Source organism: Hetaerina americana, unplaced genomic scaffold (genome assembly GCF_022747635.1).
Source record: "Hetaerina americana unplaced genomic scaffold, ioHetAmer1.1.p SCAF_7, whole genome shotgun sequence".
Lineage (NCBI taxonomy): Eukaryota > Metazoa > Arthropoda > Insecta > Odonata > Calopterygidae > Hetaerina > Hetaerina americana.
Window position 1 is genome coordinate 37,961,624 of NW_027287316.1, and position 121,896 is coordinate 38,083,519.

At 35.8% G+C, this 121,896-nt stretch overlaps 3 protein-coding genes across 9 annotated transcripts in view; 2 read left to right on the forward strand and 1 right to left on the reverse strand.

Annotated features, from left to right (window-relative positions):
* The window catches only part of LOC139696638 (serine/threonine-protein kinase haspin homolog), a 10,613-nt gene extending 8,004 nt beyond the window's left edge, over positions 1-2,609 (forward strand). The window contains exons 5-6 of the mRNA XM_071595447.1: positions 1,473-1,606; positions 2,295-2,609. Coding sequence (XP_071451548.1) covers positions 1,473-1,606; positions 2,295-2,609 — 449 coding nt within the window. The remainder of the gene's footprint in view (positions 1-1,472; positions 1,607-2,294) is intronic.
* Positions 2,610-13,317: 10,708 nt separating this feature from the next.
* Fmr1 (synaptic functional regulator FMR1) lies at positions 13,318-54,313 on the reverse strand. Of its 5 annotated transcripts, none has more exons than XM_071594805.1 (13): positions 54,260-54,313; positions 53,622-53,674; positions 46,451-46,604; positions 46,038-46,201; positions 45,291-45,530; positions 44,140-44,235; positions 31,741-31,894; positions 28,067-28,204; positions 24,379-24,522; positions 22,306-22,415; positions 17,946-18,049; positions 15,538-15,879; positions 13,318-13,725 (listed from the first exon to the last, which is right to left on the reverse strand). In XM_071594805.1, the coding sequence occupies exons 1-13, from the start codon at positions 54,308-54,310 to the stop codon at positions 13,427-13,429; spliced, it is 2,049 nt and encodes a 682-aa protein (XP_071450906.1). In that variant the 5' UTR covers positions 54,311-54,313; the 3' UTR covers positions 13,318-13,426. The 5 variants fall into 5 exon arrangements, with proteins under 5 accessions (XP_071450906.1, XP_071450903.1, XP_071450902.1 ...); XM_071594802.1 differs by having other exon boundaries at positions 31,741-31,891; positions 44,143-44,235; positions 54,260-54,310; XM_071594801.1 differs by having other exon boundaries at positions 44,143-44,235; positions 54,260-54,310.
* A 120-nt stretch (positions 54,314-54,433) lies between these two features.
* Positions 54,434-119,190, forward strand: LOC139696329 (uncharacterized). Of its 3 annotated transcripts, XM_071595047.1 has the most exons (21): positions 54,434-54,581; positions 54,763-54,943; positions 55,643-55,818; positions 64,754-65,078; positions 66,244-66,453; positions 67,386-67,400; positions 71,609-71,839; positions 81,227-81,404; positions 87,590-87,798; positions 91,883-92,019; positions 98,332-98,349; positions 102,009-102,242; positions 105,827-106,073; positions 106,673-106,933; positions 108,270-108,434; positions 111,753-111,875; positions 112,909-113,040; positions 115,188-115,349; positions 115,498-115,613; positions 116,618-116,745; positions 117,698-119,190. In XM_071595047.1, the coding sequence occupies exons 1-21, from the start codon at positions 54,514-54,516 to the stop codon at positions 117,940-117,942; spliced, it is 3,561 nt and encodes a 1,186-aa protein (XP_071451148.1). In that variant the 5' UTR covers positions 54,434-54,513; the 3' UTR covers positions 117,943-119,190. The 3 variants fall into 3 exon arrangements, with proteins under 3 accessions (XP_071451148.1, XP_071451150.1, XP_071451149.1); XM_071595049.1 differs by lacking the exon at positions 98,332-98,349; XM_071595048.1 differs by lacking the exon at positions 67,386-67,400.
* The last annotated feature ends 2,706 nt before the right edge of the window (positions 119,191-121,896 follow it).

Consider the following 121,896-nt stretch of genomic DNA (forward strand, 5'->3'; position numbering starts at 1 on the left):
AAATTTATATCTGACATGTCCTATATTTGTGTATGTATGAATATGCAACAAATCTCCGGACAAATAAATGTATTATTATTATTATGATATTGTCATATTATGACTGGGCTGTGACAAGATCCCAACCTTGCCAGGACAATCTTGTGACATCCTTGTTCCAAGATTCCCTGGCATATATGGAAGGGTTAGTGAAAACCTCTTTGATCAAATTATTTTAGTTAACCATGGAGCTAATTAACATTTAAATCAGTATTCTAGTTCAGAATATGGTAAGAAATATTGCAAAAAATATTTTTCAATACTAGGTTGTTCTTTATTATACAATCATTGCATTTTGTATTACAATTGAACAAGTCTAAAAAATATTTTTTTTCAATTCCCTTTATTGTGTTCTAATTCATGATGAATGGAACTGATGAATCCAATTTTGCTATATGGAGTTATCAATTCAAATAATTCCCATTACTGGTCCCATATCAAATTTTTTTATGATTAGAAATAATTCCTATTGCTAATGCAACATCAGAAATGTTTCCAATTGGAACTCTTGGATAAGGAGGGTCGTACAGGTGGAATTGAAATGGTTAGTCAGAATACGCAGCTGAGGCTCTTGGCTTGTTCCTTTCAAAATAATCTTTATATTTTGAAAAAGTATATCTTGACTTTTCTGTGATTAGATAAGAATGAAAATAGTACTAGAATGGAGGAATGGACATGGTCAATGGGCATTGGGCAGTGAGCAATCAAATGCACTGCAATGAAATGCTTGCCTCACTGCAATACTTGAGTGAGGCAGCAGTTTCTCTAAATAGGACTTCACAGAGATGCATACTAGGATGGTGCCGACCCTGAAGATCAGTCTGTTATCAGCTGCTCATTAATAAAAGAGTAGTTCATAAAATCAGTGGTAATGCTTTGTATGAAGTGCATACCAGAGCATTAGGCACCCTAGAAAAAATTCAGCCTTGTACTGAAAAATTTAATATATATCTACCTTGTTCCTAATAAAATAATCCAGTTGTGATCTCATACTCTGTAATGAGGTAGAAACTAATGGAGGGGAAGCAATAACCGATATGAATAATTGATGGATTGAGGCATGAAGCATTGATCCGAAGGAGTGAATCTACAATCAAATTCTTAATTTAATTCAATTGTTTAATACCACAATATTGCCAAAAATGAAGATTTGCTGTATTAGGTACTTTAATCATTACACTATGATGTACTTATTGCTAATTTTCAATGAGAATTTCAAATTTCAATGTTTAAAAAGAAAATTTTAAGCCATTTGGGTAGTGAATGTATTCAGGAGGATAATTTGACAATTTTTAATCATCAAGCTTTCACATGGAGCCTAACCAAACCAGACAGAAACTGACAAGCCTAAAATAAATTACACACTTCATAGTAGTTTGAAATTGAACATTCTTCATGGTTTTCCAATGTGCTACTCAAATCCATATTTTCAGGATCTGAGAATGATTGCCCTTCCATGTTCCCTAGCACCCAGCGGTTTATGATCATGGAGATGGAGTATGCAGGGGTTGAATTGGAAAATTTTGTTTTTGCATCAGCAACACAAGCTCTTTCTGTGTTCAATCAGGTGAGTGACTTCACAGAGATGTCTTCCTCTTTTTTACTGAATTTTGGAAAGTTAGATATATTATTTTCTCTTCAAAACTGAGATAGAGGATAATTAGAAAAAAATGTTTAATTTATACTCACAGTGCAGTTAGGGTTAGATTCCCATATTCCTTGGATATATGAGCTATGGGATTATATGGACTTGGTGTGTGAACCACCATACTATTAACATACAAATTAATATACTATAATAACAATTTCAACATTTCTATGATAACTGGGTACCTAAGAAATAAGGAGTAGCATATATAATTGTTACACTAGAGGGTAAATATTAGAATATTTTTTTCATCAAGGTCGGCAAAGAGTCTACTATTCTCAAATGAAAGTTTCCAGGCCTGTCTCTTATAAAAGTTACCATCAATCTTCAGGCATAACATGGCTGGACAAGGAATTTCCCAACTTTTTTACAGATTACATATTACAAAATACATTCAGCATATGTATAGTCAATGTTGAATAACTTCAGAGCAGCTGAAAATTCATGACAGATACCAGAGTCATCAGTGATTGTTGTCAAGTTTTTGAGCTAATGAAATATGTCTTTCTCAAGGCACAATGAAATGGATATAATACCATTTAAAAGTATATTTTATTTTAAAATTAATTATTCTTTTTTCTGGCTAATATTAAATTTCTTCCCCAAGGTTGCATTTGCCCTTGCAGTAGCAGAAGTAGCTCTGGAATTTGAACATCGAGATCTACATTGGGGAAATATTATTGTTTCAAAGACTCCTGTGGAAGAAATTACCTTTATATTAAATGAAAAGAAGAATATTTTGAAAACTAGAGGTGTCATTGCTAAAATAGTGGATTTCAGCCTTTCACGAGCGACCATTGAAGGGGACATATACTTTTCTGATTTAGCAGATATTCCTGAAATTTTTGAGTCAACAGGAGAATACCAGTTTGAGATCTATAGGCTCATGAGGAAACATAAAAAGTACGTAGGTATCATATAGGTGACTGAAAAGCAGTTACTCTATGTATTTGGAGATAATTTAGTGTGCTGTTTCAAAATGCAATTTAAAAAACTTGAACATGAAACATAAACTTTAGGGTAAATAAATTCTGGGAAGGTAAGTCAAAGGCCTCAAGTAAACATAGGCTTAAGGTTCACTGCTTACCATAGACCTATATTTTCCAACCTAATCAAGGTTTTCTAACCTAAACAAGGTGCCTAACCCTGGTAAGCTACATCATTGAATTTCCAAGAAATGTTTACGCTGATACAATGCTAAGTTTATCAAGCAGACTATTATTCATTTAGCAATTCCTTATAAGAGGTTATACAAACAAAATCAAATTGTATCTCTTATTTCATTTTGTGAATTGGGCCACCAACAAAACTCCCAGGACTTCCTTAACACAAAAAAATTTTTTCCAAATATGGTACAACCATCAAACATGATAACAATGTCCGATTCCCACTCTTACTTCAACTTTAATTTGAGTCAGTCTAAAATAATCTAAATACTTGAGGATAGTTAGAGGGTGCATAGTCAACAAGATTTAGCAGATGAAGCATTTGTGACCTGTGCAAATTTTGGTTGAGAAGCTGCAGTCTCTCTTCTCTAACTACATCATAATACCTTTTGTGTAAAAAAAGTACAATATTTTTGTGTGTTGTCTGAGCTGCATATGCTGCAGTTCTCTCCAATGATTGTTTATAGCTATAATACCTAGATACTCTTCCCTCCACTAAAAGTTTTCCTAGCTCTTGGTAACAATTACAACACGGATATTTTTACATGAAATCTTTTTATCAACAGAGCAGTAAGAGCAAATAAATTATGGAACAATTACATAGGTAATTTATGAGGGTGGTTTGGAGAGTTCAGGCAAAAATTACTTCATATTTTAGGGTAAACCACTTTTGTTTTTCAATATAGTCTCCTTTCATACATTTTGTTCATGCTGATACAGTTTGCTGATCCCTTCAAAATAATATGATTTCTCAAATTCTTTGAAATAGGCATTTGTTTCCAAAATCTCCTCATTGTTTAAATACATGGGTGGTCTGAAAAGTTTCTGACTCAGAAAATTTCAGAAAAAATGACTTGTATCTTTGTTAGGTTGGAAACTTTTCAGACCACCCTCATACATTCTTTTTCCCACCAGTCATTTCTTCATATTGGAAATAAGATAGCCAAAGTCAACCATGGTCAAGGGAGCCAAATCTGGAGAATAGAGGGGATGGGGAATGTGTTGGAATCAATACTCCATCAGTTTTGTGGCAACAACTGTGGAAGAGTGAGCTGGTGACTTGTAATGGAAAATGACTACTTTTGTGGGCCAATCATGGAGATCTTTCTGACAACTTGGTTTTTAAGTGGTCTAATAATGATGCATAGGATGCATCAGTAACGTTTTCCAAATAGTCAACAAAGACTATCCTTAATGAATCCCAAAAAAATCATTTCCCAAGACCTTACTAGCTGAAGGAATGGTCTTGGTCTTCACCTTCTTTGGTAAAATTCCCTGTTGGTAACCCATTATTTGGATTATTCCTTAGTTTTAGACATGCAGTAGTATATCCATATTTCATTCACAATGACACAAACAACTGAAGTTCTGAGGATTTTGCCGAAACTGCAGCAAACTGGCTTTGGAACATATCACATGATTGCATTTTTGGTTGACTGCAAGCTGTAGTGGTAACCATCTTGCGAATAGCTTTCTCATGTTTAGATGTTATGTACAATATTATGTACCCAATCATTAAAGATGCTTACAGTATTAGTGATGCCATGCACCTTCACTCTTCTGTCAACCATCAATGTATCATGGGTTTTATCATTTCTTTCTGGGGGATCGAGATGGTGCGGGGGCTAACGTACTGGCTTCCCACCCTGAGGGCGCGGGTTTAAATCCCGGCGGTGTTGAATATTTTTCAGAGGTATCTCGATCCCTACTTGAGGCGCTTTGTGGAGGGCACTTTGAGGGAGTACGCCGTCCGTCGGATGGGACGTTAAACTGCGGACCCCTTGGCGCCTTTCGTAAAGAGTAGGCTAATGCCGACGCCGGGTTTCTCTCCACCCTTCATCCTTTCCTGTCCATCCCCTATGGCGCAAATGACCTTAGCTGTCGGTCGCCTCCCCTCAAAACTACTACTACTACCATTTCTTTCTGGAGTAGCCATCTCAACAGGGCTTCTGAAATATTCAGTATCACCTCCGCTCATGTAGCCCCTAAAATTTTTGAAACCAGTCATAGCTATATAATTATAAGTGCATATTCATCGTAATTAGACATGCAGAAGTATATCCATATCTTATCGAATTCCTCTTCTGCTTAGGTGATATGCAATTCACAAAACATTTTATTGAGACAAAAAAGTGTCTTTCATTAATATTTTTGGAAACCACTCTACTTACTTGATTAGGTATACTATATGTGAATGCTAAACACAAAGTAATTGACTAATCTTGCTGAAACTAATTATTAAACCATTAATCATTGATTAATAGTAACTTTATGAAGTATCAAATAGATATAGATTAAAAATGAAATCTGTAGGCTTGTTCATTGTAACTTTATTTGTTAATGCAAAATCATTGTTGACTCTATGGAATGCAATTGTTAAAATATTATCCTACAATTTTCCTTTGAAAATAAAATCCAAGGCCAATGAATAGCCATCTCAAAGGATCATTTAAAAAAGAAATTGAGTATCAGATATCAATATGCTTGCCAGACACACAGAAAACCCTATTATTTTGAAGTACCAAGACAAATAATGATCTACATGCCTCTACCAACCCAGGGTTGACTTTGTGGATAGGCCAGATCACAATGCTCAGAGGGACAAGAAAAGAGTGAAGCCATTAAGAATATAAATATAATCTTTTTCTTTCATAGTCTAGCAGGTAGGTTTTGGATAAACATATACTGAACAATGATACATTTCTTAGCCTTGCAGAAAAGACCACCTGACCCCACATTACAATTTACACTTCTTCTATTATGTATTCTACCTCCTTTCATTCCACCCAACAGGACTTTTTTCCTTCTCATTCTTCATTTGCCTAACATGCTCTCCTCTACCACCGTCTTCAACATCCCATTGTCAATCAAAATAAATCCATCCTTTCTTGCCTCCTTTGGATTCCTCCCAACAATCCTTTCCCACCATTCCCAATACTTCTTCCTTTGCTGCAACATATTCCTATTTGATACTTAATATCTTCATTAAATGATCCTTTGAGATGGCTATTCATTGGCCTTTCACTGGCTTTTTGAAGGAAAATTCTGGGTGGTATGTCAGTATATTTTAATTCTTTCATTCAATAGATTCACACATGATTTTGTCTTAACAAATAAATTTACAATTAGTGAGCTCAAAAATTTATTTGTAATCTATAGCTATGTCAGCAGAATTCTGTAAGCAAATGAATAAATTAAAAAAAAATAAAACCCAGCCCCCCAATTATTTGCTCATTTTATTTCTAAATGTTGACTTTGTGAAATGGTTTTAAAGATGTAATACTTCTTCACCCTAATCTTCAGTTCTTCAATTGTATTTCAGCAATGAATGGGAGACCTTCACACCATACACTAATGTTCTTTGGCTCCATTATCTGATTCTGCAAATGTGTAAGGCTGTAAAATACAAAAATAAAATGGTCAAAATACACCGGGAGTATGTGAAGAAGATGGTGTCTATATCATCCTCTATTCTTGAATTCAGAAGTGCCCAATGCTACATATCATCACAAGAATATTATTTATAAAGCGCATACAATGGTCAATGCTATTTTACTGAGGAGAAAGTTAATCTTGGCGTAAACTACTGAAGGGAAGTTGCTAGACCAAGTTTTCAAACCATAATTCTGTAGTGGTCCATTTACTTGTGCCAATATGGAAACATTAAAAACATACTTTATCATTAAGCCACCTTAAGTCCACATCAAATATCACCTTGAATTTTAAAGCATGTTTTGTCAGCTTTAAATTCTCAAAATGAAAAATAGGTACTACTTGGTATTACCCCACGATTAATCAACCATTAAACGTGTGAAAAATTATTATTTTGTGTTTGTTTGTTCAGTTGATAATTGTGGTGAAGGGTGTCACATTTTTTCATTTTAGGTGAGGCTTGGTAGTTGTTGGTTAGTGTGATCAACCAAAGCTACCTAAACTGGTAGCCTATCATTAATAATAATATTTATTCATACCATGTTAGCATTTACATGAAGAATAAGATAATTAAAAAAATACATACATAGATACAAATACAATGCTTGAAATATACAATGGTCCCTCCAGTAGTGTACCATAACAATAATACATTGTCTCATATTGTTTTTCACAAATAAAAAAAATAGAGCTTGTTAGTAAGCACATAAAGAAACAAATATGGCTAATGTTAAAGATTTTTTTGTTGCTTGAAAATGCATCTGTCCTGAGGTAGTTTATGGCCTGCAAGAATAACTTGGTTTTAAATGCACCTAGTCATGATATTTTTTGGCTTTGGGGTGATGATTATAAAAAGCAATTCCTAAGTGGAAGAGCCCCTACCATTATTTAGAATTTTTGTTTTTTTAGCAGGAGGGCACATTTCAGAATCTTTCTCAGTGAAATGAAAAAGCATATATGAGCTACTAATTGTTTTTTAGATAAAAGAATTAATTATTGTTGAAGGTAAAATGTGCTGTATTTCCAATGGAAGGTTAATAAAATTGTCAATAAAATAAGCTGTTTTGATAGGATTATTCATCTAATTTTCATTGTCATCATTCCCATTTTCTTTACTTGGTCATGCTCCTCTGCCAGTTAACCAATTCACTATACGTATCCCCAATTGTTCTATTTTTATTGCCCAAATATAAAATTTGGTTGTTTTTTTAGTATTCCCGAGTATTACCTTACAGATCTAAGCAATATTAGAAAGGTCAGGGTTGTTAAGTTTTCTTTAAATTACAGAAATCCCAGAGTTAATGACTACTTCTTGTGATCCAAATTTTACTGCTATCCTTAGGTTTAGAGGTACATATACAGTTTTGATGGGGAAGAGGCATTAACTATCAGCAAAATTTGCAATGAAATATTTGTATTTGTCATGGATACTGAAAGTTTTATAAAATTGGTTGCAGGAGATTTTACCAACGTATTTCTTCAAGAAATTCACTTAAATTATTAGAGAAATTTCTGGAATTACTTTTTGGAATACAGGGTATAAAATCTGAAATAATATACAGCTGACCATTGTGATCTAATATTTGAATTAATAATACTTTTAAGATTAGGATTATCTAAGTTAGACATTATATAATCAACTGATGTGGAGGAAGTCTCATTAACTCTAATGGGAGACTTTATGAAAGATTTAAAATCAAATCCATAGAGCTTTAGTATTGCGTAGCCAAATTTAACCTTCAGTTATTTAAGTTGTCAATACTTAAATCCCCACAAACAACAGCTTGGTAATGCTTTCTCAAGATGAAGGTCAATACCCTCTCAAAGGTATACAAAAAATCTTCAACATCACCATAGGTGGTCTGTAAACATAATCAATCCTTGCATAGTTTTTGTGCTGACAGCTAAAAACACTTTTCCTTAACATGACAAGGATGAAAGTTTCTTTGTTCACAAGTTTGCTTTCGAAAAATACATACCATTCTTAAAAGATGTGCAGCAGCAAGAATAAGATGATCATTATTTGATCCCCATTACTTTTGCAGGTAACCACGGGTTACTATGGTTCATTTATCCAGTTCCCAAAGTAATTTGAGTTTCTTAATCACCAGCACAATTTATTTTCCCCTACATGTCAATGAGAGAGACAACCATTAAGGTTCCATTCAGTTGTTGGAAACTAATCTCCTGTCCCCAACAGATAAGCACAATGCAGTTCTCAAGAGTTATCCTCCATATCCACCCCTAAATTTGTTTTCATAACACTGTGAACTCAAATCGATGCCAGATAGTCTGGACTATCCTTCGACCAACTCCATTGAGACCATCCAAAATTTTCCCCAAGAAAGCCATAAGAATAATGTATAAGTGTAAAAGACTTAGAATCACTATTTTTGTGTGATAGTTGGATGTTCCAAGACTTGCTAACCCAAATAAACGGACCACATATGTTGACAAATTGCTTTGTTTAACTGTTCGAAGTATCTACTTCATCCCACCACCCAGTTGCCTTTCATCAGAAACTCAGTGGATAGTATTTATGTCCAATCCACGCGAACTGAAGGTATTTATAGATTTACCACATATACTTATATGCTCAGGAGTTATATATTTAGAAGTCTTTCCAGAATCACCCTGTCCACTGATGTGCATTTTGTTCACCCTGGCAGCCCAGTCATTGATCACAGAGTCTTCCAGGAATAAGAGTTTACTTCTATCTACCTTCCTCACCCAAGGATCCGACAGACAACCAAGTTGGTGGCAAGGTACTATGTACTGCCATCTATGAGGAAAGACTGGCATGACTGGACCCACTGAGGACACCATGCAGTGCCAGCAAAACAAGGTGAAGTGCTAAAACATCCATTGGCAATTTTCCCTTGACTAACGCCAAATCCACATTTATTTGGCCAAGCCACTTCCCAGCAGATGGTGTTTCTGCTATTTATGGACCTCTTCAGCCAATTGACTAATGTGTATCCACTTTCAGACATTACTGCATAGACCATTGTGGATTTCCTGGTCACATCACCAAAAACCAGGGATGACAATTCCCGAGACCTATTCCAACGGCTGATGTTCACTTGGAACAGCCACATCAGGACTTATTCAACCTACCACCAAGCAGCCAAAGGACATTAAGGCTACACCAGCAGAAATATTACATGAGCTGACTTTCTTCCCCATTAGCCCAAACCACAGTCGGCCACATTTGACTGTGGCTACCCAGTGAAAGTGTGTAGGTTTCAGCCCCAACCAATGAAATGATGGTCACCCAAATAGACGTAGCCCAATTGAAATAGGGTATAGTTACCACGAAAAGAAAATCAAGGTAGCATGCAGATTAAATTTCCATAAACCTTAACATTACAGGTCTATGAGGGAAAAATGCAAATTGGATTACTTCTGGTGTACTCGAAGGTAAATATTGTACATGAGGCAGCTTTTCTTTTAAGGCAGGCATGGCAACTTCATTAATATCATAAATAACCCTAAGGCATGTAGATGAAGAGCTTTTCTCATTGAAATCAAGAAATGGTACATCAAAACTAGAAATTCAATTGAAAATTAAAAAGGCATTCAATCATTAATGTGGTATGCCTTTGAGAATTTCAGATCAATTACTATTGAAAAGAATGTGGGCACTGAAATTATTTGAGTTTTTACCTTAATTTCAGGGCATCTTCAATAATCACAATAAATACCTACCGTATTGCTCCCAAAATAGCTCTATCACATGAATTTAACTCATTAGTGACAGCACTGGTAAATGAATAATAAAATTTCGAATGCCCTATAATATTGCCAATAAGAGAAGAAAATGAACACCAATTCGTTGTGATTATAAGCAATGAAGAATTGACTATAGGAAAATTTAACATGGCCAAATCAAGGTATCCTGTTAATGCCACTAAGATATATATGCTCGCCATCAAGGTGATGAGCATATTAAGATTTGAAGATTGAATCAGGGAAATGCATTCTTCAGTTAACTTGCTAATTAACATAAAAGTAATTATAATCAACCATTTTGACTCATCCAGAGTGCCTTGCCAAACCATCAATATGTCTCAGCAAACTGACCTGATACTTTTCATACAACTGCCCAATTTTTTACTACAGTCAAAGCCCTTAATAAGGATGATTCGCCATTAACGAGATAAGAAATTGCAAGGATAATGCAAAAATGCATCAGGCGAGCTTGTACTAATTGTCAAGTATTAAAAGGAAAGGCCACTCAAAATGGAATAAAAAAACATCTCAGAAATGTAATATAGGATTGAAAAAGTCACAGGAAACATGTTTCTTACATCGGTTGCATCTTTCTTAATACTGTATTAACTATGCAACTTCATTTTCTGCTTCAAAAACAAACATTCAAGGTTGTTAGGAAATCCTTATACAACAGTAGTAACTGCACAATTTCCACAGGCACATTTTGATGTATATATACAGAAATGGTTTATTCTTAAATTATCCAACATTGGCAATACAAATTGTTCTTGTAACAAGCAGTTAAGGGATGATGAAAACACTACCAAACCCACACACGCGCGCACCAAATTTCCACCTCCTCCTTAGCCATCAGTCGGCCTAGTCCATTCTTGCCGAGGTCATACCATTACAATGCCATTAATAAGACACAAGTGTGACGTTGTTGAACACCGTTGAACATTCCTTATGATAACGGGTGAGTGAGTGCGTGCCCATACAAGCATATTATCAACGTACAGCACATTTTTATTCATCCTTAAGGAGGTCGCATATTTATGAAATCTACTGTTTTTCCTACCGTCCCCCATTTATTCTTCTGAAGATCCATCTGTGTATATCACCACAGGAGAATAGATTGGAATTGTTCAGACCTTGTATTACAATGACATATATGACAAATAAAACTTCTTGGCAGTCTTAATAAATCATACCAAATAATAATATCATGCCATTTCAATGGAAAGGGGACCAAAAACAATGAAATCGGGAAGTTACTAAAAAACCTTGATAATGGAAACATAACAATACTAGAAGGAGATTTGAAAATAAAAGGATGCTTTAACACCACAATCTTGAAACATGAAACATAGCGAGGCAAGTAAATATATGCATGTTTAAATACAATTCCAACATTGCATATACAAAAATCATTTCTTTTCAAGGGTTGGGCATGGTGGTTATGCATTTCAGTAAAAAGCCCATAAAATACTAGTGTGCATGGGTGCAGTGTGATACCATATGATACACACACAAAAACCCTTTGCAAACATGACATATCATGAAGTAAATTTTTTAAACTGCTTAGTATATTCAACTCCCTCTCATTAAATTGTATCTATTATTTGTCTTTTCCCTTTTCCAAGTATTTGCAACCTACTGACATTAAAACAAAAGGCAACCCCAAAATGTTTTGTCTTCTTCTCCATTGTGATGAGCAACTATTCAATGTCCAGGCTCTTTTGATTAATTAAAAATTGGCATTCATTTCTCAAATATTTGTTAACTCATTTAGTTACATTTTGATTTAATTAATGTAGTTCTTCCAAAGTCACAATGAATCTTTAAAGTGATAATTTCAATGAGGTTGACTTTCATTCCCAACAATACACAAATTAGAGATTTCTTAAAAAGTGAACACAAATTCAACTATAGCTGTAGAACGAATTTCCTCAGCTTTTAACATCATTGATTCAAACACTAATAACTATACCATTTGACTTTAAATTCAAAATTTGGAAAAAGCAATTCAAATGACAGTCTCCTTTAAAGTTATTTCCCAACTAGGCATTGGATCCTGTTCTTTTTTTTATAAGTATGTTATTCTTAAATTCCCCTCAACCATTCTGTAAGTAATGCCATTTTCATGGCAAAAGGGACAAAAAGGGCATAAACAACAATGGGTGCAAGGAAAGCACGAGGAGTTCCCAAAAAAACGCAAAGGATAAATTGAAAAACCCCCTCCAACTTTCCCCACTTACTCCCTCAAGTGGCAGGCAGGTTCTAATATGCCTCTCTTGGGTATGCTGAAATAACCGGTTGACACAATAGTGGAGTTTTAACTATGGAATAATAAATACAGAAAAAAAAGATACACACCAGGAGACAAATCCCCACCATGAAGGCACACCACAGGGCAATGTGGCTAACCATCAAAAACCATGTAAAAACAAAACTTTTTTCCCCTCTGTCGAAATCGCTTCTATCAAGACTCATTTTTCTTAATCTATGTCCGTGGGGCCTCACATCCACTCTCCTTGACTTTGCCGACTCCACTAGATGTGAAGTCTCCTACATGGTCCATTTTAGCAGAAGAGTGGAGGCAAGAGAGACAATGACAATGGGCATCTGAGAGAACGGGTCCACCAACGGGAGGAGATGGGGAAAAGCAAAGGTTTACTTGCCAACTACCCCCCCACTGTCCTGTGCAACACTCTTGAGGGTCATTTAAAGGACATGTGGCACCTTCACTCTAACCCCACCCAACACGTGGACAAGCCTCGTCTGAACCCCTGACCACTGGCCATGGGTCACAAAGGCCAAACTGAGACTGGCCATCATGCTAGGTTCTCCCATAGTCCCGGGGAGGTTCCACACTCTCTGTCCCATTAACAGGCAGACACCCCACCCGAGCACTCCAGGTGATTATCATATTTTTTTTCAAATTGGCCAGGTGATTGAAGTAATTCTTTAGGAGTCAAAACTCCACAGCCCTGATGTCATTATGATCTGCCTTGCTTGGCTGGTAACCGGCAGTTCCAGAGGGGTAGGCCAAGCCGGACATTTTCTCGGCGGTAGCCAAGATGACATTCCAATACTGGCAGTCGACTCCAATGTTGACATGAGATGTCCGGCACTCCACCGTCTCACCCATACACTTTCACATCCATTTTGATTCACTCTTACTGGTGAGCTTGAGGCAGAGTCCCCTGACGACCACAACTTCTTTGCACGGACGGGCGAGTTTCTCTCCGCTGAGGATGCTCGGGGCCCCACCCAAACAATGGCGACTGCGCCTCCTCCCCTGACGCCCCTCCCTGCCGCCAAGGGGAGGGGCGTCCGAGCAGAAGATGCCCCACTGGGCCCATGGGGGGAGATTGGGGTGATGGGAAAAGGGGGCTGGGAGGTGAGGGGAGAGTGAGCTGGAAGCTTAACCAGAGGTTCCATTGACCATGGCCTCTTTACCACCCCCGGCACCTCCACCAGTCGCTGCACCTGCACTGCTCCCACCACCACCTGTGGTACTCCCACCACCCCCACTGCTGTTACCACCCCCCGTTTTCTCTGCGGCTTGGGTCCCAGAGTTCTTCTTATGCTGTGAGGCTGCAGGGCGATGGGACCCCCCACGACGATTCCCCATCTCCCTTTGGCCCTTAGGGGCAGGGGGAGCTCCTGAGTTGCCATCTTGAGAACCACTCTTATTAGAAGACGAATGGGAGAAACTGCCCCCTGAAATTTGGACAGAACAAGTGAAATGATCAGTAGACATCATTAGTGACTAGTGATAAAGAAAAGGTATTAACAATTTCTTGATTATGCTCAAATTCCACCTTTTCACACCTGAAAATTATCAATTTGTAGTGACTAGTGGTTTAAAATTGCAAAGAACATCTTCGTCTCTTGGGGCATAATGTGATACCTCACAGTGGATCAATAATTATGTAACCTGAACAACAAGAACTGAAAAACCATGGTATTTACGATGCAAAAATAACAATGCATTTCAATATTGAAATTCTGAATATGCAATGAATATGTAAATGAAACCAATTCCAAAGTTGGAGGAACTGTAAAAAGAATTCTTTGGTGAACCATAGATACCCTTTAACATGAAATGCAGTCACGTTCTATTTTGGCTCCTTTAATTTTGAATTTATATTCATTCTTGTACTACATTAGGAATATTTATTCTATAGCAGCGCAAATCGACGTTTAGCTTCTTTGAAAAACAATTTGGCATTTTTTTGGATAATATAACATTCTTCACTGGACTTACCAATACACTACTCTTTCAGCAAGAAATTAAAACCTAGCCCAAAATCCCAGCTAAGATTTTCCATCAACACACCTGAGGATGTACATTAGTAGGATGTTTTGATTGTTTTTTTAATCAAATGTTATATAAATTAATTTTTACTGGTTTAAAAATTACTTTACGTTAATAAAGTAATATATTAATGCACTAGCTGAATGGTGAGGTAGCCCAGATGTTTGTATAATAAGATTTGAATGAATTCAGTAATCAAGCATGTAAGAGTGAAAATTCTCTCTTCTTCATAATTGGAATTTTCTGTATTTTTTCTTATTTTTCATGGGTCCCTAGAAGAGTGCATACATGCATATACGGTGCATGCACTCTTCTAGGGTATTTAATGTACGTTTTACTTTTTCATTGCTACATGGGTCAGGATTAATGCAAACACAAAAACCCTATTTACTGACTGACTACATTCAACAGTAAAGGAAATGGTCATATGATGTAAAAAGCAGCGCCCTTAGATACCATGTGGAGCTTTCTCTCTTCCATTGCATTCATACTTAGGACGTGAATGCTCAACTTCCCAAAAACTTCCCTGCATTTGCAACCACATGTTGCAAAATTTAAAAATGTTCTGTCCGACTCCAAATTTACTTTTCTTTTATCTTAACCACTCTAAAATTATATACTATTAGCAGAACTGAAACGATGTAACCAAAACAAGCAGAAAATATGATGGTGATATTGATGAAAATATACTCTCCTTTTTCATTCAGTGTTATTGATTTTAATTAATTTTAAAAAGGGATAGCGAAATGTTTTCCATTCCTTAGCTATTTTTAGAAGGGTGGAATTACAGTTTTATGGGAATATAGAACAATAGTCAATTGAATAGCAGAATGTGTTGTCAGAGAGTAAAACCAATTATGTGGCCAGCATTCATCACAGGAAATATGTTCATGATATAAACTGGTTCAATTCATATGAATCGAAATAATTAAACAAACGACTGCAAAGAGGAAACAAGTGAACAAATAATATGGCAAACAATACAAAAATGAAAATCAAAAGACAAAATAAAATTAAGATTAAACACATCAGGGCTTAAAGGGAGTGAATCAAGAGAAAAATTCCAGCATGATGAAAGGTTTTACTGAATTAAAAACAGGACAATCCACTGAAAAGCTTTGATAATCACTAAGTCTGCAAATGGCTCCCACAACTTGAAATCAGCTGCCAGGTAATATGGAATTACTTTGAAACTTTGATGTGGAGGTACTAACCCCGATCAGGAGCAGCATTGGTTGAAGCAGTCTCTCTTCCTCCATCCAACAATGTCTCCTCTTCATCAGCTGTCCTCCTCCTGTCCTCTGACCTTCTCTGCCCATCACCTCGCCTTCCTCCGGCCCCTTCCCTCCGCCCTTGCCCACCACCCCTCGACTGAGGTGAGCCACCCGATGGCTGTGGATGACCACCCAAAAATGAACCCCCTGACCACCCACCCGATCCTGCACCACCTGAACCCTGGGTGTGATACTGCCCTCCGCCTCGACCACTCCCCTGATACGAGCTGCTGACATGATGGTGGTCATCAGAGGACGGGTCTGGTGTTTGATGACGAGAGGCTAGGAGGAGTAATTTTTCAATTTACAATAAGTTCAAAAAATTAGCATACTGGGTGAATGACTACTTACTGGGTGAATAACTAGACAATTTAGTTGTTAAAAAACTAGACTCATTGAACTTGGTCTAAAAATTTTGTGGTCGCATAAGTTGTGCGCTCCCTTTATTATGTTTGGGCAAGGAGACATAATAATCTGCCCTTATAATCTGAAGGCCCAAACATATGTTCTTAGTGTTCTGTTACATACCATTGTATAAAAATTCATTGAAGCAATCAAATAAGTGTTGACTTTAACATTTTGGGAGATGATTTTTGTCTTTACAAAATGTGCACAAATTGTAGGTAAAATATTGAACTGTAACATTGTTTAAATTAGTCACTACAATGAAATTGTTGGTTAATGATGGTCACCAAATTAATGTCAAAATTGTGATTGTGTTAAATAAAAAAAATGAAAAAAATTCCAGGACCGTTAAACACACTATGTACTAATGCAATGCACATTTAAAAAATGTCTACAACCAAATTAGCAATGAAACTTTGTTTTCACTTGTTCTGAAGGGAATGTAAATGATATTGCTCAAATGATCTCTGCACTCCTTCCAGTTCCCACATGAATTGTTAACTTGAATAGGCAACAGTTTCACAAGCTATTCTGCTAGTATTTTTAAGTAAAAATATACTGAACAGCAATTTTATATACGCTTTACATAGCTGTGGCCCTCTTGTTTATCTGGTTTTACTGGTTGGCTTCTGAATTCAATCCATCCATTCTTTTCCATGAATCCTTACCTTTTGAGTCATCTGTGATCTTTAAGTTTGTTGGTGTAATAGCAATCTCTATGGCCTCTCTCATCTGTCATGAACAGTTATCCTTCCCAAAAACTTTTACCACTTCACATTATATGTCATGTCTCGGTTTTCTACGTGTGTAATTGGTGATGGTGAACAGGCTAAATTGCTTGTTTCTAATTACTCTTTGATAAATTTGAATTCGAACCTTCAGCAATCCACATGCCTCACATATGTATGACTCCATTTAGGAGCTTGGCAATTATTATTCTCCTTTGTATAACTGCTCGGGAATCATATTCCTTATCTCAGGTAGTGTTGGATTTATGCTTCAGTAGGATTTAGGCAATCTTTTCTGTGGCTCTTGAATCAAACAGAATGATGGCTTATGATTTTGGGTCTGCCTTTACACCTGGCTCTTTGTTATTTCTGGCCAAATCTTTCTGACTTCTTGATCTTTTCAAGGATTATTTGTCTTCCGAAGCCATTTTCTTGGTAGAATTGCTCCTGTGTGTTTCTTCTCAGCTGATATTTAATTAATGTTGAATATGATATAGGTAGTAGTTGTAGTTTTAGGGGAGGTGACAAACAACTGAGGTAATTTGCACCATTAGGGATAGATAGAAAAGGATGAAGGGCAGAGAAAAACATGAAATTGGCATTAGCCTACTCTTTACGAAAGGCGCCAAGGGGTCTGCAGTTTAACATCTCATCTGACAGATGACATACTCATTCAAAGTGCCCTCCACAAAGCACCTCAAGTAAGGATTGGGATGCCACTGCAAAATATCTGCCAGGATAGGAAGGCAGGGAGGATGGATCCTCTGGATGGGAAGCCAGTACACAAGCCACCATACCAACCCGATCCCCATGAATGATATATAGGTATGACATGTCAATGGTCACGTCATTTGATCAAAATTTTAGATTATCCCCCTTAAGGGATGACTTGATTTGAGTTCCAAAAAACTTATTCCCCAGACAAGCTTTAGATGGGGGATCCACTGTACTTCATCGCAAGATAAAAACTTGTCAATCTAGTAACATTATAGTCAATACTATATAGTTCTAGTTAGTGTACCATTATGTCATGAGGGAATTTGATTGCCTTCTTGAAAACAATGAATACTACAACCCCTGAGGAATCATGGATTAAATACAGTGAGTGGATAACTTCTAGTGAGGCCGAATTATTTTTAAATTCGCTAACAAATTTTACAACTACGTGACAAGCTTTCAATATAAACATCCATTATTTAAAAAAAATATACTTACCGGAGTTATATCTGCTACTACCACCACCACGCCCCCTTCCCCTCCCCCGAACTGGTCCACCACGCCCTCGACCACTACTAATTTCAGGATCCACATTGTAGCCCCTAGAAATGTTAGGAAATAATTACTCATCTTCTCCTATTGTTGACCCTATGAAATTAATACAGAAAATACAATCATCGTCACACACTACCGTGGATGCATCAAACTCCTATACAAACAGAGAAAATTTTCTAAGGTGGAGGAAAAGTACTTAAAGCACCAATAAAAAGGGTACTTTTCTTCCACCTTCAGTCTTGAATGGCCAACGCTCGGCTAGTTTTTAGCGAGTGATGACTTTCTTTTGTTTTCAAAGTTACATCCACAAATTAAAATACATAAATACTTATCTTAACATGTTTATTCTATACAATTTTAAAAATTCATAGCAAATATTATCAATCTTTACCTAACAAGGAATTTTAGATAGTCTTTTTGAAAAATTCCTTCTTCTCCTAATCACCCTACAAAAATTTCCTTAAGTGAAGATAATCACAATGATAAATTGCCAAATTTTGTCTTTATTCAATTTCACACAGTGATACTTCAGCAGACTGACATCACTTCTGTATCTCCAAGGAACACTTTCTATTAATTGCCATATTCAGTAAATACTGGTTCTGGCAAAACTTATTGAATGCTTAAGTTGGTAACACTTTAGAGAGTGGTCATAAAAAATAAAATAATATGTAGTCATGGTCCTCAAGTGGGTCTAAATACAAAGTCGGCATTCTCCAAAAGCTTGGATTTTTAAGTTAGCACAGAAAAGGAATTTCCAATTAATGGATCAATGCATAAAGAGAAGGAAAATCTCTTACTGCCTATTGTGTAAACGTGGGGTTCCACATACATTGGAAAAATATGAAATCGGACAGGAGGAAAAATAAATGCTGCAAATTGAAGGAAAACAATTTTCACTAATGCAAACAAGAGGCCTGACAGTGAGTAATGCAAAAGCAGAATTTAATGACCAATTATTTAATGATGTAGGCAATAGTGAGGTCTAAAAACTCATCCTAAAGTGATGGTTCAATTTTATGAGCAAATTTTATACATACAAAAATGGATATCATTGATATCAATTTATATCAATGATAAAAGGTTAAGTGCAACATTTTTAACTGTCTTATCCTACCCATTCACAACCATTGGATGTATGCACTTTCTGTGGCTTGTTGGATTAGAATTAAAATTCTGAGCATCTCAACATATAATGGGGCTAAATGTGGAGTACATCTTTAAGAAAGCTTTCAAAACAATTAGGTGATGAGAAACCTCAAAGGGAGTGTTAGATCAACCAAGGAGAAGGCATATCAGACCCTAGTAAGACCAATTTTAGAGTATGCTTCTCTTGTATGGGACCCTCATGAAGAAGGTCATATCGAAAAACTGGAAAAGGTGCAAAGAAAGGCTGCCCGATATGTACTGGGGAAGCAGAGGAGGATGGAGAGTGTGTCTAACATGCTAGAAACGCTGGGCTGGGAACCTCTACAAACTAGAAGGAAAGTAAGCAGACTTTGTGGAATGTTCCGCATTCCGAAGGGGGTGAAAGCTTGGGCAGATCTTAGGAAAGAGGCGGGGAGCCCAAATTTTATAGGGAGAAATGATCACAAATTTAAGGTAAAATGCCGGGCACAGAGAACAAATAAAAAAAAATTTTCTTTTCTAAATAGAACAATTGTTGATTGGAACACCTTACCTGCAAAAATATTCGAGCCCTTTCCTAACAGAGTGTATACTTTTAAGAATAGATGTAAGGAATATATGTAATAATTTGATTGATGTGTGGTGTATAGTATATTATATGTAATAGCTTAATTTTTTTAATTTATCTTTTTTTCTTGCTGATTAATGGATGTAAATGGGATGGGGATTCGCTTGTTTTCTTAAAGAGATGTGTGTTTTGAAGTCTGATTTTATCTATTATCTTTTGCGATTATTTGGGACTTGGGTGCCACCTGACACTGTCTATCAGCACGTGTATTTTTAATAATAATAATAACATTTTTTTGAATTATTTTGGCTTCGACTACTTGCAAGGAGAGAATTCCTGTCAAAATGGTTTCAATTCACCATTTGCAGAACAGTTCTGCAGCTAACTCTTCTGTAAGGGCCTGAAAAATTTGTGTATCATGCTAAAGATGTAAGTCGAATGACTGCAGTTCAAAATAAAAGAAATAAAACTGCAATGATGGGACATAGTTTACCGAGGAAAAGTGATGTGCTGCATCCTAGGTCCATTTCACTAGAAATTGAATCACTTGAGCACCCTTGAAATACTTCACCCTTTCTACTGGAAAGGTAAGGACCTGAGTTCCTAAGACAATGAGTCAGCCTTTATGAATGATCTTCATCTTTGGTTGTCCTACAATACTGATCTTTTCACCTTTACCTCCTATTTCATATTCTCGAACTTTTTCTTACTTATCAACATTCCATTTTTATTTGTCACTAAGGTCCACTAGCATCTCTAGAGCCTAATACATTCCACTCATTATTAGCAAACCTAATACATTCTACTCTTCACCCTTTTACCTTCAATGTTCACTCCTCTCCTTACATCAAAGCAGTCTGTCATTACCTCTTCTAAATCTACGATAAAAAGGGTTGGTGTCAGGCAGTATCCTTATCCAACACCCCTTCCTTTTACAATCTCATCGGTCAACTGGCCTCCTATCCTTCCTTTAAATTTCTGACCGAGAAACCTGTCTTTTATGAGTCTTCTTTCCCTCAAATCAATCAAATGCTTTTTCAGAATCCCCATTAATTTGTCATATCCAACTCTTATTACCAAAAGCTTTCTATAAATATTTACCTTTTTGTTCATTTCCCTTTTTCTTTAGCTAATAATTCTCCATAGACCTATAACTTGACATGTATCTAACCCTTGTCTAAATCTATATTGTTCTTCTCCCATCACACTTATTAGTTTCCTATACAACCTTCTATTGATTGTCTATAAAACTATTTTAGCCACATGTGATATCAGGATTATGATTCTGCAGTCCTCACACTTCTTGGTATTTTTCTTCTTTTTCTATATGAACTATTACAGTTTATTTGCAGTCTTCACACAGTTGTCCCTTTTTTACAAATCTTGTTAACCAAATTTGTTAATTCTTAGTTTCCTTTCTTAATGAGTGCTTTCAATACTTTGACTGAAATTTCAACTCCTGTTGTTTTCCTGTTTCTAATCTCTTTTATAGATGCTTCAAATTCACTTTCAAGTGTGTCAAACCCTTTTCAATAATTTACCTTTTTTTCTTCCTCTAGTTCCAAGCCACTTTACATGGGTCTTTTCTCCCATTAAAATAACCTTTCAATCTATTCCTTCCACCTGCTTATTAAATTTTCTCCCTATGGTTCATTAAATTTTCCAGTCTATGTCTTTTATCTCAAAGCCACTTCTCACTTTCCCATCACCACTTTCTCAATTCTTAACAGCTTTTTACACCACATCTTCCTTCCGCAGCTAATTGTTCCACCTTACTGCACTTGTTACCCATTCATTTTTCTCTAGCATTTTTTGGATTTAATTCATACGGATCAAAATAAATTAACAAGTGACTGTGATGAGGAAACAAATGAATTCTCCTTTTTCATCATTTGTGACTAATTCAAGATCCCCTTGGCAATGGAGATAACAATTTTGTTCCATTTTCCAGCCATTTTTATAAGAGTAGATTTTTAGTTTTACAACACAAAACTATCATCAAGTGAATTTTAGAATGTATTGTCTGAAAGCTAAACCAATCACATAACCAGGAAAAATCAAATAATTGGCCAAGAATGAATATTGACAAAGGATCACTAATACTGGATCATATTCATCATTTCTTGTTCAAACAGAGCATATGGAATTCTCAGGACTAATAAATGCAAAGGAAATGATAATAGGAAAGTATGGGTAGTACAAAAATGTGTAAATTAAAACATTAACCTATTGACAACTTATTATTTTTTTATCAAGAAACAACTTTTACGAAAAGTATTTTAAACTTCTATTAAAGTAAAAATTAAATTGAGGTTTCAAAGCCCTTTATTATCATCACGATTGCAGTCTTATTGAAATTTTCAAGGGTTGGGAGGTGAGAATAATATAGATCATCTGCAAAATGATAATTGAGCATTTACTGTTGGTAGACATTACATTGTGACCTAAGAGAATTATCTAAAATCCTCGGGGCTCATTGCCCAGAATTATATGATCTGGAGACAGCATTAGTGTGGAAGTGCTCCCGCCAAAATTTCAAATAAAACTCTTGAACTGAGCACTACCTTCCACATAGAAACCTATGCCAGTCTGGTCAAGATACCATACCTGTCTCTCCTAGCCATGGGGAAACTTTGCATTGAACCCATTGTTGAACCATGCATCGTCCTCAGTTGCTGGTCTATTAGCTGTTTTTCTTGACGCAGATGTTCAACATCCTGCAAATGTAAACAGAGGAGCATGAGCAATACAACAATTGCATTATTAATAAGCGTTAACATTCTAATCCTATCTCTTGGAAAAAATGAAAAATTAGTGATATGACACATTTCTTAATAGAAGTGATCTTTAAAAAAAATGAACAAATGATATACAGTTACCTCTAAATCTACACCATATCCCACAAGCTGCTACTAAGGTGTGCATTACTTATATACCAGTATAAATCTATCTCCTAACCATTCCCATACTCATGAAGTATTACTTTTCCGTTGAACATATGCTATTTTGGATTAGGATGCTTTGAGATACTTATAACTATTAATTCCCTATTGAATGAACCATTATGTCCAAATATAGCTACCCTGATGTTTTACCATGATACAGGAAGAAAATTTCGTAGGGGGTATAAATTGAGCAAGTTTGCTGCAAATGAGTCTGCCAGTACCACTTACTTCTGATTAAAAAGGTGATTATAGAATATCAAAACTATCAATAAGTAAAAAGAGGCATGTAGCTAAGTATGAGAGGACGAAGGATGACAAAGAGTATGCTACCAATGGGAAAATCAAAAGGCCTTCCTCTGAAATGTTATAGAAGCATTAACTTGAACCCTGAAATTAAATGTCAGAAAATTGATTACAATAGGTTGCAAGAAGTATTTCTTATCTAATTCTCTGGATGAGACTTGGGATGATGAAGTATGGATGGAAGATGAGGGAAAGTGAGGGGGGATGATGATTAACAAATGATCTATAAAAATGAAGCAGGTGACAATGATAGTGAAGAATAGGATAATTAGTCGAAAAAAATCATGAAATAGCTGTTCATTCATTAGGTATACATGAAATCCCATTAGTATTAGTACTTCTCGAACACACAAAATAATTTTTGTTTCAAGCAGTTGTGTACAATGAAGTAGTGTTTTGTTTACTGGCCATAATCTAATTTTTTTTCCCTTTAATAAATGCGGCTGAAGCCACATACCTTGGGGGATATATAGATAGATAAATGCCTTTACTCAGGCAAAATTGAGACCATAAGGTCCCTTCTTCCATTTAACCCTTAAAGGGGGAGGGGGAGAAGGGAAGCCAATCTGGACAAATGTGATACACTTGTAACCAGGTATGTGATATACAATACATTTATAATTTAACATATTGAGGCCAGTTTTATAGCCAAGGGTGCATTGTATTAAAACACTAAAATTTCTAAATTGCCAATCCAAATTTCTGCTAGTCATTTTGGATCAGATTTAATTATTTCATTATCTTTAAAATAGATAATAACAATACCTCACATACTCAAAAGTAGCTAAATGCTGTTAAATCAATTTGCAACCAATATACCCTCCAATATACATTAATACACCACCAATGTATAATTAGACTTCAAATTTTAGAAACCGTTTTACCAAAAGGTTTTATAAACTAACACAAAAGGTACTATTAAAAGGTTAAGCACAACATGCATCTAACCCATCACTCAGAAATAATAAGGAAGACGTCATCCTATATCTTTAGTAGTAAATTAAATTTCCAGCAACAGTCTGAACCAACCAGTCTCATATAACTGGATTTTAATGACATTGTTAATCAGAACGCAAAAATTAGAATTAGAAACTAGAGCCGAAAGAAAGAAAGAAACACATATCTATGATATGTTGTCATTGTTTTCATAAGTCTAAGAACATTGAAGAAAATACATTCTTATCTATACAATTGAATAATTTAAAACTTTGCCCTCGCCTTCCGCTAAATTTTTCAATGGCAGCTAACACAGCATTAATAAAATTTTTATTTTGGGCAAAGCACACAAAAATTAAAATTCAACAGAGTAATATGGAGATTGCAGGTCTTCAACAAATTTCAATTCAGAGAATCTATTACTTGCTTAATCAATGTTGAGCATTAAAGACTTTTCCCAAATTCATCAAACATATTTAAAACAATCTTCACCAACCTTGAGATGGGCAACATGATAGTCAAGGAACACCTTGGCATCTGCAATATTTTCCACTGTGCCAACAAAAACGAATGGGACTTGCCCCTCTTCCCGAGGTATGGACGGTTGAGGTTCATTGTCCCCTTCAACTTTTACCCGAACCTATAAGGTGATAATGAATTAACTTCTCAAATGAAATAGATCAAACAAAAAAGATACAAAAATGAAATAGTTTTAATGACAGGTTCATAATTTCCTTTAAGTATCTCAAAAAGAATATAATTTCTAAGAAAATATATGGAACATTGTTCCTTTCTTTAGTCACGTCAAGTGAATAATATCAGAAGATATGTATGCTATGTCTAATTTCAATTCAGGAATAATTACATCATCATATTATTATCTATTTTCTTACACTATTAAAGTTAAACATTGAATTTATGAGCACCAGAGCTGACAAATTTTATGAGATGACAAATCCTTTAATAATAAACTAATGGTTTAATAAATAACTAATAATTTACAAAAACATTCCAACTACTAGTACTTTTTTTACTTTATTTATTGTAACCTACCATAAAAATAAAAAAACTATTGTTTTTATTAATTAGTTCATTATAATCCCAAGAGATATTTCATTTCCTAAACATGAAAATACACTTGAAAATATTTTTCCACAGACATCATTAAAAATATAAATTTGAGGTTTCACTACAATGGTAAGTTGTGATGCACTTCAAGATTCCTAATCCAGTTAATGTGCACTTTTTAGTATATGAAGGAGCAAGGTAATAAAATAATCACAGAGAGAATTAAAAACTTATTAAGTAAGCTACGCCATTATATCTAATATTACAACAAAACTCTTAAAGCATAAAATAACTGTATACCAGGTATACTAGTATGAAATGCAAATTTCAGACAACAGATAGAGCACCAACACAGTTTGTGGCATAAAGATTTGACACTTATGCCATTTTGTTGTGCCATTAACAAAAGTCAAATGTGCACAAGTGAAAAATTGAAAAGGGTTAACATTGTGTTGTGTTACTGTGTCCAATATGTCAAAATTTATACCAAACAAATAACATCCGCGGACAGCATTAATTTTTTGTTTTCATTTGAAGAAAACTGCTGCTTAATCATTCCGATAACTTGGAGAAGCTTATAGTGAACATGCTCCATCACAAGATATACTTGTATGTGAATGATAGTTGTGGTATTTCTAAAGTGGTGACTTTGATGTTGCAGACATAGACAACAGAAAACCACCAAAAAGGCATGAAGATGTGGTATTGCAAGCATTGCTGGATAAAGATGATTCACGAAAACTCACAGAGCAATTGAGCGTTTATCAACAAGCTGTTTCCAATTACCTACAAGGGATGGGAAAGATTCAGAAGACCAGCAGAAGGATACCACATGAGTTGAACAACAGGCAGAAGGAGAGATGCAAAAACATGTGAAATTTAGCTCATACGATACAAAAGGAAGTATTTTGGCATTGTATCATTACTGGGGATGAAAAGTGGATTTATTTAGAGAATCCCAAGTGCAAAGATCATGGCAGTCAAACCTAAGTGGATCATCCACATCGACCACAAGACTGAATTGCTTTGGTAGAAAGACCAGAGATGCTCAGTTTTTGTCACGACCAGAAGGGTGTGGTCTATTATGAGCTGTTAATACCTGGTGAAACTGTTAATACTGAATCCTACCAAGAATTGTACGATTTGAACCATTTGCCACTTGAAAAAAGACCAGGATACCAAAAGAGGCCACACCTGGTCATTTTTCTTCATGGCAATGCTCCATCACAACCAGCAAAACCAGTTCATGACACGTTGGCTACACTCAGATGGGAAGTTCCACCCCAAGGGGCTTACTCACCAGACTTGGCTCCTTCCGATTACCACTTGTTTGCATCGATGGGTGATGCACTTGCTGAGCAGCATTTCAGTTCATACGAAGATGTGAATTAAATGGCTCAATGAATGGTTTGCAGCAAAAGGGAAAGATTTTTAAAAAATTCCTACAAACTGCGGGAGATGCCGCAGCAGTAACTTTTAATGGAGTCATCCACTAATATGCAATTCAATGCAACAATTCCAGACCTTAAAAGTCATTGCCTTTGACCGGGATTCCTCAAAGTCCGGCAGAGTGCTTTAGTCAGTTATGCTATTGAGGCATAGCATATGCCTATTGAGGCCTCAAACTCTGAAAATTTAGGGGCTTTATTAAAAGAACAAAACTTTGTGACGAAATACAGTACATACAATGTCATAGGCATTCATAGTTGCACGTGATGAACCACAGTCCACGAAGTTAAAGCCAACTTTTAAAAACTTAAGCTGTTTTTTTACCTTTGACAAATCTTTAAGAGGATGTCTCGATAGCTTAATTGGCTAAGGCACTCAGCTGGACATCATGGGGTTCGCATCCTGGTCAAGGCGAATGATTTTTACACTCTGATATTGTTGCCTTGGAAAGATTTTTAGTGGAATGGTATCCACAAATTGCCCACAAGAGGGGAAAATGTCTAACTGGCAATCGAGCATACATTGAATTAAGCTCTTTTTATCATTCTTCTGAAAAATTATTTTTGGGAAAAAACTGCATTTCATACTTGTAAACCTGGTAGATACAGTTACAGTTCAGCAAAATGATATAAAAAAGAACCTTTTGCAGTGAATCCACCATGATGGAAGGTTAATTTAATTGAATGACAAAGGCATATTGGAATGAAGTATCATCGTGCAAAAATATATTCACCGTTAATAGATTTTAATGTGAAATAGAATTATTTTTACTTAAATATGCTGTATCACAAGACAACCTTCAAATGGGAGTTGCAAATGATTACTGTACATGAATAAAATAAAATTTTAATTATTTTTAAGATACGGGTGCAAAATGTTAGAAATGTCAGTTCTGAGTTTGGCAAAAAATTAGGCCTTTACATATTTAGGTACTAGTATCACCCTCAGTTAAGAGATATAAAAACAACATAACTTAGGAGAATCTCAATAATGAAATCATCATTAGTTAATATATTGTTACAGAAAAATTATTTTCATCTATCACCAAATATTATGTTTTCAAACACATACATGCTCATCAATATTTTGCATTTGTAGTTGATATCATGAGGCACAGGACTGCTAAGCATGAGGATAAGGGACATGACAGTAAAATCACAAAAGGCCAATCCTATGATATTCCCTTTTCAGGGTAAGCTCAACATTAATGAGGGCCAAGGTTAGATATTGCAATTGCATAATAATGAGCCCATAGTCAAATTTGTAGGAAGAAATACTTTTCAATTCTGATTTTATTTTTGGGACTTCCTACTCCTTTATACTCCTACTTCCTTTATTCCTGGGACAATGAAATGATTTTTCTTAAATTTACATAAACTGGAAGGCAAATATAGTTAAAATTCAATAATTTAGGAAACATTGCTATTGCTAGACAATAATATATGTCAAACTATCTTTTATTGTACTTAATTCATTTCTAATAGAAAAATCTACTACTTAATGTCGGGCAAACATATAATAAACACAGGCAGATTGCACCCACAGATTGGATACACGGCATGGATTCATAGCTGATAATGTTTTTAAAATAAAAGAGTTGACATGTGATTGCCACTAGATATTAGATGGAGTTAAAACTAGTTTTATTATCTATAGAGAAAACATACCACTCCACTCTTATCCACAATCTCCTGAATGTTCCTTCCATTTTTGCCAATTACTTTCCCAACCAAGTATCTAGGAACTTGGATGTGCTCTTCACTGTACTCCAGCATACTTCTTGCCTTTTTCACAGCCTCTCGAGTCTGGAAAAAAACAAATAATTTCAGACAATGGTAAAATTTTCTCCTGGAGAGCATCTTCAATCATACAATTATAGCCATGAAACGTTGTTAGAAAATATAATCGACTTTTATTATTAATTCAAAAAATCAAGTCAGGATGCTAGATAGAAATTGCTGCAGTAAAACTATAACAAAAATGTAGTACATTATGCTCGTGGACTTTTATTATTTGAAGTAAGAGGATAGAGAGGGCAAAAGGAAGTGTGTATCCAATGTGGGATCGTCAGGTTGTGGAACAAGATGCATAGGAAAGAAAAACACTGCTATGCAACACAAATATAAAATTACTGCCATAGTCTTTGACTAGTCTAGATGATGATACTCTGTATCGAAACTGGTAGCAATAAATTTATATTCGTGTGGAATAGCAACATTTTTCTTTCCTATGCAAGAGGAAAAGTGAAGAGAATAGGAGGGTCGAATCCATTTAAACTTGATGAAAAATGCCAAGCCATTTTGCATATAGTTAACTTTGCAATCCAATACACATTTTGAATAACTTGGATGGATTTAGACAATTTCCGATAGAAAATTGAAGGATTTGCGAATTAAGTGCTGTAACATGGACACTATTCCCTGCATTTGGTTCCCTCTGACTTCCACCTCTTCAAAATCTCAAAAGTTAACACACTGGTCAATGTTTTTCATCCAATTACGAAGTTATTTAGGCTGTAGACAAGTACAGGGTGCCACAACATAACTTCCTAATTAGAAATGCAAAACGTTTTCAAAAACGGTTCAAAAAGTTATGTTGCTACACCCTGCAATTAGCAGCACTTCTGGAAGAACACTACAGAGACAGGCTAATAATGGCACTGACACACCACTGCATTAAATTTATTAATATTAAAGGCAATTACATTGAAATTTTTTTTCAAAAGCATAGATTGGAATTTACATTATTAGGCCGAAAAGTTTTCAAATCACCCTTGTAAATGACAGATTTTTAAGTTTATATTTTTCAAGATTCTAGCAATATTATTTGAATGTATATCTCAGATGGAAATTACTTGGGTAGTAACAATAGTACATGACAGAAAGCTCATGTAATACCACCAAAACCCACAATTTCTTAAATAAAATCTCGATCTAATATGACTTCACAACATGTGAGGAATCACTGATTATGAAGAGTTCTCAATATTACCAAATGCAATTTTAAATTTGCTAATTCCTACCACCAACATAAGAGTGCGGTCATTTCTGAGGGTATTTTAAGTGGCAGGTATAAGGATTTCAACTGGTTAATGAAGTCTTGTACATTTTAATAACTTGGCATTATTTTTATAAAATGAATTGTTCAATAAAACATTTAATAATTTGTAGCAGTCAATCTCTGTGATTGCATTGGGTAGTGTGATACCTAGATCATGGCAAATCATTGGATCAGGGTTAAACATGATGTCTTGGAATATGTAGCATATTGAATGCATTAATTCAAAGAATTTAAAATTATGAATACTTATTCCTCTAGACATACAAAACTGTTTTTCGATACAGTGGATGTTCTTGTGGAATAAGTGCAATCATATCTATTGGAAAATAATCTACTGCTTACAGTAGCATAATAATATAATGATAATAAAAAATGTTGACAAGATATGCTAACAATCAATAGAACTAACGAACCCACATGAGGGCAAGTAGAGATATATAGGATTCCAATTGTTCAATAATCCTAAACATTGATTGATACTTTCATTAGCACTCCTATTTATTATTGTTTGATTAATTGCAAAACATGGGTCGTTAAAATGTTATCATATAGAAAGAAAACACAGCAATTCCACATTTACACTTTATTCAGACGACCATGGTTTCACCACTGTGTGGCATCTTCAGGTGAAGGCATACATAGTAGAGGGCGGGTATATATACACAGTCAGGGAGGGGAGGTGGATTGGGGAGAACGGAGGAGGGAGGGGGGGGGAGTAGTCTGGGTAATGGGTATGAGTGGGAGAGGTCTTAGGCCACTCAGCGGGGGTTTGAAGGCTTTGCGAGGTTAAGGGGGAATGGTTTGGTAATGGGAGGCATAAGAGAGGGGAACGGGAAGGGTACAAAATCTCATTGACCAGGTGGGTTTCTTTAGAATTCTTGCGGGTGATTATTTCTAACTCTTCCAGTGCATCTAACCTTGGACCTTTTTTCTCTATGTGTAAGATGTTGGGGATAAATTTACTGTGGTGTTTGTGTGTTAGTAGATGATTTGCGAATTGGGATGTGTGTTTGTTGTTTGTGAAGCAAGCTAAGTGTTCTTTGGTTCTGATGTTGAATGTTCTCCCAGTCTGTCCAATATATATTGCGTTACAGTCATCGCAGCAGAGCTCGTAAACTCCGCTTTGTTCCATTTTGTGTATTTTGTCTTTGTTGGATCCCAGGATGTCTTCTAGTGTCTGTCTGTTGTAGAAGGCGGCTTTGATTTTTTCCCGGGGGAGTAATCTTTGGATTTTGTGTGATATATTCCCAAGGAAAGGTAGTCTCCGCCACTTGGATCCATCTTCCTTCTCGTTTCCTTGGGGTTTATTGTTATATATCCCCTTCATGGCTATTTGTGTCTGCTTTCTTTTGTAAAGTGTATCTATTAATTTTGTGGTGTATCCATTGTTGGTTGCTATCTGCTTTATTGTCTAGAGTTCTAAGTGTAGTTTGCGTCGGATATGGGTAAACTGCGATGACTGTAACGCAATATATATTGGACAGACTGGGAGAACATTCAACATCAGAACCAAAGAACACTTAGCTTGCTTCACAAACAACAAACACACATCCCAATTCGCAAATCATCTACTAACACACAAACACCACAGTAAATTTATCCCCAACATCTTACACATAGAGAAAAAAGGTCCAAGGTTAGATGCACTGGAAGAGTTGGAAATAATCACCCGCAAGAATTCTAAAAAAACCCACCTGGTCAATGAGATTTTGTACCCTTCCCGTTCCCCTCTCTTATGCCTCCCATTACCAAACCATTCCCCCTTAACCTCGCAAAGCCTTAAAACCCCCGCTGAGTGGCCTAAGACCTCTCCCACTCATACCCATTACCCAGACTCCTCCACCCCCCCTCCCAGACTGCGTATATATACCCGCCCTCTACTATGTATGCCTTCACCTGAAGATGCCACGCAGTGGTGAAACCATGGTCGTCTGAATAAAGTGTAAATGTGGAATTGCTGTGTTTTCTTTCTTTCTATACGATGGAAAAATTCCACAGAGTAACGGCTAAAACAGTCTCTTATATAAAATGTTATCAAATGTAAATCTTCACTATTATCAATTAAACACAAATAATGTTTCAAATACATACTATTGATGGTGCATTCAAAACTTAGTTAACAATTAATTAAAGGCAGCATGACGTCACTCCACTTTTTTCAAGCATGAATAATCACTTCCTATGACACTACTGCAATGCTGCAAGAAAGTATGGCTTTTGCGCTATGAGAGGGGGGGGGGTATGGCTTTTGTAAACGCTGCTAAACGTGTAAGTTTCTCACCTCTCCATAGATCTTAAAGGTGCACGAATTTTCCTCCAGCTCGATGTTGGTGATCCCTTCAAGCTTCCTTGCCTGCTGGATGTTCGCCCCATGTGCCCCTATCGCCAGGCCCATCAGGTCCTCTCTCACGCTGAACTCATCTGAGTGGCTGCTGCTGGTCAGGAGGCGAAGGAAGGGAGAGGAGGGGGGACAGGAGGGAGCGCAGAGGTTAGGCGATTCGTGGGCGCCCCAACAGAGGGTGTGGTGTTTGTTCACAAGGAAAAGGGACAGACATGTGGTTGGGGAAGGGAGGGGCAATTTATTCGAGGATTTGACGTGGGGGTGAAATGGAGGAAGGGGGAATGGCCACGGGTGCAGGCATCCGTGAAGGGGGAATGTCAGGGAGTGAATTGGGGTAGCCACGTGTGGGGGGCGTCACGATCGAGCAAATGGCTAGCATTTTTTTTAAAGAGGGGGAAAGAGGGAGGGCCCATTGTGTGGGGCGCTCCCCACGCAAGGAGCGACAGAGCAAGAGCATACTGTGCCAAAGGGCTTGGGAGAAGGGGGCTTAAAAACCACCTTCCAACCCCCTGCACACACACATACCAACCAATGCACTTGTACATCTAATTTCAGATACAATTCGTTACACATAACAGCAGCTGCTCAAGTAACTATGAATGCAACTATCAGGCAGCCAATGCCGATCATAATTACAGCAAAGATACCACTGGCTAGGCATGCATAGCCAAGGTATGCAAGTTCAGCAAAAGTGGTGAGGGGTTGTTTTGGAAGGTAGCTTTATGCACATGCTGTGGCACAATTAAATGCAGATGCTAGAATTTTGCAAGACCAACAGTTTGGCTAAGGAGCAGGAGAAATCTCCCAATAATTTTAACATGCAAGACCTAAGTAATCTTGCCCCTAATAGGCTCATATTAATTCTTTTGTTTTAAATAGTTGGCAAAAAATACCAAGTTGGATGAAGAGCAAGGCCACTTGAGACATTCTAGGTAAATAGAGCAAAAGAATGCCATCAAATGGCCTTTGCTACAATTGATATAAAAGAAAAAAAGATACTTAAGGAAACAAAAGAAGAAAAAAACCAAAGTACAGCCAGGGACAGCTGTGTAACAAGTGCACTTATCCTGAAATCACCCAGACTTAAGATTGCCGAATAAAATAGCATCAAAGGCTTTCACAAAGAGATAACAAACAATATATGATATAATAATAAAAAAATAACCCTTGGAAACACCCACAGGAAAATGTTTTATTAACTAGTTCACTTTCTGAGTAATTAACAAGGAACATTTAACATGTTGTTTAGAAAATGAATAAAAGCTCGTACATTAAGATAAATTGCAAATATGGAATCAAAGACATTCATTCTTTATTTTAAGAAGTAAAATAAATGTACATAACTAGTATGAGCTGCTGATTATGAAGAGGTAACCAAGTATGCACACTAATTTTATCTACAATAAGTGATGTAATCTGACATCTGATGACCAGTCAGTTGAAAAATTTTGGCCTGAGCTTTTGAATTATGAGAATACAATCACTGATTGATCAGACAACACAAACAACAATGATTAAAAGGAGAATTAATTGAATAAGGAACCACCAATCTGTCCTAACTTGAGTTTATATTCTGCCAGCTGATAAGTTTAGTTAAAGGTGTAACTGAGTTTAACAGAGATGAACTTGAACATTATGAGGATATAAAGGCAATGTCAATTCAACTGTGTGGGTTTGCCATTGCAAATTTAAGAAAATTTGAATAGGTTTCACTTCATAAACAGCACCAAATATTTATGAAGTCATGGCTGATCTACCATGGCTGATCTACCATGGCTAACCAACACTTACTTGAATTATGAGCATTGCACTGTAAATAATGAATTTTAATAGTATATGGAGCACATGATGAAGCCAAGAAGATAAAAAGATTTGTGTATGTCCTGTATTTAAGTGTGTCTCAATCGGGCAGAGAATTATGGGAAATTAGGTATGGACTTAAGGAAGGCCATAGGCTATAGGGTACTGACAAGCCAGACTGCTGGTTGGTAATTCTTTCACAGAATAAATATTTTAAAGATATCTAGGTAGTCACAACAACAATTTCAATGACCACATTTACTTGTTAGTATGTTGGACAAAAGGGTTCACCAGATGAAGGAAGAAACAAACAAAGCCATAATTTATTAGCATGCTACTTTTGCTCAATAATCAAAAAAAGAATTATTAAAACAGGTAAGCTTCTTCTAAGGTACCAAATTAAACCTAATTTAAAAATTAGTAAAGATATCTACAAAGCCAAACTATTAGAAGTAACAACAGGCTACTAAATTCTAAAGGAAAGCCTTCAAAGGTTTCACCAATGGTAATTGTGTAGTTGTCTTTTAAGCAATGGCAGGTACACTTATCATATAATGCTTCAATTGCAAAAAGCACAGCGTCAAACTGATTCATGTGAATGTAACAGCATAGAAAACATGTGAGTGATAAACAATTAGAGCCTAGCAATCGAGTCAATACATAATCGCCAAAAAATTAAATTTGTGTTAATCAAGAACAAAATATGCAATATAGGATTTTTAAATGAACATATATGGATATTATTTCCTATAAAATAAAGGCTAATGACATTAGAAGGAAGCAAAAAATTTAAAGTATCCATATAGCATTTCACCAAAAGAATAATGAAAATCAGAGTTAACCCAATCAAGATAGTAATGGCAATTAAAGTCAATTTAGTTATTAAAAATGAAAAGTGTAAAATGACAGGAGTTTGCCAACTATTAAATGCTAAATGTTAAGTTATACCTTAAAATAAATAAATAGAAAATATTTAGGGAAAAGAGATTCTTTTAAGTTAAAGAATAGGTATTAGTGTTGGAAGACAAAATGGCTTTAAAAGAACAGCAATGAAAGACCGTTAAATTAGAACACAATGACAGTGATGATAGTTACAGATGCCTAATTATACCATTAAAATAATTATAAATAAGTAATTATTTACATTCATTAACTGTGAATTCAAATCATTGACACAGCCACACTGTAATTAACTTATTTCTGATTGCTTGCTAACCAAGTCATCACATAGTCATTTTCTTTACCATGAGAGTACTCATCTTGAATGCTCCATAATGTAAATAGCACAATGAATGAAATATATGCTGAATTAGGGAAATATCATCTAGGGCAATAAAGACTGCTGTAGACACACAATCATGTTGAGCAATCAAGAACACCTAATGTTAAAGTGAAATGAAATCACAGCTTTCATACTGCAGCAATTTTTAAAATCTTGAACATGAATAGTGAATCATCTCTGTAGAACAAACATGCATTCACACTTAATAAGTCATGCATTGAGAAAAGTTCCTAACTTTTACATCCTTTTATTTTACAGACATGCCTCAATTGCGACCTGCTTGACTGTTGCATATTATTACTGGACACACTGAACTCCAACAAAATAGCAGCTATACATCAATAAGTATCAAAATTCAGTCTGTTAACATGATTTGATTGCACATTAAAAATAGTAAGATATGTGTACTATCATGATTTACATGTCCCCATGTAAAAAACAACATCAATAATCCTTTGGTACGTTAAGGCTTTTGTTTCTCTCTTCACCTTAGATTTGGTTTCGAATAACAACTCTCAATTTGCCTTGCACAAAGCATATTGGCTCTCATAGCTGGCAATCCATCTTTTCAATGGAAACTACTAACCCTGCATCGAATTTTACGTGCAAACAGAACAAAATTGCCATGTTAAGCTTTCTTTACAGTCTCTTTCTAACAGCTCCCAAACCACATGCTAACAATTCAATTCACTTCACGGCCACACCAACTTGGCACATACTCAGATTATTTGTCTGAATTGAGTGAAACTGAGAGAAAAACTTAATGATACAATACTTAAGGACCATTTTAAATGAGTGCTTAGCAAAACAACCAACAAAAAAAATAACACTGGCAATAAACAATTGAAGGTTATAAAAAGATTAGACATTTTATGAAACAGAAATAAATAGTTTGATGAAGCAAGCTTCAACTTTTATCCCTAACGTAATGTATCCTTTTACATGGAGGTTTTAAATTAGAATGGAGTCAATCAATAACTTGAATGTTTTGAGTACATACACCAATGGTAATAATCTGTGCACGCACTTCTCAATTATAGAATACCATTTTTCATCATTGAAGAAGATCGGTATTTTAGATGGTAACTTACAACTTTTATCTACAGTTATTTTAGTTATTTTTATAACTATAGCTATGTACAAGCAAGCTACTGAATGCTTTCAAGAGAAAACTGTAAACCGATGGGATGCACAACCATTGTAATGCACTTATCAGATCATTCCAATAAAAAATGATGCTAGAGCTATTATTCTTTTTCAGGTGTTAATGCGTAAAATCCTGACTCCTGGCAGAAGCCATTAAATAAGAAGCGGACGAAGAATGGGATATGAGATATGACTTAGCACACAATGAAAATCCAAACACTTGAATTGATGTTCATTTAGGACAAGCAAATGGAACTACGACCATATGTTATTTGACAATTAGGGCCTTAGAATGCATCCTTTAGGTGAGTAAATATGCTTCTGATTGTCATGTTTGCCCTTTATTCTCAGATAACTGATAACTAACTGACAGAGTACACCTACCTATGCATTCTTGCTAATAAAAATTAAAAAAAAAATATTCATACAACAGCCAAAACCACTCATTATCAACTAAGTCTCTAGGTGAGGAGTACATTTTAAGTTTAACTAATCCAGGGACAGGAGCTGATATAAAAAATTGTTCCTGTTGTAGTGGTTTAAAAATTCATTAATTCTGAACTTTTATTATCAACCTGAAATAGCTTAGAGCTATATAGTCTGAACTGCTAGGTAAAACATGAGAAGAACTACCTCACTAATACCATTAAAGCCTAAATTTCATTAAACTATTCTTTGTATAACTTGCATGAATCCATTTGAGTGTAATCATCAATATAATTACCATTTCCACTAAGCAAAAATATACCCTAGTAGTTAGCTTGAAAGTTACATAATGGTGACCATTACCATATATTCTTCAGCTGAAATTCACAGCCTTAAGGCAATGGTTTAAATAGCAGTGATGTCTTTGAACACTAAAGCCAAATCTAAGCAGTATGAATTGCAGGGAATTAGAACTTTCTGAGAAATTACAGGAGACTCATGGAAAGGAACAGGCCTCCATAATGTGTAAGCATGAATATCATAAATTGTGGTATTCAACTGTGAATAACTATATGCGAGCTCATTATGGATGTTCTGTTTTAAGACACGATAAAGTCACTTCTTCATAAAAAATAATTGCTGCAACAGAGAAATATGAAAGCATTCAGTGGGATTTAAGTTCAAGAGATAATTTCCCAGGAAGACTCTTGTCTAATGCTCCACAGTGCAATGCCTGAATGACCTTGAAGAAACAAAACTGTGGCAAGAACTGGAATACTAATTAAATATTCTGATTACTAGAATTACAACCAGGTCATTCGATGTGATGCTAATAAACTAGCCACCATACAACTACAAACCCTTTCACTACTAAAATATACCAGAATACTTTATACAGTGAATAATTTTCATCGCCAGAGGGATTTGTGCCTTCAACTATAACAAGTACTTCAAATTGATTTGCATTATGAAATGCGTGAATGAACTTTTGAAGTGTGACTTTTTAATATTTCCAATTTTGTGTCAATTTCTCTGAGTTGCTTCACATGATCTACTTACATGGCAACACACAACTCCATATCCAAATGGATCACGGGGATAATGACTTGGGCATGGCCGAGTAAAATATGCATGAAAGCAACACAAACAACTAAAGTGCTCTCCTAAAGATCCATACAAAGCTTTACTACTTGTTTCTACAACTACTGAGTAAAACATTATACCAAAGTAATTTAAGAGTCATAAATATGTAGAATAACACCAATACAATGGGGAAAGACTACCTCACAACATGTTATAAGAAATAATTGTTCAGACACAAATAATCATGAAGTACCTATTATGAATAAACTCCGCACAGAATAACCTCATTATTTTATTGAATAAATGAATTATAACTCATTTGCAGGAACATTTTGTGAATACTCTTGAAGGTGTAATTATAAATACTGTCACACAATTGGAAAACCTTATACTGCGCAAATTTTTTGGGTTACTAGGGTGGTCCAGTGAATAAGATATGAAATTATACATGGAATTAAAGTCAAACAACTTCATGTTATACTATGTATAAGTGAATTCTGCAGAAACAGAATGGATTAGCTTAACGTAGCAATGATGAGGAATTTGCTCTCTATGAAATTACAGTGAACTCTCAATTATCCATGCGCGGATTAGCTGCTCTATTCTCTTCCTAGCAACTAATATTTTCAATAAAATTACAATTGCTAAGATAGTTGAATTCTTTGAAACTTTGATGCACCCTTTTAAAAAACAAATGTTTGAAATACAACTGCTTCCTAAAAACTTTTTAATTTTGATAACAAAATCAAAAGTTGTCAATAGGATTTCATATTTTAATTTAAACATTTTTGAACAATACAGAAGTCTATATTATTGTTTTCCATGCATTCATCAGCCTCACATATTTCAATATTCTCCTTTATTGAAAGCAAATACTAAGCAACAAATAAGTCATTATCTATCAACACTGAATTATAAAATTGGAACCATGAAATCATAATGATGAATATGAATTAGCAATCCTTTGTCAATATTTGTCCCTTGCCAGTCATTTTTTTCTTAGCGAGATTGGTTTAGCTTCCGAAGGAAATAACGTTCAGCTATTCACTCGATCGTGCTGTGCTCAGGAAAATTATAATTCCACCCTTAGAAAAATGACTGAAACACAAAAAAATTGTTCTTCCTATTACTAAAAAATGAGAATTCAACAATAGTAATGAGAAAGGAGAGTCTCAGTAAAAATTAATATGCTTCAGATATCATCATTATCTGATTATCCATGCTTCATCTGGCATCCATTAGCACGGATAACAGAGTTTACTGTATTAATAATTTACATTTGAATGTTAACTATTTTTGTTTTACTTCAGTTTTTTGTTTTTAACTATAGTATCATATTTGTTGTATTTTTGTTATTTCAAGGGTAATGAAAAAGCAGCTTAATAAACACACAGGGTGCGGTGCTTAAATCCGGAGAAGCACGTGTTTCCTCATTGGGTTAGTGGAACATTCCCCAGACTTCTCCGAAGCATTACACTTCACCTCAATATCATAACAGTTGAACTGGGGTATAAGAAGAATCCAACTATTTCGAAATGACCCAGACACACAGCAAACACTTTTGATAACAGTGGCTCTTCCATTGTACTCTGCACTTGTACATAACATCTCAGCTATTTCGATGTTATGAATGTTTCTTAGATGTCTATAGCTTTCGAGAACACCAATCGCAACCTCTAGTGGAACTACATTATGGCAGCAAATTCAAATTAAAATTCGTCCGGATTTAAGCCTCACACAGTGTATATTGTCAGCTCTGAAACATTGTCGCACAAATTTCATGTGTTAGACGAGCAGACAAAGTCCACTATTCACTGATACATGCCCGTCAACAATTTTAACATAAATTCAGGGATGGAAGTACTTCTGACAAAACAGTACAAAAAATTAATTTTCAGGTAAATCTGCATAGTATTAAAAGTCAATTTATTTCAAACCTGAACATTTCCAAAGTGCTAGTTTTTTTACAAATCGAGTAGCTTCAGGCGTGATGTGGTAGAAGTCGAACATAATGAATAACTGATTGTAGCACTTTTCCACATGATAAAAAACCTGATGAAATCTGTTACCTCATAAAAAATGTTATCAAGTAGAAAAGTGCTACGATTAGTCATTCATTATGCTAGTTTTTTGAACCCTGAGTTTGGAAACAATGAGGCTTCACTGTAATTTGAGCATAATTAACCCAGCTTTATGAAATTTTATTTTATTAACCATATTTGTACTTTATACTTCCCTTTCATGCTAATAATTGACAATTACATACAAACCAATCCCCCTTTACTTACCATTCACGGTGTATGAAGGAGTTTCTAACACAATGGACCATGAATAATTAATCACTAGCTAATAACCCACAGGGAATAGATCAAACAAAACTTCGTTTCACGTAAGTTCTTCCTATGTATCCATTTATTTTGCAAGAGCAACAACAAAAGATTCAAATTAAAACTATCCACTTAACTTTGTTCTACATTAACATAATGACTGCATTGCACACTACAACAGATAGACTCAGCAGCCATCCATATCCCCCAAATAATATTTTCAATAACATTTTAATGACAAGTGAAGGGTATTTGCCAGCCAACTATATGATAGCTATTCCAGTAAAATGAAGAATCTGTTAAAAGATTGAGTGCATTCTGAATCTCACTAGGCTTTATTAAGTGTCAACACAAGTGTTGTACAGTCACCTAACTTTGAAGGGCTAGGTGCTGGCAATAACTACTTCTGCCCATGGTCTGGACTGATCAAGAGACGAGAAAGATATTTGCTTCAGGGTCACTTCACGAGAGCTTTGACATTTCACAATGCTGGAATTGGTATGGCAACAAAGTAGCTTGAATTGGTTTAAGCAACACATTAACTGCATGATTTCCTATAATTCTTGGCTTTTCTAAGTGAAAAAATATACTAGAGAGTGTCAGTAGAGGATAATGGAAACCGCTTTTAACTGATAATTTTGAAATCTTTTGTAACAATAAAAAAATGTGACTGGAAACAAATAATAAGCCATTGAAGCTGGCTTTTTTACAAATATAATCCCCTTAAAATAAATTGTCCAGCAGGAGTTTGGTGAGGTTTTACTTCATTACTCAGAAGAATTGGGCATGAATGTTAACATTAATTAAGGGTACCAGCAACGAATTTACCATCACCACAAATTTCACAATTCTAGATCATAGTTTTAATTCCACAAATCACTTGAGTCATATTTCAAAAGTATTTTAAAACACAGGCACTTCTTTCTATCTACAGTAATGTCATATGTAAGATGACTTATTTTCGCTGAAAACCTTAGATTATTACAGGGTGGCCAGATATTACATGACTTTTGATAAAAATAATATTTAAGGTTTTTGAGCGACATCTTTATTATTTTGTTTCCGAGATGTAATTCTGTGTACTTTGTTAACTTGATAAGAGCAAATACATGAGCATTTTCCACATTAGCGGACAATACATTAGTTTTGAGTGGTAGACTTCTTTTAAACATCTAAATGAATGTTAACCAAGTCACCATATCTTTTAACATTTCTGAATGGATTAATTAATAAACAGATGACTATCAATGCAACATCATTATCTAAAAATTATATTAGCTTTGTAATGCGAGAGAATATTAGTAGGTGCCTGGCTAGTGACATAGAAAGAAATCCTATCATGGAGTATTTATGTACCGCTGCACCAGCAGGTTGTCATTTGTTTCATACTGTCATGCTTGGTACCCTATATACATATGCCCCTTAAGAGTACACAGAGGTGACACCACTCTCTAACTTCTTCCAGAATTCACAAATCACTGTTTTCAAAGAATCATTTTTCTACCAACTTCAGAAACTATAACTAAGTAAAAGATGTAAAAATCTGAACTGTCAGGTGTTCCAAGTTACCATCACTCTCTATGTCTTATAATTAATTAGTCCATGAAATTTGGGGGGAAAATTTATAAAAAATTTCTTTACGAATAATGAGACCAAATATGTAGTAGACCATTCAAGACTATATGCATCATCAAGGTGACAAAAATATCCTACCCTCTACACAAAGAGCAAATAATGAAAGCATTATATTGCTGTTTAAACTGACCTACACCTTATGAATTGAAAAAAATTTGAATAGGTACTAACAGTTTGTCCAAATATGTATATATCCTGACATTTTCGTAGAATCTTTTCACTACATGAATTTTCCACAACACTTTCATGGCTAGTTTTCCTCTCTGTATAATGCACAAATTATTGTAACATTTTGACATGCTGCACAGCTTAGATCCACTAATGGTGCTTAGTGATGATGAGATGGATTTCGCCAAAACTACTCGTATCTTACATTCTTTAAAATCCCATTTACAAACTTGCTCCCAGGAATATAAAACAACAACAAGAAAGAGAACTAAATTAAAAAAATTAACAATTCTGTTGAATCTCAAAACATTTTGTGGCACCCTAAATTGTAAGAAGCACTAGTTTTCATTATCGGCATTAAAAGAGAAGGCAGAACACCAACATTTCAAACTTAATAATTTAAGGTAAAACCTCCATCATCATTATTTAATTATCAGGCTTGTATTTCAAATTACAAGCATCACAAAAGAAAATCACCTCATGCTGGACCACTTATTTGTAAAAGTTGAAAATAGCAATTATCATAATACATATACATGAAGACTTGCTGCAGATATAGACATGCATATGGTTTTCAAGGAGGGAGGAGACATGAATAGGGTCTAAAATAGCTCAGAAAAAACTTGCAATGGGGTCCTTCCAGCCTTCAATCACAATCTTGTACTCCTACATAACAAAGGTACTATCAATTTGAGTGTGAACAAAAGGGACAATTGGGCATGAAATTTTTTCCAAATTTATTGAAATTAATTAGAAAGAGTTTTGCTTTCAGGCAAGAATTTTAGAAAAAAACTACAGAATCAGAAAGAAATATAGTAACAATAGAACAATTTTTTTTGCCAAAAAGGTTATTCTAATAGATGGATACTTTTATAGTATCATTACTGACATCAATGAAGCTTGTATATAGCATTGGACTTAGTAGATGGCCAGAGGGAGCCTCCATGATGGTCCTGATTCTACAGGGAGGACATATATACACACATCTGTCCTCCAGCCTTCCCTCTGAAACACACATACATGCTTATGCTACAGAAAGTCAAAACCAAATGGCACCAGTGAAAATAAATTAATAAAACAGAAGGGAAAGATCTTTAACATGTTACTAATATAAACTCTATGGTATATAAAATATATATGTGGATAAAAAAATGTTAGGATATGAACAATATACTAAATTGCAATGTAAAAGCTTTCTTTTACACTATACTAATGAAGATAAATTTGGATTAGAACATTGTGATAATAGCTGCTCAGCATTGAGTATATATTTCAAAGAAGCATTTACCATTGGAACTGATATTTATTTTACTTATTTATTTTTGGTAACTGTCTTCAAATAAATGAATTTTTAGTCATTGACTATAGAATGAACTACATGACCTAGATCAAAAAACTACAAGAATTCCTTGAAATTCATTAATCCCCTGCAGTTACTTCAAATTTAATTTAAGTAGAAAGCTTTACTCTGAAGATGCTCAATATTAGAAGTTATTCATTGGCATTTCAATAGAGCCAAGTGTTAACAGAACCGAATACCACATGGCTCTTTTATAATATTTCCTCTCATGTTCATTTTATACCAATAAAATCTTGCAGAAGAAGTACCATCATGGATACAACTATGCAACCTTAACCCTTCTTGGCTACTGAATTGAAATAATATTTTAATTATTTATCTACTTCAATGGTCATACATATTTATTCATCTCAGGATGAGTTTACTATGAATGCATATTGTTAGCTGTGGCAACATCAATGATTTGAATTGACAGGTTATATTTTTTGCAAAATGATGAAAACAGGAGATAAGGACCAAAAACAGCAAAGGCATTACGTTCTTCAAAGGCCATTCCTAGTGCAACACACACCAAGAGCCTGCCATTAAATAGAGGAAGAAATTGTACAAGAATGCTCAGCCAAGGAAAATTAAACAATTTGACCCTTTTGAAAATTGTCATGCTGTATTACAACGCTAAGCACTTTTTGATTATACCAATATTAGTAGGTAATCAAATGACTAACAATTCACAGATTAGCAAATTTGTATTAAAAGATAAATTGGCTGCCCACTAGAGGCATTATTACTAAAATACACAATGAGACGAAGGGCAGAAAAAATTAATTATGCTTAAAAAGAAAATGTTTTTTTATAATTATAACCAGCCCACAAAAATTTCAACTCATGCCCCACATTAATGATTTTGAAAGAGTTACATATTAACCATCAACAATGATTATCAAGTTAATAAAGAACATTTGCCTGATTTTCTGTGCGCAATGCTATCAGGGAATGTAGTTTTTACACAGTTACTCATGCACATGCTTAGCCATTCTTGCATTATTTCTTCCTCCAAAAGAACAGGCAAACAGGCTGACAATTTATGTGACCACCCAGACCTAAATGGGTTGTCATAAAGAAAGATAAACCCAACCCAAAACACCAATACACATTTATGGCAAAAGGTTAACTACTCAGAGCAGGCTTGCCGCTGATCATTGCATGATGCCGACAGGCGGTGATGGCCCCCGCGGCCTCCTCCACCGGCACCTCCAGAATTGGTTCCTCTTTAGGGTACCAACAGGCCAGATTGACATGGGATCGTGACGGAAGGGATAAGGGTATTCAGAGTATAGTCCATGTTGGATGGGGAGGGAATGGAAGTGGAATTGGGACATGTACAATTCCATGTGCATGTGTTTAAGCATTGTGGGGGAGGGGGGTGATGAGGATAGGTTAATGGAGCATGAGGTGATTGAAAAAGGGGGATTGCCCCAGGATGTTAAGGAATAGGAGTGATGCATAAGGAGGAGGTATAGGGGAATGCAATGGGATGGAAGCGATGATGTGGGTGGTGGGGAAAAAAAAAGAACACAGTGGGTCACCACCCACAGCTGACCTGCCATGGCCCCACTGATATGTCACCCCGCCATGCAGTGGGGGGCTCTACACCCTTATGATCTAATAACAGACTAGAGGCAATGACAGATGCCAGTGCCTCCAGCACCAGGGTATGCTCTGTGCGCAACAGGATGCATGCGTGTACTGGGAATTTGGACAGAAGAGCACATCCCAGGTAATGATTTGTTAAAAGAAGATGGGTGGAGTGCTGTCTGGGCCTTGCCTTCATGTGGATGGTCTTACAGACACGGAAGGGATAGTTGACCAAGAGGTATTGTCCTAAAATTCACCGTGATTATTATTATGTCATTACCCAAGAAAGGTAGCCAAATTCAGTGTGAAATAGTACAAACCAAATGGTCAAAAACCCTAAATATTTGTCATTTCACAGGGCCCACAAAGAATGGATTAATGCCATTATACTCCTTGGGTTTATCATGAAAATTTGACTATTTATTACACTGGTTGATGCACTTAACAAAATGGAAGTAATGTGCACTTTTGTGTGAGAACACATACTTCCGCACACACAATTATGAAAAACGAAAGACAGAGAGAGAGAGCTACTCTGAAGTTCAATGGAAACAAAATTGGAATTCAAAAGCACTTGAAAGCACACTTTCCCATTATTAACTACTGTCGCACTTGAATCTGGTTAGATGGCAAACAATCACAGGCAGTACTTGCAGAAAAGTGTGAGGGAAAAAAATAAAACACATACCCAGTAGAAGATTGAAGTTTGGTACATTCAAGTTGCCTCGCTGCTTCCTCAGTTCGTTTTAGAAGAAGTGCCTTCTGGGTCATGTTGCGGAAGTGCATCTCTTGTAGCATAGCAGATCTCTTGCGGCACAACTCAGACCGTGAGATAGCTAGTAGTACCCCACGCTCTGGCACATATCGACAAGAAGCTGCTCCGATTGAACGCTGGAAGTCCTTGTGTGCATTTTCAATTTTGGCACTACTATAAATGCGAGAAAATGAAGTGGAACATAAAAATTAGGGTTGAAATTAGCCTCACTAATAGCCACTACCATTATCTGATTCATAATGACCCTGTTTCATTTGTTTACCAGGAAATGTACAACCATTAATTCTCCAGGAAAAAAAGAATAAGGAATAAAACTATCCTGAATTGTAAAGAATAAACACTCAAAAAATTGCTGGTTAAGTGTATAATCATTATTAATTAGTTGGGTTTAGCTATTTTACTGAATCAAAAGCATTATGCATGACAAGACTTGATAACTGGGGATTTAAGTCAACCTCATAAAAACAAAATGTGCCCCACACACATGAAGGGAAAACACATTTCTTCCAAATGTAAAATTAGTACAATCAAAGTCATTGCATTGAAGCTTATAAAGAATTTACTCAAACACTGATAAGCTTGAAGCACAAAATCCAAAACTTTTTTGTAACTTGTTTAATGAAATTGCCGATTGTTCACTTGAGAATGTTGAAAACTCACTATTCACGGAGTTCCTCTGGCACGTCCACTTCTACTTTATGAAAAGTCCCTTTGTCTACAGGAGGCATATTGGTTTTAGGGCGAAGTCGATCCGCTGGAACTATTTCTGTATATGTGTTATCCCAACCCAGATATTGCACCACAACAAAGTCCCCTTTTATCATCTGGAAACAGCATTATATCAGTTATTAAACATTTATTTGATCTTATTAATAAAATTGAAAATGAAAGAAAAAATACCAAGTAGCAGTAGGTAAATGTGCTATAACACAACAACATTTAACAATGTAATCAAGCCAATACCACACTAATTGAATTAAGTCATGACTTTTTGCAAGTACAATCAATGGAACATTTGTATTGAACCAAAAAGCAAAAAAGGTTTCAAAAACACAACCTGGCCTAAGGTTTACCTTGATAGTGGCTCTCCACCACCCACATTCTTCTTGTTCACTAGCCCTGGAGAAAACCTCTACCTCTTGGTCAACTTGAAAGTCTACCTTAGCACTGCTATCGGAAGGGGGTAGGCGGACCTGGGACAATGGAAACCTGGATTCTGGCTGCCAACTTTCAATGAAAAAAATGAAAAGTAACAAACAAAACATTAATATTATTTGAGAGATACAATATAAATCAAAATTGTAGGTTAACTCAAACAATTTTTGCTATCAAAGGAATTACATTGCAAATGCATAACAAATGAGGAACGAGTCTGACTCACCAGGAACCATAAAAAATATGCAGAAATGCAAGCGAACTTGTAACACAGTATTGATCCCATGAATTTATAATCCTTCTAACTCTTGGGAGCAATAATCAGCGAAAATAGTTTTCATATAGCTTTCCACCCACAGAGATGGCCACTGTATTTACACCATTTTCACACTTCATTGAATTACCAACTCACAACTGCCATAAATAATTATACAAACATATTCCTACTGTAGGAAAAGGCTCTTGAATTTTAGGATAACATAAGCTCACTTAGTCACTACGTCAATGATAAAGATAATCTTCACAAAAGCAAGAGAACTAATAACCAAACTTGAGGGACTGAATAGCCCATAATCTTAAAAAGTTTTGACAGCATCCATGTTGTCACCTTTTCAAAAGTTGCATTAATTATAAAACCTTCAATTTTGGGCATGACACTGGGATTCTTGAAAGGTTGTTAGAATCCTGAGGAAACTAACAGCAATGGACTTAGATGAATTATCATTGCATCAATGGTGCACTTAAACAGTGATACTTGATTGCCTTCAAGCAAATTTTTCATACATACTATTCAAAATTTCAAAATACCGATTCACGTAACAAAACTTTAAACAAATTTTTATCTTCATATTATGAACTATATTTAGATTTAAAACAAAGATTTTCATAACACAGTCTGCAAACTGAGATTGGTATAAGACTAAGTCATCTCCGAAGAGTGATATTGGATAGGATTATACTTTTATTAATTATGCTTGCCTCATGTGCACATTGGCTTTTGTCCTCTTTCACTCACAAAAGACATTATGATAGCCTACTACTGAGGAGCTTGATAAATCTACACAGATACCTAGTAAGCCAGCACAAATATGACTCTAGAATTAAATGTGCTTTTTACTAACCGTGGACATATGACATTGGCTTTTGAAAATTTTCACTTAATTCATTTTTGCTTGTTAAACTGCATGAAACAGAGATATGATTAGCAGAGACTTGTCTACATGTTCAATCTGGAGTGTGATAATGCATGGGGCCGAGACATGGACTTTGCGGAAAGATAAAGTGATAAGAATTGGTGCCTTGTGGTGTGGATGTAGAGAGGTATTCAAGGAATTAAATGGGATAACAGAGTAAAGAATGAGGAGGTACTCAGAGAAGAGGAGAGCAAATTGGTATTTAGTTAAGAACTTTACTAGGGCGAGATTGAGGCTTCATGGTCTCTTCTTCCATCAAACCCCTACAGTTAAGACAATTTCATACATCCATGCCCTAGGCAGGAATCAAACATGTGGACTCTGGGTTGGCAGACAAGGACAAAGATAATCATGGAAGAAAGGTTCATTGGTTAGGGCATTATATGAGGTCAGGGGCGGGTTGAAGGTTGTGTTAAAAGGAATGCTAGAGGGGAAGAAGGACAGCGAGAGATACGATGTTGGTCATGATTCACATTATGAGAAAATATTAAGAAATGAAAATAATGGCTCAAGACTGGAAGAAATGGAGGTCAACCATAAGTGAACCTTCCATGTGGCAGAACAGCCACAGATAATATCTAGTCATCAAATGTGAGGCATGCAGATTTTTAGCCCTCACTCCAAGTTATGTGGTCTACTCAGTGACGAGGTCTTAAGTTGTGGAATAGCACCAGCATGGAATTTGTAAAAAAATTTTAATGCAGGTATATATACAATAAGACCTATACATTCTAGGGGTTTGGCAAAGTTCTTACACATGAAAAAGTTTGAATTTGGCAATTGAAGCAGAAGACAAAGATAAGTACTATAAATATTTTTTTGTTTATATTTAGATAAATTTGGATTTTTAGTACAGAAAAGGGTCGAGTCAAAATTGTAATGAGTTACACTGCTGGTTAATAAATTAATTTGTACTATCTTGGCTTTTTTACACATACAACAATTACTTAGAATTTAAGTTGGTGACAGTTATTTTGCTGAGAAACTACATTTTAGTTTTGCTCATGACCTATATTGTATCTGGAATAGGAAAAAGTATTCCTTCTGTCATAACTTTAAGACCAGTAACCAAAAAAAATCATGAACATTTATTGATTAAGCATTATGATAAGAACATATACTGATTATCATTGTTCTAGCTCAATAATGATCGGCTCTGATTGAGCACAATAACAGCTGAGAAAAGATTTCATGTTTTGTACATTTGATTTTCCCCAGGTTGTTAAGTGATAAAGTGTTCTTTATTTTAGGTCCTTTAAGGCAAAGAATTTTTGAAGAATGTGCTAAGCCTGCTTTGAAATTGAAGATAACACTGGTGAGCTATCAATGAAGTAAATACATGTATGTAATAGAAACAGAAAAGTTGTTCAATAATTGTAATATTAGTAAAATGACTAAAAAGGCTAATGGCTATGCAATGTCTATTAACTTTTTAAACTCTTATTGATTTGACCATTAAGGGTTAACATAATCACAGGGTAACCAGCTGCACATTTACCGAACATTTCCTTCTAAGCAAGTAACAATAGCTAATGTCACCATGTTTTATCATGTATAGATGTTAATGCTGTATGAATGTTCTTATAGATTCCGATTCCAGGTCCCAATATAACCTCTTTGATCCATTATTTCAGAGAGTACTGCTGCACTTTTACTGTATGGTAATGTTATTACACAATGGTTTCCATCTCTAATTACCAGAACTACCAAGGTCCAGTCAAATATTTTTTTATACGGTGACTACTACCAAAATAAAAATCATTATAAAAGGGTAGAGATGTGTTTTGACCCATTTACAGCATTTTCAAAATTCATCATGACCAATGCAAAAAGTAGAAGTTCAATTTCTCTGCAGCTAGTATGATGAGATTTCAATCCTAGTATCTTACAACCTTTAATGATTGATTATGACCTCCATTCACATTGAAATGTGGTTCCAGAAGAAAAAGTTTGACCTGAGAATTTTACATTTATGTTCACATCCTGCTCTTAGTAGAGATTTGCCGGCAATTAATTTCAGTGGTCGCAATCCATTATAAAATTATCATCAATTAATTTAAAATATGCTTGCATGCATGGTCTGTATATTTTGAATACATTATTTTTTAATTTTAGTATTTATCTGAAAACAGCACTTTTTGGCTTTTATATGAGACTAAACAGTGATATATATAACAATAGATAATTACAAACACCCAAGCACTAAATGGAAGAAAACCCACCAAGATTGGAATCAAACCTGCAGCCTTAGGGTTGGCAGACAAGGACGTAATCCCACCACTAATAGGGCCGGCAATTATAAGGTATGAGCATTTCAAGAAACAATTTTCTTCTATTTCTTTAAGTAGACGTGTGTGTGCATATATAAATATATGTGTGTAAGTGTATATACACATTATGTATAGACAAAATCTTTTAATAAGGAAACTAGTTATTCCACTTACTTTCTTTGGGGATTATTTGATTGAGTTCAGAGTGTTTGCACTACCTCTCATTCATATTTTTTTGGAATTGGAAGATAAATAACCCTACCCAAATATTTTTTAATTTAGCGGAGAAAATATCTGCCTTCTTTACTATCATAGTAAGCAAACTTCCAGAACCCAGATTATCATCTCCATCCAACAGGAGAAGTGAATTCCCTCAATCTGAAGAGCACAATAATCATGGGAGTGCCATGGCCTCTGGAAATCAAAGGAATTTATTTCTACGCATCAGAAGTTGATAGTGCTACATCATTTTCTGGTAAATAATCTCCATGATAACTAAGCAATTTTAAAACACACAGTACATGGTAATAAAAGTATGTCACAAATTATAAACCTAATTTACTTATTCATCATGAATTTTCACTAATTGGCACCCGACAGTATCCAGACAGTATTCCATTACCACATCAGATTCCTGGAATCTGATGTGGTAATGGAATTTTGTAACAAATGACTACGGATAGCAAAACCATGATTACTCAAGGACATTTATGTTGTTTAATGAAATTTATATTAGGAATATATGCTCTTCCAAAGAGTTTTGTAAGGCTAATAATTTTTAGTAAAACTACAATTTATGACATATTTAGACTATGAAGTATTTGACATTTTCTTGCTGTTTAATATTGTAGTATCTACTTCAGTACATCTATAAGAGAACATATGTCATTTCAATACTCATAGCAAAAGCTAATGAATGAATTAGATATTTCACAATGTTTCCAAGCATACTTCCAATCAGAATAAAACTTTTAATAATGAGAAACACAGGAACATGATAATACATTATGATAATTTATCACAATACTGCTATATTAAATTATGAGTCAGTGCAGTATAACTGGAAATACTAGCCTCAGTAATTGAAAACACCTCTATTTTAAAATAATTAAACTCCATCAAAACTGTTTAGCTATCAGGATACCTCAGGTGGTCCATGTGCCCATTGGGACCCAAGAAGCCTCAGGCTTGTCATCAGGTTTCCCAGGAGCCAAACCACCTAAGTTGACATAACACTCACGCCCAAGATTAGACAGACAAGCAACCATTTGTGTTAAGTAGGCAGATGTTACCCACCTGCATAAGCTGGCCAACAAATAAAGAAATAGGCTATATTTTGTAAGGATGGACAGTTCAAAAGATAAAGTATAGGATATTTTTTTGAACAAAGCATCAAAATTTCTCTTAAATCTTATACTATCATATACAAGTGTTTCTGTATGAAGTAGGGGCATTTTGGTCTAGGCCAATGCTGGGAAATATATTCACCATGGAAATCTCATTTTCATTAGGCAATTATCAGTAATTAATGGCTAATGAAACAATCAGCACAATTTCTCAGGGACAAACATTGTACTCGTATATCTCATTTCTGCACGTAATCTGTAAATTCACCTTGGTCAAATCAGTTGCTTACTGATGCTTCTGGTAGTCGAGGAAAATCAGGTGCACCACCAGGATCACCTGATGCATGGAACTTAATTTAATAGAATTTTTCTAGGTGAAATGAATAATTATAATGATGGACAAGCCATGAAATGCCATTGAAGACACTTATGTCCAGTCATCACTGACAGTGGAATTGGCATAAATTACAATCACAGGTTGAAAGAACAACCATTCTTAAGTGCTTCAACATTTCCTGTTCATGACTCTTCAGTCAGGAAAAACTTTTAGTCCTTTCGCCTCCACAACATTACAAATAAACCAAACAGAAGGTCATTACAATTCATCATGTCAGATGTTTTAAAGGCATAGGAATATTCGGGAATAATGAAATGCTGCTCACAGCAGTTAAGGATTTTTCTGGCAAACAGCAGTCAACACTTGATAATATCTCATTAATATTTTTAATTCAATTTAGAGATGCATCATATCAACCAGTACACACACAGCAGGAGAGACTTAGGGACTTTCACTAACAAACCAATTTTAGCAAATATACATTCTCCTTTTAAAATGTTACAATGATTATACCTTCAAGTCTTACTTGCTATTAAAATTAGACCACCGATAGAAACCATCACTTTAACCAACCATTATTGCATTGATGCTAACCACATTAGAATACATTTATCCAAAATTAGCTACATAACATTAGTAGCCAATAAGCAGGTTGGGAACAAACAATATAGTTCATCCAGTATAATACAAATTACAAAAAAATCCTCTTCTAAAATTCTGAGCTATCATTTTAGCTGTGACTACAGAAACTAGAGTAGTGGGTTAGAATAAAAAGGTCTTGTTGTGTAACCTGAAAAAGTAATTTGCAACAACCAGAAACAATTTTACAGAGGAAGGCATTATTAAAAATTTGATAACCTTTTTTTTATGGGATCTATCATGTAACAACATTTATACCAACCAGAACCTATAAGATGTTACTAAACTAGTGATTTTGCCTTTTTTACGGACATTAGTTCACATTTAACCACATAATAAACAGCAATAAACATTATAAACAACATAAAATGAAATGACCTCATACCTCTCCATGACCCACATAGAGGTTGTAAGAGAATAACACAATTTTATTGTAATATTCAGAATTTCCTTTTAGCTCGGCGTGCATGGCAAGCTGCGAAGCCTAGTATCAAATATTTACAATCACGCATCCATATTAGCCGAGCACACGGAAAACTAATAAGGTCAACGAAATTGAAACAAAAGTGGTACATAAATACCATCATTTCGGTAACAAGTAATATTTAAAACGCTAATGTGTCATGTAAAGGCTTTGACGGGCGAATATAAATACAACGAAATTGAAGTTAACTTAAAAATATACACCACGCTGTTATTGAAAAGGCAATTCTAGAAAATTAAAATATAGAACATTGAGTGGAGACAAAATAGGCTCAAAATTTCCACATTTTAAGTAGAATTACAGGAAGTTATTAATATTTATTTTGTGCATGGAGTGGCACATGTACTCGTACAGATGTAGATACGCAAATAGCTCATACGAGTATATTTTCTAAATTATGACAATGAGACTTAATAATAACTAAAAGAAAATTCACATAACATTGTAAATGAAAATTTACAATGTTTAAAATATACAATAAATCAATTTACCATTACCAATTTTTGCAATTTCATGACTATCGACATCCAACAATGCTATAAACTTGTGAATCCTAGAGTTGTAATCAACAACAAGGTTAAACTTTTGGAAAATTTCTTCACTTATTAATTATTCTAATAAGCGATGAAATAATACCCTGATTCACTACAAACCCATGAATGGAGACGGATTTTCAATATAGAAACAATATATAAATTGAAAAATTTGAAAATTAAATTATCTTGTTCATAGTAAGCCATATTGCAAAATACTAACGCATATTTTCCTAGCATACAAAACCATGCATTACCAACATTTCAGGTAAAATGAGGTTACTTACTCATTTTCAAACGATACAAGAAGTTCTTCATCAAAAACGTCCGTCACAAATGCCTGAAAATACAAATAGCAGCATTTAACATTGTAATATGGTAAACAACTTGATTAAACTTTCATTTGTTGCAATGGATTTCTTTGGGTAGACCACCTTGGTTTGACTTCCATACCACCATGAACAAGGTTATCTTTGAGGTTTACTGCAAAATATTAACACTTCAAAATTTCTAGACTGAATGGGAACCTCAAAACCGTTTCACATGACTGGAACAAATAACTCATGTTTTGAGCAAATCGGACAGAGGCTCTTTTCATGCAGCGACTCTTAACCTAGCCAATTTAACTCAATAGCAGCTCATTATCGCTTGTTTTTCACACATAATTTTAAAATGCCATGAAACGCTATGAAAAATAAAGGCACTGAAATTTGTACAGTTCTAAGAAAAGGCACATGGAAAAAACACGCCCTGTCAAACGAGACATGGCGTCCAAGCCGCGTTTCAACCTGTCATTTCTTGCCTGAATACTCGTTAATCGCACAAAATGCTGATAAAATAATAAGCCACATGATTGCATAAGCATAATAGGATTATTTTATTTCATTATGTCTGACGAAATTGGCGTACTTTTGCATTAACCAACCTTATAATATACCCCGTTCTCGCCGCATACTTCCACAGCGAGTTCCTCCATCTTGCTTTTGGCGTAAATGAGTCTTGGGTTCGAGGTTTTATCGTTCACGACCAATGGGGGTGTATATACGATATATACCGGGACTTGAGTAATCTCATTGGTCAATAAGTCCAAATGTAAAAATGTCGCTCGCTCTCGGGAGACATATTCGTACTGGTTTGTGTTTGTCAACTGGAAAATGAGTTCTTAAATTACCAGACGACATGTCAACTAGTAGTGATTCTGAAGAATTTTATGATGCTGAAGATGTGACTCCCAATCGTGGAACAAAGTAAGAAAACCTATTGAGAAATACCGTAACAGTGCGATCTTTCCTGAATTCAAATTGTCATATGTTTCCTAAGTTACCAAGGCTTGACAGTTAACTATTTTGTTTTTATACTGCTCATATTAATTCTAAGTGTACGTTTAGTCTTGACCTACCGAGTTGTTGAATTGTGAAACTATTTTAGGAGGAGCAAAGAAAAATTAGAACCTACTGTTTCGAGTACTGACGAGTGTGAAAGCTTGACATCTAATGTTGAAAATGAGAAGGAAGTTGACAAGAAATCTGTTGAAAAACCTGTACAGTTGAACATCTCTGTGGCAGCCAGTGAACCAATAGTTGCTCCAGCACCACATATCTCCGAAAATGTAAGATTTTTCATTATAATTCTTAGCGCCTTTGCAATGCAATGATTGAAAACATTTTGTTGACTTGGACGTTTTCTGTGCATGAAAACACGTATTTTTGGGTCATTATTTTAAATTAAAACAAACCCACTATAATGTGTTAATGAAAAGTACATGATTGGCTTAAACGTTCGAAAATATTTTCTAATTTTCTCTAATGATGGCCAATAGCGTTGGATGGATCCTACCATAATTGTGTATGTTAATTAACTATGTTTTTAGGTACTTATCTCGAGAAATATACATTTGTGGGCATCGAAGGCCTTGCACCTTATTTTCGAAGTGGACGTCACAAAGTTCCTAGTGGCCTTTTCGTAAAATAGATCAAGTACAAATGGATAAAATGTGTAGGAAAATTGTTATTGGTATTTCGTCGTTTTCTGTTAATAATAATATATTTCGCTGGTTTTAAACTGGATGTATTAACCGTCAGGAATAGGCCTTGTGGTTTCATTGGAGTAAAAAGGCAAATTTCAATAAATGTGGAACTTTTATAGTTGCATGACTCATCATTATTTTTTAGAAGAGTATTAAATAAAATATATTACGAAATGGTTTCTTCCTATGATCATTCCTTCCTATCTTAACTGTTAGTGTCTACTTCTTATTTATTCACCATTGTAATCGTGCACCCGACTTTATTTATTAATTAAATGATAGGTGCCAGAAGTTGAGCAGAAAGTCCAAGAAAACGAAAGAAGGCGCCAAAGAATCAGAGAACTTCGAAGGAGAATTCAGGCTGAAGATGAAGATGGTGGTGTTGGGACTACAGTTGGTAACCCATCGCCTCCAGATAGTCAGACTTCATCTGCTGAGGGAATATATCCATCTTCAAGGTATCATTACCTACTACATAAAGATCGGACACTAAGCCTGGTCTTCTGAATTAGGCAATTTTTGTATTTTGTAATGGGGTACTTGGGTTAGAAATTCGCACCTTTATATTTTGCTGCAGTTACTATGGTAAAATACAAGAAGCAGTTCAGTTTTGTTCCCTTGATTTAGGCTAATGTTGTTGTTATTATGAGTGTTAACCCAATTTTAAGTGAGATGTTTAGTAAATTGAAAGGAATAAAACGGTTTCAGCACATTCAGGTTTATCTCAGTTAATTTTCGGGCCGGAAAGTTTTGTGCATGGTAGCTGAGCAGGTTTATTGTATAGCTTCTGGCATTAGTGAGTCAACTTCAAATCTGGTCAAATCCTCTGGGTGAGAGTTTCTCTTTTTTATGTATGAAATAAGCTGCTCATTGTGTGAGTACATACACATATTGATGCTTTGGCAGTCTAGCTACAATCTTCTTGTGGAAATGTTAAAGCAATCCAAAGGAGCCTACTTACTCTTGAGGTCACTTATGGTTGCTCCTTCTAAGGGCAGTTATGCCCAGTAGATCTGAGGATTAGAACAAGACACAAGGTGTTTAAGTGGCATACATTATTACAGCAAGGAAACAATGTTGTCATTGAACCCCATTGGAGTGGCCATTAACTTAATGGAACTATTTTAGAAACACTTCTGAGAAAGAGAATGACACCACTTCGATCAATCATCTTGTGAATGGGCAAACATTTAGTGAGTGGAATAATCACTCCTAGAAAATGCTGGACCACCCGTGCTTGTAAGGTGTGAGGCACAGCTTTTGATTGTTGCATTAAGGGGTCTTTTAACCAAGTGAATTAAAATCCATTTTCAATACGAATTCCATTCCAAGTCAACATAAAAAGAGAGAAAAGTGGACTGTAACCAACTGAACAGGGCTACGAAGTCTAAGCATTAGAGAAGAGGACAGTAAAGACACTATGACCTTGGGAGAAAAAAGGTAAGTATGTTGTTTGTGTAAAGTATTTAGAGGCACTGAAATGTTAATAATGTAACGGTTAATGTTAGAGTGTACGAAAGTGAACTTGGGGAAATAGTATTCCAGAAATGAGTACTGGAAAAAGAGTTATAGAAATGGAACAAAATCGTGTAGTGAAGTATTATTTGCATGATAAAGCTGATGCTGAGTTTATTGTTACCCTAGGTGCACATCACATAGCCTTATAACTAAATATATGTAGCCTTAGCACTAAAATATTCTCAAATTTCTCCTAGCTGTTTACTCCAATGTTGATATAAATACAGCATTATTTATTTTTTAAATTGAATTGTTTGGAAAAAAAGTGATATTGAGCAATGTACTAATTGTAGTTAGTGTACTAGGAAAAAATTAGTTTCTTTGATTAGGAGTCAAGGCTGAATGTAAAATGACTGGTTCACATCACAGCAGTAAAATGCTTGTGTTTTCAATATAATGTGACTTTTATTGGGTCAGTGATTCAGCGATAAGTTTTTTAAGATTGAGGTTTGTTTCATTGTTCTAGTTTTGCAGTTCATTGAAGTGATTACTGAAAACTTTCGTTTATTCAATGGTCTTTTTATTTTTGTATTTGCTTGATTCATTTTAACTGTAAGTGACTGCTTCATTTTGTTCATATTTTCACCATTGACTTAAGTGATTGTTTTTTGTTGACATTTTGGGTTGAAAAGTGTACTTTAACTCTTATTAAACCAGTGTAGAGGATCTGGGGCAGAGAGTCTTCCTATTAAGCTGAGATTCTCAGGCTCAAATGGTGATAGCAAACCTTTCCTCTGCGTCAGAAATCATTTTATGTTTGGAACAGGATGAAAAAAGAAAATGGCTTTTACAGCCCAAATATATGACACCAATAGAGCAAGGCAGCTATTTCGCCTGAACTCACCATTGGTATTGATATCAAAGACCAGTCTGTCAATAACTCAAGGTGATCTCTCTGTCAGGAAATCTGGAAAAGTCAGAAATTCTTCACATTCCTTTGAATTTTGAAAAAAATGGAGAAAGGGTCTGAAAAGCTTAGAAATTTGATATGAGTTATGAACGTAATTTAGGAATCTGGACCTTCAAATGTTAATAACTTACATTTTAGTTTTGTGGTCACTTTGTGTTGAACCTAACCATCATTGGTGGGGTTCAAGCCCTGGAAAATACTAAAACTATATTTTCAGATCTACTTCAGTGATACCAATGGCTCATAAAGTACTGTGGTATTTTCATGTGAAATGCAACAGGGCAGTGCCATTTCTTTCATTAAAGAAAGTCTTGCATAATAGGCCCACCATGATGCAGTTTCTTATGTTAAAAAAAATTGAGGTAGAAGAGGTGTTTCCTTAATTCTGCCTCTTGGAGGGAATCCCTACGGAGGGGAACATTAGTCACAGCGAATGAATGCAGTGTAGGGACATTCAAGATTTTGGAAGTGAGTGGGAAGCTGGAAATTGTGAAGATGCAAGTGGACACACATCTTCTAGACTCGTATAGCATAATAGGTTGAGGAAATTTTGAGTGAAACTATCGATAACATTATATAGCTGTCTGTTGTTCAAGTTAGATGGTAATTATCTGCCCTAATAGGACACTGTGTTGGGTATAATGATATGAAAACAAAAGGTTGTCTTGTTTTATATTGATCTTTCCCAGTATGTTTGTGTTTATTATCATCTGAAGTGTTAATGCAAATTGAAAGTGTGCTTACATACACATGTACAAGGTGCCGCGCTTAAATCCGGACAAATTTCAATTTGAATTTCCCGCCATATCGTAGTTCCACTGGAAGGCGCAATTGGCATTCTTGAAATCTATAAGAATCTAGTAAACAGTCATACCCTCGAAATGTCTGAGATGTTACATACAAGTGCGGAGTACAATCAAAGAGCCACTATTATCAAAAGTGTTCGCCCTGGGTGTTATATTTTGAAATGGTGTGATTCTCCTGGAAACCCAGATCAACTGTTTACAATAATGTGGCTAAGTGTAATGCTTTGGAAAAGTCAGGGGAAGGTTTCGCTTACCTAGCAAGGAAATCTCTTTTGAGGAAATGCGTGGTTGTCCAGATTTAAGTGCTGCACCCTGTATTAGGTAATTTATGTGTGTGTAAGATGTATATCAAATTATTTTGTCTACTGCAATGCTGTATGCAACTGTAAAGAAAAGTGGTTGATGCCACAGCAGATCTCACATTTGTGAATTATTACAATGATAATATTAGAGTTTGCTTTTTGTATAATAAATCACCGCAGTTTATATATTATTATTATATACTGGTTAGGGTAGATTTTTTGGATGGACGCAGGCTATGCAATGTTACAGTGTTAACTCTCTTGACTATTCCAAAACAGAGGTATTTGGTAGGCCAGGGGTAAAAATTACCCTGAGAGCCCGGGTTCAATATCTGGGCATTCCTATGGGCACTGTCAGCTTCACACAAGCTGTGTGATTTTTCAAGTACCGGATCTTTCTGAGAAACCGTAGGTGGTACTGGGAAAGTACCTAGCCCTCCTACCCTGATGTGTGAATTTCACACGCTGTTGGGCTTAGCATTGGATGAACTCTGCGATCACCTATTAAATTAACCACAGTCTTTCACATCCCTTTGCCAAAAAAATACTCTGCACCATTATTTCATGCCTCTGTTGGATAAATGGTGGAGTGAAACCTGGTGATGGCATACTCTTAACGAAAGGTACCAAGGGACCCTCAGTTTAATTTCAAATCTGATGGATGTCATGCTCCATTTGAAGTGCTCTGTGCATAGCACCCTAAGGAGGGATTGAGATATCACTAAAAAATTCTGCTGCCTCCAGGATTCAAAGCTAGGTCATCTGAGTGGGAAGCAAGTATATCAGCCACTGAACCATTCCAATTCCTCAAGCTGATTTAGTAGGAAGACAGAAGATGTTAAAGGAAGAAACTATCAAGATCCTTAGCACCTGTAAAAGATAACTTTTTTAGTGCTTTTACTGCCTCCTATAACAAAAATGCAATATAAATTAATTTAGTTCAGAATTTTCTAACCTTGGCATGCTAGCATGAATGTTAGTATTTTGGTATCTTTTTCAAAGCCCCCAATGATTTTGACATCCCTTAAATCTTTGACTGTCAGTGGATGTACTGGTGTTCCACGCCAACCTTGTTTGTGCCCTAAGGTTAAAAAATCTAAGTTATGGTTGCTGTTCATAAGTACCTGACCAGAAGAGAGGAGACAGCAATGATGGGTTGAAGAGACACAAAAAACTCAAGACAGGATGAGAGAACTGAATGGGTCAGCACCAGCATTTTGGAATTTTTCCATAATTAAAACAAAAGATACATTTTTGATTTCATGATTTGATGATACAACTTCTTTCAGCCACTAAGTACACTGATGACTTATTAGGATGAAAAAAGGTTGGCGTGAGAACAGGCTAATTATATTCAAATCCTTTTTGCATTGCCGAATAAAAATCAATGTGTAATAATCTAATTTACTTTTTGTGCTCATTAAGTCCTAAAATAAATTTCATAATTTTCTTTTGTGTGCGTTTGTGCAAACAAATCCTTAAAGCGAGAAAAATGGCTATTTGTTAAAGCAGGTTTAAATATTCACTCGATTTAAATTATTTATGACTAATATGGTTGCCATGTTTTTTAAGTAGTTGTAATAAATGGTGAACCTCATTGTAGGCTAGTTGTATGCTATCTTAGTATCTGCGTTTGATAATTTTAAAAGAAAGATTTCGTAATTTAATGTTTCACCTAGGAGGGTATAACAGAATGTGGCCTGACACAATGGTACAATATTCTTTGGCATCAGGCAAAAAAGTTAGAAATTTTATGATTGATTAATAACAAAGCTGCATTATGAGTTTCTTAAAATGTATATTATTCTGTATTTCTCCTTGTAGTTAGAGAAAAAGCTACTTACCCAATTCCAATATCTAGTTCGGGAAGTATTCTATGGGTTAATCATCTGTTTTACATGTGGGAAATGAAATAAAAAAATTCTTTTTTTTTTATTTCTCAAACAACCCTCTTCTTCTGTTCATTAGAGAGTTACAAGGACAGAGGACAAATTCTGAATGCCTTTCTCTAATTTATGTTATATCCTGTATTGAGGGCAACCTGAAGTAGCATAATTTTTGTTCTACTCCATGCATTTTGGATAAACAGTTTTTATGTTATAAGATTCAATATTGAAATATTTTGTGGACAGACAAAAAGCATGCACATAAGTAATCAATTGAAATAATTAGGAAGAGCATGCTTAGCATAGAGCAAGTGAGTAATAGAATACTATTAGGAGAGTATAAGCTGAATCTGTGAACTTAGTCATTGTTCAGGTCTACATGCCTCCTAAGTGATTATAGGGAGAAAGAAGTGGACAGAGTATATCATCAATTAGAGGCAATAATTGCAGGTGTTCCTGGGAGGAAATATTTGATAGTTGTGGAGGATTGGAGAATGATGGTAGGCAAAGGAAAAGATAGTAACGAAGTAGGGGACTATGTTTCAGGGACAAGGAATGACTGTGGGGAGAAAGTAATTGAGTACTGTGGAAGTCAGGTCCTAATAACTAAGAAACCTTGATTTAGACCTTTCAATAATCATGGGTAGTATATATGGAAATTGTCTGCAGATTCAGAAGGATTTATTCATCTACATAATACCTTGCCAGCTGCCACAGGGGCGTGTTAGGTCAAAAGTTAATAAAACCACATGAAAAACCTACCAATTTGTGCAAAAAAATTTTTAACCCACACGCATGTAAATATATATAATATCAACTAACATGCACCTATGAATGTGGTTAAACTCTATCAAAAAACGTGCGAATTTGTATGCATGTCAGAGAAAGACAGAATTCAAAACAAGGGCTAATTCACCTAATAAATTAGTTATTTTTTATACTTAAAAAAAGAATAAAAATGGACCACAGCCATTAATACGACAGGCCCCTACCATAACAAGACAGGCCATGCAGAATTGAAAAGTAAAAAGGAGAAATTCTACTATCATATGGACATGCAACTCATTGTCTCTACTCCTAAAGTCACAGGTAGGGAATGTGATACACTGCTGTAGGTTATATATTATGGTCAGGCACAGATAACCAGCATTATTATTCACATGGTTTCCGGGACTTGACATGGATTCAAATCATATTTTAGTAATATTGAAGTGCAACTTCAGCTTCAAGATGATAAAACTGGGAGAAAAGGGGAGGGAATGGAATGTATAAGTATTTAAAGGGACATAAATAATAGAGTACCAAAAGGATATAGAAAAACGTATGAGTGTGGTTAGGATTACAGGTACCATAAAACAAATGTGTGCAAATCAAGAAAGGGATTTTGAAAGCCACAAACAAAACTATAGGAAAAGGACTGGAAAACCATGGACTACAAACAGAATGGTTATACAAATAGACTAGAGGAGAAAATGGAAGATGGTAAAAACAGAGCTAGGTAGAAGAAATTAACAACAATCGAATAATAAACTTGTGGTGAGAAACTAATAGAGCGAAAGAAGCATGATGGAAGATGCAGTGGGAGGATATAGGAAGTTTACAAAGGAAGGGTGAGATGAGTGCACTGTATGGGAAGGTTAAAGTACTGTGACCATGAAAGAAGGGAATATCCATGCAAACAATGAAGGATGGATCAGGAAAATGATTAATTGAACCATGAAATATTCAAGAAAAGTGGAAGGAAATATATAGAGGAAGTATATGGTGAAGACATTAAACCAGAATGCTTAGACATAGCAAGAGAATGTGACTTAGATGAGAATGGCTGAGGTCCATGCATACTTGGTGGCATGACAGAAAGGGTATTTAGCAAGTTAAATCAAATAAGATCATTGGGGTGTATAATATTCTTGCAGAACTACTTAAGAATTTATGTTGGAGGAAGAGTTTTATTGACTAATTTGTAACATTTTTGATGGAGGAACTTAGCCTGAAGATTTCATTAGACTAGTGTTAGTTCCCACACCAAAAAAGGGGTAGGAATAACGTGTGATGCCATAGCAGTAATTAGTTTTGGATAGGAGGCTTTTGAGATGTGGGTGTGATAAAGATGAGAAGGAAAAATGAAAGGAGGTAGGAAGTCTGCAGAATTAAAGAGGGGTTTATTTTGGTGTTGGAGCTCGGATGCTATTTAGAGGAAGGGAAATAAGTCATTGTGCCATTGCATATGATGTATTCATCCAAAACCCATCTTATCCAATAGAATTTCAAAAATAATAATGGTTGTCTGCTGTGGGACAGGCCAGGTATACTTCTATAGTTTCTTATTTTCTTCTGTCCCAGTTCTATTTTGTGGTCTCCTTGTAGCCTCAGCTTTCAGTGTCTTCTATCAGTTTATCTATTTCTTCCTCTTCTTTTTTTACCATATAATAACAGTTATCAACCTGAAGGTCAGTATGATAGGTGAGGGTAAAGCTCACCTTGACTACACCTAGCCTTATGGCTTGTAGAACTCGTAAGTCAGTGTAGGGAAGTCAGTTCCTTTCTCTGTTTTACCTGTGGTTTCCCAAGAAGTCGTGGGATACAGAAATTCACTCAGCTTGGGGGAATCTATGATAAAAATATGGTGGAAATTCATAATATGTAGTTTAGGTAGTCCCTGCAAACCACTCTACATTAGTAATTGTATTATGACAATCTATAGCCTATTTATTTGTTATCTTACGTAATTCAAAAGAAAAAGAGTGTTGGTATGTATTTATGAACCAAGAAACAAACATTAGCTAAATACATCATATTTTCATTGGCTAAGACTCAAAGACTGTGAAAGGTATGGCATTACATTATTTAATCAACCATTTTATGCAACATTTCAACATTCAAAGTAAAACTATTAAATGTATTGAGCGGAACGCATTACTGGCAATCAATCAAGCCTTATGAGTCAAGAAATAAATTATTTGACTCTGATGTGCTTAGATATTTAAGTAGAATGTATATTAATGTGTAAACATTGTACTGTGCTTAAATATTTTTAATATCTATAGTGTTAGGTGACAATCTAATGATAGGGATTATGATCTATGGTTCCCTGCACAGTCATAGTATGTATCTCCTTTCCTCGTACTACTTGTCTGATCTTATTTTGATTTCTCTTCTGGAGGTAGTGTTCAGAAATGTTTGGTCTTCTGCAACCCTGGTTAGCATTTCTTTATTTTCTGCTCCAACAATTTTATTCAATCCATCCATCAATCACATCTCACAGTCATTATTACTGTCCTCCCCTTACTCCAATGTCCATTTTATTTACATGTTACTATTAAATCCATGTGGATGGATGGTCTACCAAGTCTTGCATTCCCCCCTAATAATATGCAATATATATATATATATATATATATATATATATATATATATATATATATATATATATATATATATATATATATACAGAAACAGATATAAGGAAAAGGGATCGGAACACACATAAAGGATTCTCCTTTGGTGGGTGAAACAGCCCCCTGACGCCATCTCTTGGCTAAAGAATCGGGGCGCTTGGTGACATATTAGACCCACGGATCTCAGGGTAAATTACGTTTCCTCGATAGCTCAAGTGGTTAAGAGCATCCGCCCGGCAAGTGGAAAGATCCGAGGTTCGAGTCCCGGTCAAGGAAATATTTTTACTCTTGTGATCCGTTTGATTCCGCCTTCCCCACCTCTATTGTGTTTGTCCTATATATATATATATATATATATATATATATATACACACACATATATATACACATATACATACACATATATACATACACATATATACATACACATATATACATATATATATACATATATATATATATATATACATATATATATATATATATATATATATATATATATATATATATATATATATATATATATATATATATATATATATATATATATATATATATATATATTACTTCTAGGACAACGCACCCTTTCCGTATCATTGAGCACGATGCCATAAGTCTGCAGAGTGTTACATCTTTGGGCCGTGTTGGTCGGATCCTCGCTGGATCTGAAGGGGGTGCTGCGGCGGCAGCTGCTGCAGCCGCTGCCAGTGCCGCTGCCAGTGCCGCTGCCAGTGCTGCTGCCAGTGCTGCTAGCAGTGCTCTGGCTGCTACCACTGCCAGTTCCACTGGTCCCTCCAGCATTACTACCGGTGGTGGAGTTGCAGTGGGGAAGAGTGTGAGGGAAGAACCTGAGGGAATTTCTGGACAAGTTGGAATCAGGAGGCTTGCTCAAGAAGAGGTGGGATCTATTTTTATGATTAATAGCTGGGCAAGGCCAGAATCTCAAACGGCTGTGTGTCTGTGAAGTTTGATGTGTTTTTTATTTGATACCTTATTGATTCTTGTGTTATACACATTGCTGTAAAACCTGTAGATCCACAATTGACATGACATTTGACTTTATTAATCTCAAACCAGTGCACTCAAGTGTCACCGAATGAGAACTTGATAAATCAATGTTTGATAAAAACTAATCTTGCCAAGACTTATGCATCACTTTATAAAATAAATAAAATCAGTAAATATTAGCATGAAATTCAACTTTCAATTGAACCTACCGCAATTTTCTTAGTAATTTTTTTTGTATGAAAACATCTTTAGGCATAATGAAGGAAGACAGGATTCCATTAGAATTTTTTTTTAATGATCATAGTTTCATCGCAAGGCAACATCATCATGTTCTGATCTAGTAGAATCTGCCAAGTTATTCTTCCCTCATTACTCCTGGCATGAAAAACTTCACCAAGTAATGCCTGAGACAGTATCAAATAGGAAAACAACTTCACTTTGTAGCCACAAGAAAGGAAAAATAGGGAGGGAAGAGGGGATGGCAAAGGAGCCACATTTTAGTTCGGGGACCGCAATGTCAACTCTATGTCCTAGATTTAATGCAAAGTGACAAATGGTAGAAAGTGGCAAATGGTAGAAAAAGAGTCAACTAGAACTTTGATGAACTGCATAATCATTGCCATTCACAAAAGAGACCTCAATACTAAATGTTGTTACAAATATATGTTCAAAGCTTTTGCACTTATCATCCCCTGCTTTTTTCAAAACCAGAACTCCTTTATTATATTTACCGTAGAACTCTTCAGAATATTTTGTTTTCTCCCTCCCTCCTTTTCTTTCCATAAACTATATAAAGTTCTCTTTCTTCACATTGTAGCTCGAATGGCTATGCTAGAGGATAATGCCCAGTATTCTGATCTTCATTGAATTTTTGGCAACTTCAAAGTAAAATGTTTTATGATAATATCAATTATTTCGTCGTGGTCACACTTGACTCAGTTAATTTTTGTTTTCATTTGCTCCTCTTCCTCTCGAATATGTTGGGATGCATTGTTTCACCTTTTTATTGTTACTATGATATTTTTATTTACTAATTCTCTTATTTGGAATGACAGGCTTGGCATGATGTAATGAAGCAAGCAGCTGTTCTAGAGGAAGGTGACAGTAGAATGCTTGCCACTCCACAGGAACCTGATGTTATTGCTAGTACCAAGAGTGGTGGCCGACTGCCTGTAATGGGACCTCCTGAATTGCCATCAGTGGATGCTCCTGTGGCTCCACCAAGGAGGAAAAAGAAGACGATTCGTGCACCAGTTGATTGTGTGGTGAGGAATTTGAAATATTTACTTTAATGTGAGTGTACACTGGATAACAACAGAAAGAGTAATTAAAATGTTTTTTTTTAATTAAAAAAAAATTGTATTTGAAGTCTGGAATTGATTCTGCTGTCTAAATGAATTTTTTAATCGTGAAATTCATTATTTAGCATATGTATGTTAGTATTTATTCAAGGTTTTTATCAATTTGTAATATTCATTTTAAGTTCATTTAAATCAAGCCAGGCATGGCAGTAGATACTGAAAGAGAAACATTTACTTCTTAGCCATTAAATTTTGTGAGTTTTTAGGCGTGAATCATTTAAATTAATGACATTGCTGGAAAATGTTGCTCCAGCAATCCTTATTTGGTCCCTCTGGGAATGTAAATGTTTCATGGTGTTTAGAGTTGAATAAATAGTATTGTTTTTTTATTGAATATGAATGGAGTTAGTTGTTGCTGAGGTTTTGATAAGACATTGGTTTTTGTTCAAGAATTAGGGATTTTCTTGTTATGTTAGTACAGCTTTGTATTGAATATTCTTTCTCATAAAAACCTCTCAGGTTGTGTGTATTACAATTAGGTAATGCATTGTTGTATAGCATTATTTTTTATGCAATGTTTGACTGGTATCAATGAGGTAAATGCATTAAGGGGAATGATTATTTAAACATTTTTCAATATAATGTTCTCATGAGTTACTCACTGCTTCTAATGACTTTAGTTGTTGAATAAATGTTCTTTATGTATAATTATATTTTATGATCGCATCACATATTATTGTGGAAATCAAGAATTTTCATTAATGCCTCGGGTCAAAAAAATTGCATGATCAAAAATTTAAATTAGATTGACTATTAATTTGGTCTAATTGTTTATTTCAGAATTTTCTATTTTTTAATGCATTTTATTTTGCCTTTATTTGTGTTGCATTCTACAGATTTGGATTCTTAGAGTGAGTTGATTTAAAAATATTTTTTACCACTACAAATACCTTGATATTTAAGTTTTTTAAGAAGCAGTTTTTATTTTATCCTATTTTTTAAATATTTTCCTGAGATAATATAAACAGGATGCCTCACTGAATTCATGCCTAGTTTTTGGTGATAACTCCATATTATTTTCCTTGTATATTTGTTTATATGAGGATATTGACAAACAGGATGACTGCCTATGCCTAAAAAAAATCTTCTCCTCATATGCTAACTGACTGCTACTGCAGCATTGTAATGTTTCTGCCTTGTCTGTTATGGCCTCTTGAGTTCACATACAGTCTTTGGCTTTTATAAATTGCAATCATATAGGTATTATTTTTTTCAAATTTTCTGCAGTTGTATTCATAAAATAAATAGTTATTATCAAAGCCGCTGCTGCTGTTGCTGCTCCTGTTCCTTTAAGCATTTCTTACTTGGCCTCATGGTGGGCATGCTTACCTATTTAGTAAGTTAGTGCATTTATGTTGGGCCATAAAGAATTAATTACAATTGATCTTAAGAATAGCTGGACTTGAGATGGACTCTCAAGAGATTTTGAAAAAGTAAAAAGGGTTGTGTATGGAATAATTGTACAGAATATACAAAATCTGAATGAGAGAATTTTTTCTTGGACGAGAACATTTGGAATCTTGGAACTTCGGAAAAGCATACAATTGAATGTGAAATTGAGGCTTATTGAGAAGAATTTTCTCTTGAAATATTGGTGCCTATGGAGACGGCAATTCATGGATTCAAGTTATGCAAGAAACAAAGTAGGTAAAATCAGTGTTGGAAACTTTTCAAATGGGAAGATCAATAAGGAATGCAATATGAAGGACACTTATTTTACATCGCACTGATCAAAGTTCATTCTTGATGCATTAATACCATTTGCATTTGGTGGACTCTGGTGTGTGTATTATCATGGTAGTAATCAATGCTGCATTGTAGCATAACTAGATATTTGCTTAGTATAAATCTGCTATTATAAATGAATTGGAATATTTTTGTATATAATTAATAACTAGTTAATTCAAGTTTGCAGTCCCTGTTGTGCTACCTAAATATTGCAGTAGTAATTTCAACACCGGTGCAGTTGCAGACACAGTACAGCAGAATAAAATTTTTGCTATTATGAATTAAGAGGAGTATTTTTTTAAAATTGGATAACTCTGCTCTAGTTACCAACTAATACATATTACAATAATGAATTGGCTTCTGAAAAAAAGTTTTTGAGCTAGTCAATCTGTGGCAGTCAACCTGTAAAAAAGAGGTACAAGAATGTTTACTTCAAACTCTATTTATTATTTTTCATACAACTTGCACATTTCTCCCATATCTTCATATATAGGGTAATGTAGGTTTTTTCTATTTCGAATTGAATTCCTGGCGACAAATGGAGTCAAATGTTATACCCTGAAATATTATTTAGATTCCAATTTTGTTTTTCAATTTTTGAGTAAAGCCGATTTCTTCTCCACTCAGAAAATCAATACATTTTGACGTTTTATAATGCCCACTATTTCCATGTTTAAATTGTAAAATGAAATTATCACTATCCATCTCCACTGAGAAATAATAGTTTTCTGCTGCAAATTGAAAAAGCAATAAAAAAATTTGAAATGGAAGGGTAACAGACACATTTGAAGAAAGAGTATGCCGCTTAGGACTGTTGTAATGGTGGAAGTGAGCAGGAAGGATTACAGTGAAAAGATAACCAAAGCAAATATTGATAGAAGCCTAAATGAAAAATTATTATTATTTATATTTTACTGGCTAATTTAGGTGGTATATATACTCAGCCATTGCAATCATACATTTCTTTGCCTCTCTTGGCCAAACTATATCTTACCTTCAACACTGCTATGAACCTTTCATAAATTCTGCATATTTCATTACCCTTCATAATGCCAAAATGCTAATCCATTACCTTCACCTTTCTCACCTGCCTAGCAATCCCCCTTTATCACAGTCTTAAGCATCACATTGGCAATCAAAATGCTCTGCATCCATCTTTCAGACCTCCTATATATTTCTCCCAACAATCCCCTCTCCCCAACCACCATACTTAGCTTTCCTCATTAGTTTTCCTCTCTCTCTATTTTTCCTTTTACATCCTTCGCCATACCCATATTTCTTAAACCTTCAATCTATGCCTATTGTCTTGTTTCAGCAACCATGTTTCTACTCCTTAGCTACCCTCATGGTCTTTTTTGATTTCAATTGCTCAATGCCCTTTCTTTCTCACCATCAGGTATGCCTGGACCTAGGCTATTCTCATCTGTATCATATTCTCTTTCTATGGCTAACCATGCAGGCCTAATGTCTTTACCGTTCAATTTTTCTTCACATTCCTTCCACCTCTCTAGGATCTTTTCTGGTTCAACTAATACTTTTCCTGGGTTATCTTTAATCGTTTGCTTGGATTTTCCCTTGTTACTTTGTGAAAATGCACTCACTTCACCCTTCCTTTGTAGACTTGTTGTATCCTCTCACTGAATCTTTCACCATGCTTCTTTTGCTCTATTCGTTACCCACCTGTGTTTATTGCTCAATTCTTGTTTCTTTCTTTTACCTAGCTCTGTGTTTACAATCTTCCATTTCCTCCTATAGCTGTAATAGGTTTAACAAACGTGTGTTAATTTTGTCTTTGGTACTTACATTCACTATTATAGTGATTTTACTGGCATTCTGGTTTTTCTTTATTGAAATATATATATAAAATCTTATAATTTAAATTACATTTTTCTCTTCAAATCTCCTGAAGTCTTGAATACATAACAGAATAATACAGCAAAATAAGTAAAGCCAGCCTTGTGACTCTCCTGTAATCCCCCATAATGTGTATTAAGTGTCAATGCAACAGGACCAATGACCCAATAACAAGAGGTGTTCACTTTGCAATATCATGTTAGAATCGTTCTTATATGTCTAATAGCTCAATAACCCTAATTGAAGAAGAGAAAACCAGTTTGAATTACAAATACAATGAAACAAGTTCAAATACTGACAGTATTACATATTTATTGCTTGGCATATCTTCCCCCATTAAATATCCCCCATTTATGTTACCTATTTATCACTTCGGCATATATTTCCCCGTATCTTGTGTAGGTAAACATCACTGCAGCTCCATATCAGTAAAAATGAATTGACCCATGGAACACTTATATCCAAATGTCAAATAATTTAATGCTGTCTTGGCCTATTAACAGTATGTCATGAAATTCATGTTCATTCAAAATGAAGCATTGTATGCAGGTCACTAATAATGTTGGCCTATGGTAAAGCACCACTTAATATTTTAACCAGTTAATTAATATTTAGGCTTTATTAATATGGTGTAATAACTGTCCAAAAATTTGTTGAGCTTCCTGTGTAAAACTATAGCGTGCCATGTAAGGTGCATAGTTACATTAGGATTATGCTGTTTGTAACTTGTCATTATAGTGGCACAAGCTATGTTTTTAAATGAATGTTGGAAGTGATTTTGAAGTGTTGTGATTATGAAATGGCATTAATCTAATAATGCGTGTATGTTCAAATTTCTGTACTCTTACCTTTGAGCCATGGTGGTTTTTATTTCTTTTTTAAATTTTAATGTAGTGGACGTATTATTTAGAATTTTTCGCTCAGCTATTTACAAGGGCATATAATTTTTAATTCTTCATGCATTTCCATTTAGGATTATATTTCATAATTTTTATATGTTTTATTTAATTTTATTGTGGTTAATTTAGTTAGGAGTTCTTTATGGCAAACACTGCATTGGTGGTATTAAAGCCACTGGCTTCAATTCTCATTATACTGTGGCTTTAATTTGAAGAAACATAAATTTCAAAAAATAATGAAAATAGAATTTATTATTCAGTTTTTTGAGAAAATTTACCGTTTGAGAAAATTACCCTGCATTTGTATTAAATGAAACAATATACTGAATTTTTCATTATTTTATATTTGTGAATACATAAAAATTGTACCTTTTTAGAATTGAAGTTGGTCCTTTAAATTTTGTGGCGTCTTTTGAATGATATAATGTTTTTAAATAAATATTCAGTTTGAAAAAGGGTTAATGTGAATCGTAAATTAAATCAAAGTTGCCAATGTAACTGCACATGTAACAGTGATATTTGCCTCACTATATTGACTAATTCAAAGTCCTTATAAGTTCTCTGATTTTATTTTTCAGGAAACTGAGAAGCGCAGTGCGTCCACACCAGTTGAGCCTACACCTCTGTCTCCTGTTCAGACCCCATTGGCTCCCCCTCCACCCATATCATGCCCAACATCAATTGCCTTAACCGGTGTGCACTCACCCCTTCCTAGTCCTGCATCCACCATTGAATCATTGACGAGGGAGTTGGAGCATTCCTTAGACATTCGGTCAGCCGTAGGAGGGAGATTTGTAGTAAAGCCACAGGTGATTAAGTGGAAACACGTCCGTGGACCATCTAGATTCTTGAATGTTTCATACCATTTTATAATTTTGATGATGAAATTTATTGTTTTACAATTCTTTTTGTGTCTTAGTAACATAAGTGGAGGTCTTCTCATACCTTCTTGAAACTCTGCTTTACCAATCAAATGCAATACTGTCAATGTGGCCACTTAATTGAGATATTTTTAATATCAGGAACATGGTGTATGATTTGAGAATGATGTTATTTTAGTTTATGTAAGAGATGTTTCCATTTGGCATATATCATTGTTTATATGAGGTTTGGCAGATGCCAAAACTATAAAATCAACTTCAAAGTGTAGAAATAATTTACCTTGACCGGAATTGAAACTCAAGTCCTTTGATATCTGGATAAATGCTAGAGGCAATTAAGCTACCAAAAGAGGCATCCTTTACAACTGTGAATTTTTAGGGGCTTGAAAGGAGCAAGGAGCTCTCGGTATCTTAATTGGCTAAAGCACTTTGGTATATATCAACGGAGCCAGGTTCATATCATATTCAGGGTGGATGATTTTTATACTTTGATGCATTTTAATGTACGTTAATAGATGGTTCCATTGAGTTACTGTTGGGGCATATCCGAAAGTTCTTTGACCAAAACTATGGTTTGACTGAGGTGATAATTATTGACATGCCCATTGGTGAGGGATGTCACCAAAACCATAATATACGTGATCTGTGCAATTAATGCACAAACTGGTGCAATCTGGCAGCCATGACGTAGACTATAGCCCTGGCCACTAGCTGGGCTAATTGCCTGAGACCCAATTAGTTGTGTGTGCTTGGCGGATTGTCGAGTTGTACATATGGTGCCAGTTATGTTAGTATCTGTTGTCCTTATTTTTACTGTTTGCTGAAAATGAAAATTGACCAAATCACAGAGCTATGAATCAACATCAAGTTTTTTGGTGAAGTGTGGTAAAAGTAATCAAGAAATTACTGAAATATTGACAGCTGTTTATGCTGATCATATCCTGAAGAGAACAGCCGTTTTCAATTGGAGAAAGCGTTTTAAAGATGGCCGACAGTATGCTGTGGATGATGCAAGGCTGGGGCAACCTTCAACCACCTGTTTTGATGACAACATTGATCGTGTGCCGTCCCTTGTCCTTACCGATCGTCGAAAACTCCGAATGATAGCTGATGAACTGAATTTAGGAAAATCAACAGTGCACACTATTTTAACCGAACATGATGGATGGATCCTTCACCATGACAGTGCACCTGCACATTCAGCATTGATTGTTCGCCAGTTTCTGGCAAAACATTCAATCACCATCCTTGATCATCCTTCTCATTCACTAGGTCTCGCCCCTTTTGACTTTTTCCTATTCCCAAAATGCAAAAATCTGTCTGCAAATTGATCTACAGACATGCAGACATCTACCGAACTGAAAGAAATATGAAGATATTAGTCATTTTAAGAAGTCTTTTATCATTTTAAATTCAGATAATACTGATAATAAGACACCAAAAATAAAGTGAGATTATGTTAAGATTGCTTTAATGAATCCTGAAATGAGACAAGTAGATTTATAATGAAAACCTGGAAGGGCTCTTTTCTATGAGCAACATACTAAATTGGAACATAATGATTGATATCTTAACATAGTTTAGCATTAAGCAGTGATTAAAAATAAATTGATTTGTATCAGTATAATATATGTTCGTTCGAAGGTTTCCGCAGCGATGAGTAGGTGATTTCCACATTTTTCGGGCTGCGTCCGCGTATGTCGTTTAAATGTACAACAGTTTCGCCAGCTATCCTGCTGGCGTCCTCAGGTCAAGGATGAAAAGAAGCTTGTTGTCCCGTCTTATATAGGAAAAATCCGGCGCCAATACCGGGAAATTTCTTGGCCAATCAGGGAACGTCCTCATATTTGCGCGGAATTATTCGTTTCCACGCACTGTGGAGTGGATATCCATCCTCTCTGTTAAAATTTTTTGGCCTTTTAACGATTTCAATGGCCTCTCTGATTATTCTCTGGAAGTATTTTCCTTCTTTCGCTATTATTTTAGCGTCGTCGAAGAGAATAGAGTGTCCAGGTTCACTCCAGGCGTGCTCAGCGATGGCCGATGCTCTAAACTGTTTGGCCTTGGTTGCCCTCTGGTGTTCACTCATGCGTGTTTTCAGCGCTCTGCACGTTTCACCGATGTACCATTTGCCACAGGAGCATGGCACTTGGTACACGCCTTCTGATATTAACGGTGAAATTCCATCCTTGGGTCCGGGTAGGGTGTCAGCTATCTTGGTGACGCAGTTGAATCTGGTCACCACATCATGTTTCCTTAAAGCCCTCGCGAATCTTTCCGAAGTCCCTGCGATGAAGGGGATGGTGACGTAAGCCTTCGGACGTGGTCTGGAGTCTTCCTCTCTGTCAGGAACAGCGGTGGTTTGTCTCTTCTTTTCTTCCTTCTCGGCCCTTTTTTGGATCATATGAGCGCTGTATCCATTCCTTTGCAGGGCATTTGTCAAGTGTTTCTTCTCGTTGGCAATAGAATCGGAGTCACATATTTTATATGCTCGGCTGACAAGTGTGTCTACCAGTGAGGTCTTCTGACTGGGATGGTGGTGCGATGCAGCATTAAGGTAGTGGTCGGTGTGAGTAGGCTTCCTGTATACTCTGTGTCCAAGCCTCCCATTCCCTGTATTTCTCTTCACCATGACGTCCAAGAAGGGCAGTTGATGATCCTTTTCCACCTCCATAGTGAAGTGGATGGCTAGATGCTGTGAGTTCAGATGTTTCAGGAACTTTTTTAATTCTTCCTCTCCGTGTGACCAAATGACAAAAGTGTCGTCGACATATCTTAGCCACAGTGAGGGCCGCTTGTCGCAGGATTCCAGTGCTTTCTTTTCGAAGCTCTCCATGTAGAGGTTGGCCACAACCGGGGAGAGGGGTGAGCCCATCGCAGCTCCTTCCATCTGCTCGTAATGGTCACCATTCCAAAGGAAGAAGGAATTGCGGAGGCAATGCTCCACCAATCCTGGAAAGTCCTTAGGGATTCCGCGGGAGGTGAGTTCCGTGATGATATTCAGCGATTCCTCAATAGGGACGCTGGTGAAAAGCGATTCAACATCAAAGCTGACCATGAGATCGTTGTCGTGGATGGTGATGTTTCTTATTACGTCAATGAAATGCGTCGAGTTTTTTACGAAGCTGGGTGTCTGTCCGACGTGGTCCTGCAGAGACCGCGCCAAGTACTTGGCGAGTTGGTAAGTCGGAGCGTCAATCTGGCTCACAATCGGTCGGAGAGGTACATCCTTCTTGTGAATTTTGGGCAGGCCGTACAGTCTCGGTGGTTTCGGTGCAGTCGGAAGCAGGCGTCGTTGCTCTTCTTTTGGAATAAGCGATCGTTTAATGATAGCCCTTGTGCTTCTCTCCGTCTTGGCAGTCGGATCGCTTTTCAATTTCCTATAAGTCGGACTGCTGAGGATGAGCGATATTTTCCCTTCGTAATCCTCTCTATTTATCAGGACTGTTGCGTTGCCTTTGTCAGCTGGTAAAATGATTATACTCTCGTTGTCCCTTAGCTCCTTCAGTGCTCTCCTTTCTTTGCCGATGGTGTTTGATCTTGGTGGTTTTGCGCCATGGAGGATACGTGCGACATCTTCTCGGATTTCGTCGGCGGCCGCCTTCGGAAGTCTCCGGATCGATGACTCTACCTCCGCGATGATCTTCTCAAGTGGTATCGTCCTTGGGGTCAAAGCGAAGTTCAGACCCTTAGATAAGACTGCGAGGGTGGCTTCATCTAAATGAAGGTCCGTCAAGTTCACAACCGATTGGCCATTGTCAGCCCCATTTATCGAGGTCAGTGGATGCTGCTTACAATGAAGTTTGTTGAATTTGTTGACTTGCTTTTCCCGCGTCGCCATTAGACTGGCTCGGGAAGAGTCGTACGTAATCCGCTCGGTTGTGTCCCAATCGTCAGCTTGTAGGGTGGCAGCCAGCTCCAAATGAATATAGTACAATTCTTCGGAGAGGCGGTCGAGGTTCCAACGTTTATCGTGAATTCTCTCTCTCAGAAGGTCTTCGCTGCAGCGTCGGAGGATCTTCTTAGCCTTGGGTGTGTTCAGGTGGTGTTTGACTTCTACGCAGGTAGGAATCGTCTCCGTGTCTCTGCATCGTTGAAGGAACGCTAACGATGTCAAAAGTCTCTCCTTCCTCGTTCTGAGCTTCTCGAATCTCCTTATCTTCCTGTGAATCTCCTCCCCGTAGAGGTGAGTAATGTTCGTTCGAAGGTTTCCGCGGCGATGAGTAGGTGATTTCCACATTTTTCGGGCTGCGTCCGCGTATGTCGTTTAAATGTGCAACAGTTTCGCCAGCTATCCTGCTGGCGTCCTCAGGTCAAGGATGAAAAGAAGCTTGTTGTCCCGTCTTATACTACCTTGATCAAAAAGTTCCCGGAATAACCACCGTGTGGCGCTCCCATCGTTCCGATTTGAGTTCTGTTTTTTTTGTTAAATTGGTACATCTGTTGTTGATATTCCCTTTAAATCTTAGTGTCATAACTTGACATTTGCAAAAGTTACGGTCGGTTTTCGGTATGTCCATCAGTGCTTCCTGCGATTTTTCCATTACTTCCTCTCGGCTGCTAAAACGCGTTCCCCGTAATGGTTTTTTAACTCGATTGAACAGAAAGAAGTCACAGGGAGCCAAATCAGGTCAATTCGGTGGCTGTTGGATGGTATTTGTTGCATTTTTCGTCAAAAAATCACGAATAATGATAGCACTGTGCGACGGTGCGTTATCATGGTGCAAAATCCACGAGTTTTCTGCCCACATTTCTGGTCTCTTTCGGCGAATTGCTTCACGCAAACGTCTCATAACGCCCAAATAATACTCTTTGTTTACTGTCTGGCCTTCTGGCAAAAATTCATGATGCACTACACCGTTGTAATCCATGAAAACCGTCAGCATTGCCTTCTTTTTTGACTGAAAACGACGTGTTTTTTTTGGTCTCGGCTCATTTGGTGAACGCCATTCACTTGCCTGATGTCTGGATTGCGTGTCGTACTCATAAACCCACGTCTCGTCTCCAGTAATGATCCTTTTGTTGAATGTGGGATTGGATTCAGCCTCGCAAATCATGTCTTTTGCGACGTCAACACGGTCTCTTTTTTGCATGAAATTGAGGTCTTTTGGAACCAACTTTGCTGCTACGCGACGGAAACCCAAATCATTAACCACAATGTCTTGGGCGGATCCATAGGCAATGTTCAAGTCCTCCGCTATTTCTCTGATGGTTAATTTGCGGTTATTGACCAACATTTCTTTTACTTTATCAATTTTTTCACCGACTTTCGATGTCGATGGTCTGCCACTGCGTTCATCATTTTCGATTGACTCACGACCACTTCTGAACCGCTCGTGCCACTGGTAAACGACCGTTTTTTTTAGAGAATCGTTGCCGAAACACTTTTCCAACATTTCCAACGTCCGTGCGCCACTAAATCCGTTTTTTACGCAAAATTTAATACAAGTTCGTTGTTGCAAATTTAAATCCATTTCTGAAATTGTAAAAAATCGCCAACACACACAGAGATAGATGTACTCTTGGCTACGTAACTTTTGCAAATGTCAAGTTATGACACTAAGATTTAAAGGGAATATCAACAACAGATGTACCAATTTAACAAAAAAAACAGAACTCAAATCGGAACGATGGGAGCGCCATACGGTGGTTATTCCGGGAACTTTTTGATCAAGGTAGTATAGGGAAAATCCGGCGCCAATACCGGGAAATTTCTTGGTCAATCAGGGAACGTCCTCATGAACCTGACGGACCTTCATTTAGATGAAGCCACCCTCGCAGTCTTATCTAAGGGTCTGAACTTCGCTTTGACCCCAAGGACGATACCACTTGAGAAGATCATCGCGGAGGTAGAGTCATCGATCCGGAGACTTCCGAAGGCGGCCGCCGACGAAATCCGAGAAGATGTCGCACGCATCCTCCATGGCGCAAAACCACCAAGATCAAACACCATCGGCAAAGAAAGGAGAGCACTGAAGGAGCTAAGGGACAACGAGAGTATAATCATTTTACCAGCTGACAAAGGCAACGCAACAGTCCTGATAAATAGAGAGGATTACGAAGGGAAAATATCGCTCATCCTCAGCAGTCCGACTTATAGGAAATTGAAAAGCAATCCGACTGCCAAGACGGAGAGAAGCACAAGGGCTATCATTAAACGATCGCTTATTCCAAAAGAAGAGCAACGACGCCTGCTTCCGACTGCACCGAAACCACCGAGACTGTACGGCCTGCCCAAAATTCACAAGAAGGATGTACCTCTCCGACCGATTGTGAGCCAGATTGACGCTCCGACTTACCAACTCGCCAAGTACTTGGCGCGGTCTCTGCAGGACCACGTCGGACAGACACCCAGCTTCGTAAAAAACTCGACGCATTTCATTGACGTAATAAGAAACATCACCATCCACGACAACGATCTCATGGTCAGCTTTGATGTTGAATCGCTTTTCACCAGCGTCCCTATTGAGGAATCGCTGAATATCATCACGGAACTCACCTCCCGCGGAATCCCTAAGGACTTTCCAGGATTGGTGGAGCATTGCCTCCGCAATTCCTTCTTCCTTTGGAATGGTGACCATTACGAGCAGATGGAAGGAGCTGCGATGGGCTCACCCCTCTCCCCGGTTGTGGCCAACCTCTACATGGAGAGCTTCGAAAAGAAAGCACTGGAATCCTGCGACAAGCGGCCCTCACTGTGGCTAAGATATGTCGACGACACTTTTGTCATTTGGTCACACGGAGAGGAAGAATTAAAAAAGTTCCTGAAACATCTGAACTCACAGCATCTAGCCATCCACTTCACTATGGAGGTGGAAAAGGATCATCAACTGCCCTTCTTGGACGTCATGGTGAAGAGAAATACAGGGAATGGGAGGCTTGGACACAGAGTATACAGGAAGCCTACTCACACCGACCACTACCTTAATGCTGCATCGCACCACCATCCCAGTCAGAAGACCTCACTGGTAGACACACTTGTCAGCCGAGCATATAAAATATGTGACTCCGATTCTATTGCCAACGAGAAGAAACACTTGACAAATGCCCTGCAAAGGAATGGATACAGCGCTCATATGATCCAAAAAAGGGCCGAGAAGGAAGAAAAGAAGAGACAAACCACCGCTGTTCCTGACAGAGAGGAAGACTCCAGACCACGTCCGAAGGCTTACGTCACCATCCCCTTCATCGCAGGGACTTCGGAAAGATTCGCGAGGGCTTTAAGGAAACATGATGTGGTGACCAGATTCAACTGCGTCACCAAGATAGCTGACACCCTACCCGGACCCAAGGATGGAATTTCACCGTTAATATCAGAAGGCGTGTACCAAGTGCCATGCTCCTGTGGCAAATGGTACATCGGTGAAACGTGCAGAGCGCTGAAAACACGCATGAGTGAACACCAGAGGGCAACCAAGGCCAAACAGTTTAGAGCATCGGCCATCGCTGAGCACGCCTGGAGTGAACCTGGACACTCTATTCTCTTCGACGACGCTAAAATAATAGCGAAAGAAGGAAAATACTTCCAGAGAATAATCAGAGAGGCCATTGAAATCGTTGAAAGGCCAAAAAATTTTAACAGAGAGGATGGATATCCACTCCACAGTGCGTGGAAACGAATAATTCCGCGCAAATATGAGGACGTTCCCTGATTGGCCAAGAAATTTCCCGGTATTGGCGCCGGATTTTTCCTATATAAGACGGGACAACAAGCTTCTTTTCATCCTTGACCTGAGGACGCCAGCAGGATAGCTGGCGAAACTGTTGTACATTTAAACGACATACGCGGACGCAGCCCGAAAAATGTGGAAATCAGTATAATATATGACTAAATATATTGACTGAGGGAAACAAGGCCTACTTAGGAAGGATCATAACAGAGTCAGCAAGTCAGCTAATTAATTGCATAGTAGTGCACAGCAAAATAAAACTCTTATCAGGAAACCTATAACTTCTTCATTCTCTCTTTTAATAAATTTGTTATTGGTTCATCTTTGTAAAAAGAAATATTTGGACTGTGGAGACTTTCATTCTTCATTTACTTAAATCGGGGAAGTTGTAATGGTACAAAACTGTTGGGAATCGCTCTAATTCTTCAGAACATCAGAGAAAAGTCAGGAGAATGACGAAATTGTTTCTATGGGAAATTTGTTTTTGATAGCAGTGCAGACCATGTGTTTCATGGCAGTAAGCTAAAGCCAAAAAACAATTTTTTTGCCCAATCCTCGGTGACCACCCTGCTGATCATCTCTCTTCTTTGATTCCCCTGGCTAAAAATCATCTGGGGAACTTAATCCCAACTCACTGCCACTCTCGCATAACTCAGCATCATATGGAATCAGAATTCCATTTGGCCACCATCCACCAATACTGATTTTATCAGTGTAGTCAAGTAGTCTTATGCATGATGACCCTTGTTGATCATGAAAACACTGATCTCATCTCAAATTTTTCCTAACATTTGCCCAACCATGCAACACTAAATAACCCATGCATGAACCATTGAAGCTAGTAATAATCAGTGAATTGCCAAAAAAAACTCACTAATAATTAAAAAATTGGCTACCACATTATGGATAAATTTTTCAATATCACCGATTGATAAACTATTAGATTAAAAAGAGGGTTCTTTTTCGCTCAAACTCAACTTCCAGTCTTAATATGATGATAAAATATATTATTCCTTTTTGCTCCCAATGGAGAAAGTTAAAAATTGGTCCTGGCCCTGGGTGCTGTGGAAGTGATAATTGGAATGCACACACACTGACAATTAATAATATTACTAAAATTGTAATCCATAGACATTAGTGGAGTAAACATCTCTATAGCCATGGCTATTAACACACATTTAATCATGTGTGATCTGAATAATGCTGTACATTTATTGATTAATTCATTTCTTACTGCAGAAATGGTTTTGTTTAGTGAGATTTGGTTGCCTTTTTCCATTTTTATCCCAAATATAGATAAAATAAGTGAATTTTACTAGCAATAAATTCTTGGCTCTGCTATGAATGTTCCTTGGCGTTTTCATTAAAGGAAAATTTTACTACCTCATCTTAGGGAAAGTTCCCGACAGTTTTCTTCACACATGATACAATTGCTAAATATATTATTCATTTGCATGCTGAAACTTAATTTTAGTTCACTTTTCTGATATATTTGTTATTTTCTATTTCATGAAGGTGGATCTGAATTATTACTGTGAAATATATTCATTGAAAGGGAGAATGACAATCATTTTCTGTTATGGAGTTATTCATAATGTTGGTGTTTATTCTGCTGTCATTTCATTGTAGATGCTTTCTTGTGCAGGATGAAGACCATTCCAAGGCTGAAGGTCCTGCAGAAGAAACACATCAGCAAACTGGGCAAATGTCTTTGTCTGGGAGTGGTGGAAGATTATCTACTACTTGTGCACCTGAAACACATCCAGCCTCTTCTGGAAGTGCAAGTCCAGGTGGAAGTAGCAGTCCACCCTCTGTACTGTCAGGCAAGGATATTATTCTGAGTGTTGGGAAAATCTATTTTTTTTTGCTTTGTACAACATTGATTTCTTCTTCAACTTCCATCTTTCCTGTTAGAGTAAATTGGTATGTGGATTAACATTCTTAAATTCAGTTTTCATCATCGTTGGTTTTTTGCTGTCCCCCTCACTTTAATCTTTGAAACTAAGACTTAATTTCTTCTTGAATCCCTCGTTCATATCTCTGGTTATTTGCTTTGATGTATGCCACTTTTGATTTTCCTCTTTTGTTCTTCCCATTCTCTCTCCCTTGTCTTTGTCCTCAGTATACATGAATGGGTTTAAGCAGGTGCAATATGTTTCTTCTCCATGCTTCCTGGCTGAATTTCCAGTGATTTATTTTCTTCCCCAACTCTTCCTGAAGCTTTCAGTACCTCTTAATCATCTTTTTCCATAGCACACATACCGGTATTTTCTGAGGCTGCTAAAGCCCATATCTCATGGCCATAAAAAATATGTATTATACTTAATGCTTAAGTGTTTAAGGTAAATTCTGTTTGATGTTAGTAAAGTTTTCTTTTGGTGGACGGCTCTTTTACATGTTTATTCTGCCAGCATAGCCTCTATTTCTTAGTCAATATCTGAGAGGATATAGCTATTATTTCTCTCAGATTGTGAAAATATCCATTTCATTGTGGGTCTTCCTTGGCATCTTCAAATTTTCAACTTTGGCTGGACACATTCTGCATGTGTTAATGGAAATCTGAGAGGACTATAATAATGGATGGATGGATGCTCTATGCAGGGAGTAGACAGCAGTGATCCAATATGGGGTGTGTTAAGAGGAAGTTGAAATAAAGAAAAGGGGACATTGTTACAAATCACTGCCTTCCCATAATGTTGACCACTTACACCATTTGCAGACTAGTATTGATTGTAATGAGGCATTATCAATTCATGTGTGTAAACAGGTCAGACAGTTCTCTAACCTCTATGCACCCATTTTGCATTATGTATTTTCTTGTTTTCTGCTTAACATGTTTTCAGTAATACATCCTTGGTGCTTCTAAATGGATCTTGATTATCCCTGCTAGATGCTGAAGGTTTCTGTATTTCCATTTGGATGTAAGAATAATTATTATGGTCTTTTGATATTCCCATTACCACTTCATCGCTAGATGCTCTCACATTCTTGTTAATGTCATTCTAATCAAAATTAAGGGTGCACTTGTGATTGACTGTAAATTTATTAAATTATTTAATTTAACTTTAAGGGTAGGTTTTGAATGGTCATGGATGGATCATTGTGTAATTTTTTAGCTCTGTTGAAATAGACACAACATGACATGCCACATTACTAGAAACTCCTACCTTTCTTGCCTAACACCCTCCTTTCCATCACAGTCTTCAGCATTCCATCACCAATCAAATTTCTTTGCATCCACCATTCCTGCCACCTTTGGACCTTGCCCAACAAACCTATCTCCTCCTCCACCATGCCTAGTACTTCTTCATTCTTTTTCCATCTATGATACATTTTCCATCCTTTTATACACCCAATTTGCCAAAGCCTTGAATCTATGCCTATCATCTTGCTTCAAGGACCATGTTTCTGCATTTTACAAAACCATACTCCATTTCAAAATTTAAAAAAGTCTTTTCTCAGCATTCTTACTCAATGCCTCTGTCATCAATTCCATCCTTATGAAAGTTTCTTTGCCTAATGTAATTCTTCTCCTTACATCCATATTACTTCAGCCGTTTTGGTTCAGAACATTCTTAAGATAGGTGAACTGTGCCACCTGCTCTAATTTTTGCCCTCAAACTTTAATGTTTAATTTAATCTTCCTCCCCAAAAACCTTAGCTTTTTTCCATTGATCTCCTTGCCTATCACCTTGATTTTCAAATGTTTTCAGTAATGCTTGTAACTTATTGACTGGGAACTAAAGCTTAATCATCCATAAACATAACTGATTTTATGAATCACCCAAATTTTCATTCCTATCCCTAGTTCTTCTATGCCTCTTTAACCATTGCCTTTTCTTTCCATTTGCTGTTTATTACTGCTAAATCATTGCTTCAATAATCCTCCACCATCCTTCCTTCAAACAAGGTTTTGGTGACTTGTTTAAAAATCGTTAAAGGAGGAGATATACATGGATATCACAAGTGAATGAGGTGAGGTACCAAGTTGACTTTATTCTAATATAACATAGGTACAGAAATTGTATCAAAATACTAAAAACTTGTTCAGGTGCAGAAATGGTAGTTACATGTAAAGTTAAAAATAAGAAAATATTTGATTTCAACTATGGTAATCTCACTCTATCTCACCATCGAGTAAGCCTGGACCTAACGTGCCCTCATCTAATTCACATTCTCATCCTATGTCTAACCTTGCTGGCTAAACGTTTTTGCCATAGAGTTCCTCTATGTTCCGACACCTTGATAGTGAGGAGTTATTAATGAAAAATCAACATGGTTTCTGAAAGAGTTGATCCTGTGACAACTTCCGCTCTTTGTTCATGATATCCTTATTTAGGGAGAGAACAATGTTCGAGGGGACGTGGTTTTTCTAGATTTTAAGATATCCTTCCACTAAGTACTTCATAGTAAACTTCTCACAAAGCTAGAAGCATATGGTATAGATAAAAATATCGTGGGTTGGATTAAAGACTTTTTGTATGGTCGGGTTCAAAGAGTAGTCAAAGATTGAGTTAGCTCAAATGCAGCAGAAGTTACTTCAGGTGTTCCTCAGGAAAGTGTTATTAGACCTCTTTTATTCCTAGTTAGCATTAACGACATTGACTCTGTAGACACTAGTAAGATATATTTATTTGCTGATGATGCAGTGGTTTACCATGATATCCATAATCCTGAGGATACAGCTTTATACAACTTTATCAGATGACCTTAATGCTATACAATGCTGGTGTGATACTTGGCAATTAGAATTAAACTTAAAGAAGTGCATAGTGATGAATTTTTGGAAAAAGAGCAATTCCCCCCTGAACACCAAAATAGAATTTGTAGACTCGATTAAATATTTAATTGTTACCCTCACTCATGACCTCTCCTGGGTGAAACACATGCACTGAATATGTGGACAAGCTAACAAAAAATTAGAATTTATTAGACGAGTACTGGGTAAATGTAATGAGCAAATCAGAGTATTGTTATCTCTTATTGGTTAGGCCTCATTTAAAATATGCTTCTAGTATATAGGATCCTCATGAACTTACTTTGATTGCTGATTAGGATTGGGTGCAGCGTAGAGGAGCTAGGTTTGTAAAACGTTGTTATGTCAAACTTAGTAGTGTATCCAAAATATTAGAGGAGCTAGGCTGGGAATCACTGGCAAAGCGAAGGTTAAATTACGGATTAAATCTCTTGCAAAATTGGAAGGATGTCACTTTATCAATGATGTTGAAAATGTATTATTACCTCCATCATACTACGGTAGGGGGATCATGTCAATAACATTCAGAGAGATTAAGTGTAGAACAGATAGAGTTGAGATGTAATTTTTCTCACGAAAGATAAGGGATCAGAATAGCATTGTCCGATCATGGTAGGGGTCATATTCAGGTCAAAATTAGTCTGGTGTGTATTCACCCCTTGCCACCCACCCTAGCAGTGTCTTGATGAAGGGTACTAAAATATATCTGAAATATATATTTCATCACTCTCTCTTGAATTTTCCCTGGATCAATTAATATTTTTGCTGAATTATCTTTGATGAATGAAACAGTTTCTGGCGTGACTTGGTAGAAAGTCATCATATTGAAATTGAAAAATAAACAACTTGGCTTCAGGAAGTTCTCTCGGGTTTCCCACCGGGTCAGCGTGGTGTGCACCGACGTTTCGACGGCTAACTCTGCCATCGTCTTCAGGGTGAAGTGCAGAGCAATGAATTCGCCATGTATTTATACCCTGTCGTAGGGTCAGGTGTCCTCCGATTGGTCCGATGTGTTCCCAAGTGCCGAGCCACCCCGGTGACGTCTCGTACTTTCAATTTTTCTCAGCACAGGTCTCCACGTGCTGCTGATCTGGAAGCCAGTGTCCCTGTTGAAGGTATTCTGTCCTTCCAGTCGGATTTCCACGGCTTCCTTCGCCACTCGGTCCCAGTAGCCGTTCGTGTGACAAAGTCTTTTGGTGCTCCCCCAGTCAATCCGATGACCATGCGTGATGCTGTGTTCGGCGACTGCAGACTTCTCAGGGTAATGGAGTCTGATGCATCGCTCATGCTCCGTTAGTCGCTTTTCAATTGTGCGGCCAGTCTCCCCGATGTATACCTGGCCGCACTCACACGGGATCCGATATACCCCCGGCGCCTTCAAACCCCGTTCGTCTTTTGCCGTGCCAAGGAAGTTCTTCAATTTTCCTTGTGGCTTGTGGATGGTTTCCACTTTATGTTTCCTTAGTATCCTGGAGATCTTATGGGATACCGTGGAAACAAAGGGGATGCTGACCCTGGCAATGGGTTTTTCTCTTTCCTCTCTCTGACGGTCGTTTCTGGTGAAGGCCCTTTTAAGGGCCAAATTGACCTCCCGGCTTGTGTATCCATTCTGAAGGAAAGTATTTTTCAGGTGATGAACTTCTGCCTCCAAACCTTCCTGGTCTGACACGCATTTTGCCCGGTGGATGAGCGTTGACATAACCCCTCGTTTTTGGGCAGGGTGATGGTGGCTTTTCCCGTTCAAATAGAGATTGGTGTGGGTAGGCTTCCTATACACCTTGTGGCCTAAGCTCCTTTCAATTAGGATATCCAGGAAGGGCAGCCGACCGTTGCTCTCAATCTCCATGGTGAACTGGAGACCAGAAACGACCGTCAGAGAGAGGAAAGAGAAAAACCCGTTGCCAGGGTCAGCATCCCCTTTGTTTCCACGGTATCCCATAAGATCTCCAGGATACTAAGGAAACATAAAGTGGAAACCATCCACAAGCCACAAGGAAAATTGAAGAACTTCCTTGGCACGGCAAAAGACGAACGGGGTTTGAAGGCGCCGGGGGTATACCGGATCCCGTGTGAGTGCGGCCAGGTATACATCGGGGAGACTGGCCGCACAATTGAAAAGCGACTAACGGAGCATGAGCGATGCATCAGACTCCATTACCCTGAGAAGTCTGCAGTCGCCGAACACAGCATCACGCATGGTCATCGGATTGACTGGGGGAGCACCAAAAGACTTTGTCACACGAACGGCTACTGGGACCGAGTGGCGAAGGAAGCCGTGGAAATCCGACTGGAAGGACAGAATACCTTCAACAGGGACACTGGCTTCCAGATCAGCAGCACGTGGAGACCTGTGCTGAGAAAAATTGAAAGTACGAGACGTCACCGGGGTGGCTCGGCACTTGGGAACACATCGGACCAATCGGAGGACACCTGACCCTACGACAGGGTATAAATACATGGCGAATTCATTGCTCTGCACTTCACCCTGAAGACGATGGCAGAGTTAGCCGTCGAAACGTCGGTGCACACCACGCTGACCCGGTGGGAAACCCGAGAGAACTTCCTGAATACAATACGCCGGGAAAAACTGAGATCCTTCAAACAACTTGGCTTTTCCACAAAGAAAATTTTTATTACAACCTAGGTTTTGTTATGGTATAACATTTTCAGATTGTTTGCAATGGTTTTACTTAATGACTTGCTTACAGTGTTTTAACCAACTGTATAGCACACTCACTCACTTTTGCACTTCATTTTGCTAATTTTCCATATCCTCTCACTCCATATCATCTCATTTGCAATCCACAGTTTTCTTGTCCTTTTTACTATTCTAATGCTTCCTTCATTGGTTCAGATTTTACTTCTACTTAGAATATTCTATCAGTTGCATGCTCTATGTTTACTTTGAAAGAGCTAGGAAGAAGAAAGTTTAGTTAGAAGAAGCATGTAGGATAAACTAAATACTCAAAACAGAAAATGCCTCCTTTGCTCCTACACATAGTTATTGTGCTGTAGAACAAGGTTTTACTGTATGTACAGAATCATTATCCACTTCTTTTGACTATGAAAGTGTCTGTAAAACATACCTGTATTAAAGCAATCAAGTTTTTGCCAGTTCAAACTGTGGGAACTAATGTGGAGTTCAGTTCTTGTATATTTTCCCAACACATTTAATTGTTCTTCTTTAATTTGAAATATTTTGTATTCCTAATTGGCCATTGCAAGTGTTTAAGAATAAGTAATTTCTTTTAGGTGGTGTTTCACCTTCATCAGCAGGAACTCGAAGCCCCAGAGGCTCAGGAGAGAGAATACGCCATGTGCTGGGATCGGATGGTTCGGTAGAAGGAGCATTATTGTTCAGCACCAGGGATGGTCCAAGTTCTCTTCCATCATCTGCTGGACCTCAGCTGAACATGTTTGTTAGGACTCGCACAGACAGTGGAAAACAGCTCACTGATTTAGTAAGCCTCATACGTTTGTTTAAAGCATGGTGTCCACTGATTTAGAATATTTATGTCATAACTCATCAAGTGTGATGTAAGATGTCATATTTGTAATGTGGATGGAGAATGATTAACAGCTTGTGACGTGGATGGATTAAAATATATCTTTTTTGGTCATCGGACATTATACGAGAAAATGTGTTAAGTTTTGCTCAGAAAAACCTATACAAATTAAGCTCTCTTTGGGCACAGACAAACAGCAATGCATGATCATAACGACATGGTCCTTATGAATCTAGAAATGCAATCACTGTAATTTTCTACTTGAAATTTCCACCTGTTTCTTGCACAAAAAAATGTGTTTACATTGCTGAAATGTTAACCTTTTCTTATTGCTATGGTAATTTGCACCTTGTTCTTTACTTCCCTGCATGACCTCACTTATTTTCCTGACGCGGTGTTCTTGATGAGGGAACCCTGACTCCTCTTTTTTCACCCATTCAAATCTGTTCCTGTAAATATTTGTGTGAAAAAGATTATATCTTCATACATTGACAGGGAAAAGACCTACCTTATTCTACTCTTTGTCATTCCTACTGTTCACCAACTCCGCCTATAAAATATTCACTGATCATATCATAAGTACAGTTTTCGATCAAAACACATTGATTTTTTTCCATCTTTTGTTTTTCTGCTGCTTCCAATGAGATGCCTTAAGTGACAGTGCAATTTTGTTGTAAAAACCATATTTGACAGAATATAAGAGATAAGGGCATATAAGATGTGTCCTCATTTCAATAGAGCATGCACAAGAAAAAGTGTTAACAGTCTGCATGAAAGCACAACACCACACCAACAGTTTCATGTTAGTTCTTATGCTTCAGAAAGTCCTTATAGATGTCAATTGTGGACCAAAAATATCTTGCTGCTGTCTGTTTTCATGCCCCTTAACATGGTGTCCTACACTTTGTTGAAATTGGCCCACACAATTCAATATCTCTTGGCTCCTGTTGTCATATTTATTCGTGCAATTTTTTTAAAACAATTTTTTCCTGCTTTGTTATGATACACTGTGATAAAGAATTATCAAGTTCATTCTATGTCTCACTCTCATCTCTTTCGGCATCGCAGGGGTGATCAACATGATATTCACATTACATAATAGCAATGTGCTTAATAAATACAATCCCAATTACAAGGTTCTTCAAATGAATAAAAAATATTATATGCAAGTAAATATAATCGAGTAAAAATAGGTAGTATTCACCATCTGGGATAAAAAAAAATTCAGTACTGAATGTTATTTATACCCCAGTAGTAGTTACTTATGATGCTTGAACCTTCACATTTCATGAGTAATTTTTTAATTCATAATTTTGGAAAAAAGGTGCATCGTAGATGCTATCAAATATGGTAAATAGTTCCGCTAGAATGAAAAATGATTTCCTCGTATTGCATCATGTAGTCAAGGGAGATTGCATTAAGGGATATGGAAAGACCCAATTCAGCACTCCTCGTCCCCTCCTTTTGCTAGCCTGAGTAGGTTTGCCATGTAGGTCTGCATATGCAGTATTTCTAAATGAAGCCATGATGAGGAAGTTCTTTTAAAAGTTGTTGCTACCTTAATCATTTGTTTATTGTCCCAGTTTTGAATGTGCGACGAGTGTAATCCCAGAAGTACCCGACCCAACAAAGAAAATACAAATTTTTTGGAAAAAAATGTATTTATTCTTCAACATAATCTCCTTTTAGCTCTATAAACTTTTCCTAGTGATGTTTAATAAGTTTGATATCCTTTTTATAATAAGAACCATCTTGCTACTCAAAATGGCCATTAACTGCCGATGTCACTTCTCCACAGTTGGAAAATCTTTGACCACCGAGCCATTTTTTCAAGTTTGCAAACAGAAAACAATCCTAGGGGGCTAAATCTGGCAAGTAGGGTGTATGAGGTAGTAATTCAAACTTAAATTCATGAATTTTGGCCATTGCATTTATGGATTGGTGAGCTGGTGCATTATCTTGATGAAACAACACTTTCTTCGTAGCCAAATGCAGCCACTTTTGCTTGATTTCTTCGCTCAAATGTTGAAATAAGTTTGCATAATGCTCGCCGTTGATAGGTTTTCCTTTTTCAAGATAGTTACTGAAAATTATCCCAAAAAATCGATGCCATGACCTTGCCTGCAGATGAAATGATCTTTGCCTTCTTTGAAGCTGGTTCTACCATTTGGATCCATGGTTTTGATTGTTCGCACAAAAATTCTGCTTTATTGCTGTGAAACTTTGCTAAACACTCAATTGAAACATCGCCACGACACTGGGTTTGCTCGAGTGTGAGCAAACCCATCTTGCACACAGCTTTCTCATGTCCAAATTTTCAGTTAATATGTGATGTACCGCACTTTTTGAAATGCTTACCATGTCTGCTAGCTCGTGCACTTTCAGTTGACGATCATCCCATATCACTTAGTGGATTTTCTTAACTGTTTTTGGAGTCGTTACCTCATTTGGTCGACCAATGCGATGCCCATCTTGACAGCTCGCACGGCCTTGTTTAAACTCTTCTACCCATTATTTTACTGTTGTAAACAAAGGAGCAGACTCACCCAGAGTAGAATCCAGTTCAGCTTTAATATTGGTTGGGCTGAGACCTTTCAAATAAAAGTATTGTATCACATAACGATGACCAATTTTCTCTATTTTCACAAATTCACTGAAAACGTTTGCTCATGATGGCTGCCAAACGAATACTAAACAGTGTAGCATCTTCAAACTTGAAACATATGCTTTATAGGTTGCATGCTGTCTAATATAGTGATATTTTTCAAACAACTGCTGCCATATCTAGGTCAGGCCGGCTACTTCTGGGCCTCCCCATGTACAAGGTGTGGCTTGAAAAAAACTAGACATAATATTCTTCTTTTAATTTTACCGAAAAAAATTGCAATTGAAATATTACGTCCTTCAATGTGCTCCTCCCCAATCCTTACGGTAGCAATGCTGTGTGTCTCTTTCTAACAGTGTGTTCATGAACTTTGTTGTATCTGCTTTCACCATTTCTGTAGGCTTGATATGGGTCCCTTAAATTGCCATTTTGACCTCAGGAGTAAAATGAAGCAAAAGTCAGCTATGAATATAATATATAGATAAACGTAAATATGGTGAATGTTTGCATAGTAATCTTGTGTTTATGTGCCTGGCAGCACACATTCTGTTGGTGCATTGACTTGAAGAAGGAAAATGCCTTGTTCATCACAATGTTGCTTCATCTTCTCAGCCATTCTTCAAGGATTTCCAGAACCTTCAGAGGATAGCCTGATTGGCCTGTCCTTCACACCCTTGATCATTTGATGTGATCAGTGCCTCGGAAGTTGAATTTTTTTGAAACTTTTATAAGTTAATTTCTCATCTATGCTTTATTTATTCTTTGTGAGCTGGAACTCTTCCAGTGAATGTGTTGATACTCATCTTTTGGATCATGTTCAAGGTCCTTCATCATGAGTTATTTCATTATCCCAGAAGTTTGGCTCAAGTTCTCTGTTGTCAAGAACAAGCACAAATGCTCATTTGTATTCCTTTGGGTTATGAATAAGGATTATTGTTGTCACCTTTGACACATTTTCTTATCAAAAGTTCCAATTTTAATCTCTATGCTTCCTATTTGATGAAAGCTATCCTAGAAATTTCTCAAATGCTCAGGTAAAATTAAAAAAAAACTATTTTTTAACTTTTTTTGGTATTATCAATTTTGTCTGCATGTTTATGCAAGGATTGCTAAGGGATGGTTCATATCTTATGTTTTCCCTTCCCTCTTTCATTTTTTAACCACTCAAGAACTCAAATATGTGATAGGCACTAATCATTGTAAATATTTTTCAAAGAGTATGAGTGGACTACTTCAAATAAGATTTAATGATGAATTGTTCTAAAAATTTTAAAACAATCCAGGTCAGTAAAATTGTGTCCTGTAGTAGAATTCCCCAGGAATGGGTCAACCAGGAAGGTTTTGTAAAAAATTGTACATTATGAGAAAATAATATTTTCATCACTATAACTAAGAATGTTGTTTGTCTACAATAACTCTATAATTCATTTTTAGGAAATCCTTGAACAAGTCACTGTTCTGAACTTGGACACAGGAGAGCGTGTTCCTTTAAGTGTTGCTGAGGATAAACTACCACAATGTATTAATCCTTTGTCTCTCCACATCATGAGGCTTACATCCGAATATGTGAGGTGAGCTTACATTCAGCTAATTTCCTTCAATGTGCTTAGGTTGAAATTATTCATATTAATCTATCTATTGATTCCAGCCACCCTTCGGAGTATGACTTAGAGATGAAAAAAATAAATACTTCAGGAAGTGCCTATTTTCTTGACTCTTTAAAGCTTTCAGTACCATTCAGGTTTCTAGAGATGGGAAGTTTGCTCAGGTATGCTATTCAAAATGATAACTACTCCCATTAACCCCAAGGAGTTAATAATATGATATGCTGATCTGTTCAGTTCAGTGACTAATGCCCTGCTTTGCTTTTTAGGGAATTTTCTTAGATGCATTTTTGTTCATCACCAAGTGGAAGCACTTGATTAGGTTAAAAATGATTTTTTTCAAACCCAACTTTTATGTCTAATTCAATCGAATGTTAACTTTCATTTGGGAGTTCACCCATGAAAGGTTCTGTGCATAAAAATTTAAAAATTTGTGGATTAAAATGATTTTAAATGTTTAAGCTATGATAAAAGTTGGCTATGAGTTACTAAGATTGGTTGTACACTTGTTACAAGTTGATGGCATTAACTTTTGGAAAATGCTAAGAAATTTCACGTTACTGCTAAAATGTTTGTTTTGTGTTGAGAGTCAGAAAATTACTGCATAGCACATACTACATCCAGCACAAATAGAGCTCTTTGCTGCACAAATAATTACTCATTGCTACAGTAGTGATCATTGCTTTATGGGATCATTGCATAAAAAATTTCATAATGCCAGTTCTTTTACTTAACATTTCAGTAGGTAATAAAAATGTAAATAAATGTATTTGAATTAAAAGTATGAAGATTTGCATATGCTAAGTAGTGAAAAGAATTTCTTTGCATTTTAATGTGCATAAGTAGGCCAAAGAAAGAGATTTCATAACACTTATTTATACATCACAATACTTTTTAACAACTACCAATTGTTGATATTGTGCTCTTTGTGAGACATTGTTTATGCTGCATGGACAATATAGACTTTAGAACTTACTGCATCAGAGTACATCTTTTTTACCAAATGAATTTTCAAGTTTAAACAATGCTAAGATATTGCACCAACCATGCACAAGTGAATTTTGTTTTATTCTGTGACATCAGCAATCATCCCCCACAAAATCAGCCACTAATTGGTAGTTCTTTCCTGCATAAATGTCCTTTACAATATCATACATGCCTTTTTCAAAGTGTTTTTTGCATTCATTGAATGGTATGAAAATTATTTTGGTTATTTATATACTGTATTTCCCAGCCCATAAAATGCATTTTTTGCACTCCAAAATGCACTCTAAAACTGGCTTGCATCTTATGGGCCGAGGGTATATGAGTATGATTTTGTTCTGTAAGTTGAAAGCTGATTTACTGAGAAAAATATTTACTATTAAGTATTTTTTCCCTCCTCCAGCATAGAAAATGGATATCTTTATTACAAATTTTAATAATCGTGTTTTCAGGCTGTAGGAAGCAATAAAACTTAAATATTTCCTTGACAGTACATACATAAAATTTCCCAAATAAATCATAAAGGCATACAATGTAGCACATTTAGTTTCGTCCCACCTGTAGAGCTGATTCAAAAGTTATACAAGTTGGGCTAATGGAAATGTTGCCCCTCTGCTCAGATATTGTATTCCTCTTGTTAAACTCTTGAGTCTACAGGCACTCAACCTTAAGTAGAATGAAAGCTTCATACAAATCATAACACGTTTCTTTTATTGTGTGTGCATATTTGCTTTTACACACAGAAACTAACTGTTGCATAAAAAGTTAAAAATTAAAATAACCTCATGGGATCCAAAGAGAGATGATTACCTTACAGTATTGCTAAATTCTAATAACTGCAACAAATGCTGTGACGGTAACTTTTAATGGAGTCATCTACTAAATGTGTATTACAATGCAACAATATCAGTGTGTAAAAATCATTCTCCTTATTGTTTGGATCCCAGTCAAGGCGAATAATTTTTGCAGCCTCAAATTATTGCATTGTATACAGTATTGCATTCAAACTTGAATGTGAATTATGCTTCAAAACACAGAAACAGGCATTATGTTACGAGAATAGAGGAAGCAGAAGATGGAATTAGGGAAATGTAATAGGAGTAATATAAACTTTACATTCATGTACTCACAAATGGCAAATGCTCGAGAAACAAGTTAAGAAATGGATAATAAATCACAGGAAGAATCGGATTGCTTTTTTAAAAAATGATTTTAATTGAAGCAATAAAATTAGTGATAGGTATGTCTATTGCTGTTTTTTCTGGAACAACATCATGGTGCGAGAAATTCATGAAGCAACACAATTACACAGTTGTTAACAAAAACTGCTGCTTGAATTCAAAAGAAAGGTTTTAGAATTCTACAAATAGAGATGGCTATTTGAAGAAATATTCAGTTTTAATGTGCGATTGGTTGAAGTCACAGAAAATGGAGTCAGAAAAAAGCCTGTATAAAAGATGTATCTTGCTGTGATTCTTGGTAGACTAACTTCTTAATTGCAACCTCTAGACGTTTCAGTCAATAAACCATACAAGGGATGCATGCAAGAGTGGATAAAGTAGATAAAGACACCAACTTAATGTCAATGAAGTGAGGAGTAATTTATGAAATACTTGCACCATGGTAAAAGTAATGACCTGTTGCATTGAAGCCTTTATATTCCTTGAGACCTGATTGATGTGTCATCGCCCACGATCTCTGTATGAATGTGTAAATCATGATTGTGCAAGTCACCCACTTTTTCAAATGATAAATATTCACTGTGTATCATTCATGGAAAAAAATGTTTACCATGAAAATTTTGTGCGCAATAGATATTTTTGGTTACCAAATAGATTTTCAGGATGTTGGTAATATGTCTCACATCCTTGTCTCCCCTCAAATGTGAGCACCTTGCATTCCCAGTTGAAAACTGTGAGCTGTAATAAATCATATTGATGAAAGTAGATAAATTGACATTTATAAGTGATGAAAATCATATGGACAATTCTTATCACTTCTTAAAAAAGCTTGCTTTCACATAGCTATCATGTATGGTTATAACTTGTGGCCATGCCTCTAGTTAAATGCACTATACAGCTTGATAGGTGCACAAAATTTGCATAAAGTAGTTTTTGATCATAAGCAGTGGGTATTCTTCTACTAAAACATTAAATATAGAGGCAAGAAGGGCTAATAGTTCAATACTAGAATACCAAAAATAAGACAGTATTCAAAATATATGATATTTGAGGGAAAAAATTAAACAACATCGAACACACTTCCATTAGATTGTTTCAAAGTTTTGGCAATTATTGGCAATACACATGCAATAATCAACTGTAAGGATTTTTCAGACGTCATTATTAGTTATTCCATAGCAGTCAGTCAAAAATTAAGCAAATCTAAACACAACTATAAAGATTGTTAGCTGCAATTATGATTAAATGTGTCTACCTTTGCAAACTTTCTTGCTTTCGTTCTCTCTCTACCAGAAAGTAATTGTGTTATTCTTTAAACAGCATATTACTCATGAAGGATTTTATTTAAGAGATTTCATGGACTTTGCCATTGAATAGGATACATTCATATGTTTTGAATAATGCTGCATATGAATTCAAGATCATTATAATAACTGTTAGCATGAAAAATGAAACAGTTTCTGGCGTCACTTGGTGGAAATTCTTCATATTGAAATTAAATTTAAAATACTTCGCCTTTCTACATAAACCACTTTTATTACGACCTAGATTTCGTTATGGTATAACATCATCAGGTCAATGATGTTATACCATAACAAAAGCTAGGTCATAGTAAAAGTGGTTTATGTGGAAAGGCGAAGTATTTTAAATTTAATTTCAACTGTTAGCATATTAGTAGGCATAGGAAAATATAAATGGCTCTTCCCTAAATCTCTAGTTGGGCAATCAGTAGATATTTGAAAAGGTGCCTTAATAGATAAAATTGATTCAATTAATTACTCCTGATTGAAGCTCTTAAATATTCACTGTATGATTTGATTAATTGGTAAAAGTGCTTCAAACTCCCTAAGAAGCCATTTATACCAATCCCTTAAAGTGGTTAATTGTGCCATTTCAAATATTATTTTAGCAAGCCCTTGACGGAACAGATTTATTTCATTTTTTTCTAGCTAATGGAATCATTTAAGAGCAGAGTTATGCGATGTTGACTAGGTTGTTCACTTTTCTGACAGAATGCAACAGTTTCAAAGTGTAAAAATCATTTACCTTGACTAGCACTCGAACCCGGATAAGTTGATGTCCAGCAAAGTGCCTTAGCCAGTTAAGCTACTGAGGTGTCCTCTTATACATAGCAATTTTAGGGACATGAAAGGAACAAGATGTTATAATGAAATACGATGCAACAATGTCACAGGTATTAATTATCGTGTATGCTGCATCATAGACCACAAAGTTAAGGCCAAACTTTTAATTCTAGAGTGTTTTACCTATGACAAATGCAGAGAAACTGGGAAAAGCTGCAACAGTAACTTTTTAACAGTCATCTGCTAATGTGCATTACAATGCAACTTTCCTGACAATTCTGCTGGGTTATTTTCCACTAGCATGTTTCTCATGATCATTCAAATGATTTAAACTTCTGCTAGTTTTGAAAATCTAGCTTAGAATAATGAATTGTATAATATGACAGTATTATATATCAAACTAAAATTTGAACTTAAAAATACTTTGAGGAAAAATTTTCTTCTTCCACTATTTATTTTCCCATTTGATATTCAAGCCAAGTTTTGAGTTCTGTTTTGATCATTTGCAAAAATTGTTTTCAGTCCTTCTTTAATTAAAATCATGCAACTTATGCAGGAACATTCAAATGCTGGTCCATGGATAAAATAATTTAACTTAATACTATAAGCTCTTAATTATCTAGTTTGATCAGAGATTTGCTACGAGATTAATTCTGCTGTTAAACGTCTCTTAACAGTAAATAGATTAGAATATTGAATTCTTGTATCTATCCTCATTTTACTTGAAAAATGATTTTAAGTGAGTGTCCAATTGTCATTACTGGCCTCTGTGATTTGTATAAATCCCATGTTTGAAATTACATATATTTGATGTAGTAAATTTACATAATTGAGCTTTGGTCCATGGAGGAAGCATAAAATTGTTTGTATGAAAATGGACGACTTTTAGGCTATGGAAACCTTTCAGAAGTGTGCAAGAGCATGACTAAATGGAATATCACATAAGGTTTTACTGTGCATAGCATTCGTAAAGTTGTGCACAACAGTGCAAAACTCTATTAAGTGAAACCATAAAGTTTTTGAATTTTTTTGGAAGTTGGCTCTTCAAGTGACATGCTATATTTTGATAGAAATGCAGTTGGTTATACTTGTAGATCAATTGTGTATTGCGTTTTGGTTCGGTATCTTTTACCTAAATCAACATTAAGTCGCTTCACCCCATGCTTATGAAATTGATCACAGAATAGCAGAGCATATAAATGAGGAATTTCATGGAATATTCATAGTTTGTATCTGAAAATTCAATAGACGTCAGTTAAATTCTTTGAAGTTAGAAATTACCTAGTATGTAAAACACTAGCACTTCTTGTTGGAGTAAACTTATCTAATTGTTCATGCACCTCCCAGAAAGCCATCTACTCTTTGGAAAAAACTTTTAGGTTTGAATGTACAATGTAGTCTCCAAATTTAAATTGTATTGTACAGCTTTTAATGCTACTGCATAGGCATATGAAGTGATTGAAAACAGTGGTTTATTTTCAAGTTATAATTAGGTATAAATGTAGGTTCTGTTAAGTGAGTTTTGAAGTTAATGAAGGTTATTTTGTTGTTAGTCAGAAAATAACCAAGTGGTCCCAAATTAGATATGGATTAATGTTAGACAAGGATCTTAAAACTTGGCATGCATTTTATTAGTCAGCACTATTTTTCCGTCTTTAATGGTAAATCACTCTTTTCTGAATTAATGACATACCACTTGGTATTTTAAAAAAATGTTGCCATTACATGTACATTTTAAGATCGTGTCTCTCTGAAAGTCTTAAATCAGACTTTAAAATTTAATGTACTATGCCAAGGAAGCACTATTAAGTTTCTGTAAAGGTGCTCTAGTTTTTTAATTAAATGCTGATAAAGTTATTTTTCATTTTTGAAAAAAAAAATATTTATAGTATGGTAATTTCATGTGGTTGTTTTGGGAGAAATTTCAGAATTTAATGGTTGGAATCAAATAGCCCTTAACACTGAACAAGACTTCTCATAATATGTTTCTCTTTCCTTCTATTTCTCCATTACATAAAATGAGACTACAGACGTCCTTCTGTTGCAAGGTATGCTTGTACCTTCAATAATTTTTCAATGGTCTGAACCACTTTCAATTCCTAACACACCTTTTCTAAGTAATAATAATTATTTAAAACTTAAGTTCTTAAAAATTATCAAATAAAAATGCTGTATCTTCATTTATTTTTTTCATAAAATTCTGCATTAATTTCTTGTTTGAGCTTTTATTTGGTATAAGGATGGTTATTTTTAGTTTGAAATAACAGGTTTTTTTTGTATGAATTAATATCTTTATTTTTGTGAAGGTTAACTTTTTTATCTAATTTATGCTATTATTTTGCTTATTTTGAACTGTATTGAATCCTTATCTATGCCCTTAAGTAGTATTATATACATGCTTCCAAATAACTAATATTTCCATGGGTTCTAGCTGATAAATATTTAAGTTGTTAAACATAATTAGGTGTTGGTGGCTTGATTTAATTGATCTACATTTTAAATTAGGAAAATCATTATATTTTTTGGAGCATTCATGTAAAAATATTCTTCCAAGTGAAAATGTATCCTGATTTCTCTTTGCTGGGCATAGTATACTTTTTTCTTAATATATATAATGTTGTTCTCATAATTGTGGTAGAATTAAACCTTCAAGTGGATAAATGGTGGTGTCTTAAAAAATAATTTTAATTGAGAAACAGTGGAATCCTGTGATTCTTTTCTCATGTGATTTCATTTTAAATTGTTTTTATTTAATATAACTCTTATCATTGTTAATGTATGTACACAATTTACTCAGGTAACATGCCATTTTTTAGATACATTTTTGCCATTAGCATGAGTCATGAAAGATGCTAGGCATATTGCCAGGTCCCTGGTATTAAGGCTGAATTCCATATGTATTGGGGGAAGTTTTTTTGAAGAGGTATTTTGTTGAACGGTCGAAACCTATTAATGTTGCTGCTGCCATTTTACTGTATTTTTTTAAGTACTTGGTTCTCTTTTTTCATTTCCTTCAATCAGTTTTCCTGGATCATTTTCTTTCGATTAGGACTGGCATCATCTTTCCCCCATTTCCAAATGTAATAGTGCCCTTATTTTTCCATTCTTTTGATCTTTGGATTGATGAATATCAATATTTTCTGATTTTATAAATATTGCTAGATATTCAGAATTCCTGAGCATCAATATTGCATGAGAAGTGTATTCATGTTGTATTGAACTCCAAGGATCAGGACATCCCAATTGTGAAATAGATGCCAAAAAAATTGCCACAGCAGGTTAAATATAGTGTAGTTGAAAGCCACCATTTGAATGCATCATTCAATCATTTTATTTGTGAATATTTATTTATGATTTAAGAATATTTAATTTCAGATTGCTTATTAGCATTCATTAAGATCTCAAGTTAATACCCATGCATAGGCTGAATTTAGTTATAAGGTGCAAGAGGGATTTTGGTACCCCATTTTGGGTTCTTTTAAGTAAAAATGTTTGGGTAATTATTATTTACTGAACATATATTGATTAATACACCAGTGTGTTAATCAGTGATGAGGTATGGTACTTTGACAATTATAGTCATTATTCATCTCTTGTAAACTGAGCTACAATCTGTTTGGCTTTTTTGAATTCAACTTTCAATTTTTGTTAGGCTTAATCAGATTTGTTTTATTCATATTCAGAGTGGTGATTTCAGGTTGATACATTACTTCTGCTTTAATGAATTGTCATTGAATTATCCTCCAATAGCTTAAATGATATCTACCTTTGTGGATGAATGTCTTTGTACAGTGCACTTCTCAAGCATATGGAATATAGGGTCTAGGTTTCGCATGTAGATTACTAGTTTTTGTACTTATCCTTGAATGAAACCAAATGTTGAATTGTTACTTTTGTAACTAAACAGGAATGTCCAATGCAACTTTTATAAACTATAATGTTGGCTATTGTAGAATGCTCTTCCGGTGCATATACTTTTATCCTACCCCAACTTTCATGCAAGGATAATCCCTCGAGTAAATTCTCCAATTTTATTAGAAAGAGAAAGAAATGTTTCTTTTCAATAATTGATACAGCATTTTAAAACTCGAACATTCCTCTATTTTTTACGTAAATGCCATTTTAATCGATGCACTTTTGTGCTGGGGGATTTTTTGTATGGCTTTGTCATACCAGCTCCCATCCATGTTGTTAAGGAAGCATTTTACCTCAGTTCTAACCTCTTCAATGTGTCTTGTTTCGGGTGACAAAACCTCTGCGTTCCACTTCATGCCTAAGACCAAACAGCAATCAATTGAGTGGCAGCATCCCTCTTTGCCCTGGGTGCAAAAATTCAAACAAACACCTTCTGCCAGCAACATCATGGTAACTGTGTTTTGGGATTGAAACAGGTTATTGTTGGTTTTCTTCATGTATCCTGGGACCACAATAATGCTGACAGGCATTGGGAGATGAACAACTTAGTCGGGCAATTCAGAACTGTATAAGTGGAATATTGAGCAAGAATGTAAGCCTTTGACAATGCTCATCACTATCAAACCATTGCTCTCCTGCAACATTTTGAATGGGACAATATCACCCACCCCCCAACTCTATAGTCTGGACTTGGCACCCAGTGATTACCACTTGTTTGTTAAGTTGAAATAAATTTGCGCTTCGCAAAGATAACACTTTTTCAATGACGTAGCACGAAGTTGGTATGAAATGGGTGTACAAAAACTTCCCTATCCCCTACAAAAATACATCGACTGAAATGGGCATTATGTGGGAAAATCAAGGGATGTTCAAGCTTTAAAATGATGTATAAATTATCAAAAATTAAAATTTATTTCTTTTTCTAAAAAAATTGAAGACCATACTTTTTATTATAGTAATAGTTTTCCAATTGGTACATTCATATTGCTGACATATTCCTGTTTTGCATTGCTGTTGCCCAGCTGTATCTATTCAGTTGTCATTTACCTTATTCTTGCGAATCAACTCCATAATCAGAGTCGGAACTTTTTTCCAAAAGATTTTTCTTTTCCACTTCTCATTTCTGTGAAATTACACATTTGATTTTTGTATGTTACCATCTTTCTTTTGTTTATCTTATGGGATTTTTTCTTTGGAATATTTTTCTGGAACCAATAAAATGCCATAAAGTTGACTCTAGTAAATAATGGTTAAAATATAATTTCTGTATTACATTAATTTAGAGGTCTAAACCATTGGTTTTCTAAAGCTGGTTGTTTGGGGCCACCCCTTGCAACATTTAGAATGGGGAGGTAACTCCATGAACATATTAGGTGAATGACGCATGTTAGTAATGTTCCCCTTGTTCCATTTTTGTATCAAGTGAACGTTAAACAACTGATATATTATTATGGCAACATGAATGTGCTCTTATCACCATTATTACATACCAAATGGCTTTTTTACAATCGAGGATCTAATATATGTGTCCATTACTGGTATACAATGATTACACATCTGCTTGCACACCCTTTCCTATTTTTTGCTCTTTGCAGAACAAGTATGTCCTGAAATATTTTTATCCATGGGAAAGCATGCAGTGAAATTTTCATCATGAATTATAGATGGAACTCATGATTTTTCCCTGCATCTGTCAATCATTTGTTCAGTTGTTTTCTTCAAGCTTATAAAAAGAGTGTTTGCAAAAGCATTTAATGTTATTATATTTTTTGTATAACATATTTCCTTTCAGCAACTCGAGTCTTGAGAGAGAGAGGGACTCAGATGAAGAAAGTGTGGCAACAGGGTCCATAGACACATGTAGTTTGAGACCTCCATCTCCTTCTGCCTCATCCATTGCACCCTCTTCTGTGGGGTCGATAGATGCATCCATAATGTCTCATGATGGTCTTGCTGCAGCAATAGATGCAAGAAGTGAGCGATCTGTTGATGATGAGCATGGTGAATCTTCAGGTCGGAAGCGTGGGTAAGGATACTTCAGTTTAAAAATATTTGTTGCATGGTTTCTCAAAAATGACTACAGTTACTCAATGAGGGTGACAGCTTTTAATTAAATGCTATTAAACCTTGGGGACCAATCCAGTAAATTGTTTTTAATCTGCCAGTGTTTAGCATCTACTTAAAGTAGCATATTATATTTACCCATTTGGAAGATATGCACACTCTTAATTTAGCTATATGTAACATCTGCACACTCGGCATACTTTGTTTAGACAATGCTAGCAAATTGCAAAATATTCTTTAATTATTGTTAATTATGGAACTCCTTAGTCATCAAATTGAAGGAAGAACCATTTGGTGAGGATGGAGCTCATGGTGCACTCAGACCTACATCAGCTGTGTCCAGACTCATTATTTAGGTGCCTAAATCATCCGTTTTAGGGTAGATGCAATCTTGAAGGGTGTCCAAACTCATTAGGCAGCGAGAGGGTGCAAATTTAGGCACCTTATTATGAGCCCCTGATTTAGGAAACATGAAATGTATCCTAAATCTGCCATATTGTAACCCCAGAATTCCAAGTGCTAGAAGCGAGACAACTAGTGGAAGAATAATCACCATGGCAGGAGTGAACTACTTATGTTGGTCACAATAACTTGGGTTATTTCATCGAGAAAGTACAATTTTACTTGGAAAAATGAAGGCTTTATTAACATGAGGTGGGAGAAGGCGGAGCTTTCCTTGGGCAAGAAAAATTTGATGTCTGCCGCATGAATGTAGTTTAATTCTTGTAATAACTTTATTTTATTAAGTTATTGGAGGGGATCGATGTAGTGTCGTGGCTATCGTACTGTCTTCCCACCCAGAGAACCCGGGTTCAAATCCAGGTGGTGTTGAATATTTTTCAGTGGTATCTCGATCCCTACTTGAGGTGCTTTTAGGAGGGCACTTTGAGCGAGTACGCTGTCCTTCGCATGGGACTTTAAGCTGCAGACCCCTTGACGTCTTTCGTAAAGAGTAGGCTAATGCCGGCGCTGGGTTTCTCTCCTCTCTTAATTTTTTCCTATCTATCCCTAATGGTGCAAATGACCTCAGCTGTCGGTCACCTCCCTGAAATACTAATACTACTATTAAGTTATTGGATACAGAAATTTGAAATGTAAAGGTATGAACAAATTTCTTTGTTTGTTGCTTCATTTCATAGCTAAAAACATCATCTTTGTCATCGTGGAGGTATCCATGCCTCGTTTGTGTGCATGTTAAATTTTATTTTGGAAAAAAAACTACAGAAAATAATCTTCAAGCATAGTGTTGTGTTTGGAGAGTGTAAGTATTTAGTAATGTTATTTGTAAAAATCTAGCTTTCTGCATCAATCTGATAAATCATAGGTCGTTCGCAAAACCTTTGCAAAAGGAGTAACTGTTTCAATACGTAAGCCCACAAAGTAATAAAACCAACAAAAATGAAAAAAATGCTGACAAAGACTCTTTGTAGAATAAATTTAGAATTGATACTAAGGGTAACTTAAAAATATGATACATTAAGAAGGAAAAGTATCCATAAATATAAATGAACTACACACGACACAAAGCATATCTTAAAACAATTACTGACAAAGATTAATGACTGAAAAATTACTCTGAAGTAAAGTACCATTTAATAAGATAAAAAGTTTTTAATTAATGAAATGCAATAGTATCTGACTTAATAATTAAAGCAAAATATGAAAAAATGGATTATATATAGACTAAATATAATCCAGTGAGAGAAAAAGAGTACGAAACTAGTACCTAAAATCACCCAGGTTACTAAATTATAACAAAGAAATGGATTGGAAGATTGCTGAATGAATTGCAATAAGAACTCAGAATCATTCAAAAACCATTGCTCGGTTTGGCAACTACACGTAAATATTTCCACTAGCTATCTCAAATATCTAAATATTTACATTCAAACATCATCTTTTTATTCCTTATTCTTAGCTTCATAGATGGCAGTACTACTGTGTCGGTCATCCAAACTCAAGCTGCCTTCTCTTTAGGCGCCCAACATTTAGTTAGGCACCAAAATCTGTGCTCCTTAATGCCCAATGAGTCTGGACGTAGCTATCATGAGAATGTTGACATAAATTATGTTGTACAATTTATTCCTCTTTTTAGGATAATATTAAAAATATTATTCTAAAAAACCTAAGCATATCAGAGCAAAAGCTTGCAAGAGTTGATCTAAGGTCAAGGTAATGTTAATTGTTTATTTTTATTTTGAAGGAATTTCCCATTTTGAATTTGTTCCATGTAGTTAGTTGGCTAACAAAGAGTTAGTTGTACCCAGAAGTTGTGAGGTGCATGCAGGGATCCTTAGGTTTTGTTTCTATGGATCAGCTGAAAGTTTAAGAAGATCATATGTATTTATTAAGGGGCCATATTTACATGCTAGAGGAAGATTCTCATTTTTGTAATTGGTGCTCTCATCAAAAGTTGGCCATAATTCGTATGCATTTATATTTACCTGCTGGATTGAATTGAACATACCCTATGTACCTATCCTTAATAGTATGTGCCAATCTTGTTTGAGTTAGTTGAAATTAATGCCATGAGGATGTGAGCAGTAGGAGGATAAAAACCTGTAGCAGAAATATCACTTTCAACTAAGTTCAAACAGAAAGAACGGCCCCCTTTTTTCATGCACCCTAATTTTTGGAATAATTTTAAATACCTCAAATCATTTACTTTTAAATTTAGGCAGTTAATTCCGGGACAAATGAAGTAGTGGTATTTGTCCAGAGTAACATTACTCCATGTAACCCCCTTCAGCTTCAATGACCGCCTCCAATCTTGTCCTGAATTGATTGCATGTACTCTCTAAAACAGTGCTGTCCTTATTTGTGAATACTGCTACGATAGTGGTCCGTAGAGATGCGGCATTAGGGTGCCTCATCTAACTGGTAACTCTTTCGATTACCCTGCCAACATATTAGTCGAGGGGGTTCAAGTCCAGGCTATTCGGGGGGCAGAACTCCTTTGACCAGAACATATGAATGTTATCTGAGAGCCAATTTTGGACTTAATGACTCGTATGAGCTGGTGTACCATCCAGTTGAAAGACATATTGTCTCCCTGAGGCTACAGTTACCATCCACGGTTTCAAGACATTCTTCAAAATTTGCAAATTCATAAAACATTGCAAATTTCCTCTGAAATCAGCACCTGAGTGTTTCCATGAATGAGGTTTCCTCACCGGGTTAGCGAAATCTTCCCCAGACTTCTCCAAAGCATTACAATGAGCCACAATGTCGTAAGCATTTGATCTGGGGTACCCAAAGAATCAAACTATTTCACTGGGCGAACGCCCAGCGTGAACACTTTTGAAAATAGTGGCTGTTCGATTGTACTCCACACTTGTAGGTAACATCTCGGCCATTTTGAGGTTATTACTGTTTACTAGAAGCCTATACCTTTCAAGAACTCCAATCACAACCTCCAGTGGAACTACGATATGGCGGGAAATTCAAATTGAAATTAGTTCGGAGATAAGCGCCACACCCTGTGTAGACAAATGCATCAATGGACATTTTAGCTGATTCCTAATAAATTTTTCCCATGGCTTTCAGGAAAGTTCTGGCACGTTCTCACCAACAGTTGAAGCGTCTTTTGGGTTCTACCGTCAGGAGGACAGTTGATAAAGCACGATCTATAGCTCAGTCTCGAACAGGAGCCCATGAATCAGGATTGACAAGGTCTCTGCCACGTCCCAGTTCTGGTCAGGAAGGAATGCAAAGGGAAGGCTCGTGCAGAAGACATGATGACCCTGCTGATCGTCTTGGGAGTGGTCAGCAAGCTGTTATAGACCAACCAAAGGTGATTGTTGCTGAATGGTACTTTAAAATAATTGAAATCTCACAAAGTAGGCTTTATTGATGCTATTTTGCGGATTATAATCCAGTTTTATGTTGTTGTAACAAAAAAAAACTTCAGTATTATCATATTTTTCCAGATACTTGAAATTGGTGATCATAGAAAGAAATCATTAGATCAAATCAGATCATTATGTCAAATAGAAAGTATTCATTTTGAAATTCTGAAATGATAGAGAAATTTCTCATTCTATAAGATTCATTCATTACTAAGTAATTTATGGTAAGCAAATCGCTGTAGATGACTGTTAATTAATAAATGAAGGAACCTTCAATTTATAAAGTTAGTGTATAAATGTATTTTTGAAGAAAAAATGTTTTGTTACCAGAAGTCCTAACTTTACAAAAGTTGCTTGTATTATCACCTTGATATTTTCAATCTGAATCTTCTCTGCTTTTTGTTGATTGCCTATTTGGGTATCACTCAATTTTTAAACCTCTTTCCCGTATGAATTGATTTTTGGTTGAAATTCCTAGTTGAGGGACAAGTGATATGGAAAGCTTTTACCTTTTCAGAGCATTTTATACATCTTTGAATTGCAGGCCAAGGCATCAAGTAGTCACAAAGGTCCATATGAGTGGGATGGCGTTCAGCGAATCCAAGAGCTTTGGAGCCAGTCGGCCAATGGGGGCACTGCACCACCTGGTGGCGGAGCAAGTGGCTCTGCTATATGGTGTATGAAATTTTCTTGGTGCGGACGATTGCTGGCTAGTGCGGGCCAAGACAGAGTGTTGAGGATATGGGTGCTGAGAAGTGCTTGGCCTTATTTTCAAGATATGAGAACCAAATACAATGCTGAGAAGGTATGGAAATGCCATTTTTAATTGAGCCTTTATTGGAATTGAGTAACTGGGTAGAATTTTTGTCTCATGTGAATATATTCATTATTCTTACATTTCATAATTTTCTTTTTTTTTTCCTAAATCATTTTTCTTTATTTATGTATCAGTTTCAGTTAAAGTAATATGCACAACCCAAGTTGATACCCGAGCTGCATCTCAGTAGCAATAAATATCTGCTTGTATACTGGAGAGTGATGGTGCGTTGAAGTTTGACTCCTGTAAAATTAGCATTATGCAAAAAAATGAATGGTATTTTTTTGAGAGTTTTGAAATCGATTTTCAGCTTATCGTTTCAATGCACCAGCTCTCCCTGTGACAATGCAAATTTGATCAAATTGTGAATGCTCTTCCTAAGAGAGAGCTTTTTGAAAAGCCAAGGGTGCCATTTTGGTGTGTTTAAGAGTTATTTATACTCAACACACTATCCATATATTCAAGTCTTAGTATTGGGCTTGCTGACATGACTTTGGCCCAGGTTTACAACTTTGTGTTGACCTCGTACATTTTCTGATCAGTGTGAGAGGCAGAAAAGATAATTGATCATAAGCTTTATGATTCCAAATTATTGCATGACTTACTTTATATTTATTTTGATCCGAGACCAACATATTTATTTTTGTATAATAATGCTATCCTTAGTGAATGTATTTAGAAAATAATCTTTTTGTAATGGACAAAATTTTGATAGGTTGGCAGGGTAAACAGTAGGTGTAACGGCTCAGATATTATGAAATTGGGGGTAATCTTGGGATGAAACTGCCAAAACTGAAAATAGTACTAACAATCCCATATATTTTGGTCAATTTGAAGTATTGACTTATTTAATGTTTCATCTGAGTGGTGAAATGTAATGGCTCATAAGAAATAATTCTTAAACCCTCGTATAGATAGGAAACATTGAATCATAGTGGCTCAGTTTGAGCGGGTTGAAAGTTGATTCAAAGAACTGTGCAATGTGCTCCAGCAGTTACATGAGTTAGCCTCTAATTTGTGCCAAAAATTTGGCAGTGTAAAAATTATTCACCTTGAACAGGATTTGAACCTGGATCTTTCAACATCTGGTTGAGTGCTTCAGCTACCGAGGAGTTTGGCAATGAATATTTGTGGCATTGTATGCATAGAAAGGTCTGAGTTCAAGAGAGCCAGATTCAAATTCTAGTCAAGGCAAATGATTTTTACACTGAAAAGCCTATATTTAGAAAATTGGTGGTATCTATGTTGCCATCTGCAGTAGCATTATATTTCATTTATGCTGAAACAGTTATCAAACTCTTAATGGTGTATTATTATTGAACAGGTTTCTCCTACACCTTCACAAGAATCATTGGTTTCTCAGCAATCATCCTCAGAAGAGCAACAGTATTCCCCACCATCAGATGCTGGAAGTGGGCCCTTTGTCAATCGGCCATTTTGTACATATGCCGGACACACTTCCGATTTACTTGATGTGTCATGGTCTAAGGTAAGGTTATTGAAATTTAATTGTAAATTGCAAATTGCATTAGGAATGTAATGGGCTTCTTTTAAAATGCACTATGTGAAGAATTTTGGGTGTTAAAAGAAGTGCCTGCTACAAAATTGGCCTTGGAATGTTTTGCTACATCTTTTGATCTTTATCTTCATCTGATTTTTATTAGAAATTCCATTGTTATGCAAGAATTGTTGTGAATTAGATCAAACATTTGAGTTAATAATTTGAAATAAGGATTGTTGTCATGCCATGCTCCTGAGCTGAATCTCTTGGCTAAAAGAACTTGCGTTGTTATAATCAAGTTTGATCAAAATGCCTTTGGGTGGAGATATGTAAGGTGGGTATTAGCCATAAAATAAGAATTCAGCTACTGGCTACAGGGATCTGGTTCAAATCTGGGGTACTCTGGCCACCAGGTACTCAATCTTACAGCAATTGTGTGAGTTTTTGGGTGCCAGATCTTGAGAAACTGCAGATAGCCCAGGGAAATGAGCTGCACCCCCAATGTATGATTTCTTTTGCTCAAGGAATTGTGTAGAGGTGAAACTATAATGAAAAATTGTATAGTGAGGATGTAAGGGGAAGAATTGCATTATACCTAGAAGTCTTCATGAGGAGGAGGGACGTTGAGTAAGGATGTTAAGAAAAGTCTTGTTAAAATTTTGATAAGGTGCATGATCTTGTTTAGTGAAAAAACCTGGTTATTGGAGCAAGATGATGGGCATAGGCTGAAGGGTTTTGAGATGTGTGTGTGAAGGAAGATGGAAATGGGGAAGTGAACAGAAAGGAAAACAAAGTAGTACTAGGCGTGGAGAGGAAATGAGTATTAATGAAAAATGAGGAGAGATTGGCAGAGAGAAGCAGGAAAGATGAATGCAGAGCATTTTTATTGGTGGTGTAAAACTGTGATAAAGGGGAGAAAGTTAGGCATGGTAAGGTGAGGAAAAGAATAGGCATGTTCAAAGGAATGAAGGGAAGTAGAATGTACTCATGATTGCAGAAGTATATATTTTAGTTCAGGTTGTCAGGTTTCATCTTGTCAGGTTAGGTTAAGATATGTTGGTATGTTTTGTAGAAGTCCATTCAAAATTTAACTGTAAAAGGGTAGACTGCCAATAATAATATTTCAGGTCCTTATAGATTGCAGCAAATAGCACTAACGTAGGCATAAGGTAGCAGCTTGTTAAAACTAGGCATCTATAAGGTGTCAAGATTCAATTCAATTTGAGAAACTATTAATTTCTTCAATTTCAAGTTAAAAAGTTTAATTTTTTCAATTCTAATATCTCCCAAGTCCATTAGCATATTGAGTATTACCAACTCTGCTTAATTTTCATATGAATATATAAATATTATGTACTTTGCATTATGCATGAAGTGCATATTTAAGTCTGAATTGCATATCATTTCTGAAAAGTAGTTAAGTGAATTCTAATAATCTAGCATTATTTTAAACAATAAAAAACATTATTTTGAGTAGACTTTTTTATTTTATCATGTAAATTTTTATATTAATCTCCTTTAAGCTCAAAGCAATTCATATTATTTTCATTATGGAATGCATTACCGTAGTTTACATTAATTTATTTAGGAAATTTTTTCACATAACCAGTGTTTTGTGTTATGAGAAAGATGAACAAATTATGTTGTTGTGAGAGGTTCCACTGTAGCTGAACCTTTAGAGCAGTCTAGTGAGAGATGTGACTCGCTAAAAGCAAACCTTTTCTGATGCTATGAGCAGCAATCCTTGGATTTTTTTAAGAAATTACTGAGCAACCAGTGAATTTTTTTTATGGTCGTTAAACTGTGGAAACTCCAATGCACTTGCAAGTTCAAATTATTGCAATTGAAGGTTAATGATCATCACCATTAGAATGATTTTCATAAGTTTTCATATTTTCTCCTTCCTTCAAAAGTATGAATTTCACAAAATGAGAACTAGATCGCAAAACCACTACAACCAAATAGAAATTATGAAGTTTCATATCTTTCTCAGATCAAATTTACAGGTATATATAGCTAGCTATTAGGAGGAGTTTTTTTATGAGGTATTCCAAATAGAAAATTTTCCCAGTATTTTCCTTGGTACCTTGGCAGTTATTACCCTAGTGAAGTTTAATGCTTGAAATTGATGTACACAGAATTTGATGAAAAGCATTATAGTTCTTCCATGTGCAAAAATGTCCACCATCTATATGAGATATCAAAACAACACATAATTCTTTCTAGTACAACTTTGTAACCAAATCAACGAGTTGCATATAAATTGCTGATGAATTAAAAATTGTCATGTGTGAAGCCATAAGGTTAGTGGCCAAGAATGTTACTGCTGCACCACAATACTAACGATTTGTAAAAAATTCTATTCTTTGGAATATGAATGAATGTTTTCTCAATAACTATTAGGTGTGTGTGCCTTGAAGGGTACATATTTCTTTGATCTGGGAGTTAACCGTAACATCAGTGATAGGCTTCACCCAAACCTGTCACCTGCTAACTTGGTGCTACCCTTTAAGCGTAAGATAATAGGAGAGTATTTTTCTGTTTATTTTGAAATGTTTCTTCAAGTTTTGTCATTCATAATTGTAAATTGAAGAAATATTAGAGACAGATTGGTTTTAGCCTTATCTAATCCTAGTATCAAAGCTGGCATTTTGTAAAGTAATGCAATCTGTCTTATTGAAATCAAATGTATTTTACCCAAGATGTGTAAGGTTTCACTCTATAAGTGTTTTTTATTTTAATTCTTATGTATTAAGGTTTAAGTCTTGGCTTTGTGTTACAATTGAAAGGTCATTTGACCCACAAGTTACTGGGAGTCATGTTATTCTTAGTAGCACCTTAGCCATTGGCTCTTGTGGAGCAAAATGTTCTCCTTTATGAGTAAATGGTTATGCAGATATGTAATGGTTGCTTGATTATAGGGGTTAAAAACACAGTAATGTATCCGAAGGCTGGTTTGGTAGGTGATGGTAGAGTTCACCCAGTACTAAGCCCAACAGCGTGTGAAATTCACACATCAGGGTAGGGGGGCCAGTTCCTTTCCCTGTGCCGGTTATGGTTTCCCAGTAAGATCTGGTGCCCGAAAAATCACGCAGCTTGGGTGGAGATAAGGGTGCCCAAAGGGGCTTGCATGGGTATCGAACCTGGGCCCTTCGATGAATAGTCCAACGCTCTACCCCTGAACTACCACAACCCACTATAGGTGGGTTAAATTAGATTTTTTTATTTTGTCAAAGGATAATAAAATGAATATAAATAGCAGTTAAAAACAAATCAAATGGTAATTAAATGAAATTTTTTTTTCAGAATTACTTCATTTTGTCTTCATCTATGGACAAGACAGTCCGCTTGTGGCACATATCAAGGAAAGAGTGCCTTTGCTGTTTTCAACATATTGATTTTGTGACAGCAATTGTATTTCATCCTCGGGTAAGCATTGACAAATTCCTTATATCATGAAGATAAATCTCAAAAAGATTATATGTATAATGTTGCACTTGTAGTTCATTCTATAGTAATTGCTCTAGTTCATGGTAATCTTTTGATGAACCAGCAATAAGAAATATCAAAATTGAAGTTTCTTATATTTTTCATTTTCTGGGCCCTTGTATTTTTTTTCATTTTAATTTGTGAACTCTTTATCCAATTCATGGTTTCTAGTTGCAGAACCATGCACCCTCTTAGTTTCTTGGTTTGGAAATGTAGCAATGATCATAATCATAATCATTAATCATGAAAGCTTGGGCAGATCTTAGGAAAGAGGCGGGGAACCCAAATTTTATAGGCAGAAATGATCACAAATTTAAGGTAAAATGCCGGGCACAGACAACAATTAAAAAAAAATTTTCTTTTCTGAATAGAACAATTGTTGATTGGAACACCTTACCTGCAAAAATATTCGAGCCCTTTCCTAACAGAGTGTATACTTTGAAGAATAGATGTAAGGCATATATGTAATAAATTGATTGATGTGTGGTGTATTGTATTATATGTAATAGCTTAATTTTTTTTTTAATTTATCTTTTTTTTCTTGCTGATTAATGGTTGTAAATGGGATGGGGATTCACTTGATTTGTTAAAGAGATTTGTGTTTTGAAGTCTGGTTTTATGTATTATCTTTTGCGATTATTTGGGACTTGTGTGCCACCTGACAGTGTCTATCAGCACATATATATTTTTAATAATAATAATAATTAATTACCAGTGATCTTAAAGCTTAAGTATCAATGTTATACTTATTGAATTTACACAAACAATTTTGTTAAATTTTTGGAAAGAGTTATTTTTGTATCATTCATAGCAGTGTAATAATGCCTATTATAATACCTCTCTTATGTCTTGCTCTCAATTAAAAGTTGGCAAAACTAACTCTTACTCATTTTACTGGAATATGTAGTTGTTTTCACATATTCACTCAGGTTTACTTGATTTTAATATCTTCTTCTTTTGATTGTTATTTTAGGATGATCGGTATTTCCTAAGTGGATCATTAGATGGTAAATTGCGGTTGTGGAACATTCCTGATAAAAAGGTAGCAGTGTGGAATGAAGTAGAGGGTCAAACGAAACTCATTACTGCGGCAAATTTTTGTCAGGTATGGTATTAGTAATAATTAAAAAATAGGCATTAGCAATAGTGAAATATAAAATAAATGATAAATACATTGTGGTTCTCAGCTCCGTTCAAAATGATTTATAGAAGAATCACTCACCATTATTAGATGTCCACCTTTAAATTCAGCTGCTCAAAATTTCACATTCGTAAATGATGCTGCAGAGTCCCCATGCACTGCATCAATTGCCTTCGATTTTCATAGGTGTATAGCCTTTCAAAAGTAAATATTTAATTATGGTTCAACACTCAATTTTTTCCATTTTAACAAAAACCCTCACAGGAACTCACTCAAACAATTGTCAAACCACAACTGATTGTCCAAAATGGATGAAATTATGGTGAGTACTTTTCAAGGCACGGGAAAACACATTCCCAAACTTATGTTGAAGAGTGCCGCCATCTTCATGTTGAGGTCACAAACTTTTCAGATAACACATGTAGACACACAAACTATTAACTCAGTTTATGACCTGCAGGTCAGTTGGAGGTAAGGATAGAATTCACCCAATACTAAAACCAATGGCAACAGCTAAGAATACACCAAGGTAGGAAGGCAAGTGCTGTAAATAGTTTTCCAGGAATTTCTGATGCCTGAAAAATCACTCAGCTCAGGTCAAGCTGACTGTCCAGAAGCATACCAGGGAATTGAACTCAGGCCCTCCAGTCAGTAGTCCCCTACCCCTGGACTTCCAAATCCATCCCCTTAATACTCCCATGGACTACCAAATCTCAATAGACAAGTATTTCTGCTACAATCTTAGAGTAAGCCCTTGATTTACATATTTTCAACTAAGCGAAGTTGATGACTTCTAGCTAAAACATCGCTGTATATGATTTTCTTCTCCATGGGTACTTTTCTTGAGAAAATTGTAAATTACAAAGGCTTAACTCAATTCATTATTGGTAGAATTGAGCTCTTACGGCTAGTAGTATTGAATAAATGAAAAACTCCAATAGCCGTAAACAGTTTACCTTTCTTAACAAAGTACAATTGAGATTAGTTTGTTTGATTAGAATCGATTAGATTTTTTTGTTAGTGATAAGGCCACATATTTTTATAGTTGAAATCAGTTGCTGATTGTCTTGACTTATTTATGTTTTGTATATTACTGTAAACCCTCATTTATCCATAATTCAATTCTCCATTTTCCAAATTATCCTTGCAATTCTCTCTTCCCAGTGTCTCTAAATTGTAATAAAATTACAATCACAAAGATATTTTAATGCTTAGTAACTGTGATATAATTAAAAAAAAAATGAATTTAAAATACCTCATATTTCTTAGTTTTGATCGCAAAATGAAAACTTGTCAATATTATTTAACTTTTTGATTTGAACATTTTTTTGCTATCTGTACTTTCCCATTATCTTTACCCTCGCATTTATTAGCCCTGAGGATTCCATATTCTCCTTTAAGGCAAGCAAGTATATAATCTTACTGTGCCACAAATGTTAACTATCTTCACTGCATTATTTTAATTAGTATCGTATAACGAATATGAGTCCTTATCAGCAATCCTTCGTCAATAATCATCCTTTGCCAATCTTTTTACTTCCTAGCTTTGTGATTGGTTTAGTTTTCTGACAATATATCCTGCTATTCGCTTGATGAAAGTTCTGTGTTCTTGTGGAACTATAATCCCTTTCTTATAAAAATGTCAGAAAAACTGGCAAAATTGCAATATCCATTGCTAATAAAACTTGAATTAATCACTAGTGACGACAAAGGAGAGTTCATTTGTTTCCTCATCGCATTAACTTTTTTTTTAACTGTTGTAATTCATGTAAATGGATTCCATTTATAAGACACTGTCTCAGCATTATTTGGTGGATGTCTTTCATACTAGGCATAAATGAAGGGAGACTAACTTGGCAGATTCCACTAGAATTTTTATTTTTCATTAACATGGTTTAGTCGTAAGGAAACATCATCAGGTGCTAACGTGTGTGGTGGTGATGTTAAGTTAGTCTCTTTCATTTATGCTTGAATCCATTAATATGATGAATGTTTTCTATGTATTTTGTTTATCCATGTTTTTTGATTATCTGTGCTTTGGTGACACAGCGATTAGCACAGATAATCCAGAGTTTACTGTACATTGTTTATTTGTTTTATTTTGTTTTCAGAATGGTAAATTTGCTGTGGTTGGTTCTTATGATGGACGTTGCATTTTCTATACCACGGAACAGCTGAGGTATCACACTCAAATTCATGTTCGTTCGACTAGGGGGAAAAATTCCAAAGGACGGAAGATCAGTGGAATAGAGCCAATGCCAGGAGAAGATAAGGTTGGATGTGAATTAGTTTTCCTTTTAGAAAATAGTGAAGACATTGCCATCTCTTTGCTATATGTTGAGTGTAGTTGTTTAACTTTGTGTGTTTATATTTTGTGTGCAACAATGTGTATACAACTAATAGATTTACTTCTAATTTCAGATTTTAGTTACTTCCAATGATAGCCGAATTCGTCTGTATGACCTCAGAGACTTGAATCTTTCTTGCAAATACAAGGGTTATGTAAATGTCAGTAGCCAAATTAAAGCCAGCTTTAGGTAAGTATCCTTTGGATTAGGTCTTTAAAAGCATGTGATTGAATGTGTTTTATTGCTTTTCTGGCCAATTTAATGATATTCGATATAGTAGGAATAGCATGTTTTTACCACGTGGAAATATGTGAGGGTGTTGGTACGGTTTAATGGTAACAAATGTTCAGTGGTGCAGGAACTATTGGGGAGAGGAGGTAAAGCAGCTTGCCTCTCCAAATTCCACCTTTAAAAAGACTTGGGTATGAATTTTAAAAGGAAATAGGAAAGGAATTTAGGGATCTCAAAGCATAAAATTTAAATGAAATCTTTTTGTGCTCTAAATATATTCTTGGTTTCTATAGGTTTGATAAACAGGAGTTTCTACAAACAAATCTAATATTAAATAATTTGGCATTAATAAATGGGACATGTTTTTTTGTAATGGCCATTCTCAATTAACTTTTGTTTGAATAATTTGTAGTCCAGGGAAAAGCTACCTATTTTTTTAATGTAGCATTTTTGGGTACTACAGTAAAATGCCATTGTATCATTAATTATAGTCCCTGTATCCTATTTTAATCCCAAACGCAAAATTTTAATCTGTTATTCAACTAAAAATATAGGTGGTTTGTCATATCGGTATTGGAAGTTTAGTGATAGTTTATGCCTACAATGATGGATTCTAAACATGACATTTTATGATATAATTATTTTACATGCATGCACATGATTTACTTGTTATATTATCCTCCCTCTGAGAGTAATGCAACATCTCTTGGTTCAATTTTCTCTGTTGAGCTAGATTTTCTGGAGAGGGTCCTGTGCCACTGACCATGTATTTCTTTTAATAATTTACTTAAATTCGTATCTTCATGATTGGAGTTATATATGATGTGAAATGACAAATGTACAAAACTGGAAATCCACACATGATGGGAAATAATATTGTAATGTCATGCTTCTGCTTGAAAATGGAAATTGCGTATATGTTTTTAATGCTAACTTAAATTGTAAATATGATTCCTTTACAGTCACGATGGGAAATATATTGTGAGTGGGTCAGAAAACCAGTGTATATATGTATGGAAGACTCATCATGAATATGCCAAATTTTCATCAGTGCGAAGAGATAGAAATGATTTCTGGGAAGGTATCAAGGGTAAGAATCACATTAGTCTTGGTTTCTAATTTTGATGGGTTGATTTCACTTCTTCTGGTTCCACTGCTGTTTTCGTTAATCTGGGTATAATTCTTGGGTCCACTAGTTCTTGTGAGTGAAGAGGTAGCCGCTATGAAATATCACTGCATTAGGAGGAGGTATGCATAGGGTTACAAGGAGTACCATTCTGTCACAAAGAGTAACATTCAATTTTAATGATTTGTTTAATTTCAAAGCTAAAAGATGGTGGTACAAAATTTATGGACGCATTTGTACTGTAGAGCGATTATTTCCTATTATTGTGTATAAAATGGTTATATAACTCCTACGAGTTAACAACATGTTTATAGCCCTGCTGTTATGTGAAGTCAAGTAATATAGATGAAAATAAGTTTCCGATGCATTTGAAATGTATAACAAATTGTTTCAAGAAAATACTTGCCCATAATGTTTTTTGGAGAGAAATCCTTGTCATTTTGATTCCATTTCTAGTTTTAGTCTTACGAAACAAAGAAGCCTGGACCCGTAGAACTGAAACAACCCTCAACTAGTTTATAATTTACTTATAATGGTATAACATTTCAAGTAGGTGTTTTTATTGGGTTTCAAATAGTCATCAAATTTATCAAGATTATTAAGTAGGGAGTTGGCCACTAATTCTCTCCTTGCTTTTCCTGTTACCTAGAGTGTGCTTGAGCTACTGATGTTAGTGTATTGGTAGCAAAAAGAATTAATTAAAAAAATCCATCCATCCCTGTTGGATTGCATTTTCTGAGTTATCTTTTTCTTTTATCTAAATTTTTTCTGGCAAAGTTTTCTTTGCTTCTTACAGTTACTTGGGGAATAAATATATATAAAATCATATAATTTTGGGAACTATTATATTGCTATTAATTGTCAGGCAGTAAAGATATAACTGGTGGGTGAATGATGTATTTATCTTACCTTTTAGCTCACAATGCAGTCGTCACCTGTGCTGTGTTTGCACCAAATCCTGAGAGTATTATTCGCCAAATAGATGAGGAACGAGTGAGTGCACCAGAGGAAGATGGCGTAGCTGGGGAAAGGCAGCCTGGGACAGTGGGAGGGGGTGGTGGATATGTTCTTGTTAGTGCAGACTTTGGTGGTGGCATCAAGGTTTTTCTCAACCGCACAAAACCAAAGCATAGCTCTCTTCCAGCATCTGCCCTAGCATGAGAGACAGGCTGTTATAATTGAATCTCTCAGTGTCATGAATCGGAAGTTGTCTTTGGGAGTTTTCCATTTTTTTTTAACCAGCTGTGCTTCCACCCTTCAAGGATTCAGTGGGGGAAACTTCAACGGTGCTTTCTGTGATGGTTGGGGATGGCAAACCCACGCATGGATTAATTTTATAGCCAGGTGATTTAAAAATAAAAATCATGAGAATGCTCTGGAGATATTGCTGGAATGTGATGTAATGTTTATGGTGACACCAGATAAAAAATTTATCATTGGGTTCTTCTGTTGTGCCATATGGCATGTAGTTCAAGTCAGATGATTGAAATGCCTTTATTAAGATGTGTGTATAGATTTATATAGATTTCTTCTATTATTTTTGCAGTACCATTTTTTATAAATGATAATTATTTTATTTAACGCTATAATCCATGTTTGGTTTTCAGTATAACACTTGCCAAACTACCATATTTTTTTAGGTGCCTCACAATTGCCTTATACTGCTACTAATTGAAGAGAAAATTTGGCCTGTGATCTTTCATTGTTATGGTTTTTTGAAAATTTTTTTATCATGATATGTTAAATCAAAGGGCATATCATATCGTGGACTGTTTCATGGATGCAAATAATAAGTGAGTAGCCCTGTGATAATTATAATTAACAAAATTTTTCAGCATGAGTACTCATATTTGGAATTTAATACCTACTCTTTTTTCTGCCATTTCAAGTGGTTTTTAACAATTATAAGGAACGAGGCATAAATATTTTGGATGAAAAGCCTTACAGGGAGGGATTTTTCATTGCCTAAAATAATTTGTACGTTGGTGCTTTATCATACTGCTTGGGAATGCCTTCATTCCAGTTAGGAAAATTAAATTGGAAGAGTTCAAAAGACTAATGATGGTGTGAGATTACTATAGCTATATAGTCTCTCATAGTACTGAGCACTTGAGACTTTATTTTTTACTAGTCTTGCATTTAGGCCAAATAAAATAATTTGTGGGCTATGGAGCAGTTGGAAAAAATAATGTTATGTGTTTGGCACAAATTGCGTGCACAAAGCCAGTGTTTAGTTACTTTTTAACGTGAAGATTGTGTGTGAGATTTATCAATATTATTGTTGAATATTTTATTTGGTTATGTAATTTAACAGAAATTTTAATATTTGCTACCTCATCATTCAGGATGCAAAGTTGTAAATTTATTGTACATCATTTTGTGGACAATATAATAGAATGTTTTCTCTTTGTTCATTATTTTGTATGTGCCCTGAAGTTATTCCAAGACCAAGAACCTGGAAAATCTCACTTCATATAATTATTTCAAGTAATTTTTTGGTCTCAGTTGGCAATTGCACGAAGTGACTATGTTATTCACCATTATTCACAAAAGCCAAGTATATAATTGCTTTAAGCATATTTCATCAATCAAATGCAGAATGTAAGTATATAAGAATAAGTTTTGAATTTATCTTGTTATTCATACGAGAGGTCTGTTCAAAAGTATCGCGAATTTTGAATTTCCATGGGTTACGTATAATTGATTTTTGATTTTTTTGTTGTGTTATGTTGGTTATCATGTCTTTCACTTATGCCATAAAGTTTGGCCATTTTGAATGTTCAGTTAATTGCTGACAGCTGTTTTGCTTGGATGTGTTTTGGCATGTCTTTGATTTTTGCCTGTTCCAAAAAATGGATCAAAGAATCTGTATCGAATTTTGTGTGAAAAACAAAATTAAGTGCGTGCATGCATTCCGAATATTGACTGTGGCATATGGAGAAGCTTTTTCGGTGGTACAAAATGTTCTCAGAGGGCCGAGAAGATGTGAACGATGAAGAGCGTGCCAGATGCCCGAGCACGTCAACAACAGACGAAAACATTGATGAAGTGAAGAAAATAGTATTGGCCAATTGTCGAATCACTTTTAGAGAAGTTGCTGAGGACCTAAACATATTGCCACTCACATTTTTACCAATGATTTTGGCATGACATGGGTCGCCGCAAAATTTGTACCATAATTGCTCAATTTCGACCAAAAACAGCAATGCTATGAAAATATTGCTAATGAGGTGTTGGACTCTGCCCTCGATGACCCAAATTTCCTCCAGAGGGGGTGACGAATCATTGGTTTATGGTTATGATGTGGGAACTAAAGCTCAATCATCCTAATGGAAGCTGCAGCATGAGCCAATACCGAAAACGGTTCGGTTGAATGTGAAAGTTTTGCTTACAGTTTTCTTCGAATGCAGGAGCGTGGAGCATCATGAGTTCTTGGCACAGGGTAGAACGGTAAATAAAGAAATATTACCTGCACGCTATGCGCAATTTGTGCGAAGCAATCCACCACAAATTCCCGGATTAGTGGAAGAACACAAATTGGCTTTTGCACCATGACAACGCCCCTGCTCACACATCATTACTAGTGCGCAAATTTTTGGCTATAAACAACACACTTATGATGCCGCAGCCACTGTATTCCCCAGATCTGGCCCCAGTGACTTTTTCTTGTTCCCAAAACTGAATAGGCCCATGAAAGGACGACGCTACGCTATGATTGATGAGATAAAGACAGCATCAACAGAGGGGCTGGACAAGACCACAAAAAATGATTTTTTGAAGTGCTTCGAGGATTTGAAAAAATGTTGGCACAGGTGTATAATATATGATGGGAATTGCTTTGTAGGGGACAAAATAGATATTCATGAATAAATAAATAATTTTTGGAAAAAAAAACAAGTCACGATACTTTTTGAACAGACCTCGTATATTGTGGGGATGAGGTAGTTACGGGATTGAGTGTTGGGCTACTGATGGAAGGGCCCAGGTTCCCAGGCACACCTCTCTGGGCACTCACAGCTCTACCGAAGCTATGTGATTTATTTGGGTACCAGATCTTCCTGGGAAACTAGCTGGCACCAGGAAAGGAACTGGCACCCTTTCCCTGATGTTTGCATTTCACATGCCATCAGGCATAGTAATGGCTGAACTCTGCCATCACCTACCAAACCAACCTTTGGGTTGCTTATACTGTTTGTCTTTTTATTCACATATTCTGTAGAATAATAAATCATTTGTGTAGTTAAGCATTTTTGCAATGCTATGAACTGAAAGGTGGTGAGTTAGTATTGCTAAGAAATACATATGAGTACATATAAGAGATACATTTGTGTGGTTTTAGTTTTAATACTATTGGTTTTCAATTATACAGTGTAGCTGTTACTTATTTTTAAACATAGCATTAATAATTGAATTCACATTGAAATTACATATGATAGATAGACTCCTTCAAGTTCCAATGTTTGAAAAAAATTTGCAGTGCTCTAATTGATGTTTTGGCCATTTTCAATGTTTTTGATTTTACCTACCTAGGCATGAAATTTATTACTCATGAATTGAATAAGTAACAATTTACTTCTTACAAAGTTAACTGTTTACCACTAGCCCATTTCGGGTGGGATGTGCAAAGACTGACAAGGCTATTATTATGAAGTTTGCAAGATTCTGCAATTTGAATTATTTCTAGTTCATAATTTTATTTAATGCATCTAGTTTTTTACCCGATGCTGAAGATATATCTCGGGCTTAAAATCATGGAAGAAATACAGGGGCTGACTTTAATTTTTAGAAAGGAAAAAATAAATTAATTACAACATATTAAAAAAGTAAACTTGTTTATTTTGTAATATCATTGAAAAAATATTATTTCCATGCAACAAAATAGTATGCTTTAATGATTAAATTTAGTTTTGTCTCAAGTTTTGCTTTTTCATGATGAGCAATTAATTTTTGCAAGAGATATAAATATTTTATGATTGCACTCATGCTCTCAACAGCTGATGCACACATGCTTATGGAAGCATTCACCGTGAAGCCCTTTATTGCACACACAGTTCGGTATCTTTTACTTTGTCCTTTTCCCTTTTTCCTCCTTATACTGCATACACAAGAGTCCTC

What these genes read in the sequence shown, in the direction of transcription:
- Fmr1 (XM_071594805.1), bottom strand. Translation starts at nt 54,310, where the DNA reads ATGGAGGAACTCGCTGTGGAAGTATGCGGCGAGAACGGGGTATATTAT. An exon ending in AAACTTCAATCTTCTACTGG is followed by an intron (nt 44,236 to 45,290) that starts GTATGTGTTTTA and finishes GGTACCCTAAAG; the next exon opens with AGGAACCAATTCTGGAGGTG. An exon ending in ATCATGTTGCCCATCTCAAG is followed by an intron (nt 22,416 to 24,378) that starts GTTGGTGAAGAT and finishes TTACATTTGCAG; the next exon opens with GATGTTGAACATCTGCGTCA.
- LOC139696329 (XM_071595047.1), top strand. Translation starts at nt 54,514, where the DNA reads ATGTCAACTAGTAGTGATTCTGAAGAATTTTATGATGCTGAAGATGTG. An exon ending in GATTTGTAGTAAAGCCACAG is followed by an intron (nt 71,840 to 81,226) that starts GTGATTAAGTGG and finishes TTTCTTGTGCAG; the next exon opens with GATGAAGACCATTCCAAGGC. An exon ending in TTGATGTGTCATGGTCTAAG is followed by an intron (nt 108,435 to 111,752) that starts GTAAGGTTATTG and finishes TTTTTTTTTCAG; the next exon opens with AATTACTTCATTTTGTCTTC.